Genomic DNA, 144,179 nt, shown 5'->3' with positions numbered 1-144,179 from the left:
CGCTAGTTAAAGGTCATCCAGTTTAGTGGACGTTACCATTCCTCTGTTTTGCCATATCTTAGCGAAATGATGAACTGCAGCGAAAACGTATTGGCTGTCAGTGTGGATGTTTATTGCTTCGCCTTTGTGTAGCTCACAAGCTCTAATAACAGCAGTTAGCTCAGCACTCTGGGCTGAGTGAGAGGAGGTGAGGGGCTCTGCCTCTATTACAGTATCAGTTGTGGTTACTGCATAACCCACACGGCTTTTCCCCAAGCTATCTTTTGCTGCAGAGCCATCTACAAAAACGTTCTTGTAGCTTTGCTGTGGTGTGCTATAGATATCTGCTCTTGGTTTCGTGTCCTCATCTAATTTTTGCATACAACAGTGTTGTTCACCATCCTCCTCTGTGGGGAGGAGAGTGCTTGGGTTTGGCTGACCACATTTCTCGATTGTGATGTGCGACTGTGACAATAGGATGCCTACATATGAAAGCTGTCTTGCATGTGTCAGATATGATAGATTTGCTTGCAGTAGGATCGAGGTCACAGCGTGTGGCACCTTGATAATCAGGGTGTGTCCGAGGATAAGGTCAGCGGACTTTTTCACTGCTTCCGCTGCAGCCGCACAAGCTTGCACGCACGACGGTAGTCCTGCTGCTACTGAGTCTAATCTGCATGAGTAAAATGCTAGAGGCCTTTGCTTCTCGCCAAATGCTTGAGTTAGCACTGCTCTCATGTAGCCTGAGCCTCCGTCTACATGCAAATAGAAAGGCTTGTCATAGTCTGGCAATGCTAAAACTGTACGTGTTTGTAGCGCAAGTTTTAGATCATGAAATGCTTTTTCTGCTTTTGGTGTCCACTCTATTTTGTCTTTTAGAGCTAAGTGTTTGCCATAGATCAGATCCTGCAGAGGCTGCACTAAAAGTGCGTATTTGGGAATCCAGCATCTGCAGAAATTACATAGGCCTAAATAGCTCATCATTTGCTGCTTTGTGAGAGGTTTTGCTGCGTTCTGCACTGCTAGTTTTCTGCTGTCTAACAGTGTCCTGCCCTCTCCTGTGAGTTTGTGGCCAAGGTATGTAACTTCCTGGCTCCAGAGCTGTAGCTTGTGTTGTGAGACTTTGTGACCCTGTTCTGCCAGATGTCTCAATACCTTCAAAGTATTTGCTTTGCAGTCGACCTGCGTGTGTCCGGTGACCAGGATGTCGTCTACATATAATAGGAATTGTCCTGGAGCAGGCAGAGTGCAAAAAGACATAGATTTCTTTAAAGCTTCTGCATACAGGGTGGGGCTGTTTTGGAAACCCTGTGGTAGCCTTGTGTAGGTGTATTTTTGCCCATCAAATGTGAAACCAAACAACCCGCGTGAGCCAGGGTGCAGTGGTACAGAGAAGAACGCGTTTGATAAGTCTATCACTGAAAACCACTGTTCTTTCCGTGTCACTTGATTTAAGATGGTGTGAGGATTGGCAACTACTGGTGGAATTTGCTCAGTTATCTCGTTGATGGCTCTCAGGTAATGTACAAGCCTATACTTTCCTGTGTTTGCCTTTTTAATTGGGAAGATAGGCGTGTTACAAATTGTTTCATTTGTTTTTACTAATATTCCCGCTTTTTCCATGTCTGCAATCACTGGGCGAATTCCTGCCTTTGCTTCTGCAGATAGTGGATATTGCGGCTTCATTGGTCTGTGTTTTGAAATTACCTTTACTTGTATTGAGTCAGCGTTTTTTATCAGGCCGACATCTGTTGGTCCAGTGGACCATAGGGATTTTGGCAAGTTTGCAATGTCTGTTTCATCTACAGGTGCCAACAGCGATCATTCTGCCCTCTCAGTTACAAGGCATGTTTAAATAATTTCTTGTTTCTCAAAGAATTCACACATTTCACTCATCTTACATATTTCAACTTTGAAGTTAAAGTTTTCTTATTCCATCTCTCTCTCTATATATATATATTTAAACTTTGAATTGCTCACAGTTTACAGCTCTAAAACTGGGCATTGCCACAAATTTGTTTCCAAACCGACAAAATAAAATAATCAAATAAAACAAAAAACAAAAACAAAACATACATGAGTCAGGACACAAAAAGAAAAATGCTGCTACTGAAACAGAGCAGAAGTGTGAGGGAAAACTGAGCTCACATTCTATCACTCATACAAATAGTAAGCTGTTCTTCATTGCGCATGTTTGTGTTCTTAGCCCGGTTTAATCAGTCTCTATGCATTAATCTCCACGAGCTTGTCCTTGTAAGGTTAATGCATTTTCTGCTTGTCCAGGTCTGTTTTGCTCCTGAAGAAACACAACTAAGACATTTTCATTATTATCCTGAGTACTTAAACTACCCGTTTCCCTCTCTCTGGTCAGAAATACCAACTTATGTTATGTGTATAAGTGTAAGCAGGTCTTCAGTACTTTTCCTATGCATGTTAATGTTCAGTGAGTGTAAGCTGCTTTCTTCATTGCCTCTGCATGTTATAATCAGGTGTAATTCATGCATCTTTTCACTGATTTCTTAATTCAAAACCATCCCACTTCTGATTCTTTCCAAAAATAATCTCACATGTAACACTTTGTGTATGTGTGTTTTCTATTCATTGATAGACTGCTCCCTGTGCAGCTTCCGCTCGGAAACAAATAAATAAAAACGTTTAACTCGCTCATTAGCTTAGTAGTGTCCACATATTTAAATCAGCTTCTCAATCTTGTAGCTTTAGCTGTTATCTACAGGGTTTGGCTTATTAGTTGTCATTATAAATGTGCTCTACATCTCAGTAATATTTATCTAGGCTAAATGACAAGTTTTCAAGCAGGTTAAGTGCCTCTATGCACCTAATTGGTTTAGATATTGCCTTTATTTTCTTCATCTCATATGTCATTATACTGAGTTTGAGCAAACCTTAAACTTGATGCAGACTACTTCATAACAATTATCCATCTCACATCATACTGACTAGGATACTTCTTGTCATTAATATTATATTTTTATTAATATTATCATCTTTTTCTTTCTATATAATGACAACAGTATATTACAACATTTATCAGTGTAAATCACTATACTACTACTGAGCCAATTTAATAGTTTAGGATCATCTTACTCAGCAAACAGATAATTTAGTATTCATCCAATCTGTACAAATTTGCTTTTTCTCTGAACAGGTTTGTGCCTACTTTTTAGACTGGTCTTCTGTTTGCCTCATCTCCGATCCAACCTTCAGTCACATTCATTCTCTCTGTTGCCTGTCGAACCAAGTAATTTATTATTTTTTTTGTTTCTATATTTTATTTTGTATCCATCAAGGGCTCTGGGTGGGCTGCAGTCCCACCCGTCATCCAGGCTGGAGACATTTACCTTTTCACACACTTTCCTTGGCTGAACAATGACACAGCCTTAATCTACCTTATGCATCTCTCTTTTTATAGAAAAGGTTTTCATGTGAATGATTTCCTTTTATTTATTTTACACAATCTGGGCATGATCGTCATGCCAACTATATTTCATTGTTTAGTTCTGTTTGTAAGGTTCCTCTTGTAATTTTTTATCTAAATTAGCTATTGCTGTTGGATTGCATTTTCCTTCCCAAGTTGAGTCTTTTAGTGTCTTAGGATTTCTCCAACGATTAGCACTTATCTGTCCGGCGCCTGGACATTTTTTCCTCTAACCATTGTTCATCTGCAGTTAATTCTGGTTTTGTTTGTTTATTCCCCATTTTTCCTTTATTTTGTTTTTTCTTTACACTTTAGATTTTATTAATAGGAAGACAGAACTGTGTAACTTTCTCTGGTATGAGAATCAGGGGTGGTTATTAAGGCAGCCTTCTACCCTTGTCCTATTGTCAGGGGCGGCCTTAATTTTATGCGATGAAGCGCAACCTTCTCCCTTTATCACCAGTATATCAGTTATCACAGGATTACAGTAGGAGTGATGTAGGGTCCTAATGTCCCTTGTCAAAATACATTCACGTCCTTATTACTCACACAGATAACTTCACAAACGCGGCGTATTATTTCTTATCTACTGACACATCCTCTATTTTAGTCCCAGACTAATTTATTTAAACTGCCAGCTTCTCGAAACGAGTCTCCTGGAGACTGCCAGTTCCATTTGAAAGAAGCGAGTTCCACTATGGCTACCAGTCTCTGTAGACGAGCCTTTACACCTCAGGACAGTGTCAGATAATGAAACGATATTATCGCGATGTGTTTTGAGTGTTAATATTCACCTGGCTCCACGTTTTAAGTGCCGGTCAGAGATTCCCCCTCGTTCCCAGGACCGTGGACCACTTTGCTAAGGAACGCTGGCCAACCCCGAATTCACGTAGTTGGTCTTTACTCCTTTGTAGAAAGGAGGCTGTCGACAGACTTCAGCGCGGGCTCTCCACGATATCAGGGAACGACGAGGTCACTCTGTTGGAGCAAAATTAGCCCTAATTATTGGTAATTAACGTCCAATAATGTCCAATAATGTCCACTAATGTCCACTCCGGCTCGAAGGACCATTTTAATGTCAATGGTTTATTTAAATTAAACAAGACATTCTACAGGTTGAATAAAAACACTCAGACTGTTGTTCAAGGTTCAACAATGAAGACGTGCACGGGTGGAAGCTCGAAGGAGATCCACACCCGAGGCCTTGCAGTCAGATTTATTTATACAAAGGGACAGTTGCATTTCCTGTTTTCCAAGCATATTTATCAGCATGTGTGTGTGTTCTGTGTGTGTGTGTGTGTGTACGTGACAGGATGTAATGGCATGTGATACACAAATATATGAGCATTGTAATACATTCGAAAGCTTCATAACGGAGGTATCTTTTAATAATAGACATCTGCAGTTTAAACTTTAAGAGTTACTTCTAATGTCCCTGTGAAATATATGAACATTCTGAAGCATGCTAAGTAATAAAACCTTAATGCATAAGTGAATAAATCATAGTACAACTTAAATTCTTCTAACAGGAAAGCTTCAACAAGCTCCAGCGTGAGCCTGTCTGTGTGTGTCTGATGCTTGGCCTCTGACAGCAGCCAAGTCATCTCTCTCAGAGAGACTAGCCAAGTGAATACGGACAGCCAGTGATGTGTAAACTGTGTCCTGCCACAGGCGACTTTAAAGTCTGCCTTATCAGTGGGTTATACATATATGCTGAGGTCAAAGGAAAACTAAATATACACACACCAGCACTTTGGTGAATTAACTCGAGTCTTTGCTTTAATCTGTGCTAAGTACAGTAGGAGGTTTGGTAGTACATATGAAGATAAGTTCACACATGCACAGAAACATCAGAAGACACATGAAAGTATAGATATTTCTATTTTAGAAAAAAAAATCCATCGTATCTTGTTTTTTTCTTTACGTTTCTTTGAAGCTGTTTAATATAATCTAAGTTGTAGCTCGTTTGTGCAAGTGTCTCTCTTTTTTTCCTTTGATGCTTTTGATGATATATTTTCCCTGTTCTACCAGACCCAGTGAAAAATGCAGGGAGCTTTCCTGTAGTTTAATATTCTTCAGGCTGCAATAGGTTTCTGCTCAACCACTCTGCTCAGAATATATGTCTTATTCAGTTTTGAGAGTGTGGTAAACCATGTTTTATCTTTGCAATCATAAATTCTTTTTACATTTTGTTTTGCTTTGAATACTACAGATATTATTTGTCATATTATCGGTAGTGTTTGTAGTTGAATAGTGTTATATTATTATTATGTGTTAGGATTTGATCAATCCATGACGTGCACAAATGCATTCACAATGGTCTTTAAAAGCAAATACATTTTTTCTCTCTAACAGCTGCTGTATTTACTTTCCTCTTCAGTCCTTCCTGTACTTGGTCAACCTCCTCTCCTCTTCCCAGTCGGTGTGGCAACTGCTGGGCCGACAGTCTTTGGCCAACAAAAGCGAATACACCCTGAGGGAGATGCCAACCTCCATACCTGTAAGTGTTTTTCTTCTTCTTCTTTTCCACACACTGCAGTTTTTTTTTGTCATCCATCTGAGGGCATGTTTGCACTTTTTATTTGGCCTCCAAACACCACCCACCCATTTGTTTTACTTCAAACGCATTCAAATAAACCCTCTCACACTGAGACTGATATACGTTCTCCACCTTACCCATTGTAAATTTCCACACAGTTTTCGTTTTGCACCCTATCCGGTGCATTCTTGTTCAAAGCCTCTCATTTTACTCCACAGGATTTGATTGACAGACTGATTGCCGTGAATTCGGATGGGAAGATTCATTCTCTCTTCCACTACGAAGAGAGTCACACATTCGGCCTAAGGTGGGATTCATTATTTTTTTCATATTACTTAACATCAGTGGGGAAGTAGACGATATCAGATTATCACCTGGTGACTGCACACACACTTCAGCCTCTGGCAATAGGAGACTGGCATGGTGACGTAATCGGCCTTAAAATGCGGCCTTTAAGGCTGCAGACCCTGAATTGGGATACAGCCTCTGAATCGCTGCATCTTGTAGCTGTGTCGTCTTAAATTGGTCATGTGATTTTGACGCGCCGGCGCGTCCGGCAACCCCAGAGGTTTAACTTAATATTTAAGTGTCTCTTGGTTTTAGACTAGTTGTTTAGTCTAATTTGATGTTTTAAACCAGAAAAGGAAGAAGAGGGCTTAGAATTACAGGTAAGAACTGCTCAGTGGTATGTGATAAACTGTAAATGTAAAGCTTACAGGTCAGTCCTCATGTTTTTAAATCAGATTTTGAGTCTATACATGGCACATTATGCTTTTGCATGTTGTGAAATGTGCTGCAAAACAAACTGAGGTAAACTAACTGGTTTACTGTGATGGATTTAAAGTGCGTGTGACTGGTGCGCAGTGGCTGTGGTGCTCACGGTCAGAGTTCAGTCACAAAGAGGGTAACAGAGATGAATTTAAAGTTAAGGTGATGGTGCTTAGATTCATTCACAGACTGAAACCTTCACACCAACTTTATCCTGTGTCTCTTAGTTTTAGACTAGTTGTTTAGTCTATTTTGATGTTTTAAACCATATCACAGGGTTTTTACTTCACCATTTACGGGGTTTTAACAAGCAAACAAAAGACAGATCGTGATGTTTGAAAATGTTTTGGAAATATTCTTTAAAGATTAGATGTAAAATACGCAGAGGATAAATTCAATTGGTTTATTAGTTTATTACATAAGTTGAAAAAAAGTTAAACAAGTAAATAAAGAAACAACATAAAAGAAAAGTAAACAAAACAAATCGGTAAATAAAGGAAAATGGTAATAAGAAGGGAAAAAAAAAGAAAAGAGAAAACCCCAACAATCCCCTCTGAGCAAGCACTAGGCGACAGTGGGGAAGAAAAACTGCCTTTAAACGGGCAGAAACTTCCGGCAGAACCAGGCTCACGAGGGGCAGTCAACTGCCGGGACTGGTTGGGGTGAAAAAAGATGAAGGAGAGAGGGAAGAAGTGTTAGGAGAGAAGGGGAGAGGAGAGGTGAAAATTAAGATGGAACAGAGGTGGAGGGAGACGAGGTGACGTCAGCAGTAGAAAAAATAGAAAAAGTAGAAAGAGCAGGAGTGTCCCTCCTCCAGAAGAAGCGGAAACGTTTTTTCTTCTTTTCCATGAGCTTTTCCACGACCACTTTTTTCTCTAGGATGAGGGTTCTCAACTGATCGGTTGTTTCTTCAACTTCCTTCTCAAGTTTCTGGCATCTTTGCTCCATTTCTTTTAATAGATTGCACTTGTCTGTATTTTGCTGTTGTTTTTCCTTGTGCATCTTTTCTAACTGCTCATTTCTTCTTGTGATTTCTTGAAGCTTACGCTGCAGGTCTTCATTTATTTTCTCTTGTTGCTGCTTTTGTGCAAGCATTTCAGCGTTTTCGCGCTTCAAGTTGTCTGAGTCCTGGAGAATACGTTTTTTTTCTTCTTCCTGTTGCTCTTTCTCTTGAAGAAGCTCTTTTTTTTTGCACTCTGTTTCATCCAGCCTGACTTTCAGCACTTCGTATTTTTTCTTTATGCCTTTGAGTTGGTCCTGCATTTGTGTGACCCCTTCCTTTTTCTGTCCGAGGATTTGTGCAGTTTGTTCCATAGCTTCATCAAGCGTTCCTTGGAGCGCCTGATTCTTTTGCTCCATGTTTTGGAGATCCCTTTGCATCTCCCCAATAGTAGCATTCGCGCGTTGAAGCTGGGCAGACGTTTCTTTTAATTCAGCACTCTTTGTCTTGTTTTCCTTCATCAGGAACAAAATCTTCTGTCGTGCTTCACCAAACTTTCCTTCCCAGGCCTCACTAATAATTTTTGTGTAAGGCTGGCGTTGCTGTTGTTTTTCCAGCTCTTGATTTCGTGCTTCCAATTGTCTGCACTTCTCCTCCAGTTGAAGCTTCTCTTCTTCAATTTGTTTAATTTTTGCATGTAGGTCGGAGTTTTCCTGTAATGTCCTTTGGACTGATGAGGCACCAATGGATCGTGTCATATCAGGCTTCCCTCTTGAAGTGAGTGGCCGGCCAGACCTCGAAGGAGAGGCAGCAAGATTGTTTATTCTTTGTTGGCATTTTCGTGGATACATTTTTAATCCTGTGCACAGTGACTCTGAAGAGGTTTACAAATACTTTCAAATATATCTCTGGTCGAACGTTTGAAGGCTGCGAACAAACTGACTAAAACTTGCTGCTCCTGACCCCTATTTATAGAAAAGGCTCAAAGGCATGTGCTTGTGACATCATCACATGTCCTTGTGACATCATCACTCTTCATGAATCAGATTGTCACATGACATTTTAGAATGCGCCCCCTGCCGCCATCACAGTAGGCCAGACAAAGGATACAGCTTCAGCTATGGTGGTACGTGTGTAGTCGGTTGCAATGTTAGATCTCACGATCGTGAAGGCAAGAAACTGGATTAATCTTTTAATCGTTTTCCATCCTGGCGGCAACGTGAGGGATCCCATGTATCCGATATCACCAAACAAAGACGCCAGGCATGGATTGCAGCGGTGAGACGAGCGGATATCGAGTTCCGTGCAATCCCCAGCTTTTTGTTGGTTTGCTCGCGGCATTTTCTCTCCGGTGAGTTCTAAAGTAATTCATATCACTATCCGATTGTTGAGTCTGACGTCACTAGCCGTGTCTGGGCCTAAACTCTGCTGCAGGTCCATATATCAAATGATCACTGTGGCATTACTGAGAGTTAAAACACTGTCTTAAGTCTTTCATCTTTAATAAAATTATCAGCGTTCTGCTCTACCAGGTGTAACAACTGAGTTAAACATCCAGGCATCCATGACAATGGAATTTATGACATATGAGTTAGAAGTTAGCAGCAAGTTAGCTCGCTAGCTTCTATCTAAATACAATATAGCATGTCCTGACTGTGGGGTTTTGGAAACAAATTAAAACGTACAGCTTTCTTATCACTTCCAACATAAATGAAGACAGAAAACTAAACAGCAGTGACAGTGGCTGCAAATTTTACCAGGGTTTTAGTCAAATGCCCCCCTGTGATTTTACCTGCACCCTGCGATTTGATTTTTAGTTATTTTAACAGCAAACTGAAGAAAAGCCTTGACTCCGTTGCTCCACTCACCACCAAAAAGATTAACGTAAAACATGCATCACCCTGGAGAAACGAAGAAGTCAAAAAACTCAAAAGAAATTGCAGGGCAGCAGAAAGGAGATGGAGGAAAAATAAAAATAATATCAACCATCAAATATTTTCCGAGCAATTTAAAATGTACAATAATACATTAAGGAAGTCAAGAAATTCATACTTCGCCAAAATAATCAGTATTAACAAAAATAATCCCAAGGTCCTCTTTTCCACCATAGATCATTTATTTAACCCTGATTTTAACAGCTCCCAAAGAACCCCCACAGACTCGCTCTGTGAGCAGTTTGCAGACCACTTCAGGGGAAAGATCAGCGCCATCAGATCTGATATTTTATCTAATCGCGATATGATTGTAAACACATCTGAGGGCTCTGTACCTGAGGAGACACTGGACAGCTTTGTCCTGGTTAATGCTGAGAACTTTCAGAAGGTTTTCTCCACAGTGAGACCCACCACATGTCTTTTAGATCCAATCCCCTCTTCACTCTTTAAAACACTTTATGGATTTTAAAACGGCGGTGGTGAGGCCCCTTCTGAAGAAGAGCAATTTGGATTGTAATGATTTTAATAACTACAGACCTGTATCCAACTTACCATTTTTAAGTAAAGTCTTAGAAAAACTTGTTTTTACTCAGATTACTGATTTTCTCAATGATAGACAGATCCTGGAGATATTCCAGTCTGGATTTAGGGTGAACCACAGCACAGAGACGGCTCTCCTAAAGGTTTTAAATGATCTTAGATGTAACTGGGACGCCCAAAAGCTCTCAGTCCTGGTGCTGCTGGATCTAAGCGCAGCCTTTGATACAGTAGACCACGCTATTCTTTTAAACAGACTAAAACACATGGTGGGCCTCTCTGGTGCTGTACACAACTGGTTCACTTCCTATCTCTCTGACAGATCTTTTATGGTGAGTATGGATACATGCTCCTCTAAGATCCATAAAATGACATGTGGTGTGCCTCAAGGGTCGGTTCTAGGCCCTGTACTTTTTAATTTGTATATGTTGCCTCTCGGCAGTGTCATCAGGAGGCATGGAGTGAACTTCCACAGTTACGCTGATGACACGCAGCTGTACATCTCCGTGTCTCCTGATGACACCAGACCAATGGATGCCCTTTTTAACTGTATCTTGGATATAAGATCTTGGATGGCAGAAAACTTTTTACAGCTTAACCAGGACAAAACTGAAGTTTTAATTGTCGGTCCTGAGGCTCAGAGAGAGAAACTCTTGTCTAAATTAGAGGCATTTTCACTATGTCCTTCGCTACAAGTGAAAAACCTGGGTGTTATTTTTGACTCTGAGCTTGGTTTTATCCCACATGTTAAACATGTAACCAAAATTGGATTTTATCATCTAAAAAATATAGCCAGAGTCCGCCCTATTCTCTCTCGGGCCAACACGGAGATGCTGATGCATGCTTTTATTGCCAGTCGCATTGATTACTGTAATGCCCTGCTCTCTGGTCTTCCTAAGAAGAATATTTCAACTTTACAACTCTTGCAAAACTCGGCAGCTCGTGTGCTGACGAAGACCAGAGGGCGGGCCCACATTACACCGGTTTTAGAATCGCTGCATTGGCTCCCCGTGTGTTTCAGGATCGATTTTAAAGTTCTTTTATTGGTTTTTAAATGTCTTAATGGTCTTGGGCCTTCTTATCTCTCAGATCTGCTTTTACCATACGAACCCTCGCGGACCCTGAGGTCCTCTGGTACTGGCCTTTTGATTGTCCCTAAAGTCAGGACACATACTCACGGAGAGGCAGCTTTTCAGTGGTATGGTCCTCGTCTGTGGAACAGCCTGCCGGAGGAGCTCAGGGCCGCAGAGAACGTACATGTTTTTAAGAACAGGCTCAAGACCCACCTTTTTAATTTAGCTTTTACTTAGCGTTTATTTATTTTTTATGCTTATTTATTCTATCCTGTTATTCTATTATTAATTTAGGATTTACCTAATATTTTTTGATTTTATTCTTATTCATTTTTTAATCTTCTTACTCTATTTATATTTATATTTATATTGTATCCTGTTCTTATTTATTTTATCATTTTACCCTGTATATATCGTATTGCGTCATATCTCCAGTGTTTCCTCGGAGGGCGCTCTCTGCACCGGGGCTGTTATTGACCGTGGCTGCTGGTCTCTGGGGTCCTCTCAGCCTGGTTGGGGGGCTCCTTGGCCTCCCTCCGGCTGTGTGCCCAGCCCGGAGGCTGCGGTCTGTGACCGGCTCCCGGTGCAGACGGCTCTCTGTTATAATGTTTCCTCACTTGGCTCATGCGAGCCCAGCCCAATTTTTACTCTTTAAGTGTGCGCGTGTGTGTATGTGTGTGTGTGGGTGGGGGTGGGGGGATATATGTGTATTGAGAGTGTGGGGAGTGAGTTGGAGGGTGGGGTGGGCTGCTTTTAACTATGTAAAGCACTTTGTGCTACATTTTTTCTGTATGAAAAGTGCTTTATAAATAAAGCTTGATTGATTGATTTGTAGGGTTACTGAAGTTGGGCTAGCTGGTATATAATGATGTGCTACGTGACCGCTAGTAACACAGCTATGTTAGCACAATATAAACACGCTAACTTTTTTTCCACTCGATAAAAGTTAACGTGAGTGTTCTCGGTGGTCAGGAACAAATGTAATCGCATGGCAGGATGCTGTAAAAGGACCAAACCAAAAGGCTTTTAGTGGGGTTTTTTTCAATGCGCTGCGGTCATAGATAATGAGATAAAACATGCTAATGTGTGATGCTGCAGAACCACGTCATGTCGACTGAGTAGCTTTTGATTTGGCATTATTGCAGGCAAACCAGCATATGAAATGGATGTAACAAATCCAGACTGGGCACCAACACTGCACATGGGGCACGACGACAAACCTGTGTCAGACTCGGACCGGCACGCAAGGCGTATGCAACGGAAGCGAAAAAGAGCACCCATTGCAGGTAAACACCCCCCTCTGAAAACATACTAAATTGCTCTTATGGTACACTAATCCGCACATAACTTAAAGATGAATCACACACCTGTCATTGGAATATTGGTGTACATTAACCTTAAGTCTATGCACTATTTTTTATCTTACAGGCTTGATGATCGATGAAGGTCTGACAGAAGAACAACAACCATGTCATGGAGGCAGTGGACAGCAGTTGTGTTGGACAAGTGGAGGTTGACGTACCAGCTGCAAATGTGGACAGTGGTGATGGGAGTGACAGCGTCACGGAAGCTGAAGGGCAGACGAAGGACTGTGTGTGCAGTCAACAGGGCAGAGCAGAAATAAACCGGCTGTTGGAGGAGAACAGACTGCTTCGAGCACAGTTGCAAAAGACAGAGCTGAATGAAACTTTCTTAAAGGACGATACCGAAAAAGTAAGATATTACACTGGACTATATTGTTATGCAGTCTTAATGTCCCTCTTCAACACTGTCAAAGATTTCCTGCCAATACCGAAGAAACTGACAGGTTTCCAAATGCTCTTACTCACACTAATGCGTCTGAGACTTGATCTTCCAGTCCAGCATCTTTGTCATCTATTCCATGTGTCGCACAAAACACTGTCTTCTGTCTTCACCGATACCATTGATGTTTTGTATGCCCACTTAGGAGCACTGGTGCACTGGCCTGAGAGGCACTGTCTGCAGGCGACAATGCCTCCACAGTTTACTGAAACTTTTGGAAAACGAGTAGCAATCATTGTTGACTGTTTTGAGATTCGAACAGAAAGACCATCTAATTTAAAGGCACGCGCACAAACATACTCTCATTACAAGGGTACACAGACCATAAAATACCTCATCGGGATTACACCCCATGGAGCTATTTCTTTCATTTCCAGGGGATGGGGGGGTCGTGCATAGAGCAGGGCGATATGGCCAAAAATATTTATCACGATATATATTTGAAAATTTGCGATAACGATATAACCGACGATATAATTGATGCGAGACAAAATACAACTCCACAACATTACTAGCGCAAAAAGACAACCTTCCATTTATTTTCACCTAAACAAGAAGCTGGTTTTTATGTACATTAAAGCTTTATAAAAATGTAACAGTGCAAATGCAAATTCCTTGCTGAAAGTTTAACCAAAAGGCATTTCCAGTAGAAATGGGCTGACATATCCTGAGCATAACCATGTATAATATCCACTGAAGTTAAAAAGAGGTGCTTTGCAACATTAAACTGCAGTGTGCAGTACGCATTTTTCGGACCATAAGGTGCACGGGATTATAAGGCACATTAAGCGAAACAAAGCAGTCAGATAAATCAAACTTTATTAAACTCATTCTTCTTGCTTCCTCCACTTCTGTACCATTGATTCATTAATGTTGAATTCTCTGGCAGCTGCTCTATTCCCATGTTGTTGCAGTATATTAATGACTAACCTGGTATTGTGGATAGATTATCTCAGTTGTTCTCCTGACTGAAGTTTGGTCCGTTTACAGCATCCTGCCATGCGATTGCATTTGTCTCTAACCATGAAGAACCTTCACGTTAACTTTTATAAGTGGAAAAGTGTTAGTGTTCGTCCTCCAGCTTCACTGTTTATGTTATGCTAACATAGCTGTGTCGCTAGCGATCACGTAGCACATCATTATATACCAGCTAGCCCAACTTCAGTAACCCTACAAACGTCACTGCTGTTTAGTTTCCTGTCTTCATTTATGTTGGAAGTGATAGCAGAGCTGTACGTTTGATTTTTTTCAGAAATCTCTCAGTCAGAACATGCTAAATCATGCTTAGGTAACTAGCGAAACTAGCGAGCTAACTTCCGCTAGCTTCCTGCTAACTTCTAACTCCATTAAATGTAATAACTTTTTGTTTTCATGGAAGTTAAACTTTATAGTTACACCTGGTAAAGCAGCAATGCTGATCGTTTTACTAAAGATGAAAGAATTTAGACAGTTTTTAACTCTCAGTGATGCTGCAGTGTTGTTTGACCTGAAGCATACGGAGTTTAGGACCCAGATTACTCCCAGATTTAAGAGCATCTTAGTCCGACAAATACGACAATAACGACGACCGCTTGCATGTTCTGCAAAAAAATGTGCTTTGTCGTGTATCTGACAGACAAACACCAAACCAGTTCCACATCACGGAAGTTGCACCATTTTTACAAACCAATTCTGGTTCATCTGTTTCACTCAACAATCGGCCATGTGCGTATGAAAACAAAGGCACTGCGCATGCGCGTTTTACTCCCATTCTATCGCGATATTTCATTTTCCTATCGTTGCCTAACATTATACCGGTATTACCGTGAATGGTATAATATGGCCCAGCCCTAGTCGTGCATCAGATAAACACATCATAGAGAGATGTGGCATTCTTCAAAAGCTGTTACCAGGGGACGTAGTATTGGCTGACAGAGGCTTTGACATCAGAGATGCTGTAGGAATGATGTGTGCGGAGGTCAAGATTCCAGCTTTCACAAAAGGCTACTGTCAACTTGATGCAAGGGACGTTGAACAAACGAGAGCAATTGCCCACCTGAGAATTCATGTTGAGCGAGTAATAGGTAGTTTGCGCAACAAGTTCAAAATGTTACACACAGTCTGATTACTCTTATCATGTGAGGCTGAAGACACAACACTTCTTGATAAGATCGTTAAGGTTTGCTGTGTTTTTGTTAATATGTGCCCCAGTGTTGTTGTCAAACCAGGGCCAAATGACACTTGCTCCTGTTGAGTATTCTTAAAGCTGTTCTTTTGGATGTACTGTACATTGTAAATAGTTGTACTTTGTGTGAAGTTGTTTTAATAAAACAAAAAAGAATAGTATATTTGTTTGTTTTTCTTTATTATAGATCTATTCACATGTACACAGCAATCACATAAAAATGAAATGCAAACTATTTACATCGCACCACACAGCTGTCATCAATCTTTAACCACAACATGAAACATTACAGGCTATTTAGAGCAGCACGTTGTTTCGAGAAGTATTTCCCAACAAGTTCAGGAAGGCACATTTTACGAAAGAAGTCTTGTGCTTTCTTTAAGCGCGGTTTCCAGAAATCCACAGCAGGGAAGACGCGAGTCACAGCAAGGTCTCTCTGTGTCCACACAACGAGGCCACAGTGGCTGGCGCCCGTAACAAAGACTCAGCGTCTCTGTTGTGTAAACACGCCAGTGATTGGGGTAATGTGGGTGACTGTGTAGTGTAGTTGGTGTAATAGTTTTCGACTCCACACAGTCACTGCTTTGCTGTGCTTCTGCAGCGTATCCAGTAATGGTGACAAATCCTCCAGCGTTGCAATAGGAAGCTGCTCTTAAGCGCAGAAAGAATTGTTTCCAGGGATTTCTATTTGTATCCAGCTTGGCGTGCAGGATCCTTTGTGTAATCTATGCTTACATATGTATTTTACACACAGACAATGTGAAAAATACAACACATTGCTATGGATTGATGCTGAAAGTGCTAATTGCACTAAAAAATTTAGCTGAAAAAAATAACACCAACTAAATAGATAAGCATGTCTGTTAACAAAAACCCCCAAACGCTTTACCCAACTGGGGTTTTTCAACTACCTCACTGACAGAATGAGCCCAGGTATTGCCAGTGCCACTGATGGAAATGAGCCACAGCAGCTCTTCAGCACCTACAAATGAGACCTGCCCACACCAACAAGCAAGAAGGGAGACCAGGTGGCGAGCATCGCCACACTTTCCAATCCAATAAACTACCATTGCAGTTAGTAGTAAGTGGTTGATTAGTGCAGCAACAACAAAAACACACTGAATGTCATTTTAAAATACACAAAATGTTTTATTTTACATTCTATCGAAGTTCCTGCTGGAAAGTGCTGTACTGTACAAGATGCTTCCCTCACCGCAAACTCAGGTTTACTGCTGGATAAATTTTATTTCCACATTAGTCAACTCAACAACCAAGACAGAGCACAATAGAGACAATAAGGGGGTGGCTGTAGCTCAGGCGGTAGAGCAGGTCATCTGCTGATCGGAAGATTGGTGGTTCGATTCCTGGCTTCCCCCAGTCTGCATGCCAAATATCCTTGGGCAAGATATTAACCCCAAATTGCTCTCCGATGCATCCATCGGAGTATGAATGTGTGTGAATGTTACTTAGAAAGCACCTAGAACAATGTGCTTGTGCGAATGGGTGTGAATGGGTGAATGCACAAGTTGTGTAAAGCGCTTTGAGTGCTCAGAAGAGTAGAAAAGCGCTATATAAGAACCAGTCCATTTACCAATATGTGCACTGGTCTAATGATGTTTATGGCTCCCAAAGTATCGAGTATTGAGGTCTATTGCACTGTTGACTATTTACAAAAGTATTGCACAAAAGGTATTGCACAGTGAGGTGAAGAGGCACTACAGCTTAGTTGTTCCCCCCTCCTTTGTCCTCCTGTTTCCCCTCCCTCTCCCCTCCAGAGAGGAGTTAAACAGTCTGATGGCGTGTGGGACAAAGGAGTTTTTAAGTCTGTTAGTTCTTGTCTTGGGGAGAAGCAACCTGTCATTGAACAGACTCTTCTGGTTGTTAATGGCCGTGTGCAGAGGATGCCTGGCATTGTCCATAATGTCCATCAGTTTCTTTAGTGTCCTTTTCTCTGCCACTGTCACCAGGGTGTCCAGCTTCATGCCGACCACAGAGCTAGCCTTCCTGATCAGTTTTTCCAGCCTGGATGAGTCCTTCTTTGCTGTGCTGCTCCCCCAGCACACCACAGCATAGCACTTTAAGAATCTAAAAGATAACAAAATCTGATAGGTAAAAATAACATTTTGAACCAACTAGGTGGTTCCCAAAAATCTGGCGTGCTGTGAGTCCTTAAAAAAATTGAGGAAACCGGAAAAGTAGCAGGACTAAATAACTCTGTACAGCAGATGAACTGTATCTGGAAATCATGTCCTTAAGATGTAGAAAAATATAAAGAAAAGCAAAGACTTGAAGTACCTGAGAGATGCACTGGCCCTTTAATGGATCCATCTGCTGTTTGCTGAAGCCTCATCAGAAACGGTCTCAGTGGAAGGCTGTCAGGAAGCCATTTTTAGTGAAGAGAAACAGGGAGAAAAGGCTGAGGTATGGTAAATTACACGAGAACTGGACTATATCAGTGGCAACAGGTCTTACAGCATTATGAATTCATATTTGACATTTTTGGTTCAAATAATTGTTGATATGACTCCAACAGAGGGTGTTTACATCCATCTGTAAAACACGATGAAGGCTCTGCCAGTGGTGTTGGGAATCTTGAGAAAGCTGATGGAAATATGAACCAGATATTAAGATTTTCATTAATCATGCAGTCCCAGCTGAAAAGCATCTAGTTGGAAAAGGCATATTTTTATTCATTACGACAATGATCCCAAACACACGGTGAATGCAGTAAACGTATACCTAGATCAGTCATGGATTGGCCTCCCCAGAGCCCAGACCTCAACATTTATTAAAGCAGTGTGTTCCGGAAAGAGAGAGTCCAGGCTATGTTCGATAGTAAAGGTGGCCATACCAAATATTGACTTTCAAGTACATTTTTGCCTTATGTACTGTATTTCCATTTATGTTTGCACGTTTCAGTGAATTGCTCTGCCTATTTCCCATTTTCCCAGCAGAATATAACGAAATGAGGATGCCTCAAGACTTTTGCAATATTGTATCAGAAGGAGAAAAAAGGTGACAAATGTCCCAGTTCTTCGTGGTTAATCTTGTTAATGTTGCCTTCTGTTTTCTAATGGTTTCCTGCCAAAAACCCTAAAAAAGTGTTCTCCAACCTCGTGAATTGAAAACACTGGATTTGTTATAGAATAACTTCTAATTAGCTATTATTTCACAGAGGAAATAAGATAATCGATAAAAGAAAAAAAGACGTGAAAAGGAGACAATAAAAGAAGCCCCTTCCTTTCCCACATGTGCTAAACTTAGAGCCAAAGCCTCACCCTGCCGCTTTCCGCTTCATTAGAGCTGTTTAAACAAAACAAGTTTAAAATAGGGTTTCTATCTGAAACAGCACATGCAGTTAAAAGGCCAATGTGGAAAATAAATCCTTGTGATTATAGTTGAACAGGAAGCAGCACTTGCTCTGCCTTTCAGCCCCATTGAACAAGACGTCAGCAGCTCTATGGAGGTAGTTTAGTCTTTTTTACAAATTCAAAATTAAATATGCGAGCACTCAAAAATTAAGGTTCACTGAGAAATGTCCTCATTTTTTAAAAAGAAAGGCATATTCCTTGTTATTTAATACAACATTCAATTGATCAGAAATGTTAGAAATCATGGTAAATGGGCTCATCAATACAAAATCATGATTGTCTTTTTAATTGTATAACTTTGTAGACTACTTTTCCCAAACCATCACTCTAGTGCTCCACTGGCACCTCGTATTACTTAATGCAAGTAGTTTACAGGTGTTGTGTCGTGTCTTTCTACAGATGTAGAAAGGTCAGCTACTCAAGAGACCTTCCCCAAATCTCCCTCATCTTCATCTTCGTCAACGAGGCTCTGTCGGTGATCCTGCGCTCAGTCCACTCAGCTGTCAATCACACACTTGCTCAAGGAGGTCATCCTGGTGGACGACAACAGCGATGACGGTCAGTATAGATTAAATATTTTCTTCAGCTAATACCAAATAAGAAGAGTGGCTTTTTCGCCCTCTGATTAGAAGATGGTTTATAGTGAGTGAAACACAGAATTTCCATCTAAAATCCACTGAGTCATCAGCAGGATTTCTACTGAAAGCAACAAAATACACATCAAATTGTCATTCAGCATCCCAGAAATAATTATCTTATACAATAAGTGTCATGTAACCTGAATATAATTATATAATTAAGTTTTATATTATTATAAAACTGAAACTAGTGAATAACCTTTGCACTGTCCTCTTCCTGCTGTGACAAAACAAATTTCCCACGTGTGGGACTAATAAAGGTTATCTTATCTTATCTTATCTTATCTTATCTTATCTTATCTTATCTTATCTTATCTTATCTTATCTTATCTTATCTTATCTTATCTTATCTTATCTTATCTTAAAAAGGTGGCGCGGTCGTTGATGCTCAGGAAGCAGTAGACCCCCGTTGGTGTTGTTTAGAGTGAGTTGGAGCTTAAAACAGCACCGCAGGGAGCTGAGTGAGAACTTTTATGTCATCTCTCTATTTGCATGTGTGCTTCTGTATTTCTTTATTTATCAACTGTGTTGTTGTGGTGATGAATTTGTATGTTTTTTATGTTTGTTTTCAGCTTTTGATAGTGTAGCAGTGACAATAGTTGGCATACATTAGTGGTTATTTAGGATAGGATGAGCTAATAAGCCATCATGTCTTTGTATTTTGCTAGGAAAATGGGAAATAGATGCAGCAGTTTACTGAAACTTGCAAACATAAGATGCCAGATGCATCTCTCAGGTTGTGTGTCAGTTTTGTGTTATTTCTTAAGGACACAACTTTCAAATTCTGTTCGTCTGCTGTAGATGTTTTTATTTAAGCTGCCAGTTCTTTTGTCCTCTACTTGTTTAGTTTCTTGACATATGTCAAGTTTTTGGCTAATAGCTCTTTGGTAATCACCTTGCTGGTGTGTTATCGTTGTCATTTTTTGTGCAGGAAACAAATTGTGTATTTGTGACAAGCTGCTGGTAATGTGCCAGTAACGAATTTGTCCCTTGAGTTAGGTGCCTTTATTATGTGTGAATGATTCATAGGAACAAACAAATAAAGGACTGCACTGAAAATTATAATAAAATGATGTCCAAAGAAAAATTTGAAGGACCTTCAGAAAGCCTGAAGAACGTGAAATAAATTACAGAATTAAAAGACAGTTCGGTTCCTTGGAAGCAAAATGTAAAGACAAAATGTTCACACATGGCTCTATGCAACTAAATAAGAGCTTTAGGATTGTCTGAAAGTATTTGTTTGGGTTTTTGCTCGTAATTATCTGCTCCACTCTATGTTCACCTGTTCCTTATTACCCGGCTGCTCTAAAGTGATTTCTGCCAATCTTTGTCAGCTCATCTGTGAGCTTGTTTCACTCATGCGCTCTGCAACAGTCCCTCATGTTATTCTCTGCTTCACAGGTTTTTTACTCATTTTCCACCCCTTGGGCTTTGTTCTCCCAATATCAGCTTTATTTAAATAAGCTTTCTTTATGGTGGTTTTGCTGATTTTCTGTATTCATTTGGAAAAGCTTACAAACCTAACACAAATAATTGGGGTATAACCCTCAATCTCATTGGGCCTGTTTGAGTGCACATATGTCAATGAACTTAAAAAGGGCTAGTATGTGCACTTTGCTAAAGAAATGCTTTGATTATATATATATACAGTGAGTATATTTTCATAGGTACAGTGGGGCAAAAAAGTATTTAGTCAACCACCGATTGTGCAAGTTCCCCCACCTAAAATGATGACAGAGGTCAGTAATTTGCACCAGAGGTACACTTCAACTGTGAGAGACAGAATGTGAAAAAAAAATCTTAGACTCAGACCCTGTGACAAGGTCTGTGAAAACCACGTTTTTATGCCTGAAATACTACAGTACTACACTCCCACCAGATGAGCTCATGCAGCCTGTCACGAACCGGGACATACAACCATGACAAAACAGGAGATGCACACACAATTTATTGTGTTATTAATTTAGATCAACTGTGCTAATATAGTATACCAAAATGAAAACAATAACTCAAATTTCAGATATTTGAGGTTGTGCTGAAAATAATGGTGCCAAATAAGGCAAGAAAAACATATTTTAAAGGTGAAATATAGAGGTAAAATCAAAAATAGTCAAGAACGGCCAATTATACCCTGGACCACAGAGGGTTAAATTAGAAAACGGTTTAAAAAAAAACATCCCCATTCTAAAATGTCATGTGACAATCTGATTCATGAAGAGTGATGATGTCACAAGGACATGTGATGATGTCACAAGGACATGTGATGATGTCACAAGCACATGCCTTTGAGCCTTTGAAGTTTTTCTATAAATAGGGGTCAGGAGCAGCAAGTTTTAGTCAGTTTGTTCGCAGCCTTCAAACGTTCGACCAGAGCTATATTTGAAAGTATTTGTAAACCTCTGTAACATCACGCTCCAAAGCCCTGTGACGTTTCTGTGTTCTGTGACGTTGTCCCAAAGAAAGACCTTTAAATGCGATAAATAGCCTAAACGTTTTCGTTTATGACTAGTTTACCGTGTTATGACTGTGAACAGGGGGGAAGTCGCGCAAGAGAAATGTCGACCAAAACAATTGCAAGTAAGCCAAAGTCAGTTCCTAAAAGTCAACCCGCAGGTGTTTCCACCACCATCAGACCCTCCACTTCTGTAAGACCTCCATTAAGAATAACTGATGCAAAGAAAACCGCTCGGGTGGGAAAAACTCAGAATGGAAGACCGGCAGCTGTGAAACAGCCCCCGAAGAGGGATATGAAAAAGAATGTGGACAGTAAACTGGTCAGCTTAATTACAAATGAAATTGTATACAGTGGAGCGACTGTGTCATTTGATGACATCGCAGGGCAGGATCTGGCAAAGCAAGCACTTCAAGAAATTGTCATCCTTCCTGCCTTAAGACCTGATCTCTTTACTGGTCTGAGAGCTCCTGCACGTGGCTTGCTTTTATTTGGCCCACCAGGAAATGGGAAGACCATGCTCGCCAAAGCAGTTGCTGCAGAGTCTAATGCAACATTCTTCAACATCAGTGCTGCTAGTTTGACCTCCAAATATGTGGGAGAAGGCGAGAAGCTCGTACGAGCACTCTTTGCAGTTGCAAGAGAGAGACAGCCCTCAGTAATCTTCATCGATGAAGTGGACGGCTTGCTCTGTCAAAGGAGGGAGGGGGAGCACGACGCCTCTCGCCGTTTAAAAACTGAGTTCCTCATTGAGTTTGACGGGTTGCAGTCAGGAAAGGATGACAGAGTACTTGTAATGGGAGCAACGAACAGGCCCCAGGAGCTCGATGAAGCAATATTAAGGCGCTTTGCAAAAAGAGTATATGTGACCTTACCCGATGAGAAGACAAGATTTACGCTGCTGAAAAATCTTTTGGGAACGCACGGGAGTCCACTGAGCCAAGACGAACTGTCCTGTCTTGCAAAAGTGACTGAAGGATATTCAGGGAGCGATTTGACAGCATTAGCCAAAGATGCTGCACTTGGCCCAATAAGAGAGTTGGCACCAGAACAAGTCCGTGTTATAGCTGCTGCTGAGGTGCGCAACATTAAGATAAAAGACTTTGAGGATTCTCTGAAGCAAATCAAACCAACTGTTAGTCCAGCAACTCTTAACATGTACACCAAATAGAACAAAGATTTTGGTGGTCCTTCTTCAATAAATCCAAATCCAGTCAGGCTGGATGAAACAGAGTGCAAAAATAAAGAGCTTCTTCAAGAGAAAGAGCAACAGGAAAAAGAAAAAAAACGTATTCTCCAGGACTTGGAGAGAAGAAATCTACAACTGAACAAATTAATACAATGAAGGACAGAACACCTGAACTGGAAGGAGAAGTATTGGAAAAACGATGTTCAAAGATGCAGCGTAGGATCAATGAAATGGCGAAAAAACACTCAGAGGTCATTAATGAGATGTTGTTGAACTCAGACAACTTGAAGTGTGAAAACGCTGAAATGCTTGCACAAAAGCAGCAACAAGAGAAAATAAATGAAGACCTGCAGCGTAAGCTTCAAGAAATCACAAGAAGAAATGAGCAGTTAGAAAAGATGCACAAGGAAAAACAACAGCAAAATACAGACAAGTGCAATCTATTAAAAGAAATGGAGCAAAGATGCCAGAAACTTGAGAAGGAAGTTGAAGAAACAACCGATCAGTTGAGAACCCTCATCCTAGAGAAAAAAGTGGTCGTGGAAAAGCTCATGGAAAAGAAGAAAAAACGTTTCCGCTTCTTCTGGAGGAGGGACACTCCTGCTTTTTCTACTCTTTCTATTTTTTCTACTGCTGACGTCACCTCGTCTCCCTCCACCTCTGTTCCATCTTAATTTTCACCTCTCCTCTCCCCTTCTCTCCTAACACTTCTTCCCTCTCTCCTTCATCTTTTTTCACCCCAACCAGTCCCGGCAGTTGACTGCCCCTCGTGAGCCTGGTTCTGCCGGAAGTTTCTGCCCGTTTAAAGGCAGTTTTTCTTCCCCACTGTCGCCTAGTGCTTGCTCAGAGGGGATTGTTGGGGTTTTCTCTTTTCTTTTTTTTTCCCTTCTTATTACCATTTTCCTTTATTTACCGATTTGTTTTGTTTACTTTTCTTTTACGTTGTTTCTTTATTTACTTGTTTAACTTTTTTTCAACTTATGTAATAAACTAATAAACCAATTGAATTTGTCCTCTGCGTATTTTACATCTAATCTTTAAAGAATATTTCCAAAACATTTTCAAACATCACGATCTGTCTTTTGTTTGCTTGTTAAAACCCCGTAAATGGTGAAGTAAAAACCCTGTGATATGGTTTAAAACATCAAAATAGACTAAACAACTAGTCTAAAACTAAGAGACACAGGATAAAGTTGGTGTGAAGGTTTCAGTCTGTGAATGAATCTAAGCACCATCACCTTAACTTTAAATTCATCTCTGTTACCCTCTTTGTGACTGAACTCTGACCGTGAGCACCACAGCCACTGCGCACCAGTCACACGCACTTTAAATCCATCACAGTAAACCAGTTAGTTTACCTCAGTTTGTTTTGCAGCACATTTCACAACATGCAAAAGCATAATGTGCCATGTATAGACTCAAAATCTGATTTAAAAACATGAGGACTGACCTGTAAGCTTTACATTTACAGTTTATCACATACCACTGAGCAGTTCTTACCTGTAATTCTAAGCCCTCTTCTTCCTTTTCTGGTTTAAAACATCAAATTAGACTAAACAACTAGTCTAAAACCAAGAGACACTTAAATATTAAGTTAAACCTCTGGGGTTGCCGGACGCGCCGGCGCGTCAAAATCACATGACCAATTTAAGACGACACAGCTACAAGATGCAGCGATTCAGAGGCTGTATCCCAATTCAGGGTCTGCAGCCTTAAAGGCCGCATTTTAAGGCCGATTACGTCACCATGCCAGTCTCCTATTGCCAGAGGCTGAAGTGTGTGTGCAGTCACCAGGTGATAATCTGATATCGTCTACTTCCCCACTGATGTTAAGTAATATGAAAAAAATAATGAATCCCACCTTAGGCCGAATGTGTGACTCTCTTCGTAGTGGAAGAGAGAATGAATCTTCCCATCCGAATTCACGGCAATCAGTCTGTCAATCAAATCCTGTGGAGTAAAATGAGAGGCTTTGAACAAGAATGCACCGGATAGGGTGCAAAACGAAAACTGTGTGGAAATTTACAATGGGTAAGGTGGAGAACGTATATCAGTCTCAGTGTGAGAGGGTTTATTTGAATGCGTTTGAAGTAAAACAAATGGGTGGGTGGTGTTTGGAGGCCAAATAAAAAGTGCAAACATGCCCTCAGATGGATGACAAAAAAAAACTGCAGTGTGTGGAAAAGAAGAAGAAGAAAAACACTTACAGGTATGGAGGTTGGCATCTCCCTCAGGGTGTATTCGCTTTTGTTGGCCAAAGACTGTCGGCCCAGCAGTTGCCACACCGACTGGGAAGAGGAGAGGAGGTTGACCAAGTACAGGAAGGACTGAAGAGGAAAGTAAATACAGCAGCTGTTAGAGAGAAAAAATGTATTTGCTTTTAAAGACCATTGTGAATGCATTTGTGCACGTCATGGATTGATCAAATCCTAACACATAATAATAATATAACACTATTCAACTACAAACACTACCGATAATATGACAAATAATATCTGTAGTATTCAAAGCAAAACAAAATGTAAAAAGAATTTATGATTGCAAAGATAAAACATGGTTTACCACACTCTCAAAACTGAATAAGACATATATTCTGAGCAGAGTGGTTGAGCAGAAACCTATTGCAGCCTGAAGAATATTAAACTACAGGAAAGCTCCCTGCATTTTTCACTGGGTCTGGTAGAACAGGGAAAATATATCATCAAAAGCATCAAAGGAAAAAAAGAGAGACACTTGCACAAACGAGCTACAACTTAGATTATATTAAACAGCTTCAAAGAAACGTAAAGAAAAAAACAAGATACGATGGATTTTTTTTTCTAAAATAGAAATATCTATACTTTCATGTGTCTTCTGATGTTTCTGTGCATGTGTGAACTTATCTTCATATGTACTACCAAACCTCCTACTGTACTTAGCACAGATTAAAGCAAAGACTCGAGTTAATTCACCAAAGTGCTGGTGTGTGTATATTTAGTTTTCCTTTGACCTCAGCATATATGTATAACCCACTGATAAGGCAGACTTTAAAGTCGCCTGTGGCAGGACACAGTTTACACATCACTGGCTGTCCGTATTCACTTGGCTAGTCTCTCTGAGAGAGATGACTTGGCTGCTGTCAGAGGCCAAGCATCAGACACACACAGACAGGCTCACGCTGGAGCTTGTTGAAGCTTTCCTGAGAGAAATTCTGCCAAAAACATAACTAAAAATGCAGTCTTATGAAAGTAAGGCTTATTTGCCCAGACACCCATAAACCAATCAGCAAAAAGCCTTTCTTGTTAACAAAATCACTATTGCCAGTTTCTTAAATATGAATATTCACAAGTGAATTTTCTACATGGCTGCTGGTATCACAGCAACACATGGACCACTATTCTGAGTCCTGGGTTAATAATAATTGGAATCAATTTAATTTTAATCAATTTAAACACCTTTGTAACCAGTGAGCTAAAAACATGATGGAAAAGCAAAACTTCTAAGAGATCTGTGTCTGTACTATTATGTAGATATCTAAAAATTGGGGCATTGTGGGCTCCAGGAAGTTTCTCCTTCTCCCTCTCTCTCTCACACACACACGCACGCACATACATACAATACCTTAATGCAACTCCTATCTGTGGGGTCAATGGGAGTTGGTTTGGGACGGACCACTCTGATGTCGTCACTGCTGCACTCAAGAACAGACCATAGCTCTAGTACCAGGGCCCGAATAAAGCCTGAGACAGAACACGGAGAAATTTGTTGTACCAAACATTTATTTGAAATAGCAGCAACTAAAATTATTAACAGTGCTTTAATAAATAAACGACTGACTTTGTTATTGTGTGCAATCCTTTAAAGAAATCTGTCTTTGCATTGCTGGCACCGTTTTGATTGGAGGATTTGAATCTCAGGAAGGAAGGAATTTATAATGCCACTCCCTTTGATCCCATTTAATCTCTTCCCTGTTGCACTTTGGCCTGTCAGTAACTACATTTGAATTTTGCAGCTCAAGCTTGCACATAAAGGCTGGATAAAAACGTTAATGCAATCAAAATGTACGCAGCCCTCGCTGGAAAACTGGGGATACAGTACAGTACATAAATGATGAAGCAAAGACAAAACATTAGTGTCATGGAAGAAGAAATAGTCAGTGCATCACGGGAAGCTCCCAGCAATAAAACCTGCATTTGTATTGACACATAAACCTTAATTTGTGAGCAATTTTCAGTGTATTTCAGTTAAATTAACGAGACAAATATAACAAAAGGGATTTTATACTTAGAAGAAGAATATGAAATTGAAATATTAAACTAAGAAAACTATAAATACTGCAGTTCTAGAGTTACAGATATACAATTAAGCTTTGCATATCAGTGCTGTATAACCCAGGGAATGTACTTTTTTTTTTTTTATAATTGAATAGTAATGGAAATCATGAACTGTTTTTCAGAGGTCATAGATCAAATGAGCAGTAGAGTTTTTCTCACAGAATGGTTCTTTCACATAGAAAGCAGTGTGTGCTGCAGGTTTAGCAAATGGCCCATCATTTGTATCTCCAGTGTCTGTTGAAGTGTACAGTATCTGTGTGTGTGCATGACCGTCGGTGCTCTCTGCTCACTCGGGTTCAGAGGTACAGGGAGGAGGCTCAGCAGGAGTAGAGGCAGCTGCTTCATCACAAACATGCCAGGTGCAGGCGGTAAAGGCCCTTTCTGTTTCCTCTCAACCCTCCTGCCAAAGCCATAGAACTCTGCCGAGGTGAACCAGACAACACAATATAGACATTTTTCCCTGTTCCTACATGGAAACACAAGATCAAACGGGCATTTTTTTTTGGCATAAATATGTATATCATATCGGACTCAGTTTGTTCCTGTTATTGTTTTTGCACTGTACTTGTCATCCATTCCAGTGAAACGATGCAGAAGGTTGTAGGTTGTGCAATAGTGCCATCTAGAGGTGAAGTAACATCACACTGCCTGTGCTCTTGTCTCGTCACGGTGTTTGCGTGTTTCTCCCTCTCTGCACACTCAGCGTTATATTCACAATATGTGGAAAATATATTGATATTGAATGTTCAAATATGAGGATATGTATAATGTATAGGTTGACTTTGCTCTACCTACACTTCTGGCAGAGCAGCAGTTGCAATGCGAACACATAATTAAACGGTGTATTTATAGGAACAGATTTCTTGCCTATGGCAGACAAAGTGATTTTAAACGTGTAAAAGGTTTCATTCACAGATGATTTATTACTATCACACCCTGGAGACTTTATAAAGAGCACTGCTGCAAAAGCAGCCTAAACAAACTTGTACAGTAGGTCACGCTGGTTTAGTTTTTCATCAAAATGCTTTTTTTCTTTTACTATTATTTTTGAAAACGTTACAGCACTGGTGGACATTTCCTACCAAATAAGAACTAGACACTACTGTTATGTAGTGGTTAATTGGAAAACTGTTTTATCACGAATTTCTTATTTAGAAATAATTAAAATTTTATTTGATGTTTTTTTTTTTTTGGATGGATACTGTTATTGCAGTGATGCTGTAATTAAACTGTCTTCACCCCAGTAGAATAATTGCATGACTCCATCACTGAAGTGGAGGGTTTGTTTTGGAGGGGAAACGCACAGTGTCTCTTTAGTAGCATGGTGGTTGGATCCCACATTTGTTTCTTATGTAACATTGTAAATAGCTGCTAAGACAGCATATCTATTGGACAAGCACATATTATACATACTTTGCACGTGCAATATTTAAACATGTAGGCTAGAGAATGACTTTCAGTTGTATTATTTATTAGACGAATACTAATTATCACTGTAAATATGAAAATCTGTACAAAACATCAAAGCATTAAGAATACTTGCAATAAAAAGAAATTTTCTAAATGGTGCTGTTTGTCTTATTATGCAGTAGACTTGAGATCTCAGTAGTTATTAGTTCAAGATCAGGACACAGTGTTTAAGGGATTGTACATTTCAAAATATAATTTACTTTGAAGCGATCTGATCCTATGCCATGACATTTAAAACATTAACATAATGCTCACTTAAATTGAAAAAAAATCTCTCACTTTGTGATTTTTAAAAAAGCAAATAGAATGCATTTATCAAACACTTTTAGTTGATGTTTGTTATGGAGTAGTGGCAGAAATCTTTAGCCATTCCTCGTTGCCTCAGGAGCAATGATTTTATTGAACATGTGCAAACATAAATGGAAATATACGTAAAATAGAGTTTATAACAATATAACAAGCTTGAAAGTCAATATTTGGCATTGTAACTGTTATTCTTCAGTTCTAGTTTTCTTGTCATTTCCACAGGAACAGTTTTCCAGGCTTCTTGAAGGATATTCAGAGCACGTCTTTGGGTGTTGTCCGCCTTTTGTTCCGTTCTCGTGTCACAATGATCCCACACTGCTTCAGTAATATTGAGGTCTGGGCTCTGGGGAGGCCAAGCCATGACTGATGCTGTTCTATTGTATGTTTTTCTATCCAGGTATGCTTTTACTGTACTGACAGTATTTTGGGGATCATTGCTATCCTGAAAAATGATGCATTTGCCAATCACATGCTTTCCCAATGGCATTACATTGTGGATTAAAATCCATTGTTACTTTTCTATATTCAAGATTCCATCAATCAAGAGTTTCCCATCCTTAAGAATAGCTTCTTCTTCTTCTAACAATTTCTGACAAGGGTTCAGCAAACGGTAGATGAATCAGCTGAAGGGCTAGATGCACCTTTCAGGTCCTGTGTTGGGTCTTAACTCGATTTTCCCCTCTTATTTCTTAAGGACATGACTTTCAGATATTGTTAATTTGCTGTAGAGGGTGTGTGTGGTTGAAAGGCAAGGCCTGAAGAGGAAATGAGGGTTAGGTGAGAGGAATGGTGGAAACATTGGGGTAAAACTTGGATTCACTTATTATTAATTATTAAACACTTATTATTAATGGAGCAGTAACACTGAGAAAAAAATCATCAAACTTTTACTCCTACTGACAAAATTAATCAAAAGCATTTTTAATTATGAACATTAAAAGTACTATTGAATGGGAAAAATCACATCTATCTGGATTTCTTTGCTTGTTGATTTCCAAACTAATATAAGTATTTTTCTGTACCTTTGCACTGATTTAACTGCTTTAACTGAATTTATCCTGCCAATGCTTTTTTGCATGTGCCCTTTGCTGCTAGAAATCAGATCATCTTTTTCATATAAATCTATGTACAAAAAAATACATAGATAGCTTTTAAAGCTGGAATCGGTCTTTGACTTTGCCTTTATTCTTCATTGCTGTATTACCTTTCCTCCTTCTGACCTTACTCTTTATGGCCACTTTTAGCATAAATATAGCATCTGGTTTAGCAAACCTTATAAAGGGAAAATCGATCTGAGGAATGGGAACAAAGCAAAAGTCATCATGAACGTGTCAGTTGAGGCTGTTAATCAGTGGGATACTGCAGGTCACCCTGCTTAAAAGCTGTCCCAATCCCTCTTTACGTGAAGCCTTTGCTTTTATTATATACTTCATATAACATATCATATTTATTTCTAACCACCATGACACCACAAGAGGGAAGCATTAGGCACTGAGATGGTGAAACTGCAACTGATAAAAATGCAGTTCATACATATAATGCAGCAAGCTAATCGATCTGTTGAAATTCACAAACACTTCTGCAGAGTAGATACATTCATTTCATTTTGTAGAATAAAAATATAATTTCCTGCCTTGTTTAGTATCACTATAATAGAAGGACACCGGCGCTAACAGTAAAAGTAAAAGTAAAAGCTATTGATACCAATTATTTTTATACTATATCCTCACTTCACAGTGAGAACCAAAATCTGTTTCTTCTTTCTTTTGTACTAAACATGTTCTCACACTCTGGAGCCATTTTGGTGCAAAGTCAGCAAATTTTATAATTTATAAATTTTTCAATTTTATATTTTATATTCCCCTTGCCATAAGAGCTGGGTAACACCCAAATTTCTCATCTGTGCAGTATTAAAGGTTTATCCTATTCTATTCTAAAACTTTAAAACTGTTTTTATTCTAGTATATAACTTTTATGATCACTGAAATTAAAGTTAATATAGATATAGCTTAAAAATAATTGGACAAATAAGTGCCTGGAGATGTTACCAAAATGGCTCCAGAGTGTGAGAACATGTTTAGTACAAAAGAAAGAAGAAACAGATTTTGATTCTCACTGTGAAGTGAGGATATAGTATAAAAATAATTGGTATCAATAGCTTTTACTCAACAATGAACACATAAGGTGAAGTAAACGTAAATCACAGTCTGATAAAAACCCTTTAATAAAGCACATTCAGTACATGTTCTGAAGCTATTACTCTGGCTCTGTTTGGGGTCATTGTCACGCTACAGAATGAACTTAAGCGATCTGATTATTTTGCATGATAAAAGATCTAATTGTAGTTCTAGTCTCTAGTTTTGACATGCTCTCTGCAAAAAAACCCCCAAAACAACAAAAACTAAAACAGCGGGATGCTTCACCATGCTTCGCTGCCAACATCTGTGCCTAAAGAGTTGTGCACAGTATTGTGTGTTGTATCATCTGTTACCCTTGCTGCAGTGGGTTTTATGAAATTGTCACATTTTCATACAGTGTTGCTGTTCTGTCAAGTAATTACATCTGTATCTCTGCTGCTTTTTTCCCGAGGCAGAGCAGAGAGCAGGCTGGGGTGACAGCTGCAGTGACACTACCCTCCAATCACAGAAAACATACAGCGCCACATGGTGCATATTAGAGCAAAATCATATTTGACAACTGTGAGTTCTCTGCTCTGACATTAAACCATAACCTCTTTCATTAAGTGCTCACAGGGAGCTGCAGGACACTGCTGGTCAGAACAATGCAAACTATGATACAATAATGTCAATGAATTACATTCATTTTCTAGATTTTTTGTCATCCTTTAAAAATAGCTCCATTTTTTTACATGCTAAAATCTACAAATTATACAAATTTCCATCCCCATAAATACAACCTTATCTAAGTAACGCAGTGAGTTTATTTGATCAGTTTGTCCTTGTTAGCATTTACTGCTGGCTTACATTTAGCAGGACTTTAACCAACATATGGTAATCCTATTTCACGCCAGAGAACGATGAGCAGTCTCTTCGTTAAGAGTCTGATCAGCATTCAGTGTTATGTTAGCATGCAGGCTCTGTCCCTCAGAGCCGCCTCACTCCTCTCTCCCCCTCTCTGCTAGAAACAGGCCCTTGTGCTCCCAGCAGTCTCCTCCTGTTTTATTTACATCTTAAGCATTTAAGCTGATGCTTCATCCAGAGCAGTTTAGCGAGAGTAAGCAGTAGGAGGTCAGTGTCTGATTCAAGGACACTATTTACAGGACATATGGTTGCTTCAGGATTGAACCCATAACTTGTCATTTATAGAACAGTCCCTTTAATGTTCGGCCACCTGGCTGCTTTATTTGTGGCTGGGTAATATTGTGTAGAAGCGCTTTTATAAAAAATGTGATGAAAGTACTCTTAAGTCGAGTTGGTGTAAGTTACAGCAGATGCCATGCAGCTGGAAGCTGAGGGTGAAATCTCTTTTGAAGTAGTCTATTTTGGGGGATGATTTTGAGGACTAATCTCACAGCATGCCGAAAATATTTTGACCACAACCATGAAAATGGATGGAGCAGTTAAAAGGAGAGCAGGCCAGCATGGTAGCTCATCTTTGCTGTCTCTACCTTATTTATAGTCCAGAAAAGCAAAATAAAGCATGAGTTTAGCAGCAAAAAATTACAAACAAGCTTGAAAATAAAATTAAACTGAAAAAAATAAGCATACTAATTAAAGTATGACAAATTTAAAGACTGCAGATGTATCCTAAAACACAGTAACAAAGCACAACCCAGGAAACCAGTTGTTTATTGGAAGACAATCTTGGGAGCAAAAATCCAGCTGATCACACTTATGCAATTTAATATATGACATCATATACATCTCAGTACGTTAATAATTTCAGCCTTTAAGGCCTCCTGCATTTCCACTATTGGTACTTTTGTGCATTCCTGATTCAATCCTCCTCTCTCGTTCATGTTCCAACCCTTTGTCCAAAAAAGTGCTTCCTATGTTTGACTAGGTTTTCAGTAGTTATGGCACACAGCAGTTAACCAAATAAATTAACTTAGCGCAAAGAAACTTTGTACCCAACTGCTTACAGTACTTCATGCTACGAGATATATTGCATCTGATGCTACAGAATGCTTGGTGGAAAAATAGCAATAAAAGTCAGAATCCATAAAACATAGAAGTGAGATTTAGCCCAGAGTCCTTGTTGGGGTGATTTGAAAAAAAAAGTACACCAAGTAATATTTTTAGCATATTTTTCTTCAAATTATAAATATTTACAAGGATTTGAATTTTCTGAAAAACATAAGAATCACTTTTCAGGCATTTTTGCTAAACTGTGTAAAATTTTCTCCTGTCACGAGTAGCCATTCCTTAATTTCTAAGTACCATAGACCAGCGGTCCCCAACCCCCGAGCCATGCACTGGTACCGGTCCGTGAGTCGTTTGGTACCGGGCCGCGAGTGTTGAGGTTCAGGTGTGCAATTTATGGTTTACCGGGGGTTTTTTTCTTCGTTTTATCGTTCATATTTATTGTTTTTATCGTTACCTCAGTTCCCCTGTGTCTTTTCCCGTGTGTTATGAACACATTTTAGTTATTTAGGGCCGGTCCGTGGCACAAAATGAATGAAATATTGCAGAAAGACTGATGGAAGATGGAAACTTTTTTTCCCCTTCACATAAGAAAGAACACGCTTTTGGTCGATTAAATGTCTACTAAAACTTAAACACTGTAAAGAAGTGGCACACAGGAATTATGGCAACATCACATTGAAAGTTTGTAAAATTCATATAGAGAAATGGTCCTCATGCTAAACTTTCACCACGTTGAATGTCCATGTTTTTAAAAAAAAACTAACAAAAACAAAAAAACATCAATTGTTTCCAAACCACCTCATCACTCGTCTCCTTAAAGCCATCTATTTTTGAGTCTTATTTCAAAAGCTAAGGAGCCCCCGCATCATTGATTGTCCACTGGCCAAGGTAACGTCAGGTGACAGCTCTTGGAAATAGCCTTTGTAATTGGTCCCAATGAAACTGGCCAGGCGATCACTGCTTCATAGTGTTCTTGATGGTCCACCTCTGCCCCGAGCAGGGCTGCAGGACCAGCAGGTGGCCGGAGTAAACATTAGCCGGCACCACCTCCAGACAGCGTCCAGTAGCCCGATTTATGATCGATTCGTTCTGCAAGGCAGAAGGAGATACAATACTTTGGTTTTAACAGATTTCACAGATGGTCTGTGAACAATGCGTGATGGTGACAGAACAGTATGTAACCAGACCGGGCCTTATGTGAACTGTTGCAACCTCTTTCTTAAACAAATGGCACTAACTTTTTACCTTACATCTATATAAAATAAGTAAGGTCTCCCTATTTCCCTAAGACTTCTACGTCTGCAGGACTCTTCACTGCTTGTCCTGCTGTGTGACAAAGAATCGATGTGGCAGAAGGTCTGCAGCATCACTGTTCAAGCTCTCCTCTTCCCGTGCTACAGGCTGTAACTCTTTAGTTTTTAAAGGTTACCCAAACAGAACTAAAAGACCAACAGAAAATTGACTTACAAAAGGTTTTTCACATTAAAAGAAAAAGAGAATCAATGCCAAAGTAAAAGGTATATTGAGTCGCTTGTTACCCTTTAAGCAGTCTGGGTTTAGTTGTCTTAAGAGGACCCCTTATTTTCTAGCATAAATATAATTTTACAACAGTTATTGTTCATATTAATCATAGCCAAAGTCTCAATTTATGTGCAAATAATCCCCGTTAACCAGACTGCTTTGATTTCAGTAATAGCAGAGATGATATCCTAATATAGTCATCACAAACAGACAGATCTGTCCTACTGGTGTTAAAACCTTCTGTTTGTGAGGGTTTTAACACAAAGAAAGGTGGCTTCAACGGAGGTATTCGGAATATAAAGGCGGTTCTGTCAGATAAAGCATGAACTACGGGGCTGCAGCAATGCTGAGTATGAGAGAAATGAAGATTCATGCAAAGCTACTCTCATATTAGAGTCCAAGAGAAAAAAGAATGGACCCAGACATGAGCTCAATAGGTCCCTTTTAAAATCTGACATATAGATACTTTTCCTCTCAACTCTATGCCAGTAAATTTTAGTTTCTCTTATAAACACTCAGTTATATCATTGAAAAAGAGATTTCTTTACACTTCTGACCTGAGAGAAATGCCATGTCTTCTGTTTCACGTTGGTCACCTTTTCACAATTGAGGAGCTGAGGAAAGTTGCTCATCTGATCGTACACCACACAACGAGTGTCCTCACCAGTGCTGCCTAGGGGTCCCAGAAACAGCTGACCTTCTTTAGTGTAGCGTCCTAACTAAGAGGAAAACAGATACGTCACACATACAGTAAACGGAAAGTTACTGAACTGGCTGAGTGAATACTCTTCTCTTTATTAGCTAACGATGAAATAAGTATGTGATGATGTACAAGTTGAAGGTAACCTGGCAGGAATTTTCCTTGATTATGCAAGCTGTTGGGTTTTTTTTTTGCTGCTTTGAACAAGAGGATGGTGTTGTTCCCAATACTGCTGAGAGGCAAAACATGTCTTTGTTCTTCACTGAGTGCTAAACACAAAGATTTTCCTGTACATCACTGCTAATCACAGTGTTGTTTCAGCAGAGTTCTAACCCACATATAGCCCTAACATTTTATAAACACCAAATTCTGCAGTTTTCTCAACTTGACAGAAAGAAAAAGCAGAAGTGAGTCAGATTCTTCCCGCTCTGTTTTCTAACCTTTGTGTCTTTCACTTCAGCTTTTTCGTTCAGATTAATAGTAATTTCCACTTTAGCAGTGCAGATAAAACAGTTCCTTTGGTTGCATCTAGCTCTGAGGCTTTGAGTGTGCTGACGATAAAGACTGATTGGGAAATTGTTTATATCGCATTCTGTTCCTAACAAAGCATGAATAGTGGTTGCAATGCCTTGCAAAAGATATAAAGATAAAGCTTTCCATCAACCACCCAGTCAGCCCAGTTTGGGTCTTTTTGCAGAGTAACTGCATCCTGTTTGCAGTACATCATACAAAAGTTAGGTGATTTAACAGCGTTTGGACTCAAAATCTTAAAAAATCCCACTTGTGGTCCCTAGATGTCACTGCTTCTTCTTAAGAACAGAGTATTTATTAAAATGTTTTTCTAGTATCTTTGACCACTACAAGTTACATTCATCTTTTCACAGATATTCATATCGCACTTTATTTTATGCACTTATGTGCTTTATCTGTTTTGCATACACACCTACAGCCAGTCACCATTTAACCTAACGTGCATGTCATCGGACTGTGGGAGGAAGCCGGACTACCTGGAGAGAACCCACGCTAAGACACCATGGGGTCGCTTTTATCTCCGTGGAAGTGCAAGTGTGAAAAACTGGTGGTCTAATAAAAACTGAAGACTTTTTGTTCCATCAAAAGGATAACTTTAAAAAATGCAACTGAAGCATGTCTTGTGAAGAAAGTGTGATGCGGCTGTTCGATTTGTATTGTTGATTGTCATTTATGCTTAGAAATATTTACTTATATATGCTTAGAGTTTTGTAATTAATTGTAGATTGGTAGAGGTTTTGATCCTTGATAGTCTGCAAACTGTGTGTGTATTAGACAGCACTTTGGGAGCATGAGAGGTCATACCGTGTTTTATTGTTTTATGGTAGGATTAACGTAGTTGCGTCTGTTCTAGTCTAGTCTTTGTTTAGATGAACTGCAGGACTTCCTCACCGTGTTATCTAGGATGAACCATCTAGGGTGAGGGGGAGGCTACCCTCTTCCTGACCAAGGATGTTTGACCCTTTGATCAGCAGTCCACACACACACACACACACACACACACACACACACGCACGCAGTAAGGATGGGCGGACATGTCTCAGCCTCCACCACTCTCAGCACTGGAGCCCCCCAGGGGTGTGTTCTGAGCCCCCTGCTGTACTCTTTGTACACATATGACTGTGTGGCCACTACCAGCTCCACCACCATCATCAAGTTTGCTGACGACACCGTCGTGGTGGGCCTGATCTCTGATAACAACGAGACGGCCTACCTGAAGGAGATTAGGAATCTGGAGAACTGGTGCCAGAGGAACAACCTCCTTCTAAACGTCAGTAAGACAAAGGAGCTGATAGTGGACTTCAGCACTAAGCAGGAGAGGAACTACCAGACCCCCGTCATCAACGAGTGCCCAGTGGAGAGAGTGGACAGCTTCAAATACCTCGGAGTTCACATCACGCAGGACCTGTCATGGTCCTGTCACATCAACACCGTGGTGAAAAAGGCCCGTCAGCGTCTCTACCACCTCAGACGCTTGAGAGACTTCCAACTGCCCTCCAAAGTGCTCAGGAACTTTTACTCGTGCACCATAGAGAGCATCCTGGCGGGAAACATCTTAACCTGGTTCGGGAACAGCACCATGCAGGACAGACGAGCTCTACAGAGGGTTGTGCGGTCAGCTGAGCGCACCATCCGCTCCGAGCTCCCTGACCTGCACTCAATCTACAGCAGGCGGTGCTGGACCAAGGCCAGGAAGATCGTGAAGGACCTCAGCCATCCCAACAACAGACTGTTCTCTCTGTTGAGGTCAGGAAAGCGATTCCGCTCCCTGAAGACCAACACAGAGAGACTGAGGAGGAGCTTCTTCCCGCAGGCGATACGGTCTCTCAATCACACCACCACACAGTACTGACCCACACATACAGTTCTTACACACACACTGGACTTTCTGGACTTTGTTTTTGCACAACACTGGTCACTATATTCTTCATTTCCGGTTAATACTTGTACAGCTGCTGTTATTGTGTATATATTTATTTATATTTAGATTTCTTCATACATTCTTATATAGTTCTATACTGTGTATTGGTGTATTTTGTTGTACAGTTATTTTATTTTCAACTTTAATTTATATATTTTATCTTATTCTTCCCAGTTAAATTTACCCTTCATTCTAATTTGTGTTGTACAGTTATTTCATTTTTAACCTTAATTTATATTTTATTCCTTCCTAGTTAAATTTACCCCTTTTTAATTTTTCATATTTATTTCCTACCTTATTCATAGCCTTTCCTTTTTTGTTTTCTTTAGGTCACGAGCAGTTGTCCAAGCATTTCACTACATATCGTACTGTGTATGACTGTGTATGTGACAAATAAAATTTGAATTTGAATTTATTACTCTTTGTGTGTATGTAGACGTCATATGTTAACGAACTTATGCATATTCATGTAACCTCAATAAAAGGACAGTGGTACGGGAGGACGGACGAGAGCAACTGGGGCCAAGCGAAGGAACGGCGATTGTCCGGTTCTCTCCCGTGCACGAGTAACATGAAGCTTGCCTACTTCGTGTCTTGCTTTGCAGTGTAATTATATTGCCTTTAACGTTCCAGCGGATGGGTTCAAGCTACAAACCTATCAGCGGCACTCATTTTTCCAGAATTGAATTGAAATTTTAGCTCCTTTAGCATTTTACCACTGAAGCCTTGACTTTCTGCCTAAAGCACCTGTTTACCACTGTGAGCTAAAAAGAGAGGCCCTTAGGGCTGAAGGGATGAAGAGCTGACACTGGCTGACTCAGGGCTTCAACACAAAAAGTGCAAGACACAATTTTATTCTGACAGCAGAACTCGCTCCTTGGAGGATTTCAGCTGAGCCTGTGATTGAGACACAGCTGCAAATCACATCACCGGAGAAGCTCACTGTATGTTTTCATGAGAAAGCAAAGCAACTGGAAAAAGATGGAGTATACTCTTTAGTATGGTGGTGAGGAAGAGTGTTGTACCTGAGGACCCCACCCATGGCATGGGTGCAGGGTGGCTGTGTGGTTCTCCTTCACACCCTGATCCATACACAGGTGGCTTGCTTTAGAATTGCGGACCTTAAATACACAAAAAAAAAGAGTCAGACTTAATTCATAAAATATGAATATTCCCCAAAATAATTACCGATTAAAAATGTATAAAGGCTAAAAACAAGGATGTGTCAGTGTGGATCAGACAAAGTTCTAAATCTCATTTATTTTCTATTAACAGCTGAGAAGATGTGGATGTACATGCTGTCTGAGTCCCTGCTTTCTTGTTATATTTTGGTCTGTGGAGGAGATACAAGTTTCTTAGGACTTTGTGTAAGTATCATTTATTTAATTTCAGTGGTTTAATTTGTACATCAGATCTTACATCTACAAACTTACTTTTTCCTGTGTCTTTGTCCTTCATGGCTCACCTCACCGTAGAACAGCGTATCGTTGTACCTCCTCATCTCTGGGTAAACGTTGTCTAGGTACCAGTGAAAGCTCTTACATTGCAGACTCTTCCTCAGTGCAACCCTCTGTGATATGTCTCCGTAATCAATACCGTGGTTCTGCAAGAGCAAAGGAAGTTATTATGCCTAAAGTCTCTACATAAATTGTGGAACCAAAAGAAAAACTGTTTGGCTCTGAACATGGACATCTGATAGTCACAAACAGACAAGCATGACTGACAGCATCCTCTCTAAGAGAGGTCTTGGTGCAGAAAAATGCCGTTCTCACCTCCATGGGGATGTTCCAGGCCAGGTAGACATTGGACTTGTACTCATCCATCCAGACCTCTGCCACACGCAGGGCATTAAGGCGTGTGTGGAAAGCTATGTTACTGTGGTAAGGTTTCTTCATTCGTGCAATATGAGCCACTCTGGAGCAAGGCAGCACCTCCATACTGCCTCCACACAGCCACACCTGTGGGTAGTAGGAGTATGAATTAAAGCTCACAATAATATACTGCTGGCTGCTGGGCAGCAGGAAATATAAATAGGCAGATGCACAGTCGCCGCGATGTCCTGATTTATAAAGTCAATTACAGCTAACAGCTGGAGCATAGAGCACCTGGAAGGACGTGTTTTCTTTGTGCTGGAACTAATGAAAGCTAAATCTGTACATTTAGAAGTCCTTCTCGGTTTTTCTTCTTGTTTTCTGTTATATAAAAAATATCTAATTGTTGCTTTTATTCATTTTTTTCTAGCCAACCTTAAGGGGCATCAAGAGGAGCTGAGGTTTTCGGCACTTCAGCACTGGGTTAACTTTTAAGCTCCAACTGTGAGTATACATACATAAATGCATGTTTTTTTACTTATATTGTTTGCTGTGACAACGTATCATCCAGAGCACTCTCCCAGTCAGCGAATACACCATGATGATTCCAGGCATGTCATTAAAGATCAACAAGAAGAGACGGTCAGAAGCACAAGTCATGCTTGAAGATGTGGCCAAAACATCTTCTACAGTTCACCATGCTATTTCCCAGCTTTGATGTAGGACAGCGGGCCAGAACAATAAGACATGAATGCTAGCATAGCCCCAAGAGCTACACAACAACAGAATAAAAAAAGAAGCATAAAAGCAAGCAGTTTACACAATCATAAAAGCATAAGACAACAAGTGAGTTTTGAGTTGGGACTTAAAGAGAGAGATGGAAGAGATATTTCTTAAATCAGGAGGTAGGGAATTCCAGAGTCGTGGAGCAGAGCAGCTGAAAGCCCTGCTCCCCATGGTGGCAAGACGGGGGGAAGGGACGGAGAGAGAAAGGGAAGAAGAAGATCTAAGACATCGAGATGGGGCAGTGATCTGAACCAGATCAGAGAGATATGGAGGAGAGAGATGATGAATAGCCTTAAATGTGTACAAGAGTATTTCTTCTTCCTGACCAAGATTCGTTCCTTTTGTTGCTTCTCATTAACAGAGGTCAAAGAAAGTATAATGATAAAGTGGAGAACTACTGGACATCATTCATTTTTGGTGCTAAAGGTTTAAGAATTAACTGCAGCAGAAGAGCTTCACCTGCTTGTGAAGTGGTTTAGAAAAGAAACCTCAGAGCATGAAGGTTGAATCAATTATCTCCTCATACAAACCACCCAGCAGCTGAGCTGAAAATGATATCAGAATGGCTAGAACAATGTTATGGTGCATCTAGAGCTACTGAAACAGCTCTTAATGCAAAACTTTAAAAAAGAGCTTTTTGACCTAGCAGACTTGCTATTGAAGAAATAGGAAGCTGAACAAGATAACTTCCTCCCAGGATCCTCTCTGGAAACAGCCAGTGGTACTCATCCCTTTTTCCAAAAGCTTCTACACAACCTCAGGAAAAATGGACATGCCCAAATAAGGGCATCATGTAGCTACAATCTCTAAGTTGATCAGTGGTGGAATCCAATGACCTAGCTGTAATCCTTACTTCATTCACAATGATAGCCATCAAAATCAGCAGGTCAAGACTGAGGTATCCTCTGCAGGTTTGGAGAACAAATGTGCAAAGCCAGCAACTGACCAATTAGGAACTATCCCAGCCACAGAAAAACACAGCCCTTAAACAAACACAGAGGCTTCAGAGGAAAACCCCTTGAAGAACAGATGAGAACAGGACATGGTGCTGTGAATTCATTCATGCAGGACTGTGAGTGAGATCAAACCACTGGACCCTGAATTGACCTCTCACTGTTAGGTAGAATTGTTGTGCACATCCACAAGCTTCAAAAGGAGATTAACTGCTCTCATAATGAATAATTTACCCAGAAAGTGGATCTCGGCAGGGTACTCACAGAAGAACTGAGCATCAAAATGGAAAAGAAAGAAGATTTAAGACACGTTAGGCATGGTTGTTGTTGACAGAAGGACTGGTCTGAGTATTTTGGAAACTCCTGATCTACTAGGATATTTCTGTATTACCATCTCTAGGGTTATCCCAAGGGATGGTCCAAAAAAGAGGAAATATCCAATGAGAGACAGTTCTCTGGGTGAAAATATCTTGTTGATACCAGACCCGACCAGAGACTGCTTTGAGCTGACAAGAAGGCAACAGTAAAACAGATAACTTCTTCTTAAAAACCACTTTTGCATTACTTTGAACCGTGAACCTTGAAGAATTTGGGCTAGAGCAGCAGAGGACCATATCAGGTGCTACTCTTGTGAGCTAACAGGAAAGTCTCCACAGTCAGGGGATCTCAATCAGATAGATCACGAGATTCCCATCGTGAATGCACAGCTGACAAATCTGCATCAACTGCATGAGGCCATCATGCCACGATCAATCTTTGAGGAATGTTTCCAGTACTTTGTTGAATCTATGCCATGAAGAATTAAAACAGCTCTGAAGGCAAAAGAGTGTCCAACCTAATACTGACAAGGTGTATCTAATAAAGTATCTGCTGAGTGTGTCCAACCCACGAGCCTTCTGCTGTGAACATAATGAAGACATGGATATCCAAGCTATCTGAACCCACGTCAAAGTGATGTGAGCGTAACAGAAACTTCAAACTGACAGGTCGCCAAACAATTGCACAGATGCAACCTATTTCACTCCTGACAAACATTCCTACTGGATAAAAAGTAGGTCCGTCAGTCTTTCTTCACACTGGGAACAATATGAAACATGTTCCATCCACAGATAAGGAGCACTACAAACAGAAAATGGGCACATAGGTTTTAAAGATAACCTATGTGTTTCTGTTACCCAAGGACACGGGTGCTAACCAACAGAGGGTATGCCAAAAAAAAACATTTTACTGCTCTCTGCCACACTCTAAGATAAATAAGCAGTACTATGATTTCATGTAAAAGATGTTGGACAACAACCATGCAAAATTGCCCCATAGAGGTGCTGATATCTACCGCTTAACATTCATTATCCCAAGAATCCTGTTAAAACCCAAACAGTCATTGATTCAAGTGCTTGTTATGAAAGAGTTTCTCTGAATGAGGGCCTTCTCCCTGGACACATCCAAACAATCCTCTTGTAAGGGTTGTAGTGAAATGTAGAAATGTTGTTGTCGCAGGGCAACTCTGGATATGTGTCCCACTGCTTTGTAGTAAAAGAGGAACAGAAAGAAATGTGGTTCTTGAGATGTGACATTGTGGGCTAGATTCATGTCTTTGCTAATACTTCATCTCCAGCAGTTGTAATATATTTATAGGTGCGTTGAAGCTGAATTTTAGCTGTTTTATTGCATCTGTACACGTTTACTTATCTAGACTTAATTTTGGGGGGAATCTTGATATTTTTGATGACAAGATATAAGAACTTTCCATTTCAGATTCAAGTTATGACCAAGTCAACTCAAAGACAAGGCAACCGTTTTTGTCTTTCTAAAAATATTTGATTGTTTAGCTTGCTGGATAAAAGCCAACACACTCGGGTTGTGAAAATGTTTGACGTTATTTTTTCAGGAAAAATCTAATAACCTTGCAGAAAAACAAAAGACTCTCCAATCTCTCAAAATGTACAGAAACAAACTCCAACCTTCCTGCTCTGCTCTACGTGACCTATTTATCTCCATTGCCCTGCTGTGAGCTGCTCACACAGGACTGGTCCTCCAGGACTCTTAATGGGGCCTCATCAGTGGTGCCACGCTACGGTGGCCACTGCTCCACTTAAAACCTACAGGGGTAAAGAGGGAGCAGGAACAAGAGGAAACTGGGTGACACACAAACCCTGATGCCTAGTTCGATGTTCTCCCCTCCGTAGACGTCCATGCCTGAGTCGAGTAGACCGAGTTCTCCAAAGTAGTCCCGATTGGCCACAAAGGAGCATCCAATCATGGCAGGCGTCCTGCAGCCAGGAAAACACACTATCATGTGACACTGAGCGTTTGCAAACACCAGAATGTGTTTTTTTGTGGCTTTATCTGATGTTTATTTTGGAGTACTTTTCTACAACCCAAATCTCCACTATGCAAAGTTTCACACTTTATATTTCAGCCTATTATGTGGAGGGTAAATCTAAACATTTTTGTGCATACTCATGCAATTTATTCTTATTTTTAATTAAAGAATGGAAGGAAATCCAATTTAACACAAATATATGGGTGATAATCAGATAATTAAAATCCTATTTTCACCACTCTCTAATTTAGGCTGTAATTTTTTTATTGCTTTAATGAAGTCTGGTTTCCCATCAGGAGCTTTTTTTCTTGTTTTCCCCTAATCTTCCCCAAAACTAAAAAAAGAACTTGGTGGCAGTTTTATTGAAAATCTTAAAGAAGTGGAAAAAAATACATCTCAGAAGTGTGAGATCTGTGTTCACGTTTAAATGGGAGAAGCTGGCATACCTTATTGGTGCAGACATGTCTCCCTCCTCCCACCACTCTTTGGGTGGATTAATGTACATGCACCACAGTTCCCAGTTGTAGCCATGGCCAGAGTTCTCATAGCGCTCCACCTCAAAGGTATCGTGCTTGATGTTGTCGATTGACGGCAAGATAATCCTCTTGTGGTTTTCTTTTATTCTAGCTAGAACTGGTTCTGACCTGAAAAAAGTGCAAACACACACACACTCACACATTTAGTTGACTTTACTTTGTGCAGAAACAAAGTTTATAACATCTTTTAAGAGCACCACTTTTTTCATCCACTTCAGTCAAATAGAAAGTTCCTTGTGTCGTCCCAGTTTTATCACTAATTCTGTTTGATTCAGCCGAGTTGAGCTCTGCAGGGGGCAGTGAGAGAACTGCACGGTATACCTTAAGTTATGCACTGAGCTCGAAAATGAGATCCACAAAAAGACATCAACAGGATGTGGCAGTTGTCTTAGCGGGGTTAATAAGGTCCCTCATTGCATGCTAATTTCTTGACAGTATTTAGCCTTTGATTCAGTTCACCACCAAGCGCTCAGCTTTTTTGAATTAGTACAAAACCTTCATTTTTTATGGTTACTAAAAATTTACTTTTACGACAAGTTCTCCAAGAGGGGTCCTGTTTTGGTGTGTGTTTTATGTGTGCTTGTGATGTTTTTTTTTAAATAAAATCCGTTCAACCTGATCCCACAGCCTCAAGTGTCTCATTTTAAAACTTCTCAGGCGTGAAATAGCTTGGCTCTTCCTTTTATGCAGCTTCAGCTATCCTTTGTCTTCTCTTTCCATGGTTTCTTTGCACTTTGTAGCACTCTTTTAACACTGATACCCAAAGCTCTATTATTGTCATTGTTGTTATCATGAATAAGTAGAGAGATACTCCCATACGGTTTATGACAAAATTTAATCCGAAGTGATTGATGGCCCTAATCATGACCTTTTGACCTCGCCCCTCCCCCCCGGAAGCGAGTAATGACCGTGACGAATTGCATCCGGAGAAGGGGGGGGGGGCGGGAACCCCCCGACATCCGGAGAAGGGGGGGCGAACCCCGGAAGCGCGCCATCTGTCGCTAAGCGTGTCGAATTGCATCCTGAGAAGGGAGGGGGGGTAAACCTCCGGAAGCGCGCCATCTGTTGTTGGGAAAAAAAAAGAAAAAAGTTTTTAGAGGGAGGAGAATAAAAGCAGAGAGGAGGAGTTCACAATTTCTAAGCCTCAGACACACAAGATGGATTTCATTCTGCAGCCCAGCAGCTCTCCTGTGTCCGATGAGATCTGCTCTCCCAAAGAAGAAGGCTTTGAATATGCCATATTCAAATACAGCATATTTACTAAGGAAGGCCTCGATCCGGACCTTATGACACTTCCGGAAATACTCCGGAATTGTCTAGTCATTTTCAGACCTGATGCGTCATGTTCCATATACATGAGGGGAGGGGTTTGGTTCCTGAAGCACAGCGGTGATGCAGCAGCTGATTTTGTGCTGTATAGAGAGACAGAGCGGCAGCTAGTTTTCCGCAAACTCATAGTCTGAATTCTGTTTCAATATTATGACGATTTTCTCTGTATTTCTTAATGGGAATAAAGAGTGACTTCCTGTAGAGATTTCAATAGTATTTTATTTTCCTATAATACAGACGCAGTAAAAAAAACCTTTAAGATGATCTGCCTAGCAACAAATTGCATTTTTAGGCTACACCATAGCTTGTGATGAAAAGAAGAACTTTCTATCCGCTTGTAACCTACAGGCTGCCTACCCCGTATGTGTAAAAATGAATAAATATCCCTTAGTGAATACTTTTCTTTGAATACTACTTTTCCTTTTGAGAATCCCTTTTACAAGGGACTGAAAAAACAAACCATAATTGCCGTGACAGGCGATCTTGTTTCACACACACACACACACACACACACACACACACACACACACACACACACACACACACACACACACACACACACCGCGGGTCAAGGAGGAGTGAGATATCAGATATCAGTTTTTTCTCAATGCTTATAACCTATAACGCGCCCCCCAAAACAATATTATTATTATTAAAACATCTATAAGGTAGGTTTTGCGCAGCCTGCTCCTTGTCAGACCAAAGTTTTTTTCTTCATTACTTTTAGCTACTTTTACACTGGGTTTTCTCAATAGACAGAAAATGAAAATGAGGAGTCAACAGCCGATATTATCATTGCTTGTAACCCGGTAAATAATTTCGTACATCTCCCCATAAAATAAGCCTTAGTGGAAAAAAGCTCATATTCGAATAAGTTTATTCCCCTCTGTGGGAAAGAGTTTTTTTCTCAGAGTCAACCATGAGGCGAGTTTTGTCAACAGCAATTGTCCATTTGGTAAAACAAATATCCGCCTCTAAGTCGTATTTTACCGTTGCAGAATGTGGAAAACAGACAGCCCTCACAGGAGGCACCCAGGGGCCCACCTCACACACCATAGTTAAAATATTTAAATTTCAACTAAATTTGTAGTAATGATCGGATTTCCTCACTTATCTACACCACACTCCTTGATTTCTTATCGTTTCTTATCGTTCCTCTGTCCCTTAATAGAAACTATCCTCCCTTTCAGTTGTCTTTTGCACTTCCATATCGCAAAGCAGTTACTGTAGGTTATTTTCTGCTTATGCATTAATGTAATTAATTAACTTATTTATCCTTAAGTACGGTAATGACTTGAGTTCTAATGCTTTTTGTCTCTTGAGTTAGCCGTCAATGTGGGATTTTTTTACCCTTTTGTTCAGTTAAAGCTGCCTTTCATTCTTCAACGCAGCTTAAACTCTAATAGGTAAGCTTTCTTGTAATTTCTTAGTTCTGCAGGCTTCTTGAAAGACATCCGAGACTCTTCTTTGGATGCTGGATGCCTTTTGTTTTGTTTTCTGTCAAGATGATCCCACACTGCTTCGATTATCTTGAGGTTCGAACCCTGGAGAGATCAATCCATGACTGATGCGTTGTTTCATCCAGGCATACTTTGACTACAATGGCAGTATGTTTGCGATCATTGTCGTACTGAAAGTTGCTGCCAATCAGACATTACTTGGTATTACATGGTCGATCAAAATCTGGTGGAACTTTTCTACATTCATAATTTGATTAATTTGGATAAGAGCTCCAACAACACTGGCTGAAATCCAGCCTCAAAGCACGGTAGAGTATCCACGCTGTGTTAAAGACGGCTATAGACATTCACTGTTGTATCTCTCTTCGGACCTCTTCCATGCATATTTCAAATTTGGATTCATTACTCCATAAGACATATTACAGCTGATTTCTTTTTCCAGTCAATTTCTTGTGTAATTTGGCACACCTCAGCCTTATTTTTCTCTGTTCTCCTTCCTTAAGAATGGCTTATTAACAGCCACCCTTCCAACTCAGATAACTTTTGATGAAATGTTTACAGCACTTGAGTTACTCGCCACGGCCATCCTAAATGCTAAGAACACTAAACTTTAATTCTAAATTACGTTAACCAGAAAAAACAAGCCAAAGTCGAGATGTTGCTGAGCTGACCTGTGCTATGCTATGCCTTCTAAAGCACGTATAATGTAAACAGAACTGGTCTTTGCACAGAAGCCTGTGGAGCTTCATAATTAACCTCAGTGTGTGAAGAGCACTCTCCATTTAATAATAGCTGTAATAAAATGTTATGGCCGACGGTGTTAAACGCTGCACTTGGGTCTAGCAGGGAAGATTTCAACTTTTCAATACGAATGAAGGCTGAAAACTGATTAGATTAATGTCTGATGATCTTTTCTGTGCTTCTTCAAGTTTGTAACACCAAACATATTAAAGGATGATGTAAGGCTCACAGGAAGAGTTTAATTAGACACACATTTACTATTTTCTTTATACTCTTTCTTTCTTGACATGTTTAATATGATTACTATCAGAGGAGAAAATGACCCTTGTGTAGTTTAAAAAAGTTTTATTTAATCAAACTGTAATGTTGTTGAACTCTGACGGACGTGTCTTTTAATCTTGTCAACAAATCCTTAATCATCTAAATCTGCCATTTATCATCTAGTAAAATGTTCCCTCTGCTTCTGCTGCACATCTCCCCGGACACTCTCCGCTTCACCTGTCCTGTGCAGGTGGTCCAACCCCTGCCTGCCTCCTTAAACTGGGGTGTTTAAATCTCTTTACCTCTGTTGTGAACTTCACACAAAGTTTGTGGTAACAAAATCAAACTGACGAGGATCTCGTTTGAAAAACACACACTCACGAGACAAAATAAAAACAGACTGCTCAAAGCAAAAGCAGAGCCCTCACAGCTGGTAGTACAAAACACAGCGACAACATGCGTATTAGATACCCTCAGTGCCAGAAGCATAAATATGAAAAAATGTGATCACCAAGAGTATCCTAACAACGGCGTTGAGGTGGGTGTTACAGTAAAAAAAAAAAGTAGCCAAATTTTCATCTGAAAATGTTGAATTTTAGTAAAAACAATGCTCTGTAGTTTGATACTGTCGTTACAGACTAAGCAGATGTTTAAAGCCTTCGGACGCTCATTTGAAACGCACTCATTCTCCTTATCAGCTGGAAACATTAAAGCCGTAAAATGACTTTTTCAAACGGATAAAAACTATTGAACAACAGCAATGTTGAGCCTGTTCCAAAATTTGGATGTACATGTGTTGAAGGTGTGGGTCTTGTTGAATTATTAAACATACATTCTTTAATTTTTCGAGCCACAAAAACAACAACTTTTAATTTTCTTCTGCTTGAGTATCGGCCTCGGGTAGCTCTACTTATCATTGCTCAGTCAGTTGTCTGTTTGTGCTACTTTTTTAAGGAGCAGCGTATTATTGGTAAGGGTGACTTTATGTGTTTAGCTACTTAAGTGGAAGTACTGTGGATAGTTTTACCTTACATACATAGATCTACCAATACAGCTTCTGAGGTAACTGTTTACAAAATGTTATAATCTATTCAAAGGTTCTTTGCAATTTTACATTGATAAACATTATCCTTAACACATTTGGCCCACATAAAGTACTATGGCCATCACACTGTCATTTAGAATTGTTTAAATAACTCCTGTCTTAAGTCCTTCCATCAAAAAAAAAAAAAAAAAAAAAAAAAAAACATGGTTCACTTTTACATCACAAAATGTTAGAAATATAAGTCGTTCATAACAAACTGAAAGGTTGGGAGTTTAAAAATCCAAACCGATGGAAGAATCAGAATCAGAATACTTTATTGATCCCTGGGGGAAATTATTTTTTGTTACAGTGCTCCATTATAAACCAACATTAAGACAAGACAGACAATACACTAACTAAGAATAGTACAATATATACATATATATACATACATACATACATACATACATAAGTCACTCATAAATAAATAGCTGGAAAAGAAACATGTGTAGCTGTAGCAGCAAACAGTGTGTTAAGTGGATGCGTTGTACAGGGAGATGGCCACAGGCAGGAAAGATTTCCTGTGTCGTTCAGTGGTGCTTTTCGGTAATCTCAGTCTCTCACTGAACGTGCTCCTGTGACTGACCAGCATGTCATGGAGTGGGTGGGAGGTGTTATCCAACATTGTCTTTATCTTGGACAGCATCCGCCTCTCCGACACCACCTTGAGGGTGTCCAGCTCCATCCCCACAACATTGCTGGCCTTACGGATCAGTTTATCGAGTCTGTTGGCATCTGCGACCCTCAGCCTGCTCCCCCAGCATGCAACAGCATAGAGGATCGCACTGGCCACAACAGACTCATAGAAAACTCATAGAAAATAGGAAGCAGAAGTAGAAGACTATAACGTCTCAGAGCACACGGTGTCTATTATTGTGTAGACATGTATAAATAAGAGCTTAATAAAGATGCTTAATTTCTTAAGAAATAAACAGGTGGAGTGATCTTTATCAAAAGTGGATGTTGCATCTGTGGCTAAACCACTGTACCCAAAAAAACTTTAAAAATCTACTGTGTGTGAGGCTGTGTAAGTAAAGCTTGCCCTTCACACCCGCGTGTAATAAACCATTTGTTGGGGGGTTGTGGATTTGGCACCTCAGCATTGTGAAAGTGGGGAAACATGTTTCTGGCTGTGCATAAGATTTCTGCTTACAACTTAGAATCTCAGTTCTAAATGAAATTCAGATGTTTTTTTTAAGTATGGCTAATGTATTATTTGACTTCTAAGACACACACACACACACACACACACACACACACACACACACACACAAGAACAACACAGAGAAGAAGAAGAGGGGGTCGTTTTACTACGCATCATAAAAACGCAATCATTCATAACATGGACAGTGAGAAGTAAAACTCGTCGTCTTACCACATGTTATATTCTGTAAACTTAAAATAATCCGCAGAAATTAGAGTTTAGTGTTTTAATTCATCTATTAAAAAACACGAGTCAACATTACTGAAGTGACGCTTTAACGATGCGTCTTATCATCGTGTTTATGATGATAAAACATGTTCTCTCGTTAGTAGATGTCTGCGCTGTCACTTGTCACGAAAATGTTCAGAGCCAGGGTTCCTCTTTAATTACCATTGATCGTTAATAGGGTCACAAAAGATTTGTCGCATTATCCCCATAAACAAAATGCTTTTATAGAAATCATTGTGATACAAATATTTAGATTCTTGATTCACAATGTGCACGAACTCAAAATCTTTAGAGGTTCATATTTATAAAGTATCGCAAATAATACATTTATACCATTGTATGAGCTACACTTCTTGTAAAAACTGATTGAAAAAAGCTCCTGTCGTGACCTTCCTTCTGTGAGGACACACACACACACACACACACACACACACACACACACACACACACACACACACACACAGAGAGAGGGAGAGGGGGGGGGGAGATCATTAGGATTGGAGGCGTTTTTTGGATTTTCACTTATTGTCGGCTTTACAGTCACATAAAATTCATTCCAATTTTTTGCCTTTGCTTCAATTAAGGTGTTTCTTTAAATCTACAGCAGCTCCCTTTTCAAAAGGTTTACTGACAACTGACAACGATCAATAGCAGCATACGTGGGGGGAAGAGTATGAGTCTTACGGTGACAGCGGGGCCGTGGGAGCCGGAGGGAGGGGTGAGGGTCCGCGCTAAATTTGCAAAGTTACTGATTTAAAAATTATATTTTTGAATTTTTAATTGCATGACAAACATACGATAGACTCTTGAGCATATTTATATAGCTAAATACACAACGGTATAACCGTGCTAAATAAAAGAGGTCCAAGTACCAAAGCACTCTAATGCAAGCCTCTAAACTGCATGTTGATAAGTACGTGAAGCGTACCTCTACAGCTGAAAACAGATTGTATCCATACTTTGAGGATCTGCTGAATTGTTTTTTTTTTTTGATGAACTGCAGATGATGATGAATTCCTCTTTATTGTAGAAACAGTCCCTAAGCTGTTGTTGCTCATACTTACCGAGTTCCCTAGCTACTTCCTTACTATGTCAGTAAACCTTTTGAAAAGGGAGCTGCTGTAGATTTAAAGAAACACCTTAATTGAAGCAAAGGCAAAAAATTGGAATGAATTTTATGTGACTGTAAAGCCGACAATAAGTGAAAATCCAATCACAGAAGGAAGGTCACGACAGTATCAGTAAATATGAACCTCTAAAGATTTTGAGTTCGTGCACATTGTGAATCAAGAATCTAAATATTTGTATCACAATGATTTCTATAAAAGCATTTTGTTTATGGGGATAATGCGACAAATCTTTTGTGACCCTATTAACGATCAATGGTAATTAAAGAGGAACCCTGGCTCTGAACATTTTCGTGACAAGTGACAGCGCAGACATCTACTAACGAGAGAACATGTTTTATCATCATAAACACGATGATAAGACGCATCGTTAAAGCGTCACTTCAGTAATGTTGACTCGTGTTTTTTAATAGATGAATTAAAACACTAAACTCTAATTTCTGCGGATTATTTTAAGTTTACAGAATATAACATGTGGTAAGACGACGAGTTTTACTTCTCACTGTCCATGTTATGAATGATTGCGTTTTTATGATGCGTAGTAAAACGACCCCCTCTTCTTCTTCTCTGTGTTGTTCTTGTGTGTGTGTGTGTGTGTGTGTGTGTGTGTGTGTGTGTGTGTGTCTTAGAAGTCAAATAATACATTAGCCATACTTAAAAAAAACATCTGAATTTCATTTAGAACTGAGATTCTAAGTTGTAAGCAGAAATCTTATGCACAGCCAGAAACATGTTTCCCCACTTTCACAATGCTGAGGTGCCAAATCCACAACCCCCCAACAAATGGTTTATTACACGCGGGTGTGAAGGGCAAGCTTTACTTACACAGCCTCACACACAGTAGATTTTTAAAGTTTTTTTGGGTACAGTGGTTTAGCCACAGATGCAACATCCACTTTTGATAAAGATCACTCCACCTGTTTATTTCTTAAGAAATTAAGCATCTTTATTAAGCTCTTATTTATACATGTCTACACAATAATAGACACCGTGTGCTCTGAGACGTTATAGTCTTCTACTTCTGCTTCCTATTTTCTATGAGTTTTCTATGAGTCTGTTGTGGCCAGTGCGATCCTCTATGCTGTTGCATGCTGGGGGAGCAGGCTGAGGGTCGCAGATGCCAACAGACTCGATAAACTGATCCGTAAGGCCAGCAATGTTGTGGGGATGGAGCTGGACACCCTCAAGGTGGTGTCGGAGAGGCGGATGCTGTCCAAGATAAAGACAATGTTGGATAACACCTCCCACCCACTCCATGACATGCTGGTCAGTCACAGGAGCACGTTCAGTGAGAGACTGAGATTACCGAAAAGCACCACTGAACGACACAGGAAATCTTTCCTGCCTGTGGCCATCTCCCTGTACAACGCATCCACTTAACACACTGTTTGCTGCTACAGCTACACATGTTTCTTTTCCAGCTATTTATTTATGAGTGACTTATGTATGTATGTATGTATGTATGTATATATATGTATATATTGTACTATTCTTAGTTAGTGTATTGTCTGTCTTGTCTTAATGTTGGTTTATAATGGAGCACTGTAACAAAAAATAATTTCCCCCAGGGATCAATAAAGTATTCTGATTCTGATTCTTCCATCGGTTTGGATTTTTAAACTCCCAACCTTTCAGTTTGTTATGAACGACTTATATTTCTAACATTTTGTGATGTAAAAGTGAACCATGTTTTTTTTTTTTTTTTTTTTTTTTTTTTGATGGAAGGACTTAAGACAGGAGTTATTTAAACAATTCTAAATGACAGTGTGATGGCCATAGTACTTTATGTGGGCCAAATGTGTTAAGGATAATGTTTATCAATGTAAAATTGCAAAGAACCTTTGAATAGATTATAACATTTTGTAAACAGTTACCTCAGAAGCTGTATTGGTAGATCTATGTATGTAAGGTAAAACTATCCACAGTACTTCCACTTAAGTAGCTAAACACATAAAGTCACCCTTACCAATAATACGCTGCTCCTTAAAAAAGTAGCACAAACAGACAACTGACTGAGCAATGATAAGTAGAGCTACCCGAGGCCGATACTCAAGCAGAAGAAAATTAAAAGTTGTTGTTTTTGTGGCTCGAAAAATTAAAGAATGTATGTTTAATAATTCAACAAGACCCACACCTTCAACACATGTACATCCAAATTTTGGAACAGGCTCAACATTGCTGTTGTTCAATAGTTTTTATCCGTTTGAAAAAGTCATTTTACGGCTTTAATGTTTCCAGCTGATAAGGAGAATGAGTGCGTTTCAAATGAGCGTCCGAAGGCTTTAAACATCTGCTTAGTCTGTAACGACAGTATCAAACTACAGAGCATTGTTTTTACTAAAATTCAACATTTTCAGATGAAAATTTGGCTACTTTTTTTTTTTACTGTAACACCCACCTCAACGCCGTTGTTAGGATACTCTTGGTGATCACATTTTTTCATATTTATGCTTCTGGCACTGAGGGTATCTAATACGCATGTTGTCGCTGTGTTTTGTACTACCAGCTGTGAGGGCTCTGCTTTTGCTTTGAGCAGTCTGTTTTTATTTTGTCTCGTGAGTGTGTGTTTTTCAAACGAGATCCTCGTCAGTTTGATTTTGTTACCACAAACTTTGTGTGAAGTTCACAACAGAGGTAAAGAGATTTAAACACCCCAGTTTAAGGAGGCAGGCAGGGGTTGGACCACCTGCACAGGACAGGTGAAGCGGAGAGTGTCCGGGGAGATGTGCAGCAGAAGCAGAGGGAACATTTTACTAGATGATAAATGGCAGATTTAGATGATTAAGGATTTGTTGACAAGATTAAAAGACACGTCCGTCAGAGTTCAACAACATTACAGTTTGATTAAATAAAACTTTTTTAAACTACACAAGGGTCATTTTCTCCTCTGATAGTAATCATATTAAACATGTCAAGAAAGAAAGAGTATAAAGAAAATAGTAAATGTGTGTCTAATTAAACTCTTCCTGTGAGCCTTACATCATCCTTTAATATGTTTGGTGTTACAAACTTGAAGAAGCACAGAAAAGATCATCAGACATTAATCTAATCAGTTTTCAGCCTTCATTCGTATTGAAAAGTTGAAATCTTCCCTGCTAGACCCAAGTGCAGCGTTTAACACCGTCGGCCATAACATTTTATTACAGCTATTATTAAATGGAGAGTGCTCTTCACACACTGAGGTTAATTATGAAGCTCCACAGGCTTCTGTGCAAAGACCAGTTCTGTTTACATTATACGTGCTTTAGAAGGCATAGCATAGCACAGGTCAGCTCAGCAACATCTCGACTTTGGCTTGTTTTTTCTGGTTAACGTAATTTAGAATTAAAGTTTAGTGTTCTTAGCATTTAGGATGGCCGTGGCGAGTAACTCAAGTGCTGTAAACATTTCATCAAAAGTTATCTGAGTTGGAAGGGTGGCTGTTAATAAGCCATTCTTAAGGAAGGAGAACAGAGAAAAATAAGGCTGAGGTGTGCCAAATTACACAAGAAATTGACTGGAAAAAGAAATCAGCTGTAATATGTCTTATGGAGTAATGAATCCAAATTTGAAATATGCATGGAAGAGGTCCGAAGAGAGATACAACAGTGAATGTCTATAGCCGTCTTTAACACAGCGTGGATACTCTACCGTGCTTTGAGGCTGGATTTCAGCCAGTGTTGTTGGAGCTCTTATCCAAATTAATCAAATTATGAATGTAGAAAAGTTCCACCAGATTTTGATCGACCATGTAATACCAAGTAATGTCTGATTGGCAGCAACTTTCAGTACGACAATGATCGCAAACATACTGCCATTGTAGTCAAAGTATGCCTGGATGAAACAACGCATCAGTCATGGATTGATCTCTCCAGGGTTCGAACCTCAAGATAATCGAAGCAGTGTGGGATCATCTTGACAGAAAACAAAACAAAAGGCATCCAGCATCCAAAGAAGAGTCTCGGATGTCTTTCAAGAAGCCTGCAGAACTAAGAAATTACAAGAAAGCTTACCTATTAGAGTTTAAGCTGCGTTGAAGAATGAAAGGCAGCTTTAACTGAACAAAAGGGTAAAAAAATCCCACATTGACGGCTAACTCAAGAGACAAAAAGCATTAGAACTCAAGTCATTACCGTACTTAAGGATAAATAAGTTAATTAATTACATTAATGCATAAGCAGAAAATAACCTACAGTAACTGCTTTGCGATATGGAAGTGCAAAAGACAACTGAAAGGGAGGATAGTTTCTATTAAGGGACAGAGGAACGATAAGAAACGATAAGAAATCAAGGAGTGTGGTGTAGATAAGTGAGGAAATCCGATCATTACTACAAATTTAGTTGAAATTTAAATATTTTAACTATGGTGTGTGAGGTGGGCCCCTGGGTGCCTCCTGTGAGGGCTGTCTGTTTTCCACATTCTGCAACGGTAAAATACGACTTAGAGGCGGATATTTGTTTTACCAAATGGACAATTGCTGTTGACAAAACTCGCCTCATGGTTGACTCTGAGAAAAAAACTCTTTCCCACAGAGGGGAATAAACTTATTCGAATATGAGCTTTTTTCCACTAAGGCTTATTTTATGGGGAGATGTACGAAATTATTTACCGGGTTACAAGCAATGATAATATCGGCTGTTGACTCCTCATTTTCATTTTCTGTCTATTGAGAAAACCCAGTGTAAAAGTAGCTAAAAGTAATGAAGAAAAAAACTTTGGTCTGACAAGGAGCAGGCTGCGCAAAACCTACCTTATAGATGTTTTAATAATAATAATATTGTTTTGGGGGGCGCGTTATAGGTTATAAGCATTGAGAAAAAACTGATATCTGATATCTCACTCCTCCTTGACCCGCGGTGTGTGTGTGTGTGTGTGTGTGTGTGTGTGTGTGTGTGTGTGTGTGTGTGTGTGTGTGTGTGTGTGTGTGTGTGTGTGTGTGTGTGAAACAAGATCGCCTGTCACGGCAATTATGGTTTGTTTTTTCAGTCCCTTGTAAAAGGGATTCTCAAAAGGAAAAGTAGTATTCAAAGAAAAGTATTCACTAAGGGATATTTATTCATTTTTACACATACGGGGTAGGCAGCCTGTAGGTTACAAGCGGATAGAAAGTTCTTCTTTTCATCACAAGCTATGGTGTAGCCTAAAAATGCAATTTGTTGCTAGGCAGATCATCTTAAAGGTTTTTTTTACTGCGTCTGTATTATAGGAAAATAAAATACTATTGAAATCTCTACAGGAAGTCACTCTTTATTCCCATTAAGAAATACAGAGAAAATCGTCATAATATTGAAACAGAATTCAGACTATGAGTTTGCGGAAAACTAGCTGCCGCTCTGTCTCTCTATACAGCACAAAATCAGCTGCTGCATCACCGCTGTGCTTCAGGAACCAAACCCCTCCCCTCATGTATATGGAACATGACGCATCAGGTCTGAAAATGACTAGACAATTCCGGAGTATTTCCGGAAGTGTCATAAGGTCCGGATCGAGGCCTTCCTTAGTAAATATGCTGTAATTGAATATGGCATATTCAAAGCCTTCTTCTTTGGGAGAGCAGATCTCATCGGACACAGGAGAGCTGCTGGGCTGCAGAATGAAATCCATCTTGTGTGTCTGAGGCTTAGAAATTGTGAACTCCTCCTCTCTGCTTTTATTCTCCTCCCTCTAAAAACTTTTTTCTTTTTTTTTCCCAACAACAGATGGCGCGCTTCCGGAGGTTTACCCCCCCTCCCTTCTCAGGATGCAATTCGACACGCTTAGCGACAGATGGCGCGCTTCCGGGGTTCGCCCCCCCTTCTCCGGATGTCGGGGGGTTCCCGCCCCCCCCCCCTTCTCCGGATGCAATTCGTCACGGTCATTACTCGCTTCCGGGGGGGAGGGGGGAGGTCAAAAGGTCATGATTAGGGCCATCAATCACTTTGGATTAAATTTTGTCATAAACCGTATGGGAGTATCTCTCTATAAGTTATTCCAATGTTCATACATTTGGCAAAGATATGTTTTTTTCCAGATTTAATTTTGAGTACATGTCATTTTTGTTTTTGAATGCTGTGTTTCACTTTAATTTACACTAAAATAAGCCTTTTTCCAAATACCAAAAATTCACTCCTGACTGTTAATAACACCGTGCTTCCCGCTAGATGATAGGACCCACTCACCATGATGGGGTGAACTCCACATGGGCATCAAAAAATCCTGTCACCTCAGCAGTGGCTACCTTCCAACCCTCGATCCTGGCCCTGATCAATCCCTCTCTCTTTTGGTTCCTTACAATCTTCACCAGGCCGGGATAGCGTTTGTTCACATACTCCTCCAGTGGACCTTTCAGTTGCTCTACAGTTCAGAAAATGAAGATAACACATCAAACAAAACAAGTCAGAAATGCTTATAAAGACTGATCTTTAGTTGATCTTTGAATCTGCAGTTTAGCTTATAATCTGCACATCTATCCTTGAACAGTCTGCCAGCTGGAGTTTTCCAGTATTTGATCTGATGTCAGGACTAATAAAGCCTGAAAAGAATATATCACCATTGCAGCTAAGTTGGCGAGTTTAAGAAGAATCCCTACATGCTAAAGAAAGTGCTTGTATTTTTTTCTTAGCTTCTCTAACATCAGATCCATTGCAGCCCTCTTTACTGAAGAAAGGAGGAAAAAAAGAAAAATGCTGTTCCAGAGTCCCCTCTGGCAGCAACAATCAAAGCCTGACACATTATGCCTAGCTTGCATAATTATTTTCATGCAATCACAATAATTGGAATTCATGTCGATAAATATGAAAGGACAGCAGAGTGAGCTTAAGCAACCATTCCCAGTATGACAACTCTTTTGTCTCACTTCTCTCACTGGCAGCCTGCACTCCTTTATAAACCTCACATCAAGCCTTAGTATTGGTTGTGTGAAACAACATGATAAGAACACAAAGGGCAACCCACTAAGCACTAAATGGTAAATGGCCTGCATTTGTATAGCGCTTTTCTAGTCCCTAAGGACCCCAAAGCGCTTCACACTACATAATAAGTATTTGGTCAATAACAAAAATACAACTCAATACTTTGTAACATAACCTTTGTTGGCAATAACAGAGGTCAAACGTTTACTATAGGTCTTTACCAGGTTTGCACACACAGTAGCTGGTATTTTGGCCCATTCCTCCATGCAGATCTTCTCGAGAGCAGTGATGTTTTGGGGCTGTCGCCGAGCAACACGGACTTTCAACTCCCGCCACAGATTTTCTATGGGGTTGAGGTCTGGAGACTGGCTAGGCCACTCCAGGACTTTCAAATGCTTCTTACGGAGCCACTCCTTTGTTGCCCGGGTGGTGTGTTTTGGATCATTGTCATGTTGGAAGACCCAGCCTCGTTTCATCTTCAAAGTTCTCACTGATGGAAGGAGGTTTTGGCTCAAAATCTCACGATACATGGCCCCATTCATTCCGTCCTTAACACGGATCAGTCGTCCTGTCCCCTTGGCAGAAAAACAGCCCCATAGCATGATGTTTCCACCCCCATGCTTCACAGTAGGTATGGTGTTCTTGGGATGCAACTCAGTATTCTTCTTCCTCCAAACACAACGAGTTGAGTTTATACCAAAAAGTTCTACTTTGGTTTCATCTGACCACATGACATTCTCCCAATCCTCTGCTGTATCATCCATGTGCTCTCTGGCAAACTTCAGACGGGCCTGGACATGCACTGGCTTCAGCAGCGGAACACGTCTGGCACTGCGGGATTTGATTCCCTGCCGTTGTAGTGTGTTACTGATGGTGACCTTTGTTACTTTGGTCCCAGCTCTCTGCAGGTCATTCACCAGGTCCCCCCGTGTGGTTCTGGGATCTTTGCTCACCGTTCTCATGATCATTTTGACCCCACGGGATGAGATCTTGCGTGGAGCCCCAGATCGAGGGAGATTATCAGTGGTCTTGTATGTCTTCCATTTTCTGATGATTGCTCCCACAGTTGATTTTTGCACACCAAGCAAATACTTATTTTCCACCCTGATTTACGAATAAATTCTTTACAAATCCAACCATGTGAATTCATGGATTTTTTTTTCACATTCTGTCTCTCACAGTTGAAGTGTACCTCTGGTGCAAATTACTGACCTCTGTCATCATTTTAGGTGGGGGAACTTGCACAATCGGTGGTTGACTAAATACTTTTTTGCCCCACTGTACCTATGAAAATATACTCACTGTATATATATATAATCAAAGCATTTCTTTAGCAAAGTGCACATACTAGCCCTTTTTAAGTTCATTGACATATGTGCACTCAAACAGGCCCAATGAGATTGAGGGTTATACCCCAATTATTTGTGTTAGGTTTGTAAGCTTTTCCAAATGAATACAGAAAATCAGCAAAACCACCATAAAGAAAGCTTATTTAAATAAAGCTGATATTGGGAGAACAAAGCCCAAGGGGTGGAAAATGAGTAAAAAACCTGTGAAGCAGAGAATAACATGAGGGACTGTTGCAGAGCGCATGAGTGAAACAAGCTCACAGATGAGCTGACAAAGATTGGCAGAAATCACTTTAGAGCAGCCGGGTAATAAGGAACAGGTGAACATAGAGTGGAGCAGATAATTACGAGCAAAAACCCAAACAAATACTTTCAGACAATCCTAAAGCTCTTATTTAGTTGCATAGAGCCATGTGTGAACATTTTGTCTTTACATTTTGCTTCCAAGGAACCGAACTGTCTTTTAATTCTGTAATTTATTTCACGTTCTTCAGGCTTTCTGAAGGTCCTTCAAATTTTTCTTTGGACATCATTTTATCATAATTTTCAGTGCAGTCCTTTATTTGTTTGTTCCTATGAATCATTCACACATAATAAAGGCACCTAACTCAAGGGACAAATTCGTTACTGGCACATTACCAGCAGCTTGTCACAAATACACAATTTGTTTCCTGCACAAAAAATGACAACGATAACACACCAGCAAGGTGATTACCAAAGAGCTATTAGCCAAAAACTTGACATATGTCAAGAAACTAAACAAGTAGAGGACAAAAGAACTGGCAGCTTAAATAAAAACATCTACAGCAGACGAACAGAATTTGAAAGTTGTGTCCTTAAGAAATAACACAAAACTGACACACAACCTGAGAGATGCATCTGGCATCTTATGTTTGCAAGTTTCAGTAAACTGCTGCATCTATTTCCCATTTTCCTAGCAAAATACAAAGACATGATGGCTTATTAGCTCATCCTATCCTAAATAACCACTAATGTATGCCAACTATTGTCACTGCTACACTATCAAAAGCTGAAAACAAACATAAAAAACATACAAATTCATCACCACAACAACACAGTTGATAAATAAAGAAATACAGAAGCACACATGCAAATAGAGAGATGACATAAAAGTTCTCACTCAGCTCCCTGCGGTGCTGTTTTAAGCTCCAACTCACTCTAAACAACACCAACGGGGGTCTACTGCTTCCTGAGCATCAACGACCGCGCCACCTTTTTAAGATAAGATAAGATAAGATAAGATAAGATAACCTTTATTAGTCCCACACGTGGGAAATTTGTTTTGTCACAGCAGGAAGAGGACAGTGCAAAGGTTATTCACTAGTTTCAGTTTTATAATAATATAAAACTTAATTATATAATTATATTCAGGTTACATGACACTTATTGTATAAGATAATTATTTCTGGGATGCTGAATGACAATTTGATGTGTATTTTGTTGCTTTCAGTAGAAATCCTGCTGATGACTCAGTGGATTTTAGATGGAAATTCTGTGTTTCACTCACTATAAACCATCTTCTAATCAGAGGGCGAAAAAGCCACTCTTCTTATTTGGTATTAGCTGAAGAAAATATTTAATCTATACTGACCGTCATCGCTGTTGTCGTCCACCAGGATGACCTCCTTGAGCAAGTGTGTGATTGACAGCTGAGTGGACTGAGCGCAGGATCACCGACAGAGCCTCGTTGACGAAGATGAAGATGAGGGAGATTTGGGGAAGGTCTCTTGAGTAGCTGACCTTTCTACATCTGTAGAAAGACACGACACAACACCTGTAAACTACTTGCATTAAGTAATACGAGGTGCCAGTGGAGCACTAGAGTGATGGTTTGGGAAAAGTAGTCTACAAAGTTATACAATTAAAAAGACAATCATGATTTTGTATTGATGAGCCCATTTACCATGATTTCTAACATTTCTGATCAATTGAATGTTGTATTAAATAACAAGGAATATGCCTTTCTTTTTAAAAAATGAGGACATTTCTCAGTGAACCTTAATTTTTGAGTGCTCGCATATTTAATTTTGAATTTGTAAAAAAGACTAAACTACCTCCATAGAGCTGCTGACGTCTTGTTCAATGGGGCTGAAAGGCAGAGCAAGTGCTGCTTCCTGTTCAACTATAATCACAAGGATTTATTTTCCACATTGGCCTTTTAACTGCATGTGCTGTTTCAGATAGAAACCCTATTTTAAACTTGTTTTGTTTAAACAGCTCTAATGAAGCGGAAAGCGGCAGGGTGAGGCTTTGGCTCTAAGTTTAGCACATGTGGGAAAGGAAGGGGCTTCTTTTATTGTCTCCTTTTCACGTCTTTTTTTCTTTTATCGATTATCTTATTTCCTCTGTGAAATAATAGCTAATTAGAAGTTATTCTATAACAAATCCAGTGTTTTCAATTCACGAGGTTGGAGAACACTTTTTTAGGGTTTTTGGCAGGAAACCATTAGAAAACAGAAGGCAACATTAACAAGATTAACCACGAAGAACTGGGACATTTGTCACCTTTTTTCTCCTTCTGATACAATATTGCAAAAGTCTTGAGGCATCCTCATTTCATTATATTCTGCTGGGAAAATGGGAAATAGGCAGAGCAATTCACTGAAACGTGCAAACATAAATGGAAATACAGTACATAAGGCAAAAATGTACTTGAAAGTCAATATTTGGTATGGCCACCTTTACTATCGAACATAGCCTGGACTCTCTCTTTCCGGAACACACTGCTTTAATAAATGTTGAGGTCTGGGCTCTGGGGAGGCCAATCCATGACTGATCTAGGTATACGTTTATTGTATTCACCGTGTGTTTGGGATCATTGTCGTAATGAATAAAAATATGCCTTTTCCAACTAGATGCTTTTCAGCTGGGACTGCATGATTAATGAAAATCTTAATATCTGGTTCATATTTCCATCAGCTTTCTCAAGATTCCCAACACCACTGGCAGAGCCTTCATCGTGTTTTACAGATGGATGTAAACACCCTCTGTTGGAGTCATATCAACAATTATTTGAACCAAAAATGTCAAATATGAATTCATAATGCTGTAAGACCTGTTGCCACTGATATAGTCCAGTTCTCGTGTAATTTACCATACCTCAGCCTTTTCTCCCTGTTTCTCTTCACTAAAAATGGCTTCCTGACAGCCTTCCACTGAGACCGTTTCTGATGAGGCTTCAGCAAACAGCAGATGGATCCATTAAAGGGCCAGTGCATCTCTCAGGTACTTCAAGTCTTTGCTTTTCTTTATATTTTTCTACATCTTAAGGACATGATTTCCAGATACAGTTCATCTGCTGTACAGAGTTATTTAGTCCTGCTACTTTTCCGGTTTCCTCAATTTTTTTAAGGACTCACAGCACGCCAGATTTTTGGGAACCACCTAGTTGGTTCAAAATGTTATTTTTACCTATCAGATTTTGTTATCTTTTAGATTCTTAAAGTGCTATGCTGTGGTGTGCTGGGGGAGCAGCACAGCAAAGAAGGACTCATCCAGGCTGGAAAAACTGATCAGGAAGGCTAGCTCTGTGGTCGGCATGAAGCTGGACACCCTGGTGACAGTGGCAGAGAAAAGGACACTAAAGAAACTGATGGACATTATGGACAATGCCAGGCATCCTCTGCACACGGCCATTAACAACCAGAAGAGTCTGTTCAGTGACAGGTTGCTTCTCCCCAAGACAAGAACTAACAGACTTAAAAACTCCTTTGTCCCACACGCCATCAGACTGTTTAACTCCTCTCTGGAGGGGAGAGGGAGGGGAAACAGGAGGACAAAGGAGGGGGGAACAACTAAGCTGTAGTGCCTCTTCACCTCACTGTGCAATACCTTTTGTGCAATACTTTTGTAAATAGTCAACAGTGCAATAGACCTCAATACTCGATACTTTGGGAGCCATAAACATCATTAGACCAGTGCACATATTGGTAAATGGACTGGTTCTTATATAGCGCTTTTCTACTCTTCTGAGCACTCAAAGCGCTTTACACAACTTGTGCATTCACCCATTCACACCCATTCGCACAAGCACATTGTTCTAGGTGCTTTCTAAGTAACATTCACACACATTCATACTCCGATGGATGCATCGGAGAGCAATTTGGGGTTAATATCTTGCCCAAGGATATTTGGCATGCAGACTGGGGGAAGCCAGGAATCGAACCACCAATCTTCCGATCAGCAGATGACCTGCTCTACCGCCTGAGCTACAGCCACCCCCTTATTGTCTCTATTGTGCTCTGTCTTGGTTGTTGAGTTGACTAATGTGGAAATAAAATTTATCCAGCAGTAAACCTGAGTTTGCGGTGAGGGAAGCATCTTGTACAGTACAGCACTTTCCAGCAGGAACTTCGATAGAATGTAAAATAAAACATTTTGTGTATTTTAAAATGACATTCAGTGTGTTTTTGTTGTTGCTGCACTAATCAACCACTTACTACTAACTGCAATGGTAGTTTATTGGATTGGAAAGTGTGGCGATGCTCGCCACCTGGTCTCCCTTCTTGCTTGTTGGTGTGGGCAGGTCTCATTTGTAGGTGCTGAAGAGCTGCTGTGGCTCATTTCCATCAGTGGCACTGGCAATACCTGGGCTCATTCTGTCAGTGAGGTAGTTGAAAAACCCCAGTTGGGTAAAGCGTTTGGGGGTTTTTGTTAACAGACATGCTTATCTATTTAGTTGGTGTTATTTTTTTCAGCTAAATTTTTTAGTGCAATTAGCACTTTCAGCATCAATCCATAGCAATGTGTTGTATTTTTCACATTGTCTGTGTGTAAAATACATATGTAAGCATAGATTACACAAAGGATCCTGCACGCCAAGCTGGATACAAATAGAAATCCCTGGAAACAATTCTTTCTGCGCTTAAGAGCAGCTTCCTATTGCAACGCTGGAGGATTTGTCACCATTACTGGATACGCTGCAGAAGCACAGCAAAGCAGTGACTGTGTGGAGTCGAAAACTATTACACCAACTACACTACACAGTCACCCACATTACCCCAATCACTGGCGTGTTTACACAACAGAGACGCTGAGTCTTTGTTACGGGCGCCAGCCACTGTGGCCTCGTTGTGTGGACACAGAGAGACCTTGCTGTGACTCGCGTCTTCCCTGCTGTGGATTTCTGGAAACCGCGCTTAAAGAAAGCACAAGACTTCTTTCGTAAAATGTGCCTTCCTGAACTTGTTGGGAAATACTTCTCGAAACAACGTGCTGCTCTAAATAGCCTGTAATGTTTCATGTTGTGGTTAAAGATTGATGACAGCTGTGTGGTGCGATGTAAATAGTTTGCATTTCATTTTTATGTGATTGCTGTGTACATGTGAATAGATCTATAATAAAGAAAAACAAACAAATATACTATTCTTTTTTGTTTTATTAAAACAACTTCACACAAAGTACAACTATTTACAATGTACAGTACATCCAAAAGAACAGCTTTAAGAATACTCAACAGGAGCAAGTGTCATTTGGCCCTGGTTTGACAACAACACTGGGGCACATATTAACAAAAACACAGCAAACCTTAACGATCTTATCAAGAAGTGTTGTGTCTTCAGCCTCACATGATAAGAGTAATCAGACTGTGTGTAACATTTTGAACTTGTTGCGCAAACTACCTATTACTCGCTCAACATGAATTCTCAGGTGGGCAATTGCTCTCGTTTGTTCAACGTCCCTTGCATCAAGTTGACAGTAGCCTTTTGTGAAAGCTGGAATCTTGACCTCCGCACACATCATTCCTACAGCATCTCTGATGTCAAAGCCTCTGTCAGCCAATACTACGTCCCCTGGTAACAGCTTTTGAAGAATGCCACATCTCTCTATGATGTGTTTATCTGATGCACGACTAGGGCTGGGCCATATTATACCATTCACGGTAATACCGGTATAATGTTAGGCAACGATAGGAAAATGAAATATCGCGATAGAATGGGAGTAAAACGCGCATGCGCAGTGCCTTTGTTTTCATACGCACATGGCCGATTGTTGAGTGAAACAGATGAACCAGAATTGGTTTGTAAAAATGGTGCAACTTCCGTGATGTGGAACTGGTTTGGTGTTTGTCTGTCAGATACACGACAAAGCACATTTTTTTGCAGAACATGAAAGCGGTCGTCGTTAATTGTCGTATTTGTCGGACTAAGATGCTCTTAAATCTGGGAGTAATCTGGGTCCTAAACTCCGTATGCTTCAGGTCAAACAACACTGCAGCATCACTGAGAGTTAAAAACTGTCTAAATTCTTTCATCTTTAGTAAAACGATCAGCATTGCTGCTTTACCAGGTGTAACTATAAAGTTTAACTTCCATGAAAACAAAAAGTTATTACATTTAATGGAGTTAGAAGTTAGCAGGAAGCTAGCGGAAGTTAGCTCGCTAGTTTCGCTAGTTACCTAAGCATGATATAGCATGTTCTGACTGAGAGATTTCTGAACAAATTAAAACGTACAGCTCTGCTATCACTTCCAACATAAATGAAGACAGGAAACTAAACAGCAGTGACGTTTGTAGGGTTACTGAAGTTGGGCTAGCTGGTATATAATGATGTGCTACGTGATCGCTAGCGACACAGCTATGTTAGCATAACATAAACAGTGAAGCTGGAGGACGAACACTAACACTTTTCCACTTATAAAAGTTAACGTGAAGGTTCTTCATGGTTAGAGACAAATGCAATCGCATGGCAGGATGCTGTAAACGGACCAAACTTCAGTCAGGAGAACAACTGAGATAATCTATCCACAATACCAGGTTAGTCATTAATATACTGCAACAACATGGGAATAGAGCAGCTGCCAGAGAATTCAACATTAATGAATCAATGGTACAGAAGTGGAGGAAGCAAGAAGAATGAGTTTAATAAAGTTTGATTTATCTGACTGCTTTGTTTCGCTTAATGTGCCTTATAATCCCGTGCACCTTATGGTCCGAAAAATGCGTACTGCACACTGCAGTTTAATGTTGCAAAGCACCTCTTTTTAACTTCAGTGGATATTATACATGGTTATGCTCAGGATATGTCAGCCCATTTCTACTGGAAATGCCTTTTGGTTAAACTTTCAGCAAGGAATTTGCATTTGCACTGTTACATTTTTATAAAGCTTTAATGTACATAAAAACCAGCTTCTTGTTTAAGTGAAAATAAATGGAAGGTTGTCTTTTTGCGCTAGTAATGTTGTGGAGTTGTATTTTGTCTCGCATCAATTATATCGTCGGTTATATCGTTATCGCAAATTTTCAAATATATATCGTGATAAATATTTTTGGCCATATCGCCCTGCTCTATGCACGACCCCCCATCCCCTGGAAATGAAAGAAATAGCTCCATGGGGTGTAATCCCGATGAGGTATTTTATGGTCTGTGTACCCTTGTAATGAGAGTATGTTTGTGCGCGTGCCTTTAAATTAGATGGTCTTTCTGTTCGAATCTCAAAACAGTCAACAATGATTGCTACTCGTTTTCCAAAAGTTTCAGTAAACTGTGGAGGCATTGTCGCCTGCAGACAGTGCCTCTCAGGCCAGTGCACCAGTGCTCCTAAGTGGGCATACAAAACATCAATGGTATCGGTGAAGACAGAAGACAGTGTTTTGTGCGACACATGGAATAGATGACAAAGATGCTGGACTGGAAGATCAAGTCTCAGACGCATTAGTGTGAGTAAGAGCATTTGGAAACCTGTCAGTTTCTTCGGTATTGGCAGGAAATCTTTGACAGTGTTGAAGAGGGACATTAAGACAGCATAACAATATAGTCCAGTGTAATATCTTACTTTTTCGGTATCGTCCTTTAAGAAAGTTTCATTCAGCTCTGTCTTTTGCAACTGTGCTCGAAGCAGTCTGTTCTCCTCCAACAGCCGGTTTATTTCTGCTCTGCCCTGTTGACTGCACACACAGTCCTTCGTCTGCCCTTCAGCTTCCGTGACGCTGTCACTCCCATCACCACTGTCCACATTTGCAGCTGGTACGTCAACCTCCACTTGTCCAACACAACTGCTGTCCACTGCCTCCATGACATGGTTGTTGTTCTTCTGTCAGACCTTCATCGATCATCAAGCCTGTAAGATAAAAAATAGTGCATAGACTTAAGGTTAATGTACACCAATATTCCAATGACAGGTGTGTGATTCATCTTTAAGTTATGTGCGGATTAGTGTACCATAAGAGCAATTTAGTATGTTTTCAGAGGGGGGTGTTTACCTGCAATGGGTGCTCTTTTTCGCTTCCGTTGCATACGCCTTGCGTGCCGGTCCGAGTCTGACACAGGTTTGTCGTCGTGCCCCATGTGCAGTGTTGGTGCCCAGTCTGGATTTGTTACATCCATTTCATATGCTGGTTTGCCTGCAATAATGCCAAATCAAAAGCTACTCAGTCGACATGACGTGGTTCTGCAGCATCACACATTAGCATGTTTTATCTCATTATCTATGACCGCAGCGCATTGAAAAAAACCCCACTAAAAGCCTTTTGGTTTGGTCCTTTTACAGCATCCTGCCATGCGATTACATTTGTTCCTGACCACCGAGAACACTCACGTTAACTTTTATCGAGTGGAAAAAAAGTTAGCGTGTTTATATTGTGCTAACATAGCTGTGTTACTAGCGGTCACGTAGCACATCATTATATACCAGCTAGCCCAACTTCAGTAACCCTACAAATCAATCAATCAAGCTTTATTTATAAAGCACTTTTCATACAGAAAAAATGTAGCACAAAGTGCTTTACATAGTTAAAAGCAGCCCACCCCACCCTCCAACTCACTCCCCACACTCTCAATACACATATATCCCCCCACCCCCACCCACACACACACATACACACACGCGCACACTTAAAGAGTAAAAATTGGGCTGGGCTCGCATGAGCCAAGTGAGGAAACATTATAACAGAGAGCCGTCTGCACCGGGAGCCGGTCACAGACCGCAGCCTCCGGGCTGGGCACACAGCCGGAGGGAGGCCAAGGAGCCCCCCAACCAGGCTGAGAGGACCCCAGAGACCAGCAGCCACGGTCAATAACAGCCCCGGTGCAGAGAGCGCCCTCCGAGGAAACACTGGAGATATGACGCAATACGATATATACAGGGTAAAATGATAAAATAAATAAGAACAGGATACAATATAAATATAAATATAAATAGAGTAAGAAGATTAAAAAATGAATAAGAATAAAATCAAAAAATATTAGGTAAATCCTAAATTAATAATAGAATAACAGGATAGAATAAATAAGCATAAAAAATAAATAAACGCTAAGTAAAAGCTAAATTAAAAAGGTGGGTCTTGAGCCTGTTCTTAAAAACATGTACGTTCTCTGCGGCCCTGAGCTCCTCCGGCAGGCTGTTCCACAGACGAGGACCATACCACTGAAAAGCTGCCTCTCCGTGAGTATGTGTCCTGACTTTAGGGACAATCAAAAGGCCAGTACCAGAGGACCTCAGGGTCCGCGAGGGTTCGTATGGTAAAAGCAGATCTGAGAGATAAGAAGGCCCAAGACCATTAAGACATTTAAAAACCAATAAAAGAACTTTAAAATCGATCCTGAAACACACGGGGAGCCAATGCAGCGATTCTAAAACCGGTGTAATGTGGGCCCGCCCTCTGGTCTTCGTCAGCACACGAGCTGCCGAGTTTTGCAAGAGTTGTAAAGTTGAAATATTCTTCTTAGGAAGACCAGAGAGCAGGGCATTACAGTAATCAATGCGACTGGCAATAAAAGCATGCATCAGCATCTCCGTGTTGGCCCGAGAGAGAATAGGGCGGACTCTGGCTATATTTTTTAGATGATAAAATCCAATTTTGGTTACATGTTTAACATGTGGGATAAAACCAAGCTCAGAGTCAAAAATAACACCCAGGTTTTTCACTTGTAGCGAAGGACATAGTGAAAATGCCTCTAATTTAGACAAGAGTTTCTCTCTCTGAGCTTCAGGACCGACAATTAAAACTTCAGTTTTGTCCTGGTTAAGCTGTAAAAAGTTTTCTGCCATCCAAGATCTTATATCCAAGATACAGTTAAAAAGGGCATCCATTGGTCTGGTGTCATCAGGAGACACGGAGATGTACAGCTGCGTGTCATCAGCGTAACTGTGGAAGTTCACTCCATGCCTCCTGATGACACTGCCGAGAGGCAACATATACAAATTAAAAAGTACAGGGCCTAGAACCGACCCTTGAGGCACACCACATGTCATTTTATGGATCTTAGAGGAGCATGTATCCATACTCACCATAAAAGATCTGTCAGAGAGATAGGAAGTGAACCAGTTGTGTACAGCACCAGAGAGGCCCACCATGTGTTTTAGTCTGTTTAAAAGAATAGCGTGGTCTACTGTATCAAAGGCTGCGCTTAGATCCAGCAGCACCAGGACTGAGAGCTTTTGGGCGTCCCAGTTACATCTAAGATCATTTAAAACCTTTAGGAGAGCCGTCTCTGTGCTGTGGTTCACCCTAAATCCAGACTGGAATATCTCCAGGATCTGTCTATCATTGAGAAAATCAGTAATCTGAGTAAAAACAAGTTTTTCTAAGACTTTACTTAAAAATGGTAAGTTGGATACAGGTCTGTAGTTATTAAAATCATTACAATCCAAATTGCTCTTCTTCAGAAGGGGCCTCACCACCGCCGTTTTAAAGGCAGCAGGGAAGACACCCAACTGAAGAGAGCAATTCATCATGTATAAAAGCTCAGCCTCAAAAAATCCATAAAGTGTTTTAAAGAGTGAAGAGGGGATTGGATCTAAAAGACATGTGGTGGGTCTCACTGTGGAGAAAACCTTCTGAAAGTTCTCAGCATTAACCAGGACAAAGCTGTCCAGTGTCTCCTCAGGTACAATCGAGCCCTCAGATGTGTTTACAATCATATCGCGATTAGATAAAATATCAGATCTGATGGCGCTGATCTTTCCCCTGAAGTGGTCTGCAAACTGCTCACAGAGCGAGTCTGTGGGGGTTCTTTGGGAGCTGTTAAAATCAGGGTTAAATAAATGATCTATGGTGGAAAAGAGGACCTTGGGATTATTTTTGTTAATACTGATTATTTTGGCGAAGTATGAATTTCTTGACTTCCTTAATGTATTATTGTACATTTTAAATTGCTCGGAAAATATTTGATGGTTGATATTATTTTTATTTTTCCTCCATCTCCTTTCTGCTGCCCTGCAATTTCTTTTGAGTTTTTTGACTTCTTCGTTTCTCCAGGGTGATGCATGTTTTACGTTAATCTTTTTGGTGGTGAGTGGAGCAACGGAGTCAAGGCTTTTCTTCAGTTTGCTGTTAAAATAACTAAAAATCAAATCGCAGGGTGCAGGTAAAATCACAGGGGGGCATTTGACTAAAACCCTGGTAAAATTTGCAGCCACTGTCACTGCTGTTTAGTTTTCTGTCTTCATTTATGTTGGAAGTGATAAGAAAGCTGTACGTTTTAATTTGTTTCCAAAACCCCGCAGTCAGGACATGCTATATTGTATTTAGATAGAAGCTAGCGAGCTAACTTGCTGCTAACTTCTAACTCATATGTCATAAATTCCATTGTCATGGATGCCTGGATGTTTAACTCAGTTGTTACACCTGGTAGAGCAGAACGCTGATAATTTTATTAAAGATGAAAGACTTAAGACAGTGTTTTAACTCTCAGTAATGCCACAGTGATCATTTGATATATGGACCTGCAGCAGAGTTTAGGCCCAGACACGGCTAGTGACGTCAGACTCAACAATCGGATAGTGATATGAATTACTTTAGAACTCACCGGAGAGAAAATGCCGCGAGCAAACCAACAAAAAGCTGGGGATTGCACGGAACTCGATATCCGCTCGTCTCACCGCTGCAATCCATGCCTGGCGTCTTTGTTTGGTGATATCGGATACATGGGATCCCTCACGTTGCCGCCAGGATGGAAAACGATTAAAAGATTAATCCAGTTTCTTGCCTTCACGATCGTGAGATCTAACATTGCAACCGACTACACACGTACCACCATAGCTGAAGCTGTATCCTTTGTCTGGCCTACTGTGATGGCGGCAGGGGGCGCATTCTAAAATGTCATGTGACAATCTGATTCATGAAGAGTGATGATGTCACAAGGACATGTGATGATGTCACAAGGACATGTGATGATGTCACAAGCACATGCCTTTGAGCCTTTTCTATAAATAGGGGTCAGGAGCAGCAAGTTTTAGTCAGTTTGTTCGCAGCCTTCAAACGTTCGACCAGAGCTATATTTGAAAGTATTTGTAAACCTCTTCAGAGTCACTGTGCACAGGATTAAAAATGTATCCACGAAAATGCCAACAAAGAATAAACAATCTTGCTGCCTCTCCTTCGAGGTCTGGCCGGCCACTCACTTCAAGAGGGAAGCCTGATATGACACGATCCATTGGTGCCTCATCAGTCCAAAGGACATTACAGGAAAACTCCGACCTACATGCAAAAATTAAACAAATTGAAGAAGAGAAGCTTCAACTGGAGGAGAAGTGCAGACAATTGGAAGCACGAAATCAAGAGCTGGAAAAACAACAGCAACGCCAGCCTTACACAAAAATTATTAGTGAGGCCTGGGAAGGAAAGTTTGGTGAAGCACGACAGAAGATTTTGTTCCTGATGAAGGAAAACAAGACAAAGAGTGCTGAATTAAAAGAAACGTCTGCCCAGCTTCAACGCGCGAATGCTACTATTGGGGAGATGCAAAGGGATCTCCAAAACATGGAGCAAAAGAATCAGGCGCTCCAAGGAACGCTTGATGAAGCTATGGAACAAACTGCACAAATCCTCGGACAGAAAAAGGAAGGGGTCACACAAATGCAGGACCAACTCAAAGGCATAAAGAAAAAATACGAAGTGCTGAAAGTCAGGCTGGATGAAACAGAGTGCAAAAAAAAAGAGCTTCTTCAAGAGAAAGAGCAACAGGAAGAAGAAAAAAAACGTATTCTCCAGGACTCAGACAACTTGAAGTGTGAAAACGCTGAAATGCTTGCACAAAAGCAGCAACAAGAGAAAATAAATGAAGACCTGCAGCGTAAGCTTCAAGAAATCACAAGAAGAAATGAGCAGTTAGAAAAGATGCACAAGGAAAAACAACAGCAAAATACAGACAAGTGCAATCTATTAAAAGAAATGGAGCAAAGATGCCAGAAACTTGAGAAGGAAGTTGAAGAAACAACCGATCAGTTGAGAACCCTCATCCTAGAGAAAAAAGTGGTCGTGGAAAAGCTCATGGAAAAGAAGAAAAAACGTTTCCGCTTCTTCTGGAGGAGGGACACTCCTGCTTTTTCTACTTTTTCTATTTTTTCTACTGCTGACGTCACCTCGTCTCCCTCCACCTCTGTTCCATCTTAATTTTCACCTCTCCTCTCCCCTTCTCTCCTAACACTTCTTCCCTCTCTCCTTCATCTTTTTTCACCCCAACCAGTCCCGGCAGTTGACTGCCCCTCGTGAGCCTGGTTCTGCCGGAAGTTTCTGCCCGTTTAAAGGCAGTTTTTCTTCCCCACTGTCGCCTAGTGCTTGCTCAGAGGGGATTGTTGGGGTTTTCTCTTTTCTTTTTTTTTCCCTTCTTATTACCATTTTCCTTTATTTACCGATTTGTTTTGTTTACTTTTCTTTTATGTTGTTTCTTTATTTACTTGTTTAACTTTTTTTCAACTTATGTAATAAACTAATAAACCAATTGAATTTATCCTCTGCGTATTTTACATCTAATCTTTAAAGAATATTTCCAAAACATTTTCAAACATCACGATCTGTCTTTTGTTTGCTTGTTAAAACCCCGTAAATGGTGGAGTAAAAACCCTGTGATATGGTTTAAAACATCAAAATAGACTAAACAACTAGTCTAAAACTAAGAGACACAGGATAAAGTTGGTGTGAAGGTTTCAGTCTGTGAATGAATCTAAGCACCATCACCTTAACTTTAAATTCATCTCTGTTACCCTCTTTGTGACTGAACTCTGACCGTGAGCACCACAGCCACTGCGCACCAGTCACACGCACTTTAAATCCATCACAGTAAACCAGTTAGTTTACCTCAGTTTGTTTTGCAGCACATTTCACAACATGCAAAAGCATAATGTGCCATGTATAGACTCAAAATCTAATTTAAAAACATGAGGACTGACCTGTAAGCTTTACATTTACAGTTTATCACATACCACTGAGCAGTTCTTACCTGTAATTCTAAGCCCTCTTCTTCCTTTTCTGGTTTAAAACATCAAATTAGACTAAACAACTAGTCTAAAACCAAGAGACACTTAAATATTAAGTTAAACCTCTGGGGTTGCCGGACGCGCCGGCGCGTCAAAATCACATGACCAATTTAAGACGACACAGCTACAAGATGCAGCGATTCAGAGGCTGTATCCCAATTCAGGGTCTGCAGCCTTAAAGGCCGCATTTTAAGGCCGATTACGTCACCATGCCAGTCTCCTATTGCCAGAGGCTGAAGTGTGTGTGCAGTCACCAGGTGATAATCTGATATCGTCTACTTCCCCACTGATGTTAAGTAATATGAAAAAAAAAATGAATCCCACCTTAGGCCGAATGTGTGACTCTCTTCGTAGTGGAAGAGAGAATGAATCTTCCCATCCGAATTCACGGCAATCAGTCTGTCAATCAAATCCTGTGGAGTAAAATGAGAGGCTTTGAACAAGAATGCACCGGATAGGGTGCAAAACGAAAACTGTGTGGAAATTTACAATGGGTAAGGTGGAGAACGTATATCAGTCTCAGTGTGAGAGGGTTTATTTGAATGCGTTTGAAGTAAAACAAATGGGTGGGTGGTGTTTGGAGGCCAAATAAAAAGTGCAAACATGCCCTCAGATGGATGACAAAAAAAAACTGCAGTGTGTGGAAAAGAAGAAGAAGAAAAACACTTACAGGTATGGAGGTTGGCATCTCCCTCAGGGTGTATTCGCTTTTGTTGGCCAAAGACTGTCGGCCCAGCAGTTGCCACACCGACTGGGAAGAGGAGAGGAGGTTGACCAAGTACAGGAAGGACTGAAGAGGAAAGTAAATACAGCAGCTGTTAGAGAGAAAAAATGTATTTGCTTTTAAAGACCATTGTGAATGCATTTGTGCACGTCATGGATTGATCAAATCCTAACACATAATAATAATATAACACTATTCAACTACAAACACTACCGATAATATGACAAATAATATCTGTAGTATTCAAAGCAAAACAAAATGTAAAAAAAGAATTTATGATTGCAAAGGTAAAACATGGTTTACCACACTCTCAAAACTGAATAAGACATATATTCTGAGCAGAGTGGTTGAGCAGAAACCTATTGCAGCCTGAAGAATATTAAACTACAGGAAAGCTCCCTGCATTTTTCACTGGGTCTGGTAGAACAGGGAAAACATATCATCAAAAGCATCAAAGGAAAAAAAGAGAGACACTTGCACAAACGAGCTACAACTTAGATTATATTAAACAGCTTCAAAGAAACGTAAAGAAAAAAACAAGATACGATGGATTTTTTTTTCTAAAATAGAAATATCTATACTTTCATGTGTCTTCTGATGTTTCTGTGCATGTGTGAACTTATCTTCATATGTACTACCAAACCTCCTACTGTACTTAGCACAGATTAAAGCAAAGACTCGAGTTAATTCACCAAAGTGCTGGTGTGTGTATATTTAGTTTTCCTTTGACCTCAGCATATATGTATAACCCACTGATAAGGCAGACTTTAAAGTCGCCTGTGGCAGGACACAGTTTACACATCACTGGCTGTCCGTATTCACTTGGCTAGTCTCTCTGAGAGAGATGACTTGGCTGCTGTCAGAGGCCAAGCATCAGACACACACAGACAGGCTCACGCTGGAGCTTGTTGAAGCTTTCCTGAGAGAAATTCTGCCAAAAACATAACTAAAAATGCAGTCTTATGAAAGTAAGGCTTATTTGCCCAGACACCCATAAACCAATCAGCAAAAAGCCTTTCTTGTTAACAAAATCACTATTGCCAGTTTCTTAAATATGAATATTCACAAGTGAATTTTCTACATGGCTGCTGGTATCACAGCAACACATGGACCACTATTCTGAGTCCTGGGTTAATAATAATTGGAATCAATTTAATTTTAATCAATTTAAACACCTTTGTAACCAGTGAGCTAAAAACATGATGGAAAAGCAAAACTTCTAAGAGATCTGTGTCTGTACTATTATGTAGATATCTAAAAATTGGGGCATTGTGGGCTCCAGGAAGTTTCTCCTTCTCCCTCTCTCTCACACACACACGCACGCACATACATACAATACCTTAATGCAACTCCTATCTGTGGGGTCAATGGGAGTTGGTTTGGGACGGACCACTCTGATGTCGTCACTGCTGCACTCAAGAACAGACCATAGCTCTAGTACCAGGGCCCGAATAAAGCCTGAGACAGAACACGGAGAAATTTGTTGTACCAAACATTTATTTGAAATAGCAGCAACTAAAATTATTAACAGTGCTTTAATAAATAAACGACTGACTTTGTTATTGTGTCCAATCTTTTAAAGAAATCTGTCTTTGCATTGCTGGCACCGTTTTGATTGGAGGATTTGAATCTCAGGAAGGAAGGAATTTATAATGCCACTCCCTTTGATCCCATTTAATCTCTTCCCTGTTGCACTTTGGCCTGTCAGTAACTACATTTGAATTTTGCAGCTCAAGCTTGCACATAAAGGCTGGATAAAAACGTTAATGCAATCAAAATGTACGCAGCCCTCGCTGGAAAACTGGGGATACAGTACAGTACATAAATGATGAAGCAAAGACAAAACATTAGTGTCATGGAAGAAGAAATAGTCAGTGCATCACGGGAAGCTCCCAGCAATAAAACCTGCATTTGTATTGACACATAAACCTTAATTTGTGAGCAATTTTCAGTGTATTTCAGTTAAATTAATGAGACAAATATAACAAAAGGGATTTTATACTTAGAAGAAGAATATGAAATTGAAATATTAAACTAAGAAAACTATAAATACTGCAGTTCTAGAGTTACAGATATACAATTAAGCTTTGCATATCAGTGCTGTATAACCCAGGGAATGTACTTTTTTTTTTTTTATAATTGAATAGTAATGGAAATCATGAACTGTTTTTCAGAGGTCATAGATCAAATGAGCAGTAGAGTTTTTCTCACAGAATGGTTCTTTCACATAGAAAGCAGTGTGTGCTGCAGGTTTAGCAAATGGCCCATCATTTGTATCTCCAGTGTCTGTTGAAGTGTACAGTATCTGTGTGTGTGCATGACCGTCGGTGCTCTCTGCTCACTCGGGTTCAGAGGTACAGGGAGGAGGCTCAGCAGGAGTAGAGGCAGCTGCTTCATCACAAACATGCCAGGTGCAGGCGGTAAAGGCCCTTTCTGTTTCCTCTCAACCCTCCTGCCAAAGCCATAGAACTCTGCCGAGGTGAACCAGACAACACAATATAGACATTTTTCCCTGTTCCTACATGGAAACACAAGATCAAACGGGCATTTTTTTTTGGCATAAATATGTATATCATATCGGACTCAGTTTGTTCCTGTTATTGTTTTTGCACTGTACTTGTCATCCATTCCAGTGAAACGATGCAGAAGGTTGTAGGTTGTGCAATAGTGCCATCTAGAGGTGAAGTAACATCACACTGCCCGTGCTCTTGTCTCGTCACGGTGTTTGCGTGTTTCTCCCTCTCTGCACACTCATGGGAATGTGCTGTCAGGCAGGACTCAGCGTTATATTCACAATATGTGGAAAATATATTGATATTGAATGTTCAAATATGAGGATATGTATAATGTATAGGTTGACTTTGCTCTACCTACACTTCTGGCAGAGCAGCAGTTGCAATGCGAACACATAATTAAACGGTGTATTTATAGGAACAGATTTCTTGCCTATGGCAGACAAAGTGATTTTAAACGTGTAAAAGGTTTCATTCACAGATGATTTATTACTATCACACCCTGGAGACTTTATAAAGAGCACTGCTGCAAAAGCAGCCTAAACAAACTTGTACAGTAGGTCACGCTGGTTTAGTTTTTCATCAAAATGCTTTTTTTCTTTTACTATTATTTTTGAAAACGTTACAGCACTGGTGGACATTTCCTACCAAATAAGAACTAGACACTACTGTTATGTAGTGGTTAATTGGAAAACTGTTTTATCACGAATTTCTTATTTAGAAATAATTAAAATTTTATTTGATGTTTTTTTTTTTTTTGGATGGATACTGTTATTGCAGTGATGCTGTAATTAAACTGTCTTCACCCCAGTAGAATAATTGCATGACTCCATCACTGAAGTGGAGGGTTTGCTTTGGAGGGGAAACGCACAGTGTCTCTTTAGTAGCATGGTGGTTGGATCCCACATTTGTTTCTTATGTAACATTGTAAATAGCTGCTAAGACAGCATATCTATTGGACAAGCACATATTATACATACTTTGCACGTGCAGTATTTAATAGAAAGCAGTGTGTGCTGCAGGTTTAGCAAATGGCCCATCATTTGTAAGCTCTGTCTGGACTATATCACTTTTTGAGGTCATCCTTCTTTCTGTCAGTCTGCCTTTTTATCGATGGCACAAACATATGTCACATCATGGAACACATGAGTGCTCCACAGCCAGCGCTGCTCAACACAGCAGGGAACTGTTCTTGCGTGGGTAAAGTCATAGGAGAGAATAGGTTTCAGAACGCAGCGGTGCTGTTATAAGCGAAGGGCTGATAAGTAATCAGACTTCTTTTCCCATAACCAGTTGAGTCGCCCCTTCTAGCCAATAGAAAGAATGCAGGATTAAAATATTTGTTCACTAGCTTCATTTTTTGACCTCTTTTGACAAGAGTACGGTATTTCCTGGAGCCTTTTGCATATGGATAAACCTAGTATCAGTATACAACTGATATGTGAATCCATTTATCAAAAAAGAACGCCTCTTCTTACTCTTTCTTACCCAAACAAAAACGGTTTGACAAATACATTTCTCCCTAAGCTGCCTTAAGTCTCCTTTATACCGACAACACAAAAACAACAACAACAACTTATAATATAAGCCTTAAGCATCACAGCTGACAAGTGTTTGTTGTGTCCAAATAACTGCAATAGTACCTGAACTGTGCAGAGCCACAACTCCCGGAGCAGTTGCTGCCACCTGTGTCACCATCACCCCGTAGCCAAACTTCTCGCAGCTGCTCACCTACAGAAAACACACAGAAATCTCATACCCCTAGAAATATTTCAGCCTTTCACTATCACAGTTTTTGGTTATCAGGTAAAAAATGAATGAGAGTTTGGAAAAAGGATGGAAAAGGTTTAGGTCAAATGTAGTACTAATGTATCATAAAGGGAGATGTGTAAGTAAATCTGGGATTCTGGAAAGGCACAACATAATGTAGTTAAACATGCTGTGGAGAATTTAAATTGTAAATTGATATTGGAGTGTGCAGGCCCTTCATTAATTACAACACAATGCCACAACTAAAAATAGACAAAATATAATTACATTCCATAATTAAAGTGTAATGCCAAACTAGAGAAGCAATTACAATGGTGCGTAAACAATGGCAGTAAATTAAGCCCACGGGGGATCAGCTAAGGTTTGCAGCAAGCCTGAGTGTTTGTGTGTTTACAATTTGAATCTTAGACTCAGACCCTGTGACAAGGTCTGTGAAAACCACGTTTTTATGCCTGAAATACTACAGTACTACACTCCCACCAGATGAGCTCATGCAGCCTGTCACGAACCGGGACATACAACCATGACAAAACAGGAGATGCACACACAATTTATTGTGTTATTAATTTAGATCAACTGTGCTAATATAGTATACCAAAATGAAAACAATAACTCAAATTTCAGATATTTGAGGTTGTGCTGAAAATAATGGTGCCAAATAAGGCAAGAAAAACATATTTTAAAGGTGAAATATAGAGGTAAAATCAAAAATAGTCAAGAACGGCCAATTATACCCTGGACCACAGAGGGTTAAATTTGAAAACGGTTTAAAAAAAAACATCCCCATTCTAAAATGTCATGTGACAATCTGATTCATGAAGAGTGATGATGTCACAAGGACATGTGATGATGTCACAAGGACATGTGATGATGTCACAAGCACATGCCTTTGAGCCTTTGAAGTTTTTCTATAAATAGGGGTCAGGAGCAGCAAGTTTTAGTCAGTTTGTTCGCAGCCTTCAAACGTTCGACCAGAGCTATATTTGAAAGTATTTGTAAACCTCTGTAACATCACGCTCCAAAGCCCTGTGACGTTTCTGTGTTCTGTGACGTTGTCCCAAAGAAAGACCTTTAAATGCGATAAATAGCCTAAACGTTTTCGTTTATGACTAGTTTACCGTGTTATGACTGTGAACAGGGGGGAAGTCGCGCAAGAGAAATGTCGACCAAAACAATTGCAAGTAAGCCAAAGTCAGTTCCTAAAAGTCAACCCGCAGGTGTTTCCACCACCATCAGACCCTCCACTTCTGTAAGACCTCCATTAAGAATAACTGATGCAAAGAAAACCGCTCGGGTGGGAAAAACTCAGAATGGAAGACCGGCAGCTGTGAAACAGCCCCCGAAGAGGGATATGAAAAAGAATGTGGACAGTAAACTGGTCAGCTTAATTACAAATGAAATTGTATACAGTGGAGCGACTGTGTCATTTGATGACATCGCAGGGCAGGATCTGGCAAAGCAAGCACTTCAAGAAATTGTCATCCTTCCTGCCTTAAGACCTGATCTCTTTACTGGTCTGAGAGCTCCTGCACGTGGCTTGCTTTTATTTGGCCCACCAGGAAATGGGAAGACCATGCTCGCCAAAGCAGTTGCTGCAGAGTCTAATGCAACATTCTTCAACATCAGTGCTGCTAGTTTGACCTCCAAATATGTGGGAGAAGGCGAGAAGCTCGTACGAGCACTCTTTGCAGTTGCAAGAGAGAGACAGCCCTCAGTAATCTTCATCGATGAAGTGGACGGCTTGCTCTGTCAAAGGAGGGAGGGGGAGCACGACGCCTCTCGCCGTTTAAAAACTGAGTTCCTCATTGAGTTTGACGGGTTGCAGTCAGGAAAGGATGACAGAGTACTTGTAATGGGAGCAACGAACAGGCCCCAGGAGCTCGATGAAGCAATATTAAGGCGCTTTGCAAAAAGAGTATATGTGACCTTACCCGATGAGAAGACAAGATTTACGCTGCTGAAAAATCTTTTGGGAACGCACGGGAGTCCACTGAGCCAAGACGAACTGTCCTGTCTTGCAAAAGTGACTGAAGGATATTCAGGGAGCGATTTGACAGCATTAGCCAAAGATGCTGCACTTGGCCCAATAAGAGAGTTGGCACCAGAACAAGTCCGTGTTATAGCTGCTGCTGAGGTGCGCAACATTAAGATGAAAGACTTTGAGGATTCTCTGAAGCAAATCAAACCAACTGTTAGTCCAGCAACTCTTAACATGTACACCAAATAGAACAAAGATTTTGGTGGTCCTTCTTCAATAAATCCAAATCCAGTCAGGCTGGATGAAACAGAGTGCAAAAATAAAGAGCTTCTTCAAGAGAAAGAGCAACAGGAAAAAGAAAAAAAACGTATTCTCCAGGACTTGGAGAGAAGAAATCTACAACTGAACAAATTAATACAATGAAGGACAGAACACCTGAACTGGAAGGAGAAGTATTGGAAAAACGACGTTCAAAGATGCAGCGTAGGATCAATGAAATGGCGAAAAAACACTCAGAGGTCATTAATGAGATGTTGTTGAACTCAGACAACTTGAAGTGTGAAAACGCTGAAATGCTTGCACAAAAGCAGCAACAAGAGAAAATAAATGAAGACCTGCAGCGTAAGCTTCAAGAAATCACAAGAAGAAATGAGCAGTTAGAAAAGATGCACAAGGAAAAACAACAGCAAAATACAGACAAGTGCAATCTATTAAAAGAAATGGAGCAAAGATGCCAGAAACTTGAGAAGGAAGTTGAAGAAACAACCGATCAGTTGAGAACCCTCATCCTAGAGAAAAAAGTGGTCGTGGAAAAGCTCATGGAAAAGAAGAAAAAACGTTTCCGCTTCTTCTGGAGGAGGGACACTCCTGCTTTTTCTACTCTTTCTATTTTTTCTACTGCTGACGTCACCTCGTCTCCCTCCACCTCTGTTCCATCTTAATTTTCACCTCTCCTCTCCCCTTCTCTCCTAACACTTCTTCCCTCTCTCCTTCATCTTTTTTCACCCCAACCAGTCCCGGCAGTTGACTGCCCCTCGTGAGCCTGGTTCTGCCGGAAGTTTCTGCCCGTTTAAAGGCAGTTTTTCTTCCCCACTGTCGCCTAGTGCTTGCTCAGAGGGGATTGTTGGGGTTTTCTCTTTTCTTTTTTTTCCCCTTCTTATTACCATTTTCCTTTATTTACCGATTTGTTTTGTTTACTTTTCTTTTACGTTGTTTCTTTATTTACTTGTTTAACTTTTTTTCAACTTATGTAATAAACTAATAAACCAATTGAATTTATCCTCTGCGTATTTTACATCTAATCTTTAAAGAATATTTCCAAAACATTTTCAAACATCACGATCTGTCTTTTGTTTGCTTGTTAAAACCCCGTAAATGGTGAAGTAAAAACCCTGTGATATGGTTTAAAACATCAAAATAGACTAAACAACTAGTCTAAAACTAAGAGACACAGGATAAAGTTGGTGTGAAGGTTTCAGTCTGTGAATGAATCTAAGCACCATCACCTTAACTTTAAATTCATCTCTGTTACCCTCTTTGTGACTGAACTCTGACCGTGAGCACCACAGCCACTGCGCACCAGTCACACGCACTTTAAATCCATCACAGTAAACCAGTTAGTTTACCTCAGTTTGTTTTGCAGCACATTTCACAACATGCAAAAGCATAATGTGCCATGTACAGACTCAAAATCTGATTTAAAAACATGAGGACTGACCTGTAAGCTTTACATTTACAGTTTATCACATACCACTGAGCAGTTCTTACCTGTAATTCTAAGCCCTCTTCTTCCTTTTCTGGTTTAAAACATCAAATTAGACTAAACAACTAGTCTAAAACCAAGAGACACTTAAATATTAAGTTAAACCTCTGGGGTTGCCGGACGCGCCGGTGCGTCAAAATCACATGACCAATTTAAGACGACACAGCTACAAGATGCAGCGATTCAGAGGCTGTATCCCAATTCAGGGTCTGCAGCCTTAAAGGCCGCATTTTAAGGCCGATTACGTCACCATGCCAGTCTCCTATTGCCAGAGGCTGAAGTGTGTGTGCAGTCACCAGGTGATAATCTGATATCGTCTACTTCCCCACTGATGTTAAGTAATATGAAAAAAATAATGAATCCCACCTTAGGCCGAATGTGTGACTCTCTTCGTAGTGGAAGAGAGAATGAATCTTCCCATCCGAATTCACGGCAATCAGTCTGTCAATCAAATCCTGTGGAGTAAAATGAGAGGCTTTGAACAAGAATGCACCGGATAGGGTGCAAAACGAAAACTGTGTGGAAATTTACAATGGGTAAGGTGGAGAACGTATATCAGTCTCAGTGTGAGAGGGTTTATTTGAATGCGTTTGAAGTAAAACAAATGGGTGGGTGGTGTTTGGAGGCCAAATAAAAAGTGCAAACATGCCCTCAGATGGATGACAAAAAAAAACTGCAGTGTGTGGAAAAGAAGAAGAAGAAAAACACTTACAGGTATGGAGGTTGGCATCTCCCTCAGGGTGTATTCGCTTTTGTTGGCCAAAGACTGTCGGCCCAGCAGTTGCCACACCGACTGGGAAGAGGAGAGGAGGTTGACCAAGTACAGGAAGGACTGAAGAGGAAAGTAAATACAGCAGCTGTTAGAGAGAAAAAAATGTATTTGCTTTTAAAGACCATTGTGAATGCATTTGTGCACGTCATGGATTGATCAAATCCTAACACATAATAATAATATAACACTATTCAACTACAAACACTACCGATAATATGACAAATAATATCTGTAGTATTCAAAGCAAAACAAAATGTAAAAAGAATTTATGATTGCAAAGATAAAACATGGTTTACCACACTCTCAAAACTGAATAAGACATATATTCTGAGCAGAGTGGTTGAGCAGAAACCTATTGCAGCCTGAAGAATATTAAACTACAGGAAAGCTCCCTGCATTTTTCACTGGGTCTGGTAGAACAGGGAAAATATATCATCAAAAGCATCAAAGGAAAAAAAGAGAGACACTTGCACAAACGAGCTACAACTTAGATTATATTAAACAGCTTCAAAGAAACGTAAAGAAAAAAACAAGATACGATGGATTTTTTTTTCTAAAATAGAAATATCTATACTTTCATGTGTCTTCTGATGTTTCTGTGCATGTGTGAACTTATCTTCATATGTACTACCAAACCTCCTACTGTACTTAGCACAGATTAAAGCAAAGACTCGAGTTAATTCACCAAAGTGCTGGTGTGTGTATATTTAGTTTTCCTTTGACCTCAGCATATATGTATAACCCACTGATAAGGCAGACTTTAAAGTCGCCTGTGGCAGGACACAGTTTACACATCACTGGCTGTCCGTATTCACTTGGCTAGTCTCTCTGAGAGAGATGACTTGGCTGCTGTCAGAGGCCAAGCATCAGACACACACAGACAGGCTCACGCTGGAGCTTGTTGAAGCTTTCCTGAGAGAAATTCTGCCAAAAACATAACTAAAAATGCAGTCTTATGAAAGTAAGGCTTATTTGCCCAGACACCCATAAACCAATCAGCAAAAAGCCTTTCTTGTTAACAAAATCACTATTGCCAGTTTCTTAAATATGAATATTCACAAGTGAATTTTCTACATGGCTGCTGGTATCACAGCAACACATGGACCACTATTCTGAGTCCTGGGTTAATAATAATTGGAATCAATTTAATTTTAATCAATTTAAACACCTTTGTAACCAGTGAGCTAAAAACATGATGGAAAAGCAAAACTTCTAAGAGATCTGTGTCTGTACTATTATGTAGATATCTAAAAATTGGGGCATTGTGGGCTCCAGGAAGTTTCTCCTTCTCCCTCTCTCTCTCACACACACACGCACGCACATACATACAATACCTTAATGCAACTCCTATCTGTGGGGTCAATGGGAGTTGGTTTGGGACGGACCACTCTGATGTCGTCACTGCTGCACTCAAGAACAGACCATAGCTCTAGTACCAGGGCCCGAATAAAGCCTGAGACAGAACACGGAGAAATTTGTTGTACCAAACATTTATTTGAAATAGCAGCAACTAAAATTATTAACAGTGCTTTAATAAATAAACGACTGACTTTGTTATTGTGTCCAATCTTTTAAAGAAATCTGTCTTTGCATTGCTGGCACCGTTTTGATTGGAGGATTTGAATCTCAGGAAGGAAGGAATTTATAATGCCACTCCCTTTGATCCCATTTAATCTCTTCCCTGTTGCACTTTGGCCTGTCAGTAACTACATTTGAATTTTGCAGCTCAAGCTTGCACATAAAGGCTGGATAAAAACGTTAATGCAATCAAAATGTACGCAGCCCTCGCTGGAAAACTGGGGATACAGTACAGTACATAAATGATGAAGCAAAGACAAAACATTAGTGTCATGGAAGAAGAAATAGTCAGTGCATCACGGGAAGCTCCCAGCAATAAAACCTGCATTTGTATTGACACATAAACCTTAATTTGTGAGCAATTTTCAGTGTATTTCAGTTAAATTAATGAGACAAATATAACAAAAGGGATTTTATACTTAGAAGAAGAATATGAAATTGAAATATTAAACTAAGAAAACTATAAATACTGCAGTTCTAGAGTTACAGATATACAATTAAGCTTTGCATATCAGTGCTGTATAACCCAGGGAATGTACTTTTTTTATATAATTGAATAGTAATGGAAATCATGAACTGTTTTTCAGAGGTCATAGATCAAATGAGCAGTAGAGTTTTTCTCACAGAATGGTTCTTTCACATAGAAAGCAGTGTGTGCTGCAGGTTTAGCAAATGGCCCATCATTTGTAAGCTCTGTCTGGACTATATCACTTTTTGAGGTCATCCTTCTTTCTGTCAGTCTGCCTTTTTATCGATGGCACAAACATATGTCACATCATGGAACACATGAGTGCTCCACAGCCAGCGCTGCTCAACACAGCAGGGAACTGTTCTTGCGTGGGTAAAGTCATAGGAGAGAATAGGTTTCAGAACGCAGCGGTGCTGTTATAAGCGAAGGGCTGATAAGTAATCAGACTTCTTTTCCCATAACCAGTTGAGTCGCCCCTTCTAGCCAATAGAAAGAATGCAGGATTAAAATATTTGTTCACTAGCTTCATTTTTTGACCTCTTTTGACAAGAGTACGGTATTTCCTGGAGCCTTTTGCATATGGATAAACCTAGTATCAGTATACAACTGATATGTGAATCCATTTATCAAAAAAGAACGCCTCTTCTTACTCTTTCTTACCCAAACAAAAACGGTTTGACAAATACATTTCTCCCTAAGCTGCCTTAAGTCTCCTTTATACCGACAACACAAAAACAACAACAACAACTTATAATATAAGCCTTAAGCATCACAGCTGACAAGTGTTTGTTGTGTCCAAATAACTGCAATAGTACCTGAACTGTGCAGAGCCACAACTCCCGGAGCAGTTGCTGCCACCTGTGTCACCATCACCCCGTAGCCAAACTTCTCGCAGCTGCTCACCTACAGAAAACACACAGAAATCTCATACCCCTAGAAATATTTCAGCCTTTCACTATCACAGTTTTTGGTTATCAGGTAAAAAATGAATGAGAGTTTGGAAAAAGGATGGAAAAGGTTTAGGTCAAATGTAGTACTAATGTATCATAAAGGGAGATGTGTAAGTAAATCTGGGATTCTGGAAAGGCACAACATAATGTAGTTAAACATGCTGTGGAGAATTTAAATTGTAAATTGATATTGGAGTGTGCAGGCCCTTCATTAATTACAACACAATGCCACAACTAAAAATAGACAAAATATAATTACATTCCATAATTAAAGTGTAATGCCAAACTAGAGAAGCAATTACAATGGTGCGTAAACAATGGCAGTAAATTAAGCCCACGGGGGATCAGCTAAGGTTTGCAGCAAGCCTGAGTGTTTGTGTGTTTACAATTTGAATCTTAGACTCAGACCCTGTGACAAGGTCTGTGAAAACCACGTTTTTATGCCTGAAATACTACAGTACTACACTCCCACCAGATGAGCTCATGCAGCCTGTCACGAACCGGGACATACAACCATGACAAAACAGGAGATGCACACACAATTTATTGTGTTATTAATTTAGATCAACTGTGCTAATATAGTATACCAAAATGAAAACAATAACTCAAATTTCAGATATTTGAGGTTGTGCTGAAAATAATGGTGCCAAATAAGGCAAGAAAAACATATTTTAAAGGTGAAATATAGAGGTAAAATCAAAAATAGTCAAGAACGGCCAATTATACCCTGGACCACAGAGGGTTAAATTTGAAAACGGTTTAAAAAAAAACATCCCCATTCTAAAATGTCATGTGACAATCTGATTCATGAAGAGTGATGATGTCACAAGGACATGTGATGATGTCACAAGGACATGTGATGATGTCACAAGCACATGCCTTTGAGCCTTTGAAGTTTTTCTATAAATAGGGGTCAGGAGCAGCAAGTTTTAGTCAGTTTGTTCGCAGCCTTCAAACGTTCGACCAGAGCTATATTTGAAAGTATTTGTAAACCTCTGTAACATCACGCTCCAAAGCCCTGTGACGTTTCTGTGTTCTGTGACGTTGTCCCAAAGAAAGACCTTTAAATGCGATAAATAGCCTAAACGTTTTCGTTTATGACTAGTTTACCGTGTTATGACTGTGAACAGGGGGGAAGTCGCGCAAGAGAAATGTCGACCAAAACAATTGCAAGTAAGCCAAAGTCAGTTCCTAAAAGTCAACCCGCAGGTGTTTCCACCACCATCAGACCCTCCACTTCTGTAAGACCTCCATTAAGAATAACTGATGCAAAGAAAACCGCTCGGGTGGGAAAAACTCAGAATGGAAGACCGGCAGCTGTGAAACAGCCCCCGAAGAGGGATATGAAAAAGAATGTGGACAGTAAACTGGTCAGCTTAATTACAAATGAAATTGTATACAGTGGAGCGACTGTGTCATTTGATGACATCGCAGGGCAGGATCTGGCAAAGCAAGCACTTCAAGAAATTGTCATCCTTCCTGCCTTAAGACCTGATCTCTTTACTGGTCTGAGAGCTCCTGCACGTGGCTTGCTTTTATTTGGCCCACCAGGAAATGGGAAGACCATGCTCGCCAAAGCAGTTGCTGCAGAGTCTAATGCAACATTCTTCAACATCAGTGCTGCTAGTTTGACCTCCAAATATGTGGGAGAAGGCGAGAAGCTCGTACGAGCACTCTTTGCAGTTGCAAGAGAGAGACAGCCCTCAGTAATCTTCATCGATGAAGTGGACGGCTTGCTCTGTCAAAGGAGGGAGGGGGAGCACGACGCCTCTCGCCGTTTAAAAACTGAGTTCCTCATTGAGTTTGACGGGTTGCAGTCAGGAAAGGATGACAGAGTACTTGTAATGGGAGCAACGAACAGGCCCCAGGAGCTCGATGAAGCAATATTAAGGCGCTTTGCAAAAAGAGTATATGTGACCTTACCCGATGAGAAGACAAGATTTACGCTGCTGAAAAATCTTTTGGGAACGCACGGGAGTCCACTGAGCCAAGACGAACTGTCCTGTCTTGCAAAAGTGACTGAAGGATATTCAGGGAGCGATTTGACAGCATTAGCCAAAGATGCTGCACTTGGCCCAATAAGAGAGTTGGCACCAGAACAAGTCCGTGTTATAGCTGCTGCTGAGGTGCGCAACATTAAGATAAAAGACTTTGAGGATTCTCTGAAGCAAATCAAACCAACTGTTAGTCCAGCAACTCTTAACATGTACACCAAATAGAACAAAGATTTTGGTGGTCCTTCTTCAATAAATCCAAATCCAGTCAGGCTGGATGAAACAGAGTGCAAAAATAAAGAGCTTCTTCAAGAGAAAGAGCAACAGGAAAAAGAAAAAAAACGTATTCTCCAGGACTTGGAGAGAAGAAATCTACAACTGAACAAATTAATACAATGAAGGACAGAACACCTGAACTGGAAGGAGAAGTATTGGAAAAACGATGTTCAAAGAGGATCAATGAAATGGCGAAAAAACACTCAGAGGTCATTAATGAGATGTTGTTGAACTCAGACAACTTGAAGTGTGAAAACGCTGAAATGCTTGCACAAAAGCAGCAACAAGAGAAAATAAATGAAGACCTGCAGCGTAAGCTTCAAGAAATCACAAGAAGAAATGAGCAGTTAGAAAAGATGCACAAGGAAAAACAACAGCAAAATACAGACAAGTGCAATCTATTAAAAGAAATGGAGCAAAGATGCCAGAAACTTGAGAAGGAAGTTGAAGAAACAACCGATCAGTTGAGAACCCTCATCCTAGAGAAAAAAGTGGTCGTGGAAAAGCTCATGGAAAAGAAGAAAAAACGTTTCCGCTTCTTCTGGAGGAGGGACACTCCTGCTTTTTCTACTCTTTCTATTTTTTCTACTGCTGACGTCACCTCGTCTCCCTCCACCTCTGTTCCATCTTAATTTTCACCTCTCCTCTCCCCTTCTCTCCTAACACTTCTTCCCTCTCTCCTTCATCTTTTTTCACCCCAACCAGTCCCGGCAGTTGACTGCCCCTCGTGAGCCTGGTTCTGCCGGAAGTTTCTGCCCGTTTAAAGGCAGTTTTTCTTCCCCACTGTCGCCTAGTGCTTGCTCAGAGGGGATTGTTGGGGTTTTCTCTTTTCTTTTTTTTTCCCTTCTTATTACCATTTTCCTTTATTTACCGATTTGTTTTGTTTACTTTTCTTTTACGTTGTTTCTTTATTTACTTGTTTAACTTTTTTTCAACTTATGTAATAAACTAATAAACCAATTGAATTTGTCCTCTGCGTATTCTACATCTAATCTTTAAAGAATATTTCCAAAACATTTTCAAACATCACGATCTGTCTTTTGTTTGCTTGTTAAAACCCCGTAAATGGTGGAGTAAAAACCCTGTGATATGGTTTAAAACATCAAAATAGACTAAACAACTAGTCTAAAACTAAGAGACACAGGATAAAGTTGGTGTGAAGGTTTCAGTCTGTGAATGAATCTAAGCACCATCACCTTAACTTTAAATTCATCTCTGTTACCCTCTTTGTGACTGAACTCTGACCGTGAGCACCACAGCCACTGCGCACCAGTCACACGCACTTTAAATCCATCACAGTAAACCAGTTAGTTTACCTCAGTTTGTTTTGCAGCACATTTCACAACATGCAAAAGCATAATGTGCCATGTATAGACTCAAAATCTGATTTAAAAACATGAGGACTGACCTGTAAGCTTTACATTTACAGTTTATCACATACCACTGAGCAGTTCTTACCTGTAATTCTAAGCCCTCTTCTTCCTTTTCTGGTTTAAAACATCAAATTAGACTAAACAACTAGTCTAAAACCAAGAGACACTTAAATATTAAGTTAAACCTCTGGGGTTGCCGGACGCGCCGGCGCGTCAAAATCACATGACCAATTTAAGACGACACAGCTACAAGATGCAGCGATTCAGAGGCTGTATCCCAATTCAGGGTCTGCAGCCTTAAAGGCCGCATTTTAAGGCCGATTACGTCACCATGCCAGTCTCCTATTGCCAGAGGCTGAAGTGTGTGTGCAGTCACCAGGTGATAATCTGATATCGTCTACTTCCCCACTGATGTTAAGTAATATGAAAAAAATAATGAATCCCACCTTAGGCCGAATGTGTGACTCTCTTCGTAGCGGAAGAGAGAATGAATCTTCCCATCCGAATTCACGGCAATCAGTCTGTCAATCAAATCCTGTGGAGTAAAATGAGAGGCTTTGAACAAGAATGCACCGGATAGGGTGCAAAACGAAAACTGTGTGGAAATTTACAATGGGTAAGGTGGAGAACGTATATCAGTCTCAGTGTGAGAGGGTTTATTTGAATGCGTTTGAAGTAAAACAAATGGGTGGGTGGTGTTTGGAGGCCAAATAAAAAGTGCAAACATGCCCTCAGATGGATGACAAAAAAAAACTGCAGTGTGTGGAAAAGAAGAAGAAGAAAAACACTTACAGGTATGGAGGTTGGCATCTCCCTCAGGGTGTATTCACTTTTGTTGGCCAAAGACTGTCGGCCCAGCAGTTGCCACACCGACTGGGAAGAGGAGAGGAGGTTGACCAAGTACAGGAAGGACTGAAGAGGAAAGTAAATACAGCAGCTGTTAGAGAGAAAAAATGTATTTGCTTTTAAAGACCATTGTGAATGCATTTGTGCACGTCATGGATTGATCAAATCCTAACACATAATAATAATATAACACTATTCAACTACAAACACTACCGATAATATGACAAATAATATCTGTAGTATTCAAAGCAAAACAAAATGTAAAAAGAATTTATGATTGCAAAGATAAAACATGGTTTACCACACTCTCAAAACTGAATAAGACATATATTCTGAGCAGAGTGGTTGAGCAGAAACCTATTGCAGCCTGAAGAATATTAAACTACAGGAAAGCTCCCTGCATTTTTCACTGGGTCTGGTAGAACAGGGAAAATATATCATCAAAAGCATCAAAGGAAAAAAAGAGAGACACTTGCACAAACGAGCTACAACTTAGATTATATTAAACAGCTTCAAAGAAACGTAAAGAAAAAAACAAGATACGATGGATTTTTTTTTCTAAAATAGAAATATCTATACTTTCATGTGTCTTCTGATGTTTCTGTGCATGTGTGAACTTATCTTCATATGTACTACCAAACCTCCTACTGTACTTAGCACAGATTAAAGCAAAGACTCGAGTTAATTCACCAAAGTGCTGGTGTGTGTATATTTAGTTTTCCTTTGACCTCAGCATATATGTATAACCCACTGATAAGGCAGACTTTAAAGTCGCCTGTGGCAGGACACAGTTTACACATCACTGGCTGTCCGTATTCACTTGGCTAGTCTCTCTGAGAGAGATGACTTGGCTGCTGTCAGAGGCCAAGCATCAGACACACACAGACAGGCTCACGCTGGAGCTTGTTGAAGCTTTCCTGAGAGAAATTCTGCCAAAAACATAACTAAAAATGCAGTCTTATGAAAGTAAGGCTTATTTGCCCAGACACCCATAAACCAATCAGCAAAAAGCCTTTCTTGTTAACAAAATCACTATTGCCAGTTTCTTAAATATGAATATTCACAAGTGAATTTTCTACATGGCTGCTGGTATCACAGCAACACATGGACCACTATTCTGAGTCCTGGGTTAATAATAATTGGAATCAATTTAATTTTAATCAATTTAAACACCTTTGTAACCAGTGAGCTAAAAACATGATGGAAAAGCAAAACTTCTAAGAGATCTGTGTCTGTACTATTATGTAGATATCTAAAAATTGGGGCACTGTGGGCTCCAGGAAGTTTCTCCTTCTCCCTCTCTCTCTCACACACACACGCACGCACATACATACAATACCTTAATGCAACTCCTATCTGTGGGGTCAATGGGAGTTGGTTTGGGACGGACCACTCTGATGTCGTCACTGCTGCACTCAAGAACAGACCATAGCTCTAGTACCAGGGCCCGAATAAAGCCTGAGACAGAACACGGAGAAATTTGTTGTACCAAACATTTATTTGAAATAGCAGCAACTAAAATTATTAACAGTGCTTTAATAAATAAACGACTGACTTTGTTATTGTGTGCAATCTTTTAAAGAAATCTGTCTTTGCATTGCTGGCACCGTTTTGATTGGAGGATTTGAATCTCAGGAAGGAAGGAATTTATAATGCCACTCCCTTTGATCCCATTTAATCTCTTCCCTGTTGCACTTTGGCCTGTCAGTAACTACATTTGAATTTTGCAGCTCAAGCTTGCACATAAAGGCTGGATAAAAACGTTAATGCAATCAAAATGTACGCAGCCCTCGCTGGAAAACTGGGGATACAGTACAGTACATAAATGATGAAGCAAAGACAAAACATTAGTGTCATGGAAGAAGAAATAGTCAGTGCATCACGGGAAGCTCCCAGCAATAAAACCTGCATTTGTATTGACACATAAACCTTAATTTGTGAGCAATTTTCAGTGTATTTCAGTTAAATTAACGAGACAAATATAACAAAAGGGATTTTATACTTAGAAGAAGAATATGAAATTGAAATATTAAACTAAGAAAACTATAAATACTGCAGTTCTAGAGTTACAGATATACAATTAAGCTTTGCATATCAGTGCTGTATAACCCAGGGAATGTACTTTTTTTTTTTTTATAATTGAATAGTAATGGAAATCATGAACTGTTTTTCAGAGGTCATAGATCAAATGAGCAGTAGAGTTTTTCTCACAGAATGGTTCTTTCACATAGAAAGCAGTGTGTGCTGCAGGTTTAGCAAATGGCCCATCATTTGTATCTCCAGTGTCTGTTGAAGTGTACAGTATCTGTGTGTGTGCATGACCGTCGGTGCTCTCTGCTCACTCGGGTTCAGAGGTACAGGGAGGAGGCTCAGCAGGAGTAGAGGCAGCTGCTTCATCACAAACATGCCAGGTGCAGGCGGTAAAGGCCCTTTCTGTTTCCTCTCAACCCTCCTGCCAAAGCCATAGAACTCTGCCGAGGTGAACCAGACAACACAATATAGACATTTTTCCCTGTTCCTACATGGAAACACAAGATCAAACGGGCTTTTTTTTTTGGCATAAATATGTATATCATATCGGACTCAGTTTGTTCCTGTTATTGTTTTTGCACTGTACTTGTCATCCATTCCAGTGAAACGATGCAGAAGGTTGTAGGTTGTGCAATAGTGCCATCTAGAGGTGAAGTAACATCACACTGCCCGTGCTCTTGTCTCGTCACGGTGTTTGCGTGTTTCTCCCTCTCTGCACACTCAGCGTTATATTCACAATATGTGGAAAATATATTGATATTGAATGTTCAAATATGAGGATATGTATAATGTATAGGTTGACTTTGCTCTACCTACACTTCTGGCAGAGCAGCAGTTGCAATGCGAACACATAATTAAACGGTGTATTTATAGGAACAGATTTCTTGCCTATGGCAGACAAAGTGATTTTAAACGTGTAAAAGGTTTCATTCACAGATGATTTATTACTATCACACCCTGGAGACTTTATAAAGAGCACTGCTGCAAAAGCAGCCTAAACAAACTTGTACAGTAGGTCACGCTGGTTTAGTTTTTCATCAAAATGCTTTTTTTCTTTTACTATTATTTTTGAAAACGTTACAGCACTGGTGGACATTTCCTACCAAATAAGAACTAGACACTACTGTTATGTAGTGGTTAATTGGAAAACTGTTTTATCACGAATTTCTTATTTAGAAATAATTAAAATTTTATTTGATGTTTTTTTTTTTTTTGGATGGATACTGTTATTGCAGTGATGCTGTAATTAAACTGTCTTCACCCCAGTAGAATAATTGCATGACTCCATCACTGAAGTGGAGGGTTTGTTTTGGAGGGGAAACGCACAGTGTCTCTTTAGTAGCATGGTGGTTGGATCCCACATTTGTTTCTTATGTAACATTGTAAATAGCTGCTAAGACAGCATATCTATTGGACAAGCACATATTATACATACTTTGCACGTGCAATATTTAAACATGTAGGCTAGAGAATGACTTTCAGTTGTATTATTTATTAGACGAATACTAATTATCACTGTAAATATGAAAATCTGTACAAAACATCAAAGCATTAAGAATACTTGCAATAAAAAGAAATTTTCTAAATGGTGCTGTTTGTCTTATTATGCAGTAGACTTGAGATCTCAGTAGTTATTAGTTCAAGATCAGGACACAGTGTTTAAGGGATTGTACATTTCAAAATATAATTTACTTTGAAGCGATCTGATCCTATGCCATGACATTTAAAACATTAACATAATGCTCACTTAAATTGAAAAAAAATCTCTCACTTTGTGATTTTTAAAAAAGCAAATAGAATGCATTTATCAAACACTTTTAGTTGATGTTTGTTATGGAGTAGTGGCAGAAATCTTTAGCCATTCCTCGTTGCCTCAGGAGCAATGATTTTATTGAACATGTGCAAACATAAATGGAAATATACGTAAAATAGAGTTTATAACAATATAACAAGCTTGAAAGTCAATATTTGGCATTGTAACTGTTATTCTTCAGTTCTAGTTTTCTTGTCATTTCCACAGGAACAGTTTTCCAGGCTTCTTGAAGGATATTCAGAGCACGTCTTTGGGTGTTGTCCGCCTTTTGTTCCGTTCTCGTGTCACAATGATCCCACACTGCTTCAGTAATATTGAGGTCTGGGCTCTGGGGAGGCCAAGCCATGACTGATGCTGTTCTATTGTATGTTTTTCTATCCAGGTATGCTTTTACTGTACTGACAGTATTTTGGGGATCATTGCTATCCTGAAAAATGATGCATTTGCCAATCACATGCTTTCCCAATGGCATTACATTGTGGATTAAAATCCATTGTTACTTTTCTATATTCAAGATTCCATCAATCAAGAGTTTCCCATCCTTAAGAATAGCTTCTTCTTCTTCTAACAATTTCTGACAAGGGTTCAGCAAACGGTAGATGAATCAGCTGAAGGGCTAGATGCACCTTTCAGGTCCTGTGTTGGGTCTTAACTCGATTTTCCCCTCTTATTTCTTAAGGACATGACTTTCAGATATTGTTAATTTGCTGTAGAGGGTGTGTGTGGTTGAAAGGCAAGGCCTGAAGAGGAAATGAGGGTTAGGTGAGAGGAATGGTGGAAACATTGGGGTAAAACTTGGATTCACTTATTATTAATTATTAAACACTTATTATTAATGGAGCAGTAACACTGAGAAAAAAATCATCAAACTTTTACTCCTACTGACAAAATTAATCAAAAGCATTTTTAATTATGAACATTAAAAGTACTATTGAATGGGAAAAATCACATCTATCTGGATTTCTTTGCTTGTTGATTTCCAAACTAATATAAGTATTTTTCTGTACCTTTGCACTGATTTTCCCCTTTAACTGAATTTATCCTGCCAATGCTTTTTTGCATGTGCCCTTTGCTGCTAGAAATCAGATCATCTTTTTCATATAAATCTATGTACAAAAAAATACATAGATAGCTTTTAAAGCTGGAATCGGTCTTTGACTTTGCCTTTATTCTTCATTGCTGTATTACCTTTCCTCCTTCTGACCTTACTCTTTATGGCCACTTTTAGCATAAATATAGCATCTGGTTTAGCAAACCTTATAAAGGGAAAATCGATCTGAGGAATGGGAACAAAGCAAAAGTCATCATGAACGTGTCAGTTGAGGCTGTTAATCAGTGGGATACTGCAGGTCACCCTGCTTAAAAGCTGTCCCAATCCCTCTTTACGTGAAGCCTTTGCTTTTATTATATACTTCATATAACATATCATATTTATTTCTAACCACCATGACACCACAAGAGGGAAGCATTAGGCACTGAGATGGTGAAACTGCAACTGATAAAAATGCAGTTCATACATATAATGCAGCAAGCTAATCGATCTGTTGAAATTCACAAACACTTCTGCAGAGTAGATACATTCATTTCATTTTGTAGAATAAAAATATAATTTCCTGCCTTGTTTAGTATCACTATAATAGAAGGACACCGGCGCTAACAGTAAAAGTAAAAGTAAAAGCTATTGATACCAATTATTTTTATACTATATCCTCACTTCACAGTGAGAACCAAAATCTGTTTCTTCTTTCTTTTGTACTAAACATGTTCTCACACTCTGGAGCCATTTTGGTGCAAAGTCAGCAAATTTTATAATTTATAAATTTTTCAATTTTATATTTTATATTCCCCTTGCCATAAGAGCTGGGTAACACCCAAATTTCTCATCTGTGCAGTATTAAAGGTTTATCCTATTCTATTCTAAAACTTTAAAACTGTTTTTATTCTAGTATATAACTTTTATGATCACTGAAATTAAAGTTAATATAGATATAGCTTAAAAATAATTGGACAAATAAGTGCCTGGAGATGTTACCAAAATGGCTCCAGAGTGTGAGAACATGTTTAGTACAAAAGAAAGAAGAAACAGATTTTGATTCTCACTGTGAAGTGAGGATATAGTATAAAAATAATTGGTATCAATAGCTTTTACTCAACAATGAACACATAAGGTGAAGTAAACGTAAATCACAGTCTGATAAAAACCCTTTAATAAAGCACATTCAGTACATGTTCTGAAGCTATTACTCTGGCTCTGTTTGGGGTCATTGTCACGCTACAGAATGAACTTAAGCGATCTGATTATTTTGCATGATAAAAGATCTAATTGTAGTTCTAGTCTCTAGTTTTGACATGCTCTCTGCAAAAAAACCCCCAAAACAACAAAAACTAAAACAGCGGGATGCTTCACCATGCTTCGCTGCCAACATCTGTGCCTAAAGAGTTGTGCACAGTATTGTGTGTTGTATCATCTGTTACCCTTGCTGCAGTGGGTTTTATGAAATTGTCACATTTTCATACAGTGTTGCTGTTCTGTCAAGTAATTACATCTGTATCTCTGCTGCTTTTTTCCCGAGGCAGAGCAGAGAGCAGGCTGGGGTGACAGCTGCAGTGACACTACCCTCCAATCACAGAAAACATACAGCGCCACATGGTGCATATTAGAGCAAAATCATATTTGACAACTGTGAGTTCTCTGCTCTGACATTAAACCATAACCTCTTTCATTAAGTGCTCACAGGGAGCTGCAGGACACTGCTGGTCAGAACAATGCAAACTATGATACAATAATGTCAATGAATTACATTCATTTTCTAGATTTTTTGTCATCCTTTAAAAATAGCTCCATTTTTTTACATGCTAAAATCTACAAATTATACAAATTTCCATCCCCATAAATACAACCTTATCTAAGTAACGCAGTGAGTTTATTTGATCAGTTTGTCCTTGTTAGCATTTACTGCTGGCTTACATTTAGCAGGACTTTAACCAACATATGGTAATCCTATTTCACGCCAGAGAACGATGAGCAGTCTCTTCGTTAAGAGTCTGATCAGCATTCAGTGTTATGTTAGCATGCAGGCTCTGTCCCTCAGAGCCGCCTCACTCCTCTCTCCCCCTCTCTGCTAGAAACAGGCCCTTGTGCTCCCAGCAGTCTCCTCCTGTTTTATTTACATCTTAAGCATTTAAGCTGATGCTTCATCCAGAGCAGTTTAGCGAGAGTAAGCAGTAGGAGGTCAGTGTCTGATTCAAGGACACTATTTACAGGACATATGGTTGCTTCAGGATTGAACCCATAACTTGTCATTTATAGAACAGTCCCTTTAATGTTCGGCCACCTGGCTGCTTTATTTGTGGCTGGGTAATATTGTGTAGAAGCGCTTTTATAAAAAATGTGATGAAAGTACTCTTAAGTCGAGTTGGTGTAAGTTACAGCAGATGCCATGCAGCTGGAAGCTGAGGGTGAAATCTCTTTTGAAGTAGTCTATTTTGGGGGATGATTTTGAGGACTAATCTCACAGCATGCCGAAAATATTTTGACCACAACCATGAAAATGGATGGAGCAGTTAAAAGGAGAGCAGGCCAGCATGGTAGCTCATCTTTGCTGTCTCTACCTTATTTATAGTCCAGAAAAGCAAAATAAAGCATGAGTTTAGCAGCAAAAAATTACAAACAAGCTTGAAAATAAAATTAAACTGAAAAAAATAAGCATACTAATTAAAGTATGACAAATTTAAAGACTGCAGATGTATCCTAAAACACAGTAACAAAGCACAACCCAGGAAACCAGTTGTTTATTGGAAGACAATCTTGGGAGCAAAAATCCAGCTGATCACACTTATGCAATTTAATATATGACATCATATACATCTCAGTACGTTAATAATTTCAGCCTTTAAGGCCTCCTGCATTTCCACTATTGGTACTTTTGTGCATTCCTGATTCAATCCTCCTCTCTCGTTCATGTTCCAACCCTTTGTCCAAAAAAGTGCTTCCTATGTTTGACTAGGTTTTCAGTAGTTATGGCACACAGCAGTTAACCAAATAAATTAACTTAGCGCAAAGAAACTTTGTACCCAACTGCTTACAGTACTTCATGCTACGAGATATATTGCATCTGATGCTACAGAATGCTTGGTGGAAAAATAGCAATAAAAGTCAGAATCCATAAAACATAGAAGTGAGATTTAGCCCAGAGTCCTTGTTGGGGTGATTTGAAAAAAAAAGTACACCAAGTAATATTTTTAGCATATTTTTCTTCAAATTATAAATATTTACAAGGATTTGAATTTTCTGAAAAACATAAGAATCACTTTTCAGGCATTTTTGCTAAACTGTGTAAAATTTTCTCCTGTCACGAGTAGCCATTCCTTAATTTCTAAGTACCATAGACCAGCGGTCCCCAACCCCCGAGCCATGCACTGGTACCGGTCCGTGAGTCGTTTGGTACCGGGCCGCGAGTGTTGAGGTTCAGGTGTGCAATTTATGGTTTACCGGGGGTTTTTTTCTTCGTTTTATCGTTCATATTTATTGTTTTTATCGTTACCTCAGTTCCCCTGTGTCTTTTCCCGTGTGTTATGAACACATTTTAGTTATTTAGGGCCGGTCCGTGGCACAAAATGAATGAAATATTGCAGAAAGACTGATGGAAGATGGAAACTTTTTTTCCCCTTCACATAAGAAAGAACACGCTTTTGGTCGATTAAATGTCTACTAAAACTTAAACACTGTAAAGAAGTGGCACACAGGAATTATGGCAACATCACATTGAAAGTTTGTAAAATTCATATAGAGAAATGGTCCTCATGCTAAACTTTCACCACGTTGAATGTCCATGTTTTTAAAAAAAAAACTAACAAAAACAAAAAAACATCAATTGTTTCCAAACCACCTCATCACTCGTCTCCTTAAAGCCATCTATTTTTGAGTCTTATTTCAAAAGCTAAGGAGCCCCCGCATCATTGATTGTCCACTGGCCAAGGTAACGTCAGGTGACAGCTCTTGGAAATAGCCTTTGTAATTGGTCCCAATGAAACTGGCCAGGCGATCACTGCTTCATAGTGTTCTTGATGGTCCACCTCTGCCCCGAGCAGGGCTGCAGGACCAGCAGGTGGCCGGAGTAAACATTAGCCGGCACCACCTCCAGACAGCGTCCAGTAGCCCGATTTATGATCGATTCGTTCTGCAAGGCAGAAGGAGATACAATACTTTGGTTTTAACAGATTTCACAGATGGTCTGTGAACAATGCGTGATGGTGACAGAACAGTATGTAACCAGACCGGGCCTTATGTGAACTGTTGCAACCTCTTTCTTAAACAAATGGCACTAACTTTTTACCTTACATCTATATAAAATAAGTAAGGTCTCCCTATTTCCCTAAGACTTCTACGTCTGCAGGACTCTTCACTGCTTGTCCTGCTGTGTGACAAAGAATCGATGTGGCAGAAGGTCTGCAGCATCACTGTTCAAGCTCTCCTCTTCCCGTGCTACAGGCTGTAACTCTTTAGTTTTTAAAGGTTACCCAAACAGAACTAAAAGACCAACAGAAAATTGACTTACAAAAGGTTTTTCACATTAAAAGAAAAAGAGAATCAATGCCAAAGTAAAAGGTATATTGAGTCGCTTGTTACCCTTTAAGCAGTCTGGGTTTAGTTGTCTTAAGAGGACCCCTTATTTTCTAGCATAAATATAATTTTACAACAGTTATTGTTCATATTAATCATAGCCAAAGTCTCAATTTATGTGCAAATAATCCCCGTTAACCAGACTGCTTTGATTTCAGTAATAGCAGAGATGATATCCTAATATAGTCATCACAAACAGACAGATCTGTCCTACTGGTGTTAAAACCTTCTGTTTGTGAGGGTTTTAACACAAAGAAAGGTGGCTTCAACGGAGGTATTCGGAATATAAAGGCGGTTCTGTCAGATAAAGCATGAACTACGGGGCTGCAGCAATGCTGAGTATGAGAGAAATGAAGATTCATGCAAAGCTACTCTCATATTAGAGTCCAAGAGAAAAAAGAATGGACCCAGACATGAGCTCAATAGGTCCCTTTTAAAATCTGACATATAGATACTTTTCCTCTCAACTCTATGCCAGTAAATTTTAGTTTCTCTTATAAACACTCAGTTATATCATTGAAAAAGAGATTTCTTTACACTTCTGACCTGAGAGAAATGCCATGTCTTCTGTTTCACGTTGGTCACCTTTTCACAATTGAGGAGCTGAGGAAAGTTGCTCATCTGATCGTACACCACACAACGAGTGTCCTCACCAGTGCTGCCTAGGGGTCCCAGAAACAGCTGACCTTCTTTAGTGTAGCGTCCTAACTAAGAGGAAAACAGATACGTCACACATACAGTAAACGGAAAGTTACTGAACTGGCTGAGTGAATACTCTTCTCTTTATTAGCTAACGATGAAATAAGTATGTGATGATGTACAAGTTGAAGGTAACCTGGCAGGAATTTTCCTTGATTATGCAAGCTGTTGGGTTTTTTTTTTGCTGCTTTGAACAAGAGGATGGTGTTGTTCCCAATACTGCTGAGAGGCAAAACATGTCTTTGTTCTTCACTGAGTGCTAAACACAAAGATTTTCCTGTACATCACTGCTAATCACAGTGTTGTTTCAGCAGAGTTCTAACCCACATATAGCCCTAACATTTTATAAACACCAAATTCTGCAGTTTTCTCAACTTGACAGAAAGAAAAAGCAGAAGTGAGTCAGATTCTTCCCGCTCTGTTTTCTAACCTTTGTGTCTTTCACTTCAGCTTTTTCGTTCAGATTAATAGTAATTTCCACTTTAGCAGTGCAGATAAAACAGTTCCTTTGGTTGCATCTAGCTCTGAGGCTTTGAGTGTGCTGACGATAAAGACTGATTGGGAAATTGTTTATATCGCATTCTGTTCCTAACAAAGCATGAATAGTGGTTGCAATGCCTTGCAAAAGATATAAAGATAAAGCTTTCCATCAACCACCCAGTCAGCCCAGTTTGGGTCTTTTTGCAGAGTAACTGCATCCTGTTTGCAGTACATCATACAAAAGTTAGGTGATTTAACAGCGTTTGGACTCAAAATCTTAAAAAATCCCACTTGTGGTCCCTAGATGTCACTGCTTCTTCTTAAGAACAGAGTATTTATTAAAATGTTTTTCTAGTATCTTTGACCACTACAAGTTACATTCATCTTTTCACAGATATTCATATCGCACTTTATTTTATGCACTTATGTGCTTTATCTGTTTTGCATACACACCTACAGCCAGTCACCATTTAACCTAACGTGCATGTCATCGGACTGTGGGAGGAAGCCGGACTACCTGGAGAGAACCCACGCTAAGACACCATGGGGTCGCTTTTATCTCCGTGGAAGTGCAAGTGTGAAAAACTGGTGGTCTAATAAAAACTGAAGACTTTTTGTTCCATCAAAAGGATAACTTTAAAAAATGCAACTGAAGCATGTCTTGTGAAGAAAGTGTGATGCGGCTGTTCGATTTGTATTGTTGATTGTCATTTATGCTTAGAAATATTTACTTATATATGCTTAGAGTTTTGTAATTAATTGTAGATTGGTAGAGGTTTTGATCCTTGATAGTCTGCAAACTGTGTGTGTATTAGACAGCACTTTGGGAGCATGAGAGGTCATACCGTGTTTTATTGTTTTATGGTAGGATTAACGTAGTTGCGTCTGTTCTAGTCTAGTCTTTGTTTAGATGAACTGCAGGACTTCCTCACCGTGTTATCTAGGATGAACCATCTAGGGTGAGGGGGAGGCTACCCTCTTCCTGACCAAGGATGTTTGACCCTTTGATCAGCAGTCCACACACACACACACACACACACACACACACACACACACACACACACACACACACACACACACACACACACACGCACGCAGTAAGGATGGGCGGACATGTCTCAGCCTCCACCACTCTCAGCACTGGAGCCCCCCAGGGGTGTGTTCTGAGCCCCCTGCTGTACTCTTTGTACACATATGACTGTGTGGCCACTACCAGCTCCACCACCATCATCAAGTTTGCTGACGACACCGTCGTGGTGGGCCTGATCTCTGATAACAACGAGACGGCCTACCTGAAGGAGATTAGGAATCTGGAGAACTGGTGCCAGAGGAACAACCTCCTTCTAAACGTCAGTAAGACAAAGGAGCTGATAGTGGACTTCAGCACTAAGCAGGAGAGGAACTACCAGACCCCCGTCATCAACGAGTGCCCAGTGGAGAGAGTGGACAGCTTCAAATACCTCGGAGTTCACATCACGCAGGACCTGTCATGGTCCTGTCACATCAACACCGTGGTGAAAAAGGCCCGTCAGCGTCTCTACCACCTCAGACGCTTGAGAGACTTCCAACTGCCCTCCAAAGTGCTCAGGAACTTTTACTCGTGCACCATAGAGAGCATCCTGGCGGGAAACATCTTAACCTGGTTCGGGAACAGCACCATGCAGGACAGACGAGCTCTACAGAGGGTTGTGCGGTCAGCTGAGCGCACCATCCGCTCCGAGCTCCCTGACCTGCACTCAATCTACAGCAGGCGGTGCTGGACCAAGGCCAGGAAGATCGTGAAGGACCTCAGCCATCCCAACAACAGACTGTTCTCTCTGTTGAGGTCAGGAAAGCGATTCCGCTCCCTGAAGACCAACACAGAGAGACTGAGGAGGAGCTTCTTCCCGCAGGCGATACGGTCTCTCAATCACACCACCACACAGTACTGACCCACACATACAGTTCTTACACACACACTGGACTTTCTGGACTTTGTTTTTGCACAACACTGGTCACTATATTCTTCATTTCCGGTTAATACTTGTACAGCTGCTGTTATTGTGTATATATTTATTTATATTTAGATTTCTTCATACATTCTTATATAGTTCTATACTGTGTATTGGTGTATTTTGTTGTACAGTTATTTTATTTTCAACTTTAATTTATATATTTTATCTTATTCTTCCCAGTTAAATTTACCCTTCATTCTAATTTGTGTTGTACAGTTATTTCATTTTTAACCTTAATTTATATTTTATTCCTTCCTAGTTAAATTTACCCCTTTTTAATTTTTCATATTTATTTCCTACCTTATTCATAGCCTTTCCTTTTTTGTTTTCTTTAGGTCACGAGCAGTTGTCCAAGCATTTCACTACATATCGTACTGTGTATGACTGTGTATGTGACAAATAAAATTTGAATTTGAATTTATTACTCTTTGTGTGTATGTAGACGTCATATGTTAACGAACTTATGCATATTCATGTAACCTCAATAAAAGGACAGTGGTACGGGAGGACGGACGAGAGCAACTGGGGCCAAGCGAAGGAACGGCGATTGTCCGGTTCTCTCCCGTGCACGAGTAACATGAAGCTTGCCTACTTCGTGTCTTGCTTTGCAGTGTAATTATATTGCCTTTAACGTTCCAGCGGATGGGTTCAAGCTACAAACCTATCAGCGGCACTCATTTTTCCAGAATTGAATTGAAATTTTAGCTCCTTTAGCATTTTACCACTGAAGCCTTGACTTTCTGCCTAAAGCACCTGTTTACCACTGTGAGCTAAAAAGAGAGGCCCTTAGGGCTGAAGGGATGAAGAGCTGACACTGGCTGACTCAGGGCTTCAACACAAAAAGTGCAAGACACAATTTTATTCTGACAGCAGAACTCGCTCCTTGGAGGATTTCAGCTGAGCCTGTGATTGAGACACAGCTGCAAATCACATCACCGGAGAAGCTCACTGTATGTTTTCATGAGAAAGCAAAGCAACTGGAAAAAGATGGAGTATACTCTTTAGTATGGTGGTGAGGAAGAGTGTTGTACCTGAGGACCCCACCCATGGCATGGGTGCAGGGTGGCTGTGTGGTTCTCCTTCACACCCTGATCCATACACAGGTGGCTTGCTTTAGAATTGCGGACCTTAAATACACAAAAAAAAAGAGTCAGACTTAATTCATAAAATATGAATATTCCCCAAAATAATTACCGATTAAAAATGTATAAAGGCTAAAAACAAGGATGTGTCAGTGTGGATCAGACAAAGTTCTAAATCTCATTTATTTTCTATTAACAGCTGAGAAGATGTGGATGTACATGCTGTCTGAGTCCCTGCTTTCTTGTTATATTTTGGTCTGTGGAGGAGATACAAGTTTCTTAGGACTTTGTGTAAGTATCATTTATTTAATTTCAGTGGTTTAATTTGTACATCAGATCTTACATCTACAAACTTACTTTTTCCTGTGTCTTTGTCCTTCATGGCTCACCTCACCGTAGAACAGCGTATCGTTGTACCTCCTCATCTCTGGGTAAACGTTGTCTAGGTACCAGTGAAAGCTCTTACATTGCAGACTCTTCCTCAGTGCAACCCTCTGTGATATGTCTCCGTAATCAATACCGTGGTTCTGCAAGAGCAAAGGAAGTTATTATGCCTAAAGTCTCTACATAAATTGTGGAACCAAAAGAAAAACTGTTTGGCTCTGAACATGGACATCTGATAGTCACAAACAGACAAGCATGACTGACAGCATCCTCTCTAAGAGAGGTCTTGGTGCAGAAAAATGCCGTTCTCACCTCCATGGGGATGTTCCAGGCCAGGTAGACATTGGACTTGTACTCATCCATCCAGACCTCTGCCACACGCAGGGCATTAAGGCGTGTGTGGAAAGCTATGTTACTGTGGTAAGGTTTCTTCATTCGTGCAATATGAGCCACTCTGGAGCAAGGCAGCACCTCCATACTGCCTCCACACAGCCACACCTGTGGGTAGTAGGAGTATGAATTAAAGCTCACAATAATATACTGCTGGCTGCTGGGCAGCAGGAAATATAAATAGGCAGATGCACAGTCGCCGCGATGTCCTGATTTATAAAGTCAATTACAGCTAACAGCTGGAGCATAGAGCACCTGGAAGGACGTGTTTTCTTTGTGCTGGAACTAATGAAAGCTAAATCTGTACATTTAGAAGTCCTTCTCGGTTTTTCTTCTTGTTTTCTGTTATATAAAAAATATCTAATTGTTGCTTTTATTCATTTTTTTCTAGCCAACCTTAAGGGGCATCAAGAGGAGCTGAGGTTTTCGGCACTTCAGCACTGGGTTAACTTTTAAGCTCCAACTGTGAGTATACATACATAAATGCATGTTTTTTTACTTATATTGTTTGCTGTGACAACGTATCATCCAGAGCACTCTCCCAGTCAGCGAATACACCATGATGATTCCAGGCATGTCATTAAAGATCAACAAGAAGAGACGGTCAGAAGCACAAGTCATGCTTGAAGATGTGGCCAAAACATCTTCTACAGTTCACCATGCTATTTCCCAGCTTTGATGTAGGACAGCGGGCCAGAACAATAAGACATGAATGCTAGCATAGCCCCAAGAGCTACACAACAACAGAATAAAAAAAGAAGCATAAAAGCAAGCAGTTTACACAATCATAAAAGCATAAGACAACAAGTGAGTTTTGAGTTGGGACTTAAAGAGAGAGATGGAAGAGATATTTCTTAAATCAGGAGGTAGGGAATTCCAGAGTCGTGGAGCAGAGCAGCTGAAAGCCCTGCTCCCCATGGTGGCAAGACGGGGGGAAGGGACGGAGAGAGAAAGGGAAGAAGAAGATCTAAGACATCGAGATGGGGCAGTGATCTGAACCAGATCAGAGAGATATGGAGGAGAGAGATGATGAATAGCCTTAAATGTGTACAAGAGTATTTCTTCTTCCTGACCAAGATTCGTTCCTTTTGTTGCTTCTCATTAACAGAGGTCAAAGAAAGTATAATGATAAAGTGGAGAACTACTGGACATCATTCATTTTTGGTGCTAAAGGTTTAAGAATTAACTGCAGCAGAAGAGCTTCACCTGCTTGTGAAGTGGTTTAGAAAAGAAACCTCAGAGCATGAAGGTTGAATCAATTATCTCCTCATACAAACCACCCAGCAGCTGAGCTGAAAATGATATCAGAATGGCTAGAACAATGTTATGGTGCATCTAGAGCTACTGAAACAGCTCTTAATGCAAAACTTTAAAAAAGAGCTTTTTGACCTAGCAGACTTGCTATTGAAGAAATAGGAAGCTGAACAAGATAACTTCCTCCCAGGATCCTCTCTGGAAACAGCCAGTGGTACTCATCCCTTTTTCCAAAAGCTTCTACACAACCTCAGGAAAAATGGACATGCCCAAATAAGGGCATCATGTAGCTACAATCTCTAAGTTGATCAGTGGTGGAATCCAATGACCTAGCTGTAATCCTTACTTCATTCACAATGATAGCCATCAAAATCAGCAGGTCAAGACTGAGGTATCCTCTGCAGGTTTGGAGAACAAATGTGCAAAGCCAGCAACTGACCAATTAGGAACTATCCCAGCCACAGAAAAACACAGCCCTTAAACAAACACAGAGGCTTCAGAGGAAAACCCCTTGAAGAACAGATGAGAACAGGACATGGTGCTGTGAATTCATTCATGCAGGACTGTGAGTGAGATCAAACCACTGGACCCTGAATTGACCTCTCACTGTTAGGTAGAATTGTTGTGCACATCCACAAGCTTCAAAAGGAGATTAACTGCTCTCATAATGAATAATTTACCCAGAAAGTGGATCTCGGCAGGGTACTCACAGAAGAACTGAGCATCAAAATGGAAAAGAAAGAAGATTTAAGACACGTTAGGCATGGTTGTTGTTGACAGAAGGACTGGTCTGAGTATTTTGGAAACTCCTGATCTACTAGGATATTTCTGTATTACCATCTCTAGGGTTATCCCAAGGGATGGTCCAAAAAAGAGGAAATATCCAATGAGAGACAGTTCTCTGGGTGAAAATATCTTGTTGATACCAGACCCGACCAGAGACTGCTTTGAGCTGACAAGAAGGCAACAGTAAAACAGATAACTTCTTCTTAAAAACCACTTTTGCATTACTTTGAACCGTGAACCTTGAAGAATTTGGGCTAGAGCAGCAGAGGACCATATCAGGTGCTACTCTTGTGAGCTAACAGGAAAGTCTCCACAGTCAGGGGATCTCAATCAGATAGATCACGAGATTCCCATCGTGAATGCACAGCTGACAAATCTGCATCAACTGCATGAGGCCATCATGCCACGATCAATCTTTGAGGAATGTTTCCAGTACTTTGTTGAATCTATGCCATGAAGAATTAAAACAGCTCTGAAGGCAAAAGAGTGTCCAACCTAATACTGACAAGGTGTATCTAATAAAGTATCTGCTGAGTGTGTCCAACCCACGAGCCTTCTGCTGTGAACATAATGAAGACATGGATATCCAAGCTATCTGAACCCACGTCAAAGTGATGTGAGCGTAACAGAAACTTCAAACTGACAGGTCGCCAAACAATTGCACAGATGCAACCTATTTCACTCCTGACAAACATTCCTACTGGATAAAAAGTAGGTCCGTCAGTCTTTCTTCACACTGGGAACAATATGAAACATGTTCCATCCACAGATAAGGAGCACTACAAACAGAAAATGGGCACATAGGTTTTAAAGATAACCTATGTGTTTCTGTTACCCAAGGACACGGGTGCTAACCAACAGAGGGTATGCCAAAAAAAAACATTTTACTGCTCTCTGCCACACTCTAAGATAAATAAGCAGTACTATGATTTCATGTAAAAGATGTTGGACAACAACCATGCAAAATTGCCCCATAGAGGTGCTGATATCTACCGCTTAACATTCATTATCCCAAGAATCCTGTTAAAACCCAAACAGTCATTGATTCAAGTGCTTGTTATGAAAGAGTTTCTCTGAATGAGGGCCTTCTCCCTGGACACATCCAAACAATCCTCTTGTAAGGGTTGTAGTGAAATGTAGAAATGTTGTTGTCGCAGGGCAACTCTGGATATGTGTCCCACTGCTTTGTAGTAAAAGAGGAACAGAAAGAAATGTGGTTCTTGAGATGTGACATTGTGGGCTAGATTCATGTCTTTGCTAATACTTCATCTCCAGCAGTTGTAATATATTTATAGGTGCGTTGAAGCTGAATTTTAGCTGTTTTATTGCATCTGTACACGTTTACTTATCTAGACTTAATTTTGGGGGGAATCTTGATATTTTTGATGACAAGATATAAGAACTTTCCATTTCAGATTCAAGTTATGACCAAGTCAACTCAAAGACAAGGCAACCGTTTTTGTCTTTCTAAAAATATTTGATTGTTTAGCTTGCTGGATAAAAGCCAACACACTCGGGTTGTGAAAATGTTTGACGTTATTTTTTCAGGAAAAATCTAATAACCTTGCAGAAAAACAAAAGACTCTCCAATCTCTCAAAATGTACAGAAACAAACTCCAACCTTCCTGCTCTGCTCTACGTGACCTATTTATCTCCATTGCCCTGCTGTGAGCTGCTCACACAGGACTGGTCCTCCAGGACTCTTAATGGGGCCTCATCAGTGGTGCCACGCTACGGTGGCCACTGCTCCACTTAAAACCTACAGGGGTAAAGAGGGAGCAGGAACAAGAGGAAACTGGGTGACACACAAACCCTGATGCCTAGTTCGATGTTCTCCCCTCCGTAGACGTCCATGCCTGAGTCGAGTAGACCGAGTTCTCCAAAGTAGTCCCGATTGGCCACAAAGGAGCATCCAATCATGGCAGGCGTCCTGCAGCCAGGAAAACACACTATCATGTGACACTGAGCGTTTGCAAACACCAGAATGTGTTTTTTTGTGGCTTTATCTGATGTTTATTTTGGAGTACTTTTCTACAACCCAAATCTCCACTATGCAAAGTTTCACACTTTATATTTCAGCCTATTATGTGGAGGGTAAATCTAAACATTTTTGTGCATACTCATGCAATTTATTCTTATTTTTAATTAAAGAATGGAAGGAAATCCAATTTAACACAAATATATGGGTGATAATCAGATAATTAAAATCCTATTTTCACCACTCTCTAATTTAGGCTGTAATTTTTTTATTGCTTTAATGAAGTCTGGTTTCCCATCAGGAGCTTTTTTTCTTGTTTTCCCCTAATCTTCCCCAAAACTAAAAAAAGAACTTGGTGGCAGTTTTATTGAAAATCTTAAAGAAGTGGAAAAAAATACATCTCAGAAGTGTGAGATCTGTGTTCACGTTTAAATGGGAGAAGCTGGCATACCTTATTGGTGCAGACATGTCTCCCTCCTCCCACCACTCTTTGGGTGGATTAATGTACATGCACCACAGTTCCCAGTTGTAGCCATGGCCAGAGTTCTCATAGCGCTCCACCTCAAAGGTATCGTGCTTGATGTTGTCGATTGACGGCAAGATAATCCTCTTGTGGTTTTCTTTTATTCTAGCTAGAACTGGTTCTGACCTGAAAAAAGTGCAAACACACACACACTCACACATTTAGTTGACTTTACTTTGTGCAGAAACAAAGTTTATAACATCTTTTAAGAGCACCACTTTTTTCATCCACTTCAGTCAAATAGAAAGTTCCTTGTGTCGTCCCAGTTTTATCACTAATTCTGTTTGATTCAGCCGAGTTGAGCTCTGCAGGGGGCAGTGAGAGAACTGCACGGTATACCTTAAGTTATGCACTGAGCTCGAAAATGAGATCCACAAAAAGACATCAACAGGATGTGGCAGTTGTCTTAGCGGGGTTAATAAGGTCCCTCATTGCATGCTAATTTCTTGACAGTATTTAGCCTTTGATTCAGTTCACCACCAAGCGCTCAGCTTTTTTGAATTAGTACAAAACCTTCATTTTTTATGGTTACTAAAAATTTACTTTTACGACAAGTTCTCCAAGAGGGGTCCTGTTTTGGTGTGTGTTTTATGTGTGCTTGTGATGTTTTTTTTTAAATAAAATCCGTTCAACCTGATCCCACAGCCTCAAGTGTCTCATTTTAAAACTTCTCAGGCGTGAAATAGCTTGGCTCTTCCTTTTATGCAGCTTCAGCTATCCTTTGTCTTCTCTTTCCATGGTTTCTTTGCACTTTGTAGCACTCTTTTAACACTGATACCCAAAGCTCTATTATTGTCATTGTTGTTATCATGAATAAGTAGAGAGATACTCCCATACGGTTTATGACAAAATTTAATCCGAAGTGATTGATGGCCCTAATCATGACCTTTTGACCTCGCCCCTCCCCCCCGGAAGCGAGTAATGACCGTGACGAATTGCATCCGGAGAAGGGGGGGGGGGCGGGAACCCCCCGACATCCGGAGAAGGGGGGGCGAACCCCGGAAGCGCGCCATCTGTCGCTAAGCGTGTCGAATTGCATCCTGAGAAGGGAGGGGGGGTAAACCTCCAGAAGCGCGCCATCTGTTGTTGGGAAAAAAAAAGAAAAAAGTTTTTAGAGGGAGGAGAATAAAAGCAGAGAGGAGGAGTTCACAATTTCTAAGCCTCAGACACACAAGATGGATTTCATTCTGCAGCCCAGCAGCTCTCCTGTGTCCGATGAGATCTGCTCTCCCAAAGAAGAAGGCTTTGAATATGCCATATTCAAATACAGCATATTTACTAAGGAAGGCCTCGATCCGGACCTTATGACACTTCCGGAAATACTCCGGAATTGTCTAGTCATTTTCAGACCTGATGCGTCATGTTCCATATACATGAGGGGAGGGGTTTGGTTCCTGAAGCACAGCGGTGATGCAGCAGCTGATTTTGTGCTGTATAGAGAGACAGAGCGGCAGCTAGTTTTCCGCAAACTCATAGTCTGAATTCTGTTTCAATATTATGACGATTTTCTCTGTATTTCTTAATGGGAATAAAGAGTGACTTCCTGTAGAGATTTCAATAGTATTTTATTTTCCTATAATACAGACGCAGTAAAAAAAACCTTTAAGATGATCTGCCTAGCAACAAATTGCATTTTTAGGCTACACCATAGCTTGTGATGAAAAGAAGAACTTTCTATCCGCTTGTAACCTACAGGCTGCCTACCCCGTATGTGTAAAAATGAATAAATATCCCTTAGTGAATACTTTTCTTTGAATACTACTTTTCCTTTTGAGAATCCCTTTTACAAGGGACTGAAAAAACAAACCATAATTGCCGTGACAGGCGATCTTGTTTCACACACACACACACACACACACACACACACACACACACACACACACACACACACACACACACACACACACCGCGGGTCAAGGAGGAGTGAGATATCAGATATCAGTTTTTTCTCAATGCTTATAACCTATAACGCGCCCCCCAAAACAATATTATTATTATTAAAACATCTATAAGGTAGGTTTTGCGCAGCCTGCTCCTTGTCAGACCAAAGTTTTTTTCTTCATTACTTTTAGCTACTTTTACACTGGGTTTTCTCAATAGACAGAAAATGAAAATGAGGAGTCAACAGCCGATATTATCATTGCTTGTAACCCGGTAAATAATTTCGTACATCTCCCCATAAAATAAGCCTTAGTGGAAAAAAGCTCATATTCGAATAAGTTTATTCCCCTCTGTGGGAAAGAGTTTTTTTCTCAGAGTCAACCATGAGGCGAGTTTTGTCAACAGCAATTGTCCATTTGGTAAAACAAATATCCGCCTCTAAGTCGTATTTTACCGTTGCAGAATGTGGAAAACAGACAGCCCTCACAGGAGGCACCCAGGGGCCCACCTCACACACCATAGTTAAAATATTTAAATTTCAACTAAATTTGTAGTAATGATCGGATTTCCTCACTTATCTACACCACACTCCTTGATTTCTTATCGTTTCTTATCGTTCCTCTGTCCCTTAATAGAAACTATCCTCCCTTTCAGTTGTCTTTTGCACTTCCATATCGCAAAGCAGTTACTGTAGGTTATTTTCTGCTTATGCATTAATGTAATTAATTAACTTATTTATCCTTAAGTACGGTAATGACTTGAGTTCTAATGCTTTTTGTCTCTTGAGTTAGCCGTCAATGTGGGATTTTTTTACCCTTTTGTTCAGTTAAAGCTGCCTTTCATTCTTCAACGCAGCTTAAACTCTAATAGGTAAGCTTTCTTGTAATTTCTTAGTTCTGCAGGCTTCTTGAAAGACATCCGAGACTCTTCTTTGGATGCTGGATGCCTTTTGTTTTGTTTTCTGTCAAGATGATCCCACACTGCTTCGATTATCTTGAGGTTCGAACCCTGGAGAGATCAATCCATGACTGATGCGTTGTTTCATCCAGGCATACTTTGACTACAATGGCAGTATGTTTGCGATCATTGTCGTACTGAAAGTTGCTGCCAATCAGACATTACTTGGTATTACATGGTCGATCAAAATCTGGTGGAACTTTTCTACATTCATAATTTGATTAATTTGGATAAGAGCTCCAACAACACTGGCTGAAATCCAGCCTCAAAGCACGGTAGAGTATCCACGCTGTGTTAAAGACGGCTATAGACATTCACTGTTGTATCTCTCTTCGGACCTCTTCCATGCATATTTCAAATTTGGATTCATTACTCCATAAGACATATTACAGCTGATTTCTTTTTCCAGTCAATTTCTTGTGTAATTTGGCACACCTCAGCCTTATTTTTCTCTGTTCTCCTTCCTTAAGAATGGCTTATTAACAGCCACCCTTCCAACTCAGATAACTTTTGATGAAATGTTTACAGCACTTGAGTTACTCGCCACGGCCATCCTAAATGCTAAGAACACTAAACTTTAATTCTAAATTACGTTAACCAGAAAAAACAAGCCAAAGTCGAGATGTTGCTGAGCTGACCTGTGCTATGCTATGCCTTCTAAAGCACGTATAATGTAAACAGAACTGGTCTTTGCACAGAAGCCTGTGGAGCTTCATAATTAACCTCAGTGTGTGAAGAGCACTCTCCATTTAATAATAGCTGTAATAAAATGTTATGGCCGACGGTGTTAAACGCTGCACTTGGGTCTAGCAGGGAAGATTTCAACTTTTCAATACGAATGAAGGCTGAAAACTGATTAGATTAATGTCTGATGATCTTTTCTGTGCTTCTTCAAGTTTGTAACACCAAACATATTAAAGGATGATGTAAGGCTCACAGGAAGAGTTTAATTAGACACACATTTACTATTTTCTTTATACTCTTTCTTTCTTGACATGTTTAATATGATTACTATCAGAGGAGAAAATGACCCTTGTGTAGTTTAAAAAAGTTTTATTTAATCAAACTGTAATGTTGTTGAACTCTGACGGACGTGTCTTTTAATCTTGTCAACAAATCCTTAATCATCTAAATCTGCCATTTATCATCTAGTAAAATGTTCCCTCTGCTTCTGCTGCACATCTCCCCGGACACTCTCCGCTTCACCTGTCCTGTGCAGGTGGTCCAACCCCTGCCTGCCTCCTTAAACTGGGGTGTTTAAATCTCTTTACCTCTGTTGTGAACTTCACACAAAGTTTGTGGTAACAAAATCAAACTGACGAGGATCTCGTTTGAAAAACACACACTCACGAGACAAAATAAAAACAGACTGCTCAAAGCAAAAGCAGAGCCCTCACAGCTGGTAGTACAAAACACAGCGACAACATGCGTATTAGATACCCTCAGTGCCAGAAGCATAAATATGAAAAAATGTGATCACCAAGAGTATCCTAACAACGGCGTTGAGGTGGGTGTTACAGTAAAAAAAAAAAGTAGCCAAATTTTCATCTGAAAATGTTGAATTTTAGTAAAAACAATGCTCTGTAGTTTGATACTGTCGTTACAGACTAAGCAGATGTTTAAAGCCTTCGGACGCTCATTTGAAACGCACTCATTCTCCTTATCAGCTGGAAACATTAAAGCCGTAAAATGACTTTTTCAAACGGATAAAAACTATTGAACAACAGCAATGTTGAGCCTGTTCCAAAATTTGGATGTACATGTGTTGAAGGTGTGGGTCTTGTTGAATTATTAAACATACATTCTTTAATTTTTCGAGCCACAAAAACAACAACTTTTAATTTTCTTCTGCTTGAGTATCGGCCTCGGGTAGCTCTACTTATCATTGCTCAGTCAGTTGTCTGTTTGTGCTACTTTTTTAAGGAGCAGCGTATTATTGGTAAGGGTGACTTTATGTGTTTAGCTACTTAAGTGGAAGTACTGTGGATAGTTTTACCTTACATACATAGATCTACCAATACAGCTTCTGAGGTAACTGTTTACAAAATGTTATAATCTATTCAAAGGTTCTTTGCAATTTTACATTGATAAACATTATCCTTAACACATTTGGCCCACATAAAGTACTATGGCCATCACACTGTCATTTAGAATTGTTTAAATAACTCCTGTCTTAAGTCCTTCCATCAAAAAAAAAAAAAAAAAAAAAAAAAAAACATGGTTCACTTTTACATCACAAAATGTTAGAAATATAAGTCGTTCATAACAAACTGAAAGGTTGGGAGTTTAAAAATCCAAACCGATGGAAGAATCAGAATCAGAATACTTTATTGATCCCTGGGGGAAATTATTTTTTGTTACAGTGCTCCATTATAAACCAACATTAAGACAAGACAGACAATACACTAACTAAGAATAGTACAATATATACATATATATACATACATACATACATACATACATAAGTCACTCATAAATAAATAGCTGGAAAAGAAACATGTGTAGCTGTAGCAGCAAACAGTGTGTTAAGTGGATGCGTTGTACAGGGAGATGGCCACAGGCAGGAAAGATTTCCTGTGTCGTTCAGTGGTGCTTTTCGGTAATCTCAGTCTCTCACTGAACGTGCTCCTGTGACTGACCAGCATGTCATGGAGTGGGTGGGAGGTGTTATCCAACATTGTCTTTATCTTGGACAGCATCCGCCTCTCCGACACCACCTTGAGGGTGTCCAGCTCCATCCCCACAACATTGCTGGCCTTACGGATCAGTTTATCGAGTCTGTTGGCATCTGCGACCCTCAGCCTGCTCCCCCAGCATGCAACAGCATAGAGGATCGCACTGGCCACAACAGACTCATAGAAAACTCATAGAAAATAGGAAGCAGAAGTAGAAGACTATAACGTCTCAGAGCACACGGTGTCTATTATTGTGTAGACATGTATAAATAAGAGCTTAATAAAGATGCTTAATTTCTTAAGAAATAAACAGGTGGAGTGATCTTTATCAAAAGTGGATGTTGCATCTGTGGCTAAACCACTGTACCCAAAAAAACTTTAAAAATCTACTGTGTGTGAGGCTGTGTAAGTAAAGCTTGCCCTTCACACCCGCGTGTAATAAACCATTTGTTGGGGGGTTGTGGATTTGGCACCTCAGCATTGTGAAAGTGGGGAAACATGTTTCTGGCTGTGCATAAGATTTCTGCTTACAACTTAGAATCTCAGTTCTAAATGAAATTCAGATGTTTTTTTTAAGTATGGCTAATGTATTATTTGACTTCTAAGACACACACACACACACACACACACACACACACACACACACACACACACACACACACACACAAGAACAACACAGAGAAGAAGAAGAGGGGGTCGTTTTACTACGCATCATAAAAACGCAATCATTCATAACATGGACAGTGAGAAGTAAAACTCGTCGTCTTACCACATGTTATATTCTGTAAACTTAAAATAATCCGCAGAAATTAGAGTTTAGTGTTTTAATTCATCTATTAAAAAACACGAGTCAACATTACTGAAGTGACGCTTTAACGATGCGTCTTATCATCGTGTTTATGATGATAAAACATGTTCTCTCGTTAGTAGATGTCTGCGCTGTCACTTGTCACGAAAATGTTCAGAGCCAGGGTTCCTCTTTAATTACCATTGATCGTTAATAGGGTCACAAAAGATTTGTCGCATTATCCCCATAAACAAAATGCTTTTATAGAAATCATTGTGATACAAATATTTAGATTCTTGATTCACAATGTGCACGAACTCAAAATCTTTAGAGGTTCATATTTATAAAGTATCGCAAATAATACATTTATACCATTGTATGAGCTACACTTCTTGTAAAAACTGATTGAAAAAAGCTCCTGTCGTGACCTTCCTTCTGTGAGGACACACACACACACACACACACACACACACACACACACACACACACACACACACACACACACACAGAGAGAGGGAGAGGGGGGGGGGAGATCATTAGGATTGGAGGCGTTTTTTGGATTTTCACTTATTGTCGGCTTTACAGTCACATAAAATTCATTCCAATTTTTTGCCTTTGCTTCAATTAAGGTGTTTCTTTAAATCTACAGCAGCTCCCTTTTCAAAAGGTTTACTGACAACTGACAACGATCAATAGCAGCATACGTGGGGGGAAGAGTATGAGTCTTACGGTGACAGCGGGGCCGTGGGAGCCGGAGGGAGGGGTGAGGGTCCGCGCTAAATTTGCAAAGTTACTGATTTAAAAATTATATTTTTGAATTTTTAATTGCATGACAAACATACGATAGACTCTTGAGCATATTTATATAGCTAAATACACAACGGTATAACCGTGCTAAATAAAAGAGGTCCAAGTACCAAAGCACTCTAATGCAAGCCTCTAAACTGCATGTTGATAAGTACGTGAAGCGTACCTCTACAGCTGAAAACAGATTGTATCCATACTTTGAGGATCTGCTGAATTGTTTTTTTTTTTTTGATGAACTGCAGATGATGATGAATTCCTCTTTATTGTAGAAACAGTCCCTAAGCTGTTGTTGCTCATACTTACCGAGTTCCCTAGCTACTTCCTTACTATGTCAGTAAACCTTTTGAAAAGGGAGCTGCTGTAGATTTAAAGAAACACCTTAATTGAAGCAAAGGCAAAAAATTGGAATGAATTTTATGTGACTGTAAAGCCGACAATAAGTGAAAATCCAATCACAGAAGGAAGGTCACGACAGTATCAGTAAATATGAACCTCTAAAGATTTTGAGTTCGTGCACATTGTGAATCAAGAATCTAAATATTTGTATCACAATGATTTCTATAAAAGCATTTTGTTTATGGGGATAATGCGACAAATCTTTTGTGACCCTATTAACGATCAATGGTAATTAAAGAGGAACCCTGGCTCTGAACATTTTCGTGACAAGTGACAGCGCAGACATCTACTAACGAGAGAACATGTTTTATCATCATAAACACGATGATAAGACGCATCGTTAAAGCGTCACTTCAGTAATGTTGACTCGTGTTTTTTAATAGATGAATTAAAACACTAAACTCTAATTTCTGCGGATTATTTTAAGTTTACAGAATATAACATGTGGTAAGACGACGAGTTTTACTTCTCACTGTCCATGTTATGAATGATTGCGTTTTTATGATGCGTAGTAAAACGACCCCCTCTTCTTCTTCTCTGTGTTGTTCTTGTGTGTGTGTGTGTGTGTGTGTGTGTGTGTGTGTGTGTGTGTCTTAGAAGTCAAATAATACATTAGCCATACTTAAAAAAACATCTGAATTTCATTTAGAACTGAGATTCTAATTTGTAAGCAGAAATCTTATGCACAGCCAGAAACATGTTTCCCCACTTTCACAATGCTGAGGTGCCAAATCCACAACCCCCCAACAAATGGTTTATTACACGCGGGTGTGAAGGGCAAGCTTTACTTACACAGCCTCACACACAGTAGATTTTTAAAGTTTTTTTGGGTACAGTGGTTTAGCCACAGATGCAACATCCACTTTTGATAAAGATCACTCCACCTGTTTATTTCTTAAGAAATTAAGCATCTTTATTAAGCTCTTATTTATACATGTCTACACAATAATAGACACCGTGTGCTCTGAGACGTTATAGTCTTCTACTTCTGCTTCCTATTTTCTATGAGTTTTCTATGAGTCTGTTGTGGCCAGTGCGATCCTCTATGCTGTTGCATGCTGGGGGAGCAGGCTGAGGGTCGCAGATGCCAACAGACTCGATAAACTGATCCGTAAGGCCAGCAATGTTGTGGGGATGGAGCTGGACACCCTCAAGGTGGTGTCGGAGAGGCGGATGCTGTCCAAGATAAAGACAATGTTGGATAACACCTCCCACCCACTCCATGACATGCTGGTCAGTCACAGGAGCACGTTCAGTGAGAGACTGAGATTACCGAAAAGCACCACTGAACGACACAGGAAATCTTTCCTGCCTGTGGCCATCTCCCTGTACAACGCATCCACTTAACACACTGTTTGCTGCTACAGCTACACATGTTTCTTTTCCAGCTATTTATTTATGAGTGACTTATGTATGTATGTATGTATGTATGTATATATATGTATATATTGTACTATTCTTAGTTAGTGTATTGTCTGTCTTGTCTTAATGTTGGTTTATAATGGAGCACTGTAACAAAAAATAATTTCCCCCAGGGATCAATAAAGTATTCTGATTCTGATTCTTCCATCGGTTTGGATTTTTAAACTCCCAACCTTTCAGTTTGTTATGAACGACTTATATTTCTAACATTTTGTGATGTAAAAGTGAACCATGTTTTTTTTTTTTTTTTTTTTTTTTTTTGATGGAAGGACTTAAGACAGGAGTTATTTAAACAATTCTAAATGACAGTGTGATGGCCATAGTACTTTATGTGGGCCAAATGTGTTAAGGATAATGTTTATCAATGTAAAATTGCAAAGAACCTTTGAATAGATTATAACATTTTGTAAACAGTTACCTCAGAAGCTGTATTGGTAGATCTATGTATGTAAGGTAAAACTATCCACAGTACTTCCACTTAAGTAGCTAAACACATAAAGTCACCCTTACCAATAATACGCTGCTCCTTAAAAAAGTAGCACAAACAGACAACTGACTGAGCAATGATAAGTAGAGCTACCCGAGGCCGATACTCAAGCAGAAGAAAATTAAAAGTTGTTGTTTTTGTGGCTCGAAAAATTAAAGAATGTATGTTTAATAATTCAACAAGACCCACACCTTCAACACATGTACATCCAAATTTTGGAACAGGCTCAACATTGCTGTTGTTCAATAGTTTTTATCCGTTTGAAAAAGTCATTTTACGGCTTTAATGTTTCCAGCTGATAAGGAGAATGAGTGCGTTTCAAATGAGCGTCCGAAGGCTTTAAACATCTGCTTAGTCTGTAACGACAGTATCAAACTACAGAGCATTGTTTTTACTAAAATTCAACATTTTCAGATGAAAATTTGGCTACTTTTTTTTTTTACTGTAACACCCACCTCAACGCCGTTGTTAGGATACTCTTGGTGATCACATTTTTTCATATTTATGCTTCTGGCACTGAGGGTATCTAATACGCATGTTGTCGCTGTGTTTTGTACTACCAGCTGTGAGGGCTCTGCTTTTGCTTTGAGCAGTCTGTTTTTATTTTGTCTCGTGAGTGTGTGTTTTTCAAACGAGATCCTCGTCAGTTTGATTTTGTTACCACAAACTTTGTGTGAAGTTCACAACAGAGGTAAAGAGATTTAAACACCCCAGTTTAAGGAGGCAGGCAGGGGTTGGACCACCTGCACAGGACAGGTGAAGCGGAGAGTGTCCGGGGAGATGTGCAGCAGAAGCAGAGGGAACATTTTACTAGATGATAAATGGCAGATTTAGATGATTAAGGATTTGTTGACAAGATTAAAAGACACGTCCGTCAGAGTTCAACAACATTACAGTTTGATTAAATAAAACTTTTTTAAACTACACAAGGGTCATTTTCTCCTCTGATAGTAATCATATTAAACATGTCAAGAAAGAAAGAGTATAAAGAAAATAGTAAATGTGTGTCTAATTAAACTCTTCCTGTGAGCCTTACATCATCCTTTAATATGTTTGGTGTTACAAACTTGAAGAAGCACAGAAAAGATCATCAGACATTAATCTAATCAGTTTTCAGCCTTCATTCGTATTGAAAAGTTGAAATCTTCCCTGCTAGACCCAAGTGCAGCGTTTAACACCGTCGGCCATAACATTTTATTACAGCTATTATTAAATGGAGAGTGCTCTTCACACACTGAGGTTAATTATGAAGCTCCACAGGCTTCTGTGCAAAGACCAGTTCTGTTTACATTATACGTGCTTTAGAAGGCATAGCATAGCACAGGTCAGCTCAGCAACATCTCGACTTTGGCTTGTTTTTTCTGGTTAACGTAATTTAGAATTAAAGTTTAGTGTTCTTAGCATTTAGGATGGCCGTGGCGAGTAACTCAAGTGCTGTAAACATTTCATCAAAAGTTATCTGAGTTGGAAGGGTGGCTGTTAATAAGCCATTCTTAAGGAAGGAGAACAGAGAAAAATAAGGCTGAGGTGTGCCAAATTACACAAGAAATTGACTGGAAAAAGAAATCAGCTGTAATATGTCTTATGGAGTAATGAATCCAAATTTGAAATATGCATGGAAGAGGTCCGAAGAGAGATACAACAGTGAATGTCTATAGCCGTCTTTAACACAGCGTGGATACTCTACCGTGCTTTGAGGCTGGATTTCAGCCAGTGTTGTTGGAGCTCTTATCCAAATTAATCAAATTATGAATGTAGAAAAGTTCCACCAGATTTTGATCGACCATGTAATACCAAGTAATGTCTGATTGGCAGCAACTTTCAGTACGACAATGATCGCAAACATACTGCCATTGTAGTCAAAGTATGCCTGGATGAAACAACGCATCAGTCATGGATTGATCTCTCCAGGGTTCGAACCTCAAGATAATCGAAGCAGTGTGGGATCATCTTGACAGAAAACAAAACAAAAGGCATCCAGCATCCAAAGAAGAGTCTCGGATGTCTTTCAAGAAGCCTGCAGAACTAAGAAATTACAAGAAAGCTTACCTATTAGAGTTTAAGCTGCGTTGAAGAATGAAAGGCAGCTTTAACTGAACAAAAGGGTAAAAAAATCCCACATTGACGGCTAACTCAAGAGACAAAAAGCATTAGAACTCAAGTCATTACCGTACTTAAGGATAAATAAGTTAATTAATTACATTAATGCATAAGCAGAAAATAACCTACAGTAACTGCTTTGCGATATGGAAGTGCAAAAGACAACTGAAAGGGAGGATAGTTTCTATTAAGGGACAGAGGAACGATAAGAAACGATAAGAAATCAAGGAGTGTGGTGTAGATAAGTGAGGAAATCCGATCATTACTACAAATTTAGTTGAAATTTAAATATTTTAACTATGGTGTGTGAGGTGGGCCCCTGGGTGCCTCCTGTGAGGGCTGTCTGTTTTCCACATTCTGCAACGGTAAAATACGACTTAGAGGCGGATATTTGTTTTACCAAATGGACAATTGCTGTTGACAAAACTCGCCTCATGGTTGACTCTGAGAAAAAAACTCTTTCCCACAGAGGGGAATAAACTTATTCGAATATGAGCTTTTTTCCACTAAGGCTTATTTTATGGGGAGATGTACGAAATTATTTACCGGGTTACAAGCAATGATAATATCGGCTGTTGACTCCTCATTTTCATTTTCTGTCTATTGAGAAAACCCAGTGTAAAAGTAGCTAAAAGTAATGAAGAAAAAAACTTTGGTCTGACAAGGAGCAGGCTGCGCAAAACCTACCTTATAGATGTTTTAATAATAATAATATTGTTTTGGGGGGCGCGTTATAGGTTATAAGCATTGAGAAAAAACTGATATCTGATATCTCACTCCTCCTTGACCCGCGGTGTGTGTGTGTGTGTGTGTGTGTGTGTGTGTGTGTGTGTGTGTGTGTGTGTGTGTGTGTGTGTGTGTGTGTGTGTGTGTGAAACAAGATCGCCTGTCACGGCAATTATGGTTTGTTTTTTCAGTCCCTTGTAAAAGGGATTCTCAAAAGGAAAAGTAGTATTCAAAGAAAAGTATTCACTAAGGGATATTTATTCATTTTTACACATACGGGGTAGGCAGCCTGTAGGTTACAAGCGGATAGAAAGTTCTTCTTTTCATCACAAGCTATGGTGTAGCCTAAAAATGCAATTTGTTGCTAGGCAGATCATCTTAAAGGTTTTTTTTACTGCGTCTGTATTATAGGAAAATAAAATACTATTGAAATCTCTACAGGAAGTCACTCTTTATTCCCATTAAGAAATACAGAGAAAATCGTCATAATATTGAAACAGAATTCAGACTATGAGTTTGCGGAAAACTAGCTGCCGCTCTGTCTCTCTATACAGCACAAAATCAGCTGCTGCATCACCGCTGTGCTTCAGGAACCAAACCCCTCCCCTCATGTATATGGAACATGACGCATCAGGTCTGAAAATGACTAGACAATTCCGGAGTATTTCCGGAAGTGTCATAAGGTCCGGATCGAGGCCTTCCTTAGTAAATATGCTGTAATTGAATATGGCATATTCAAAGCCTTCTTCTTTGGGAGAGCAGATCTCATCGGACACAGGAGAGCTGCTGGGCTGCAGAATGAAATCCATCTTGTGTGTCTGAGGCTTAGAAATTGTGAACTCCTCCTCTCTGCTTTTATTCTCCTCCCTCTAAAAACTTTTTTCTTTTTTTTTCCCAACAACAGATGGCGCGCTTCCGGAGGTTTACCCCCCCTCCCTTCTCAGGATGCAATTCGACACGCTTAGCGACAGATGGCGCGCTTCCGGGGTTCGCCCCCCCTTCTCCGGATGTCGGGGGGTTCCCGCCCCCCCCCCCTTCTCCGGATGCAATTCGTCACGGTCATTACTCGCTTCCGGGGGGGAGGGGGGAGGTCAAAAGGTCATGATTAGGGCCATCAATCACTTTGGATTAAATTTTGTCATAAACCGTATGGGAGTATCTCTCTATAAGTTATTCCAATGTTCATACATTTGGCAAAGATATGTTTTTTTCCAGATTTAATTTTGAGTACATGTCATTTTTGTTTTTGAATGCTGTGTTTCACTTTAATTTACACTAAAATAAGCCTTTTTCCAAATACCAAAAATTCACTCCTGACTGTTAATAACACCGTGCTTCCCGCTAGATGATAGGACCCACTCACCATGATGGGGTGAACTCCACATGGGCATCAAAAAATCCTGTCACCTCAGCAGTGGCTACCTTCCAACCCTCGATCCTGGCCCTGATCAATCCCTCTCTCTTTTGGTTCCTTACAATCTTCACCAGGCCGGGATAGCGTTTGTTCACATACTCCTCCAGTGGACCTTTCAGTTGCTCTACAGTTCAGAAAATGAAGATAACACATCAAACAAAACAAGTCAGAAATGCTTATAAAGACTGATCTTTAGTTGATCTTTGAATCTGCAGTTTAGCTTATAATCTGCACATCTATCCTTGAACAGTCTGCCAGCTGGAGTTTTCCAGTATTTGATCTGATGTCAGGACTAATAAAGCCTGAAAAGAATATATCACCATTGCAGCTAAGTTGGCGAGTTTAAGAAGAATCCCTACATGCTAAAGAAAGTGCTTGTATTTTTTTCTTAGCTTCTCTAACATCAGATCCATTGCAGCCCTCTTTACTGAAGAAAGGAGGAAAAAAAGAAAAATGCTGTTCCAGAGTCCCCTCTGGCAGCAACAATCAAAGCCTGACACATTATGCCTAGCTTGCATAATTATTTTCATGCAATCACAATAATTGGAATTCATGTCGATAAATATGAAAGGACAGCAGAGTGAGCTTAAGCAACCATTCCCAGTATGACAACTCTTTTGTCTCACTTCTCTCACTGGCAGCCTGCACTCCTTTATAAACCTCACATCAAGCCTTAGTATTGGTTGTGTGAAACAACATGATAAGAACACAAAGGGCAACCCACTAAGCACTAAATGGTAAATGGCCTGCATTTGTATAGCGCTTTTCTAGTCCCTAAGGACCCCAAAGCGCTTCACACTACATAATAAGTATTTGGTCAATAACAAAAATACAACTCAATACTTTGTAACATAACCTTTGTTGGCAATAACAGAGGTCAAACGTTTACTATAGGTCTTTACCAGGTTTGCACACACAGTAGCTGGTATTTTGGCCCATTCCTCCATGCAGATCTTCTCGAGAGCAGTGATGTTTTGGGGCTGTCGCCGAGCAACACGGACTTTCAACTCCCGCCACAGATTTTCTATGGGGTTGAGGTCTGGAGACTGGCTAGGCCACTCCAGGACTTTCAAATGCTTCTTACGGAGCCACTCCTTTGTTGCCCGGGTGGTGTGTTTTGGATCATTGTCATGTTGGAAGACCCAGCCTCGTTTCATCTTCAAAGTTCTCACTGATGGAAGGAGGTTTTGGCTCAAAATCTCACGATACATGGCCCCATTCATTCCGTCCTTAACACGGATCAGTCGTCCTGTCCCCTTGGCAGAAAAACAGCCCCATAGCATGATGTTTCCACCCCCATGCTTCACAGTAGGTATGGTGTTCTTGGGATGCAACTCAGTATTCTTCTTCCTCCAAACACAACGAGTTGAGTTTATACCAAAAAGTTCTACTTTGGTTTCATCTGACCACATGACATTCTCCCAATCCTCTGCTGTATCATCCATGTGCTCTCTGGCAAACTTCAGACGGGCCTGGACATGCACTGGCTTCAGCAGCGGAACACGTCTGGCACTGCGGGATTTGATTCCCTGCCGTTGTAGTGTGTTACTGATGGTGACCTTTGTTACTTTGGTCCCAGCTCTCTGCAGGTCATTCACCAGGTCCCCCCGTGTGGTTCTGGGATCTTTGCTCACCGTTCTCATGATCATTTTGACCCCACGGGATGAGATCTTGCGTGGAGCCCCAGATCGAGGGAGATTATCAGTGGTCTTGTATGTCTTCCATTTTCTGATGATTGCTCCCACAGTTGATTTTTGCACACCAAGCAAATACTTATTTTCCACCCTGATTTACGAATAAATTCTTTACAAATCCAACCATGTGAATTCATGGATTTTTTTTTCACATTCTGTCTCTCACAGTTGAAGTGTACCTCTGGTGCAAATTACTGACCTCTGTCATCATTTTAGGTGGGGGAACTTGCACAATCGGTGGTTGACTAAATACTTTTTTGCCCCACTGTACCTATGAAAATATACTCACTGTATATATATATAATCAAAGCATTTCTTTAGCAAAGTGCACATACTAGCCCTTTTTAAGTTCATTGACATATGTGCACTCAAACAGGCCCAATGAGATTGAGGGTTATACCCCAATTATTTGTGTTAGGTTTGTAAGCTTTTCCAAATGAATACAGAAAATCAGCAAAACCACCATAAAGAAAGCTTATTTAAATAAAGCTGATATTGGGAGAACAAAGCCCAAGGGGTGGAAAATGAGTAAAAAACCTGTGAAGCAGAGAATAACATGAGGGACTGTTGCAGAGCGCATGAGTGAAACAAGCTCACAGATGAGCTGACAAAGATTGGCAGAAATCACTTTAGAGCAGCCGGGTAATAAGGAACAGGTGAACATAGAGTGGAGCAGATAATTACGAGCAAAAACCCAAACAAATACTTTCAGACAATCCTAAAGCTCTTATTTAGTTGCATAGAGCCATGTGTGAACATTTTGTCTTTACATTTTGCTTCCAAGGAACCGAACTGTCTTTTAATTCTGTAATTTATTTCACGTTCTTCAGGCTTTCTGAAGGTCCTTCAAATTTTTCTTTGGACATCATTTTATCATAATTTTCAGTGCAGTCCTTTATTTGTTTGTTCCTATGAATCATTCACACATAATAAAGGCACCTAACTCAAGGGACAAATTCGTTACTGGCACATTACCAGCAGCTTGTCACAAATACACAATTTGTTTCCTGCACAAAAAATGACAACGATAACACACCAGCAAGGTGATTACCAAAGAGCTATTAGCCAAAAACTTGACATATGTCAAGAAACTAAACAAGTAGAGGACAAAAGAACTGGCAGCTTAAATAAAAACATCTACAGCAGACGAACAGAATTTGAAAGTTATGTCCTTAAGAAATAACACAAAACTGACACACAACCTGAGAGATGCATCTGGCATCTTATGTTTGCAAGTTTCAGTAAACTGCTGCATCTATTTCCCATTTTCCTAGCAAAATACAAAGACATGATGGCTTATTAGCTCATCCTATCCTAAATAACCACTAATGTATGCCAACTATTGTCACTGCTACACTATCAAAAGCTGAAAACAAACATAAAAAACATACAAATTCATCACCACAACAACACAGTTGATAAATAAAGAAATACAGAAGCACACATGCAAATAGAGAGATGACATAAAAGTTCTCACTCAGCTCCCTGCGGTGCTGTTTTAAGCTCCAACTCACTCTAAACAACACCAACGGGGGTCTACTGCTTCCTGAGCATCAACGACCGCGCCACCTTTTTAAGATAAGATAAGATAAGATAAGATAAGATAACCTTTATTAGTCCCACACGTGGGAAATTTGTTTTGTCACAGCAGGAAGAGGACAGTGCAAAGGTTATTCACTAGTTTCAGTTTTATAATAATATAAAACTTAATTATATAATTATATTCAGGTTACATGACACTTATTGTATAAGATAATTATTTCTGGGATGCTGAATGACAATTTGATGTGTATTTTGTTGCTTTCAGTAGAAATCCTGCTGATGACTCAGTGGATTTTAGATGGAAATTCTGTGTTTCACTCACTATAAACCATCTTCTAATCAGAGGGCGAAAAAGCCACTCTTCTTATTTGGTATTAGCTGAAGAAAATATTTAATCTATACTGACCGTCATCGCTGTTGTCGTCCACCAGGATGACCTCCTTGAGCAAGTGTGTGATTGACAGCTGAGTGGACTGAGCGCAGGATCACCGACAGAGCCTCGTTGACGAAGATGAAGATGAGGGAGATTTGGGGAAGGTCTCTTGAGTAGCTGACCTTTCTACATCTGTAGAAAGACACGACACAACACCTGTAAACTACTTGCATTAAGTAATACGAGGTGCCAGTGGAGCACTAGAGTGATGGTTTGGGAAAAGTAGTCTACAAAGTTATACAATTAAAAAGACAATCATGATTTTGTATTGATGAGCCCATTTACCATGATTTCTAACATTTCTGATCAATTGAATGTTGTATTAAATAACAAGGAATATGCCTTTCTTTTTAAAAAATGAGGACATTTCTCAGTGAACCTTAATTTTTGAGTGCTCGCATATTTAATTTTGAATTTGTAAAAAAGACTAAACTACCTCCATAGAGCTGCTGACGTCTTGTTCAATGGGGCTGAAAGGCAGAGCAAGTGCTGCTTCCTGTTCAACTATAATCACAAGGATTTATTTTCCACATTGGCCTTTTAACTGCATGTGCTGTTTCAGATAGAAACCCTATTTTAAACTTGTTTTGTTTAAACAGCTCTAATGAAGCGGAAAGCGGCAGGGTGAGGCTTTGGCTCTAAGTTTAGCACATGTGGGAAAGGAAGGGGCTTCTTTTATTGTCTCCTTTTCACGTCTTTTTTTCTTTTATCGATTATCTTATTTCCTCTGTGAAATAATAGCTAATTAGAAGTTATTCTATAACAAATCCAGTGTTTTCAATTCACGAGGTTGGAGAACACTTTTTTAGGGTTTTTGGCAGGAAACCATTAGAAAACAGAAGGCAACATTAACAAGATTAACCACGAAGAACTGGGACATTTGTCACCTTTTTTCTCCTTCTGATACAATATTGCAAAAGTCTTGAGGCATCCTCATTTCATTATATTCTGCTGGGAAAATGGGAAATAGGCAGAGCAATTCACTGAAACGTGCAAACATAAATGGAAATACAGTACATAAGGCAAAAATGTACTTGAAAGTCAATATTTGGTATGGCCACCTTTACTATCGAACATAGCCTGGACTCTCTCTTTCCGGAACACACTGCTTTAATAAATGTTGAGGTCTGGGCTCTGGGGAGGCCAATCCATGACTGATCTAGGTATACGTTTATTGTATTCACCGTGTGTTTGGGATCATTGTCGTAATGAATAAAAATATGCCTTTTCCAACTAGATGCTTTTCAGCTGGGACTGCATGATTAATGAAAATCTTAATATCTGGTTCATATTTCCATCAGCTTTCTCAAGATTCCCAACACCACTGGCAGAGCCTTCATCGTGTTTTACAGATGGATGTAAACACCCTCTGTTGGAGTCATATCAACAATTATTTGAACCAAAAATGTCAAATATGAATTCATAATGCTGTAAGACCTGTTGCCACTGATATAGTCCAGTTCTCGTGTAATTTACCATACCTCAGCCTTTTCTCCCTGTTTCTCTTCACTAAAAATGGCTTCCTGACAGCCTTCCACTGAGACCGTTTCTGATGAGGCTTCAGCAAACAGCAGATGGATCCATTAAAGGGCCAGTGCATCTCTCAGGTACTTCAAGTCTTTGCTTTTCTTTATATTTTTCTACATCTTAAGGACATGATTTCCAGATACAGTTCATCTGCTGTACAGAGTTATTTAGTCCTGCTACTTTTCCGGTTTCCTCAATTTTTTTAAGGACTCACAGCACGCCAGATTTTTGGGAACCACCTAGTTGGTTCAAAATGTTATTTTTACCTATCAGATTTTGTTATCTTTTAGATTCTTAAAGTGCTATGCTGTGGTGTGCTGGGGGAGCAGCACAGCAAAGAAGGACTCATCCAGGCTGGAAAAACTGATCAGGAAGGCTAGCTCTGTGGTCGGCATGAAGCTGGACACCCTGGTGACAGTGGCAGAGAAAAGGACACTAAAGAAACTGATGGACATTATGGACAATGCCAGGCATCCTCTGCACACGGCCATTAACAACCAGAAGAGTCTGTTCAGTGACAGGTTGCTTCTCCCCAAGACAAGAACTAACAGACTTAAAAACTCCTTTGTCCCACACGCCATCAGACTGTTTAACTCCTCTCTGGAGGGGAGAGGGAGGGGAAACAGGAGGACAAAGGAGGGGGGAACAACTAAGCTGTAGTGCCTCTTCACCTCACTGTGCAATACCTTTTGTGCAATACTTTTGTAAATAGTCAACAGTGCAATAGACCTCAATACTCGATACTTTGGGAGCCATAAACATCATTAGACCAGTGCACATATTGGTAAATGGACTGGTTCTTATATAGCGCTTTTCTACTCTTCTGAGCACTCAAAGCGCTTTACACAACTTGTGCATTCACCCATTCACACCCATTCGCACAAGCACATTGTTCTAGGTGCTTTCTAAGTAACATTCACACACATTCATACTCCGATGGATGCATCGGAGAGCAATTTGGGGTTAATATCTTGCCCAAGGATATTTGGCATGCAGACTGGGGGAAGCCAGGAATCGAACCACCAATCTTCCGATCAGCAGATGACCTGCTCTACCGCCTGAGCTACAGCCACCCCCTTATTGTCTCTATTGTGCTCTGTCTTGGTTGTTGAGTTGACTAATGTGGAAATAAAATTTATCCAGCAGTAAACCTGAGTTTGCGGTGAGGGAAGCATCTTGTACAGTACAGCACTTTCCAGCAGGAACTTCGATAGAATGTAAAATAAAACATTTTGTGTATTTTAAAATGACATTCAGTGTGTTTTTGTTGTTGCTGCACTAATCAACCACTTACTACTAACTGCAATGGTAGTTTATTGGATTGGAAAGTGTGGCGATGCTCGCCACCTGGTCTCCCTTCTTGCTTGTTGGTGTGGGCAGGTCTCATTTGTAGGTGCTGAAGAGCTGCTGTGGCTCATTTCCATCAGTGGCACTGGCAATACCTGGGCTCATTCTGTCAGTGAGGTAGTTGAAAAACCCCAGTTGGGTAAAGCGTTTGGGGGTTTTTGTTAACAGACATGCTTATCTATTTAGTTGGTGTTATTTTTTTCAGCTAAATTTTTTAGTGCAATTAGCACTTTCAGCATCAATCCATAGCAATGTGTTGTATTTTTCACATTGTCTGTGTGTAAAATACATATGTAAGCATAGATTACACAAAGGATCCTGCACGCCAAGCTGGATACAAATAGAAATCCCTGGAAACAATTCTTTCTGCGCTTAAGAGCAGCTTCCTATTGCAACGCTGGAGGATTTGTCACCATTACTGGATACGCTGCAGAAGCACAGCAAAGCAGTGACTGTGTGGAGTCGAAAACTATTACACCAACTACACTACACAGTCACCCACATTACCCCAATCACTGGCGTGTTTACACAACAGAGACGCTGAGTCTTTGTTACGGGCGCCAGCCACTGTGGCCTCGTTGTGTGGACACAGAGAGACCTTGCTGTGACTCGCGTCTTCCCTGCTGTGGATTTCTGGAAACCGCGCTTAAAGAAAGCACAAGACTTCTTTCGTAAAATGTGCCTTCCTGAACTTGTTGGGAAATACTTCTCGAAACAACGTGCTGCTCTAAATAGCCTGTAATGTTTCATGTTGTGGTTAAAGATTGATGACAGCTGTGTGGTGCGATGTAAATAGTTTGCATTTCATTTTTATGTGATTGCTGTGTACATGTGAATAGATCTATAATAAAGAAAAACAAACAAATATACTATTCTTTTTTGTTTTATTAAAACAACTTCACACAAAGTACAACTATTTACAATGTACAGTACATCCAAAAGAACAGCTTTAAGAATACTCAACAGGAGCAAGTGTCATTTGGCCCTGGTTTGACAACAACACTGGGGCACATATTAACAAAAACACAGCAAACCTTAACGATCTTATCAAGAAGTGTTGTGTCTTCAGCCTCACATGATAAGAGTAATCAGACTGTGTGTAACATTTTGAACTTGTTGCGCAAACTACCTATTACTCGCTCAACATGAATTCTCAGGTGGGCAATTGCTCTCGTTTGTTCAACGTCCCTTGCATCAAGTTGACAGTAGCCTTTTGTGAAAGCTGGAATCTTGACCTCCGCACACATCATTCCTACAGCATCTCTGATGTCAAAGCCTCTGTCAGCCAATACTACGTCCCCTGGTAACAGCTTTTGAAGAATGCCACATCTCTCTATGATGTGTTTATCTGATGCACGACTAGGGCTGGGCCATATTATACCATTCACGGTAATACCGGTATAATGTTAGGCAACGATAGGAAAATGAAATATCGCGATAGAATGGGAGTAAAACGCGCATGCGCAGTGCCTTTGTTTTCATACGCACATGGCCGATTGTTGAGTGAAACAGATGAACCAGAATTGGTTTGTAAAAATGGTGCAACTTCCGTGATGTGGAACTGGTTTGGTGTTTGTCTGTCAGATACACGACAAAGCACATTTTTTTGCAGAACATGAAAGCGGTCGTCGTTAATTGTCGTATTTGTCGGACTAAGATGCTCTTAAATCTGGGAGTAATCTGGGTCCTAAACTCCGTATGCTTCAGGTCAAACAACACTGCAGCATCACTGAGAGTTAAAAACTGTCTAAATTCTTTCATCTTTAGTAAAACGATCAGCATTGCTGCTTTACCAGGTGTAACTATAAAGTTTAACTTCCATGAAAACAAAAAGTTATTACATTTAATGGAGTTAGAAGTTAGCAGGAAGCTAGCGGAAGTTAGCTCGCTAGTTTCGCTAGTTACCTAAGCATGATATAGCATGTTCTGACTGAGAGATTTCTGAACAAATTAAAACGTACAGCTCTGCTATCACTTCCAACATAAATGAAGACAGGAAACTAAACAGCAGTGACGTTTGTAGGGTTACTGAAGTTGGGCTAGCTGGTATATAATGATGTGCTACGTGATCGCTAGCGACACAGCTATGTTAGCATAACATAAACAGTGAAGCTGGAGGACGAACACTAACACTTTTCCACTTATAAAAGTTAACGTGAAGGTTCTTCATGGTTAGAGACAAATGCAATCGCATGGCAGGATGCTGTAAACGGACCAAACTTCAGTCAGGAGAACAACTGAGATAATCTATCCACAATACCAGGTTAGTCATTAATATACTGCAACAACATGGGAATAGAGCAGCTGCCAGAGAATTCAACATTAATGAATCAATGGTACAGAAGTGGAGGAAGCAAGAAGAATGAGTTTAATAAAGTTTGATTTATCTGACTGCTTTGTTTCGCTTAATGTGCCTTATAATCCCGTGCACCTTATGGTCCGAAAAATGCGTACTGCACACTGCAGTTTAATGTTGCAAAGCACCTCTTTTTAACTTCAGTGGATATTATACATGGTTATGCTCAGGATATGTCAGCCCATTTCTACTGGAAATGCCTTTTGGTTAAACTTTCAGCAAGGAATTTGCATTTGCACTGTTACATTTTTATAAAGCTTTAATGTACATAAAAACCAGCTTCTTGTTTAAGTGAAAATAAATGGAAGGTTGTCTTTTTGCGCTAGTAATGTTGTGGAGTTGTATTTTGTCTCGCATCAATTATATCGTCGGTTATATCGTTATCGCAAATTTTCAAATATATATCGTGATAAATATTTTTGGCCATATCGCCCTGCTCTATGCACGACCCCCCATCCCCTGGAAATGAAAGAAATAGCTCCATGGGGTGTAATCCCGATGAGGTATTTTATGGTCTGTGTACCCTTGTAATGAGAGTATGTTTGTGCGCGTGCCTTTAAATTAGATGGTCTTTCTGTTCGAATCTCAAAACAGTCAACAATGATTGCTACTCGTTTTCCAAAAGTTTCAGTAAACTGTGGAGGCATTGTCGCCTGCAGACAGTGCCTCTCAGGCCAGTGCACCAGTGCTCCTAAGTGGGCATACAAAACATCAATGGTATCGGTGAAGACAGAAGACAGTGTTTTGTGCGACACATGGAATAGATGACAAAGATGCTGGACTGGAAGATCAAGTCTCAGACGCATTAGTGTGAGTAAGAGCATTTGGAAACCTGTCAGTTTCTTCGGTATTGGCAGGAAATCTTTGACAGTGTTGAAGAGGGACATTAAGACAGCATAACAATATAGTCCAGTGTAATATCTTACTTTTTCGGTATCGTCCTTTAAGAAAGTTTCATTCAGCTCTGTCTTTTGCAACTGTGCTCGAAGCAGTCTGTTCTCCTCCAACAGCCGGTTTATTTCTGCTCTGCCCTGTTGACTGCACACACAGTCCTTCGTCTGCCCTTCAGCTTCCGTGACGCTGTCACTCCCATCACCACTGTCCACATTTGCAGCTGGTACGTCAACCTCCACTTGTCCAACACAACTGCTGTCCACTGCCTCCATGACATGGTTGTTGTTCTTCTGTCAGACCTTCATCGATCATCAAGCCTGTAAGATAAAAAATAGTGCATAGACTTAAGGTTAATGTACACCAATATTCCAATGACAGGTGTGTGATTCATCTTTAAGTTATGTGCGGATTAGTGTACCATAAGAGCAATTTAGTATGTTTTCAGAGGGGGGTGTTTACCTGCAATGGGTGCTCTTTTTCGCTTCCGTTGCATACGCCTTGCGTGCCGGTCCGAGTCTGACACAGGTTTGTCGTCGTGCCCCATGTGCAGTGTTGGTGCCCAGTCTGGATTTGTTACATCCATTTCATATGCTGGTTTGCCTGCAATAATGCCAAATCAAAAGCTACTCAGTCGACATGACGTGGTTCTGCAGCATCACACATTAGCATGTTTTATCTCATTATCTATGACCGCAGCGCATTGAAAAAAACCCCACTAAAAGCCTTTTGGTTTGGTCCTTTTACAGCATCCTGCCATGCGATTACATTTGTTCCTGACCACCGAGAACACTCACGTTAACTTTTATCGAGTGGAAAAAAAGTTAGCGTGTTTATATTGTGCTAACATAGCTGTGTTACTAGCGGTCACGTAGCACATCATTATATACCAGCTAGCCCAAGTTCAGTAACCCTACAAATCAATCAATCAAGCTTTATTTATAAAGCACTTTTCATACAGAAAAAATGTAGCACAAAGTGCTTTACATAGTTAAAAGCAGCCCACCCCACCCTCCAACTCACTCCCCACACTCTCAATACACATATATCCCCCCACCCCCACCCACACACACACATACACACACGCGCACACTTAAAGAGTAAAAATTGGGCTGGGCTCGCATGAGCCAAGTGAGGAAACATTATAACAGAGAGCCGTCTGCACCGGGAGCCGGTCACAGACCGCAGCCTCCGGGCTGGGCACACAGCCGGAGGGAGGCCAAGGAGCCCCCCAACCAGGCTGAGAGGACCCCAGAGACCAGCAGCCACGGTCAATAACAGCCCCGGTGCAGAGAGCGCCCTCCGAGGAAACACTGGAGATATGACGCAATACGATATATACAGGGTAAAATGATAAAATAAATAAGAACAGGATACAATATAAATATAAATATAAATAGAGTAAGAAGATTAAAAAATGAATAAGAATAAAATCAAAAAATATTAGGTAAATCCTAAATTAATAATAGAATAACAGGATAGAATAAATAAGCATAAAAAATAAATAAACGCTAAGTAAAAGCTAAATTAAAAAGGTGGGTCTTGAGCCTGTTCTTAAAAACATGTACGTTCTCTGCGGCCCTGAGCTCCTCCGGCAGGCTGTTCCACAGACGAGGACCATACCACTGAAAAGCTGCCTCTCCGTGAGTATGTGTCCTGACTTTAGGGACAATCAAAAGGCCAGTACCAGAGGACCTCAGGGTCCGCGAGGGTTCGTATGGTAAAAGCAGATCTGAGAGATAAGAAGGCCCAAGACCATTAAGACATTTAAAAACCAATAAAAGAACTTTAAAATCGATCCTGAAACACACGGGGAGCCAATGCAGCGATTCTAAAACCGGTGTAATGTGGGCCCGCCCTCTGGTCTTCGTCAGCACACGAGCTGCCGAGTTTTGCAAGAGTTGTAAAGTTGAAATATTCTTCTTAGGAAGACCAGAGAGCAGGGCATTACAGTAATCAATGCGACTGGCAATAAAAGCATGCATCAGCATCTCCGTGTTGGCCCGAGAGAGAATAGGGCGGACTCTGGCTATATTTTTTAGATGATAAAATCCAATTTTGGTTACATGTTTAACATGTGGGATAAAACCAAGCTCAGAGTCAAAAATAACACCCAGGTTTTTCACTTGTAGCGAAGGACATAGTGAAAATGCCTCTAATTTAGACAAGAGTTTCTCTCTCTGAGCTTCAGGACCGACAATTAAAACTTCAGTTTTGTCCTGGTTAAGCTGTAAAAAGTTTTCTGCCATCCAAGATCTTATATCCAAGATACAGTTAAAAAGGGCATCCATTGGTCTGGTGTCATCAGGAGACACGGAGATGTACAGCTGCGTGTCATCAGCGTAACTGTGGAAGTTCACTCCATGCCTCCTGATGACACTGCCGAGAGGCAACATATACAAATTAAAAAGTACAGGGCCTAGAACCGACCCTTGAGGCACACCACATGTCATTTTATGGATCTTAGAGGAGCATGTATCCATACTCACCATAAAAGATCTGTCAGAGAGATAGGAAGTGAACCAGTTGTGTACAGCACCAGAGAGGCCCACCATGTGTTTTAGTCTGTTTAAAAGAATAGCGTGGTCTACTGTATCAAAGGCTGCGCTTAGATCCAGCAGCACCAGGACTGAGAGCTTTTGGGCGTCCCAGTTACATCTAAGATCATTTAAAACCTTTAGGAGAGCCGTCTCTGTGCTGTGGTTCACCCTAAATCCAGACTGGAATATCTCCAGGATCTGTCTATCATTGAGAAAATCAGTAATCTGAGTAAAAACAAGTTTTTCTAAGACTTTACTTAAAAATGGTAAGTTGGATACAGGTCTGTAGTTATTAAAATCATTACAATCCAAATTGCTCTTCTTCAGAAGGGGCCTCACCACCGCCGTTTTAAAGGCAGCAGGGAAGACACCCAACTGAAGAGAGCAATTCATCATGTATAAAAGCTCAGCCTCAAAAAATCCATAAAGTGTTTTAAAGAGTGAAGAGGGGATTGGATCTAAAAGACATGTGGTGGGTCTCACTGTGGAGAAAACCTTCTGAAAGTTCTCAGCATTAACCAGGACAAAGCTGTCCAGTGTCTCCTCAGGTACAATCGAGCCCTCAGATGTGTTTACAATCATATCGCGATTAGATAAAATATCAGATCTGATGGCGCTGATCTTTCCCCTGAAGTGGTCTGCAAACTGCTCACAGAGCGAGTCTGTGGGGGTTCTTTGGGAGCTGTTAAAATCAGGGTTAAATAAATGATCTATGGTGGAAAAGAGGACCTTGGGATTATTTTTGTTAATACTGATTATTTTGGCGAAGTATGAATTTCTTGACTTCCTTAATGTATTATTGTACATTTTAAATTGCTCGGAAAATATTTGATGGTTGATATTATTTTTATTTTTCCTCCATCTCCTTTCTGCTGCCCTGCAATTTCTTTTGAGTTTTTTGACTTCTTCGTTTCTCCAGGGTGATGCATGTTTTACGTTAATCTTTTTGGTGGTGAGTGGAGCAACGGAGTCAAGGCTTTTCTTCAGTTTGCTGTTAAAATAACTAAAAATCAAATCGCAGGGTGCAGGTAAAATCACAGGGGGGCATTTGACTAAAACCCTGGTAAAATTTGCAGCCACTGTCACTGCTGTTTAGTTTTCTGTCTTCATTTATGTTGGAAGTGATAAGAAAGCTGTACGTTTTAATTTGTTTCCAAAACCCCGCAGTCAGGACATGCTATATTGTATTTAGATAGAAGCTAGCGAGCTAACTTGCTGCTAACTTCTAACTCATATGTCATAAATTCCATTGTCATGGATGCCTGGATGTTTAACTCAGTTGTTACACCTGGTAGAGCAGAACGCTGATAATTTTATTAAAGATGAAAGACTTAAGACAGTGTTTTAACTCTCAGTAATGCCACAGTGATCATTTGATATATGGACCTGCAGCAGAGTTTAGGCCCAGACACGGCTAGTGACGTCAGACTCAACAATCGGATAGTGATATGAATTACTTTAGAACTCACCGGAGAGAAAATGCCGCGAGCAAACCAACAAAAAGCTGGGGATTGCACGGAACTCGATATCCGCTCGTCTCACCGCTGCAATCCATGCCTGGCGTCTTTGTTTGGTGATATCGGATACATGGGATCCCTCACGTTGCCGCCAGGATGGAAAACGATTAAAAGATTAATCCAGTTTCTTGCCTTCACGATCGTGAGATCTAACATTGCAACCGACTACACACGTACCACCATAGCTGAAGCTGTATCCTTTGTCTGGCCTACTGTGATGGCGGCAGGGGGCGCATTCTAAAATGTCATGTGACAATCTGATTCATGAAGAGTGATGATGTCACAAGGACATGTGATGATGTCACAAGGACATGTGATGATGTCACAAGCACATGCCTTTGAGCCTTTTCTATAAATAGGGGTCAGGAGCAGCAAGTTTTAGTCAGTTTGTTCGCAGCCTTCAAACGTTCGACCAGAGCTATATTTGAAAGTATTTGTAAACCTCTTCAGAGTCACTGTGCACAGGATTAAAAATGTATCCACGAAAATGCCAACAAAGAATAAACAATCTTGCTGCCTCTCCTTCGAGGTCTGGCCGGCCACTCACTTCAAGAGGGAAGCCTGATATGACACGATCCATTGGTGCCTCATCAGTCCAAAGGACATTACAGGAAAACTCCGACCTACATGCAAAAATTAAACAAATTGAAGAAGAGAAGCTTCAACTGGAGGAGAAGTGCAGACAATTGGAAGCACGAAATCAAGAGCTGGAAAAACAACAGCAACGCCAGCCTTACACAAAAATTATTAGTGAGGCCTGGGAAGGAAAGTTTGGTGAAGCACGACAGAAGATTTTGTTCCTGATGAAGGAAAACAAGACAAAGAGTGCTGAATTAAAAGAAACGTCTGCCCAGCTTCAACGCGCGAATGCTACTATTGGGGAGATGCAAAGGGATCTCCAAAACATGGAGCAAAAGAATCAGGCGCTCCAAGGAACGCTTGATGAAGCTATGGAACAAACTGCACAAATCCTCGGACAGAAAAAGGAAGGGGTCACACAAATGCAGGACCAACTCAAAGGCATAAAGAAAAAATACGAAGTGCTGAAAGTCAGGCTGGATGAAACAGAGTGCAAAAAAAAAGAGCTTCTTCAAGAGAAAGAGCAACAGGAAGAAGAAAAAAAACGTATTCTCCAGGACTCAGACAACTTGAAGTGTGAAAACGCTGAAATGCTTGCACAAAAGCAGCAACAAGAGAAAATAAATGAAGACCTGCAGCGTAAGCTTCAAGAAATCACAAGAAGAAATGAGCAGTTAGAAAAGATGCACAAGGAAAAACAACAGCAAAATACAGACAAGTGCAATCTATTAAAAGAAATGGAGCAAAGATGCCAGAAACTTGAGAAGGAAGTTGAAGAAACAACCGATCAGTTGAGAACCCTCATCCTAGAGAAAAAAGTGGTCGTGGAAAAGCTCATGGAAAAGAAGAAAAAACGTTTCCGCTTCTTCTGGAGGAGGGACACTCCTGCTTTTTCTACTTTTTCTATTTTTTCTACTGCTGACGTCACCTCGTCTCCCTCCACCTCTGTTCCATCTTAATTTTCACCTCTCCTCTCCCCTTCTCTCCTAACACTTCTTCCCTCTCTCCTTCATCTTTTTTCACCCCAACCAGTCCCGGCAGTTGACTGCCCCTCGTGAGCCTGGTTCTGCCGGAAGTTTCTGCCCGTTTAAAGGCAGTTTTTCTTCCCCACTGTCGCCTAGTGCTTGCTCAGAGGGGATTGTTGGGGTTTTCTCTTTTCTTTTTTTTTCCCTTCTTATTACCATTTTCCTTTATTTACCGATTTGTTTTGTTTACTTTTCTTTTATGTTGTTTCTTTATTTACTTGTTTAACTTTTTTTCAACTTATGTAATAAACTAATAAACCAATTGAATTTATCCTCTGCGTATTTTACATCTAATCTTTAAAGAATATTTCCAAAACATTTTCAAACATCACGATCTGTCTTTTGTTTGCTTGTTAAAACCCCGTAAATGGTGGAGTAAAAACCCTGTGATATGGTTTAAAACATCAAAATAGACTAAACAACTAGTCTAAAACTAAGAGACACAGGATAAAGTTGGTGTGAAGGTTTCAGTCTGTGAATGAATCTAAGCACCATCACCTTAACTTTAAATTCATCTCTGTTACCCTCTTTGTGACTGAACTCTGACCGTGAGCACCACAGCCACTGCGCACCAGTCACACGCACTTTAAATCCATCACAGTAAACCAGTTAGTTTACCTCAGTTTGTTTTGCAGCACATTTCACAACATGCAAAAGCATAATGTGCCATGTATAGACTCAAAATCTAATTTAAAAACATGAGGACTGACCTGTAAGCTTTACATTTACAGTTTATCACATACCACTGAGCAGTTCTTACCTGTAATTCTAAGCCCTCTTCTTCCTTTTCTGGTTTAAAACATCAAATTAGACTAAACAACTAGTCTAAAACCAAGAGACACTTAAATATTAAGTTAAACCTCTGGGGTTGCCGGACGCGCCGGCGCGTCAAAATCACATGACCAATTTAAGACGACACAGCTACAAGATGCAGCGATTCAGAGGCTGTATCCCAATTCAGGGTCTGCAGCCTTAAAGGCCGCATTTTAAGGCCGATTACGTCACCATGCCAGTCTCCTATTGCCAGAGGCTGAAGTGTGTGTGCAGTCACCAGGTGATAATCTGATATCGTCTACTTCCCCACTGATGTTAAGTAATATGAAAAAAAAAATGAATCCCACCTTAGGCCGAATGTGTGACTCTCTTCGTAGTGGAAGAGAGAATGAATCTTCCCATCCGAATTCACGGCAATCAGTCTGTCAATCAAATCCTGTGGAGTAAAATGAGAGGCTTTGAACAAGAATGCACCGGATAGGGTGCAAAACGAAAACTGTGTGGAAATTTACAATGGGTAAGGTGGAGAACGTATATCAGTCTCAGTGTGAGAGGGTTTATTTGAATGCGTTTGAAGTAAAACAAATGGGTGGGTGGTGTTTGGAGGCCAAATAAAAAGTGCAAACATGCCCTCAGATGGATGACAAAAAAAAACTGCAGTGTGTGGAAAAGAAGAAGAAGAAAAACACTTACAGGTATGGAGGTTGGCATCTCCCTCAGGGTGTATTCGCTTTTGTTGGCCAAAGACTGTCGGCCCAGCAGTTGCCACACCGACTGGGAAGAGGAGAGGAGGTTGACCAAGTACAGGAAGGACTGAAGAGGAAAGTAAATACAGCAGCTGTTAGAGAGAAAAAATGTATTTGCTTTTAAAGACCATTGTGAATGCATTTGTGCACGTCATGGATTGATCAAATCCTAACACATAATAATAATATAACACTATTCAACTACAAACACTACCGATAATATGACAAATAATATCTGTAGTATTCAAAGCAAAACAAAATGTAAAAAAAGAATTTATGATTGCAAAGGTAAAACATGGTTTACCACACTCTCAAAACTGAATAAGACATATATTCTGAGCAGAGTGGTTGAGCAGAAACCTATTGCAGCCTGAAGAATATTAAACTACAGGAAAGCTCCCTGCATTTTTCACTGGGTCTGGTAGAACAGGGAAAACATATCATCAAAAGCATCAAAGGAAAAAAAGAGAGACACTTGCACAAACGAGCTACAACTTAGATTATATTAAACAGCTTCAAAGAAACGTAAAGAAAAAAACAAGATACGATGGATTTTTTTTTCTAAAATAGAAATATCTATACTTTCATGTGTCTTCTGATGTTTCTGTGCATGTGTGAACTTATCTTCATATGTACTACCAAACCTCCTACTGTACTTAGCACAGATTAAAGCAAAGACTCGAGTTAATTCACCAAAGTGCTGGTGTGTGTATATTTAGTTTTCCTTTGACCTCAGCATATATGTATAACCCACTGATAAGGCAGACTTTAAAGTCGCCTGTGGCAGGACACAGTTTACACATCACTGGCTGTCCGTATTCACTTGGCTAGTCTCTCTGAGAGAGATGACTTGGCTGCTGTCAGAGGCCAAGCATCAGACACACACAGACAGGCTCACGCTGGAGCTTGTTGAAGCTTTCCTGAGAGAAATTCTGCCAAAAACATAACTAAAAATGCAGTCTTATGAAAGTAAGGCTTATTTGCCCAGACACCCATAAACCAATCAGCAAAAAGCCTTTCTTGTTAACAAAATCACTATTGCCAGTTTCTTAAATATGAATATTCACAAGTGAATTTTCTACATGGCTGCTGGTATCACAGCAACACATGGACCACTATTCTGAGTCCTGGGTTAATAATAATTGGAATCAATTTAATTTTAATCAATTTAAACACCTTTGTAACCAGTGAGCTAAAAACATGATGGAAAAGCAAAACTTCTAAGAGATCTGTGTCTGTACTATTATGTAGATATCTAAAAATTGGGGCATTGTGGGCTCCAGGAAGTTTCTCCTTCTCCCTCTCTCTCACACACACACGCACGCACATACATACAATACCTTAATGCAACTCCTATCTGTGGGGTCAATGGGAGTTGGTTTGGGACGGACCACTCTGATGTCGTCACTGCTGCACTCAAGAACAGACCATAGCTCTAGTACCAGGGCCCGAATAAAGCCTGAGACAGAACACGGAGAAATTTGTTGTACCAAACATTTATTTGAAATAGCAGCAACTAAAATTATTAACAGTGCTTTAATAAATAAACGACTGACTTTGTTATTGTGTCCAATCTTTTAAAGAAATCTGTCTTTGCATTGCTGGCACCGTTTTGATTGGAGGATTTGAATCTCAGGAAGGAAGGAATTTATAATGCCACTCCCTTTGATCCCATTTAATCTCTTCCCTGTTGCACTTTGGCCTGTCAGTAACTACATTTGAATTTTGCAGCTCAAGCTTGCACATAAAGGCTGGATAAAAACGTTAATGCAATCAAAATGTACGCAGCCCTCGCTGGAAAACTGGGGATACAGTACAGTACATAAATGATGAAGCAAAGACAAAACATTAGTGTCATGGAAGAAGAAATAGTCAGTGCATCACGGGAAGCTCCCAGCAATAAAACCTGCATTTGTATTGACACATAAACCTTAATTTGTGAGCAATTTTCAGTGTATTTCAGTTAAATTAATGAGACAAATATAACAAAAGGGATTTTATACTTAGAAGAAGAATATGAAATTGAAATATTAAACTAAGAAAACTATAAATACTGCAGTTCTAGAGTTACAGATATACAATTAAGCTTTGCATATCAGTGCTGTATAACCCAGGGAATGTACTTTTTTTTTTTTTATAATTGAATAGTAATGGAAATCATGAACTGTTTTTCAGAGGTCATAGATCAAATGAGCAGTAGAGTTTTTCTCACAGAATGGTTCTTTCACATAGAAAGCAGTGTGTGCTGCAGGTTTAGCAAATGGCCCATCATTTGTATCTCCAGTGTCTGTTGAAGTGTACAGTATCTGTGTGTGTGCATGACCGTCGGTGCTCTCTGCTCACTCGGGTTCAGAGGTACAGGGAGGAGGCTCAGCAGGAGTAGAGGCAGCTGCTTCATCACAAACATGCCAGGTGCAGGCGGTAAAGGCCCTTTCTGTTTCCTCTCAACCCTCCTGCCAAAGCCATAGAACTCTGCCGAGGTGAACCAGACAACACAATATAGACATTTTTCCCTGTTCCTACATGGAAACACAAGATCAAACGGGCATTTTTTTTTGGCATAAATATGTATATCATATCGGACTCAGTTTGTTCCTGTTATTGTTTTTGCACTGTACTTGTCATCCATTCCAGTGAAACGATGCAGAAGGTTGTAGGTTGTGCAATAGTGCCATCTAGAGGTGAAGTAACATCACACTGCCCGTGCTCTTGTCTCGTCACGGTGTTTGCGTGTTTCTCCCTCTCTGCACACTCATGGGAATGTGCTGTCAGGCAGGACTCAGCGTTATATTCACAATATGTGGAAAATATATTGATATTGAATGTTCAAATATGAGGATATGTATAATGTATAGGTTGACTTTGCTCTACCTACACTTCTGGCAGAGCAGCAGTTGCAATGCGAACACATAATTAAACGGTGTATTTATAGGAACAGATTTCTTGCCTATGGCAGACAAAGTGATTTTAAACGTGTAAAAGGTTTCATTCACAGATGATTTATTACTATCACACCCTGGAGACTTTATAAAGAGCACTGCTGCAAAAGCAGCCTAAACAAACTTGTACAGTAGGTCACGCTGGTTTAGTTTTTCATCAAAATGCTTTTTTTCTTTTACTATTATTTTTGAAAACGTTACAGCACTGGTGGACATTTCCTACCAAATAAGAACTAGACACTACTGTTATGTAGTGGTTAATTGGAAAACTGTTTTATCACGAATTTCTTATTTAGAAATAATTAAAATTTTATTTGATGTTTTTTTTTTTTTTGGATGGATACTGTTATTGCAGTGATGCTGTAATTAAACTGTCTTCACCCCAGTAGAATAATTGCATGACTCCATCACTGAAGTGGAGGGTTTGCTTTGGAGGGGAAACGCACAGTGTCTCTTTAGTAGCATGGTGGTTGGATCCCACATTTGTTTCTTATGTAACATTGTAAATAGCTGCTAAGACAGCATATCTATTGGACAAGCACATATTATACATACTTTGCACGTGCAGTATTTAATAGAAAGCAGTGTGTGCTGCAGGTTTAGC

The 144,179-nt window shown here is 40.1% G+C and overlaps 5 protein-coding genes and 3 pseudogenes across 5 annotated transcripts; 4 read left to right on the top strand and 4 right to left on the bottom strand.

Moving 5' to 3' along the window:
* The first annotated feature begins 12,325 nt into the window (after positions 1 to 12,325).
* LOC146619631 (uncharacterized) lies at positions 12,326 to 13,532 on the top strand. Its single transcript, XM_085370672.1, has 2 exons — positions 12,326 to 12,492; positions 12,635 to 13,532. The coding sequence occupies exon 2, from the start codon at positions 12,680 to 12,682 to the stop codon at positions 13,406 to 13,408; it is 729 nt and encodes a 242-aa protein (XP_085226798.1). The 5' UTR covers positions 12,326 to 12,492; positions 12,635 to 12,679; the 3' UTR covers positions 13,409 to 13,532.
* Positions 13,533 to 21,737: 8,205 nt separating this feature from the next.
* Positions 21,738 to 25,154, top strand: LOC146619630 (spastin pseudogene; annotated as a pseudogene).
* An 8,818-nt stretch (positions 25,155 to 33,972) lies between these two features.
* Positions 33,973 to 62,593, bottom strand: LOC146619629 (polypeptide N-acetylgalactosaminyltransferase 17-like). The gene is given in 11 exon segments (XM_085370251.1): positions 33,973 to 34,107; positions 35,097 to 35,258; positions 38,717 to 38,812; positions 39,157 to 39,294; positions 39,464 to 39,649; positions 43,394 to 43,511; positions 44,011 to 44,208; positions 57,673 to 57,847; positions 61,366 to 61,412; positions 61,414 to 61,524; positions 62,577 to 62,593. Coding segments are annotated over 11 exon segments (1,383 nt in total).
* Positions 62,594 to 66,949: 4,356 nt separating this feature from the next.
* Positions 66,950 to 68,142, bottom strand: LOC146619628 (uncharacterized). Its single transcript, XM_085370668.1, has 2 exons — positions 67,976 to 68,142; positions 66,950 to 67,833 (listed from the first exon to the last, which is right to left on the bottom strand). The coding sequence occupies exon 2, from the start codon at positions 67,786 to 67,788 to the stop codon at positions 67,003 to 67,005; it is 786 nt and encodes a 261-aa protein (XP_085226794.1). The 5' UTR covers positions 67,789 to 67,833; positions 67,976 to 68,142; the 3' UTR covers positions 66,950 to 67,002.
* An 11,995-nt stretch (positions 68,143 to 80,137) lies between these two features.
* Positions 80,138 to 81,379, top strand: LOC146619627 (spastin pseudogene; annotated as a pseudogene).
* Positions 81,380 to 87,638: 6,259 nt separating this feature from the next.
* On the top strand, positions 87,639 to 88,880 carry LOC146619626 (spastin pseudogene; annotated as a pseudogene).
* A 10,985-nt stretch (positions 88,881 to 99,865) lies between these two features.
* On the bottom strand, positions 99,866 to 128,535 carry LOC146619625 (polypeptide N-acetylgalactosaminyltransferase 17-like). Its single transcript, XM_085370249.1, is given in 11 exon segments — positions 99,866 to 100,000; positions 100,990 to 101,151; positions 104,648 to 104,743; positions 105,088 to 105,225; positions 105,395 to 105,580; positions 109,325 to 109,442; positions 109,942 to 110,139; positions 123,615 to 123,789; positions 127,308 to 127,354; positions 127,356 to 127,466; positions 128,519 to 128,535. Coding segments are annotated over 11 exon segments (1,383 nt in total).
* A 4,356-nt stretch (positions 128,536 to 132,891) lies between these two features.
* On the bottom strand, positions 132,892 to 134,084 carry LOC146619624 (uncharacterized). Its single transcript, XM_085370673.1, has 2 exons — positions 133,918 to 134,084; positions 132,892 to 133,775 (listed from the first exon to the last, which is right to left on the bottom strand). Exon 2 carries the CDS (start codon positions 133,728 to 133,730, stop codon positions 132,945 to 132,947), a length of 786 nt encoding a protein of 261 aa, XP_085226799.1. The 5' UTR covers positions 133,731 to 133,775; positions 133,918 to 134,084; the 3' UTR covers positions 132,892 to 132,944.
* Positions 134,085 to 144,179: the final 10,095 nt, after the last annotated feature.

The sequence above is a fragment of the Diplotaxodon limnothrissa genome, linkage group LG14, assembly GCF_057381915.1.
Source record: "Diplotaxodon limnothrissa isolate DT_005_m linkage group LG14, D_limnothrissa_male_GT1.1, whole genome shotgun sequence".
In the NCBI taxonomy this organism is placed as follows: Eukaryota; Metazoa; Chordata; class Actinopteri; order Cichliformes; family Cichlidae; genus Diplotaxodon; species Diplotaxodon limnothrissa.
Note: the sequence above shows the minus strand (reverse complement) of the source record. Positions and strands in the feature narration are given on the sequence as shown.

Coding starts and splice junctions, on each gene's coding strand:
- LOC146619631 (XM_085370672.1), top strand. CDS start 12,680: ATGGAGGCAGTGGACAGCAGTTGTGTTGGACAAGTGGAGGTTGACGTA.
- LOC146619628 (XM_085370668.1), bottom strand. CDS start 67,788: ATGGAGGCAGTGGACAGCAGTTGTGTTGGACAAGTGGAGGTTGACGTA.
- LOC146619624 (XM_085370673.1), bottom strand. CDS start 133,730: ATGGAGGCAGTGGACAGCAGTTGTGTTGGACAAGTGGAGGTTGACGTA.